The sequence below is a fragment of the Mytilus californianus genome, unplaced genomic scaffold, assembly GCF_021869535.1.
Source record: "Mytilus californianus isolate M0D057914Y unplaced genomic scaffold, xbMytCali1.0.p SCAF_11, whole genome shotgun sequence".
NCBI lineage: Eukaryota > Metazoa > Mollusca > Bivalvia > Mytilida > Mytilidae > Mytilus > Mytilus californianus.
Window position 1 is genome coordinate 8,325,632 of NW_026262593.1, and position 144,179 is coordinate 8,469,810.

The 144,179-nt window shown below is 32.6% G+C and overlaps 6 protein-coding genes and 4 long non-coding RNA genes across 10 annotated transcripts; 4 read left to right on the forward strand and 6 right to left on the reverse strand.

Moving 5' to 3' along the window:
* Positions 1-2,573: 2,573 nt before the first annotated feature.
* On the reverse strand, positions 2,574-8,411 carry LOC127719490 (uncharacterized). The gene is made up of 3 exons (XR_007990327.1): positions 8,309-8,411; positions 3,772-3,877; positions 2,574-3,229 (listed from the first exon to the last, which is right to left on the reverse strand). It is a non-coding gene; the product is annotated as an uncharacterized LOC127719490 (long non-coding RNA).
* Positions 8,412-15,009: 6,598 nt separating this feature from the next.
* LOC127719491 (uncharacterized) lies at positions 15,010-20,463 on the forward strand. Its single transcript, XR_007990328.1, has 3 exons — positions 15,010-15,177; positions 18,648-18,735; positions 19,712-20,463. It is a non-coding gene; the product is annotated as an uncharacterized LOC127719491 (long non-coding RNA).
* A 3,858-nt stretch (positions 20,464-24,321) lies between these two features.
* LOC127719484 (glyoxylate reductase/hydroxypyruvate reductase-like) lies at positions 24,322-27,994 on the forward strand. The gene is made up of 3 exons (XM_052225634.1): positions 24,322-24,837; positions 26,200-26,370; positions 26,887-27,994. The coding sequence occupies exons 1-3, from the start codon at positions 24,639-24,641 to the stop codon at positions 27,501-27,503; spliced, it is 987 nt and encodes a 328-aa protein (XP_052081594.1). The 5' UTR covers positions 24,322-24,638; the 3' UTR covers positions 27,504-27,994.
* Positions 27,995-32,847: 4,853 nt separating this feature from the next.
* Positions 32,848-44,320, forward strand: LOC127719489 (uncharacterized). Its single transcript, XM_052225638.1, has 4 exons — positions 32,848-33,103; positions 39,513-39,580; positions 41,845-42,023; positions 43,954-44,320. The coding sequence occupies exons 1-4, from the start codon at positions 33,090-33,092 to the stop codon at positions 44,155-44,157; spliced, it is 465 nt and encodes a 154-aa protein (XP_052081598.1). The 5' UTR covers positions 32,848-33,089; the 3' UTR covers positions 44,158-44,320.
* Positions 44,321-46,594: 2,274 nt separating this feature from the next.
* Positions 46,595-59,963, reverse strand: LOC127719481 (NFX1-type zinc finger-containing protein 1-like). Its single transcript, XM_052225631.1, has 2 exons — positions 52,910-59,963; positions 46,595-50,664 (listed from the first exon to the last, which is right to left on the reverse strand). Exon 1 carries the CDS (start codon positions 59,953-59,955, stop codon positions 53,161-53,163), a length of 6,795 nt encoding a protein of 2,264 aa, XP_052081591.1. The 5' UTR covers positions 59,956-59,963; the 3' UTR covers positions 46,595-50,664; positions 52,910-53,160.
* Positions 59,964-70,266: 10,303 nt separating this feature from the next.
* Positions 70,267-73,235, reverse strand: LOC127719493 (uncharacterized). Its single transcript, XR_007990330.1, has 2 exons — positions 72,612-73,235; positions 70,267-71,948 (listed from the first exon to the last, which is right to left on the reverse strand). It is a non-coding gene; the product is annotated as an uncharacterized LOC127719493 (long non-coding RNA).
* Positions 73,236-73,941: 706 nt separating this feature from the next.
* On the reverse strand, positions 73,942-76,050 carry LOC127719483 (NFX1-type zinc finger-containing protein 1-like). Its single transcript, XM_052225633.1, has one exon. The coding sequence runs from the start codon at positions 75,673-75,675 to the stop codon at positions 74,167-74,169; it is 1,509 nt and encodes a 502-aa protein (XP_052081593.1). The 5' UTR covers positions 75,676-76,050; the 3' UTR covers positions 73,942-74,166.
* Positions 76,051-76,541: 491 nt separating this feature from the next.
* LOC127719487 (NFX1-type zinc finger-containing protein 1-like) lies at positions 76,542-84,050 on the reverse strand. The gene is made up of 2 exons (XM_052225637.1): positions 83,682-84,050; positions 76,542-78,667 (listed from the first exon to the last, which is right to left on the reverse strand). Exon 2 carries the CDS (start codon positions 77,578-77,580, stop codon positions 76,651-76,653), a length of 930 nt encoding a protein of 309 aa, XP_052081597.1. The 5' UTR covers positions 77,581-78,667; positions 83,682-84,050; the 3' UTR covers positions 76,542-76,650.
* A 12,199-nt stretch (positions 84,051-96,249) lies between these two features.
* LOC127719482 (NFX1-type zinc finger-containing protein 1-like) lies at positions 96,250-110,444 on the reverse strand. Its single transcript, XM_052225632.1, has 3 exons — positions 110,085-110,444; positions 97,886-104,293; positions 96,250-96,421 (listed from the first exon to the last, which is right to left on the reverse strand). Exons 2-3 carry the CDS (start codon positions 104,277-104,279, stop codon positions 96,285-96,287), a joined length of 6,531 nt encoding a protein of 2,176 aa, XP_052081592.1. The 5' UTR covers positions 104,280-104,293; positions 110,085-110,444; the 3' UTR covers positions 96,250-96,284.
* Positions 110,445-114,318: 3,874 nt separating this feature from the next.
* Positions 114,319-116,790, forward strand: LOC127719492 (uncharacterized). Its single transcript, XR_007990329.1, has 3 exons — positions 114,319-114,539; positions 115,760-115,869; positions 116,732-116,790. It is a non-coding gene; the product is annotated as an uncharacterized LOC127719492 (long non-coding RNA).
* The last annotated feature ends 27,389 nt before the right edge of the window (positions 116,791-144,179 follow it).

Consider the following 144,179-nt stretch of genomic DNA (forward strand, 5'->3'; position numbering starts at 1 on the left):
CCGTACGGTCTTCAAAAATGAGCAAAACCCACACCGCATAGTCAGTTCAGGAACATATATATTGACGTTAGATATACTGTTCCCAGGTCAGTTACAAAAGGCCCCGAATTGACGCATGTAAAACAATTCAAACGAGAAAACTAACGGCCTGATTTATGGCAATGAACGAAAAACAAATATGGTATACAGCAACAAACGACAACTACAGGCTCCTGACTTATTATATGTCAATAAGAAAACAATCAAACGACAAAAACTACCCAAGCATATCTCGGCATTGGACATTTGGGCGATAAAAAGGACATTTGAGCGCCGAAATGTTAGGACATTTGAGCGAACAAAAATTAAGAACGATGGAGTACCTCTTCCGTTCGCCAGATATAACCTGTTGTCACTGCTAACCACTGGAAGGTGGACGTAGGATTTCGAGCAGGATATAGTTAATAAGATGTTGAGTTAATAATGCACAAAGTAAAAACATCTTTTAAATGTAAAAACAAAAACAAAAACAAAGCACTGTCATAAAACTTAAAACTCGCGATCGGCAATGGTATTATTTACAAGTCAGTTCGAACTTGAAATTTATATCCTATTGTATCCTAAAATTGCATAACCAATGAATTATAGAAGTATTGACTGGTAAGTAGAGATCGACTTCGGACTACAGTACCATTAACTAGCTAGAACCAGACGAATTACTCGGGTGTAAAATCAAATAAAATATATTTATTTTAAAAACTTCCTCTTTTTTTCTTACTTTTTACTAAAAATAATTTCTTAATTGATATAAAAGTATCACAGGAAATTTCGCTCAAACGTCCTATTTGAAAATCCAGGTAAGGTTAATATTCCGGCGCTGAAATGTCCTATGATGTCGGCGCTCATATGACCCTATGTGCTTTTTTTTAAATTTTCGCTCATATGTCCTATGCCCGCACATCTAGAGGGCAACATATAGTGTTAAGCAATTGACAGGTGTCTAATATCATGTCAAGTTCTAAATCGTCTATGTCGGTTCAAAAGGTCACTACGAGCTTATGTTGCATTGTTATTTATCTTGCCTACTTAAAAGAAAAATTATTTGATTTGATTGTCACGAATTTATATATAAAAAAAATTGGGAATGAATTTAACAGAAACAATCAAAGATCTGCTATTAAAACACAATTCTCCAAATACTGTAGCAATTTAGGAGAAAGCCTGAATATCAAAAAAGTTATGATTAAAAAGTTACATGTACAAACTTTTAGTACTTAAATGCGTATTTTGCCCTTTCTTTACCATACAAGAAAACTTTCCCAAGAGCCGTGGATTGAGTATCGTCCAAATATTTCCGAAACGTTCATGTAAATTTATGGCGTCGTGTTAAAACAGTTATTGACCAATCAAACCGGTATATATCAATTAATCTGCACGGTCGGGATGACCCATTAATCCGAACTCCTGCGTCGTTCGTGTCAAGTAAGTTCACCCGAGCCAGGCAGATTAAATGACATATACCGAATTGTATATGGTCAACAACTAGAACTTTGTTCTTTCAGCCATTTTGTAAACCCTACACTGTAAAAATGGTGTTTAGAGTCTAAACATAATCCTAATCGCGAATTTTGTTCTAACTTGAGCACATGTTTAACCCTAAACATGTTCTACTTTTTGTACATGTTTAGGTCTAGAACACCATAATACTGTACCCTAAGATCATGTTTAACCCTAAATATGTTTAGCCCTCTAAAACAGGTTTAGCCTCTATGTGTTCCTTTCCTAAAAATTTTAAACCTCCGTCATGTTCCGATCCTTAACATGGTTGGCCTCCATCATGTTCCAATCCTAAACATGTTTAGCCTCCTTTAAGTTCCCATCCTAAACATGTTTAGCGAGCATATTTGTGCTGAAGTACTGAACAGTCTCCGGGACAAGTTTGCACTTCCGCTGAGTGCAAAAGTTGTCACCTTAATTTTTGGAGTTAAGTCAAAATGAAGTTGATAACTTGGTTGGTATTGGTTCCCTGATATTTGTCCTTAAAAATTTTGGCTCTAGCACCACTGTTGAAAAAGTTATGCCCCTTTTTTCAACAATTTCCTCAGAGGAAAAGTAGTTTTCCTCAAGGGAAATCAAATTTCCCTGAAGGAAAAAGATTTTTCCTCAAGGGAAATTGTATTTTCCTCAAGGGAAAAAGATTTCCCTTAGGGAATTTGCTGCATTAATATTTCCTTTGAGGAAATTCTATTTCCTCTGAGGAAATTTGCGGCTTCAAATTTTCCTTTGAGGAAATTCTATTTCCTCTGAGGAAATATTTTTTCCTGTGAGGAAATTTGCGGCTTCAAATTTTCCTTTGAGGAAATACTTTTTCCTGTGAGGAAATTTTGTCAACAGCAATTTCCTGTGAGGAAATTTTTGACAAACACTTTTCCTTGAGGGAAAATTCAAGACCACAAATTTCCTCTAAGGAAAACATTGTTCTCCAAATTTCCTCTATGGAAATTTCTGTTATTCAATTTTCCTCTATGAAAATTTCATAACAGTAAAAACGGTATGAATATAATTTTTCCTGAGACTGAACAATTGACACAAAAGATAATTAAAACTTTAATAAAATGTTCACTGATGAGTAACATGACATACAAAAACAATAGGCTAGCTGTTTGAGACAATACAATAATAAGCAAAACGCTATGAATATCATACTATTTGTGATGTTATTAATATTGTGCTCATATTTGCAGATTAAATAAAATAAACACTTTTCATGTTAATTTAACTTTTCTTCTGTTTAAGCTGCTGCGTACAATTATTCAATCCCCTACATAACAGTTCAGTGCATAAATAATTCCATCCACCAGACATCTTCCTTCAATTGGTAGAGAATACATTTTTGCAATTTGTTCTTCAAACATCTTCCTCTGTATATTTGATATGACAGAGCTATGTACATGAATGGATAAAGCAGGTGTTTATTTCGACAACAAAATACTATTTTTTCTACATTTCTCCATAATCCTTCAGTGAATATTTAGGTTGTTGCAATTACACAATTGTGTTCTTGTGCATCTATGATTGTACTCCATTTTGTTTACAGCCATTTTGTAGAAATTTCCTATTTTCTTTTTCCAGGTAAGCCCACATTTCATTTCACATTAATCCAATTAGCACACAATGTAGATAAGTATTAACCTTAAGTTTCCTCTTCTGTATTGACCTGTTGATGATCATGAAAACCAAGAAGTCTCACCTATAAATACACAATATATAAATTGAGAAAAAAACAGCAATATGAAATAAGCTTATTTTATCATGTTTAATATGAACATTTTGAGAAACTTAAATTTGATATTCTTACTAATCATGATTATGAGTTCTGTTATTTCAGTGCTTTGTGTCCTTGACTTAATATCAGTCGTTTTAGTGCCTTGCAGTGATAATGAGTTGAGCCACTTTCAACAGTTTTTACAGTTTGTTCATATGTTGTGCTATTTGAACCACTGTCCTAGATTATGGTTAGGTGGAGTGCTCACAGACATGATTTTTTTATTAATTGTTATTGGCTTTGAACTAATTTGGATTGTTTAAATCTTTTCATGTTAGGTCTATATTGGCTGACTTATAAGGTATGGGTTTTCTCATTATCGAAGGCCGTCATTGGTCTTTAATTGCTTGCATCCACTTCATTGAACTCTGGTGGATAGATAACTCATTTACCATACCACATCTTCTTATTTTTATAATAGTCTTCATTCAAGGGCAATCACTTTTATTATATAGAAGTGGTCTTACCATTTAGGCCTTGTTGTCTTCTGTTTATCTTGTTTTGCCGATCATTTCTACTGTACAGTCGTAATTGTTTATATTTTTCTTTATCTTCTATATTTCTTGCCCTAAACTTAAAAAAAGTAAAAACTATAATTTAATGACTATAACTATTATTATACATCAGTATTTGTTTTTCTATATACCATGAGATAAAGAAGGAATGAAGTATTTGTGCTATTTCATTTCACAGACTATTTGCCAGTCAACAGTTTCAAAGACATAACCACGGTCAATAGTTTAACAACCAAACATTCCCGTACTTTTTCATAGTGTTCATACTAATTTTTCAATGGACAACAATGACGTGATTAACTATTCTTCTATGATTTGTGTGCTTGACAACATTAAACTCTGAAATATTGTTAACAGTATAATCTGTATGTGTCTGTAGTCAAAATTTTAAATTAATATATTACTAACAGAAGCAATTAAAACAAGAGGCTCACAAAATGAATGAGGTCTAAGAACTTAAATATTTCTAATTTACCTATTCAAACCATATCATTATTATTTGCTTTTATATGTAAATCAGAAATAACCAATTCAAAATGGAAAATTTTAAAGAAAACAAAAGAAAAAAAAATCCCCCCCCCCCAATTTTGTGAACCCCCTTATGATTCATCACCCCCAAACTCAATCCCAGCCTTCCCTATGTGGAACGGTACCTTGCAGTACAATTTCAGAGAGATCCATACACTTGTCACAAGTTATTGTCTGGAAACAAGAAAAATGCTTGTTTTTTGGCCCCTTTTTGGCCCCAAATTCCTATACATTTACGGCAATTACCCCCAAACTCAATCCCAGCTTTCTCTTTGTGATATGGAACCTTGTAGTACAATTTCATAAAGATCCATACACTTACACACAAGTTATTGTTCTAAAACTAGAAAAATGCTTGTTTTTTGCCCCCTTTTTGCCCCTAATTCCTAAAATTTTGAGGCAATTACCCCCAAAATCAATCCCAGCCTTTCCTTTGTGGTATGGTACCTTGCAGTACAATTTCAGAGAGATCCATACACTTGAACACAAGTTATTGTCTGGAAACTAGAAAAATGCTTATTTTTGGCCCCTTTTTCATAAACATTTTTCGCAATTACCCCCAAAATCAATTCCAGCTTTCCCTTTGTGATATGGAACCTTGTAGTACAATTTTAGAAAGATCCATACACTTACACACAAATTATTGTCATGAAACTAGAAAAATGCTTGTTTTTTACCCCTTTTTTGGCCCCTAATTCCTAAAATTTTGAGGCAATTACCCCCAAAATCAATCCCAGCATTCCCTTTGTAATATGAAACCTTGTGGTACAATGTCAGAGAGATCCATACACTAACACACAAGTTAGGTCTGGAAGTTACAAAAATGCTTATTTTTGGCCCCTAATTCCTTAACTGTTGGTACCATAACCCCCAAAATCAATCCCAACCTTCCTTTTGGGGTATTGAACCTAAAGGTAAAATTTCATAGAGATCCATTCACTTAAACTGAAGTTAGAGTGCGAAAACCAAAGTGTCTTTGGACGACGAAGACGACGACGCCAACATCATACCAATATTTTGACCTATATAAAAACTGCAAAATTTCCTTAAAAGTACCCATCTAGTGGCAGCAACCCAACAATGGATTGTTAGATTCATCAGAAAATTTAATGGCTGATAGAACTTCACATAATCATGATAATGAACAATTTTACCTCACATAAGATTTGCTCTAAATGCCTTAGTGTTTGAGATATAAGCCAAAAACTGCATTTTACCCCTATGTTCTATTTTTAGACATGGCAGCCATGTTTATTGATGAAACAGAAAATAAAACACAAGCTTTATTCTAAATACCCTAGGGTCATTCAACCTAAGTTTGGTTGGAATTGGTTCAGTAGTTTCAGAGGAGAAGATTTTTTAAAGTTAGAAAACATGATAAACAAATTGTGTAAAATTGTCGTTAATGTGCAATAACTCCTTAAGAGGTCCATTGACAATTTTGGTTATAGAAAATTATTTGTAGATCTTACTTTGCTGAACATTTTTGCTGATTACAGTTTATCTTTATCATTAATAATATTCAAGATAATAACCAAAAACTGCAAATTTTCCTTGAAATTACCAATTTAGTGACAGCAACCCAACAATCATGACAATGGGTTATTAGATTCATCAGAAAATTTCAGGGCTGATAGAACTTTTAACACCTAATGAACAATTTACTCTGTGTCAGATTTGCTCTAAATGCTTTGGGTTTTGAGATAAAAGCCAAAAACTGCATTTACGCCTATGTTCTTATTTAGCCATGACAACCATGTTTTTCGACGAAACAAAAAACAAAACACAAACTTTATTGAAGTTACCCTAAAGATCATTCAGCTTAAGTTTGGTAGGAATTGGTTCAGTACAGGAGAAGATGTATGAAATAGTTTACACCCGACGGACGCCAATGGTTGATGACAGACAACGACAGACGACGACGGACGCCAAGTGATGGCAAAATCTCACTGTTCCTTCGGAATGATGAGCTAAAAAGGCAAATTTAAAAAATTGCGCTGGCTCTATCCAAAAAAGATTTTTACAGTGTAGTGTACTACTTTTGGGACAGGACATATTAACATAATAGAAAAATCTATAAGCTATAACTCAAAATATGGACAATTTTATGTTTAAATGGTCTATAATTTAGATTTGACAACTTCAGACATACTAATATTTGACCTTTTCAAACTATACCAAGTCACTACTTTAAAAAGGATGTTCGCTACTCTGTTTCAAAATAACAAGCTTTTTAAAAGACTACAGTCATGACTGTTATAAATTGAAAGTATATGAATAAAGGAACTAAAAAAACAGAAAAAATGAAGGGTCCGTGTGCTTGTTTTTAAGATATAACCCATTAAAAATTTGGCGGTAAGTGATTCTCTCTAGATTTTTCATACACTTAACACTGGCACCTTTTTCTATCAAAAGCTATGGAAAAATAATGATTTTATAAGATTTTCAAATATGGCTTTTTAAACTATGTAATAAAATATGAAAAGAAAAGTAGGGGTTTGCGGGCAAACTTTTTTAATGGCACTGCATGGATAAAACCAGAGGATTCCGAATATCTGGTAAAAATCCAAATTAAGAGGAGCGAACATCCTTAACCTAAAAAAAATTGTCACATTTTCAAAATTAAGGGGGGGGGGGGGGAGGCAGCTAATATAAAAATTCTTCATGTATATTTAAAAACTTATTTGTATTTCAAAAGGAAAGAAAGTTACTTATCTGCTTATAGCATACCACATGAGTAGAACAAGGTCCCATTAGGCCTAGTCCAAATAATTATGACGTCTTGAAAGGCTATTATATTTTTATTCTATGACACCTTACATCGACAGGAAGGCGTCAAAGCAAAAATTTAAAATAGCCTTCAAAGACATCATAATTATTTGGACTACATTAGGCCATGCAAGACTGAATAACATTTAAGGTCAATATAGGCAGTAACACATTTTTACATGTATATGAAAAGGCATACACATAAGCTAGAGGAAATAAAAATGTGTTTCTTTTTGGTAATTTGTAGGCTAAGGTGACATCATACAAGAAGTATGAGTGATTCTCAAACTAAAATAAAATAATTGCATCCCCCTACTTCATTGTACTTACTTTTTATGCATAAAAAATATAAATAAATAAATTTTGAAGTAATACATGGTCCACACTAGGGAATCTTTTTGTAAAAAATGAAAATCAATGGATGATAACTGTGTACTTGGACTAAGAATTAAGATTTCACATGCTGAAATGTCTCGTCAGCCCAATCTCAATCAGTGAAATAAATTATTGTTGTTTTTTTGTTTAAAGTCATATGGAAGTAGTCCAAATAATTATGACGCATTGCAAGGCTTTTTTTTTCTCTCTGACGCCGTAGGAAGGAGAAGTGAGTTGACATAACGAATGTAGGACAGAATGTCACAGGACAAAAAGTCACGGACAAAAAGTCACGGACGAAAAGTCACAGGACAAAAAGTCACAACTCAGTTTTGAGATTATTTTTCTCTGAACAAGAAAACACTAATTTTAAAAATTAATTTTTGATTTTTTGTTGAACTATAATATATGAAGCAACTTTGTAATTAAAATTTATTCAATAAATATCAATGATGATCAAATAATTGTTATGATAACAAAATGTCAAAGTGGTTTGGTACTTGAATGGCTTCATGGTGCCAAGAAATATATCATTTGCATGATTAAAATTTAATAATTTTTCATTTATCAAGGCTTATGAACAATTTCCTCAACTTAAAAATGAATAAATGTAAAAAAAGAAATTATTTGAAGATCTTTCTCTTATATATTCAAACATTTGTCAACAAATTATTTGTGACTTTTTGTCCTGTGACTTTTTGTCCTATCCAATTTGTGACTTTATGTCCTGCGACTTTTTGTCCTGTGACTTTCTGTCCGTTTACCGACATAACATGTATGTTATCATGCAAAATCAACAATAATTTTTTTAGTATACCTATGATTGTCATCGTCACTGCAAATGGATCATTTATACTAGGGGGAATGGAACCAATAAATTGATCGGATCCGATATGAAGTTCCCAGTAACGGAGAACCACTAACTTTGAGGTAATATTATAAGTGTCGGTGGTCTCACAAATGAATCAGGGTGAGTTGCAGGTACATTAATTAGCAGAGAATAGACAATTATCAACTTGTTATTCATTATCTCGCAGTTATATATATATTTATTCAAGATAAAAAGGCATGAATTTGACAGATACAAAATATTACAAAGACATAGATACAGCACTAGACATAGTTTATAGACACTAAAATGATATACATGTTTACTAAAAATTTTAAATTAAGAAATAAAAAATAAAATTATGAAAATTTTCATGATATTTTGATAATATGATTAGACTAGATTAAAAATGAGTGAAATTTAACTTGACTAGATTTTACACTGTAGCCTAATATCTTAGGATGACCCACAAAAGTTAGTAAAACTTATTTCCAGTGGGGTCCTTTTATAACGAGACTTCCAGTTTACACCAAGGGTTGACACATAGAAAATACAAGCACAAATCATTTAGAATTTATCACAGATATTTACGGTTAATTAGCTGTATATCCCAAAACAGGTGTTGGGAGCTAGTACTAGTCTATGAATTTTAAGTAACAATTATATTTATATTCACAATCAGCAGCGGATCGAAGGGGGATGGGATCCGGGGGTTTGACTCCCCTTTTTGTGAACGATCAATGCATTTAATGGAGACATATATTTGGCACGTGATATTTGGACCCCCTTTATCCTGACTGGAATCGCCCCTGATATTACATGTAAATCAAGTCCCGGGTTACTGTACTCAACATAGAGCATAATAGCATAACGGTAATCACAAAGAGTGTGGTAATTTTAAAAAGGACGATGATTTATAAATATACAATTCTTGAAGAGGGGGAGCTAGAGTGCACTTCACGATGATCAGAAAAAAAGTGCCTTGCACGTTATTTTCATCATCTTGTCTGAAACAGTCTGAATAATGAGCTTCAAGGCGAAGCGCGAAAACAATAAGTCATGTGAAATACTAATGACAACCACGTTGTACGGACAAACCCTTAAATCCCTCAATGTTATGTCAAATGAATTATAGCGAGGAAAGGTAAATTTAATTGAATATCAAAACTAAATATTTGTTATATTTCGCTCCTGATTTCTCAAGAAATCATAGAATCAATAAATGTGTAAATTTCAATTAGGCCTATGCATGTCTGTGTGAGATCCATTTCATGAGACCAAATATTTCTATAAAATCCTTGATGGGACCCTTTATATATACAGTTTTCTATTTTCCCCGGAAAAAAATTAAAAAATATATAATCTTTTGGGAAATAATTCGATTTTGTTGAATTATTTCCCTTCATAATTATGATAAATCCTTTTAGTTCTTCAATTTTAAATTAAAATAAATATTTCATTTTGACCTAACGACAAACTTTTTAAATTGTAGTGGCATGGTCAGTCAACTGATTAGTTGCATGGCTGATTACCAGTTTACTGGTGACCCAGTAATTTTCCATATGACAGTGGCGTGTACCCTTGGGGTGTGTATAACTTATTTTGAATACCTTAATGTTCTGGGGAACATCCTGTCCACGTGTAATACTTAGTATATATTGCAACAGATGACATTAAACAAATTTTCTTTGTAGCATCGGTGTCCATTTCATGTTCAACCACTCAAAATTTTCACAAAAAAGATAATATAATAAAATCATTAAAAAAAAGATTAAAAAAATAAAACACTAGCAAATAAACTTCGCAATGAGTAAACGGGGATTTGTGTTTTCAAGGGCTTATTTCCAGTGGATATATTTCATACTAGATAACTAGACCTGAGATAACTTTTTTTTTGTAATATATATTTTATTATTTTCATATCATTCTCAAATCTCGATCATCTTAAATAAAGATGTACAAAAAAATAATTTTGTTATAACTCATAAATATATGGTTAATCATAATTGTTACAAATTATAAAATCAAAGTCAATGCCCGATGTGCCGCCGTCTGTTGCAAAACTACGAATTAATCTTTTAAATGAAAGACGTGCACTGCCTTCATCGGAACAGAGGAAAGTCCACCTAGTGTACATTAAAGAGTATCCGTTTGTTATGCTGAAAAAAAAAATCATCATAAACTTTTTAGTAGACCTTCTCGTGTAAAAAAAAACCAAACTTTTACTGACTGAATTAGACAAAAAATTATCAATCAAAACTCATTAGAAGTCACTCATAGTAACATTTTGTTTAGACATGAGATAACTTATAGTAAGATTATTTATATAGAACAATTAAAAAAAAATGTCCGATCTGATACACGTACCTATAATGTACAAAATTTTGAACAGCTTCAAATATATGGCCTTATCATTGGTAATACATCATATTTGTATCAGTTATTGCTGAACGTGTAACGAAATTAAAATGAAGAAATAGGCTCGAAACCGCATTTTTTAAAGATATTTTTTTTCAATCCCAAAATAGATAATAGATATGCAGATTAAAGTCCAGATGAGAAGATTAACTTTCTTTTCTACCGAAGTAAATATATTAAAAAGGATTTAGGATATCAATAAATTATTAAATTCATCAATTTATTAAATTTGAACATGTGAACCAAACAACGAAAAAAAATAAACGGGAAATTGACTATACCTTTTTGGTATTAGCCATGAAGCCATGTATGTACCAGCCATTTTAACTTATTGTTTTCTTAACCTTTAAAGAATACATTTTAAAATGAACTACTTTATTTATAGTAGTTCAAGAAAAATATATATATATAATTGTCGAAATCCGGATATGTTGTACACATTTTTGCACCTCATGTTTGCGGTTTACCATCTTTTCCGCAAGTTTATTGTTTTCTGTTTGGTAATAAATTAATAATAATAAGATCTATTTTGTTACATCTTGTGATCCGTTTATTTGGCAATCGCCAATGGCAGTCAGCAGGGTTTAAGAACATCAGTTTTCGACCTGCTAGTCAAATGCGTTTTGTTAAAATATACTTTTTCACTCATTTGGTCTTTTGGAAAATGTTGTTTGCGCTGTATTAAGACCCCACTACCAAGAAATTTGTTTTGCATGCACACGTATAAAAATTGCGGTTTTAATCCAACGCAATCATAGGTTTGAACGTTGTTTTCAATTTAGACTTGTGTATATATATATATATATATTAGATAACTCTTTCCTTTATATTCAATGGAACAAGAAGCGAATTCGTTAGCGAACTAGAGTCGCTATAGAAATAGCGTCGTTACAGGTCTTCTTCTGACCGGCAATAAATCCTTAGCAGTAATGATAGTGGAACGTCCATTGGGCTGTGCTCAGCCACGTACGAATGGGGACGTTGAATCCTTGCAACAATTCTTCGAGTGGACTGTAAGTAGCCTGGTATTAGGTCAATTTTCTGTCCCTCCTTTTTCGTTTGCAGTCGAAATTTTCCGACCGTATCACGGGCGGTCTCAATTAAAAGACCTACATGTACCTATCATATATTATTCGGTACGTCAGACATACCCGGCGACATTAATCAACCAAAAACTCAATATTTTACAGTAGGGAATGAATATCTCCCACGTTCACTTGTCCCTTGAAGGATCAATATTAAATTTCTTCCATCGCCCCCCCCCCCCCCCTTTTATAAGATTACATTATGACGTATGTTTTTTTTTTTTTTCAATTTTAGGAAAGACCAACAAATCGATTTTTATCACCAAATTTGTCTTTGCTGAGATTAGGGGACGACCATTTGATATTCTGGGGGGGGCCAGGAGGATTTGTTTTTGATCGGTTATTTATTTTTGTAAACTAAGAGGACAGATTATCTATTTTCTGCACTGTTGAAGCAAGATTTTTCATTTTCATTAAAGCAAGGGACTGATTATTTATTTTCACAACTATATTTATAATATTTGAAAACATACAATTTTTATTATAAATAATACATGAATAGTCCAATCATTATGTACCATTTAATCAGAGTTAATCATCATCATCTGTAGAAATGAATCTTCTGAATTCCTAACTGCATATACATGTATTGCATACATACAAGATATTAAAGTTTGGCTGTAATTAGTGTCTTTTAAAAGTATTGCAAATCATTTATGCCGAGCGGAGCGAGGCTAAAAAAAATTTAAGGGTTTTGGAGCTGCTGAAGGCCACAAGTTGCTATAGAACTAATGATGCAAAATGTGTTTCCCATACCCTTTCTTAATCTGAAAATGAAATTTCTGTTTTAATCATTTTTTGACAATATTTTGGTCTCAAAGCAACATGTATAGATTCAGTGTAAGACTTAAGTTTTTAGGAACAACATCAAAAGACAAAGATAAAGCAAAAATTTAATTCACATAGTTAAGTATGTGGCTGCTGTTTTTTTTTTTTTTAACTCTTGATCAAGTTAATAACAAAATTACTAAATTACAAAAGGAATGCAACACTATCAGAATACAGAAGGGCAATCAATGAACAAAAGACAAATAAATAAGAAACATTGATCCCCAAAAAACAGGAGCTACGTCTGAGGGAGAACAGAACTTGCTTCTTGCAAGACACTTGCCGTGAAAACAATTTGATATGAAGACAAGCTTTTGGTTTTGAAATTTCCTACATGAGGCATTTGCCTGAATGTAGTTACTGCCATATGTAATAAAAGTAAGTTAAGTGTTCCTGAGACAATATACCTCAAGTTAAATGAAACCCATTTTTCAGACATTTCAAGTATTTTAAATAATATTTATACTTTTATTATTCAAAGATTTGGGAAGTGATTCCCGATTTTTTTTGAATAAAAAGTTGAATTTTATGAATATCTGGTGCAATCTCATGCTCTCAAATAGACCTGCCGAGTTATTTATTTTTAATACATTGCAAGTCAGGTTATTTATTTTCAAACTACCACAGAACAAACCATTTATTTTTGTGATTATCAAGGCTGAGTTATTTATTTTCAAAATCCTCCTGGCCCCCCCCAGAATATCAAATGGTTGTCCCCTTAACACTAAAAAAGTATAACAAAACGTAACGATTGAAAACTCACAGTTCAGTTTTTAAGATATTTTTTTCTTTGGAAACTAACAGACTAATTTTCAAAAAGTTTTTTTCTTGAACCATTATTTATTAAAACGAATTTGTAAACAAAAGTTTTTCTTAAATATTAATAATGATCAATGATTGTAAAGAAAAAAAATCCATCATAGTAGTTTGTTAATTTACTGGCTCCATGGTGTTAAACATGTCACCTTTCTTTTACAAATAACTGATTAAAAATATGAAGCCTTTACTGTAAAATAAATCATTCTGATAAAAATAAATGCATCCAGATTTTTCTCTCATAACCTTTCAACAGTTATTGTAAACTAATTTATTCGAACTATAATAGTCCTATGACTTGCTGTCCGTTTACCAATATTTATACTTTATAAAGTGTTTTCATATTCATTGATCATTAACTTCATGTTTTGCGAATATTTAAAGGGGGATAATTATTATAGCCAGTAATAGCTAACAATTTATCTAAAGAAAACGAGATGCTATATTCAAATTCTGAGATATGAATCTAGTTCTTTAAAAAAAATTCTCAACAACAAAATTCTACACTTTCATTTATCAGGGTCTTTTTGTCTCCGCTTCGAAGCCGCCATCCCGTACCAAACATATCTATTCGTTTGGCAATATACAATCCTGTAAGCAATATCAGGAACATATATATTGACTTAGATGTTAGATATACTGTTCCCAGGCAATATACAACAGGCAGTAGATCTGAATTTGTAAATTGTTATTTTGGATTTTACCTGATTAGGACGTGTCTCGTTGAATTTTCTAATAAACTTACACACACATAATCTGACTTTTAATCGTAATGTTATGAGATCTATAAGAACATAGAGCTACTGTATAGGCCTAGTTGCATGCAAGTCTTTACAAATTATATATTTTGGTATGCTATAGTTTTTTTGTTTTTTTAGTTTTTGACATGGCGTTGACTCGAGTTTGATATATTATGCATCTTTTGTGCTGTATTTTAACAATTATTTACAAGCATGCTGCATGTTTACACATTCATCACTATACCGCATCTAAATATAGCTTTATTGTAAAAAAAAAATAAGGAGATGTAGTATGATTGGTGATGAGACAACTATCAACCAGAATTTAAAATGTCTGATATAAGCAATAAATACTTACTTTCTTTACTCAGAGTGATCGTAAATTAATCAGATAAGCTGGAGGAGGGGTGGGGGCTTCATATTAAAAGAAAAGAAATAAGCATTAGCTTTTTGTGATAAAAATATAATAAACTCACAGTAACAGAAATAGCTCTTGAAAGCTCTGTCAGATCCCAGCACTTTTAACTGTTTTTTGACGCGTGCTAAAAAATGCAGCACCTGGTTACAGGAGCTCTTTTGACGCGTGCTAAAAAATGCAGCACCTGGTTACAGGGGCTCATTTGACAAATTATCATCTTTCGTAATTTAAAGTTATAAAATCTAAATTTTAAGTGATCTAAAATGTTCATGACTAACGAGTATTTTCACTTGTACGATTTTTCTGTGAAATGAGTCTAAGAGTATATACATGATCATACATGTATATCGGTATACTGACTGCATAGTAAAATATTTATGTACCTATTAGTTGCGGCTCATTTTGGTCTTTTAAGTAAGTTTCCTTCCCCTGCATTACTTGATCGCTTTTGTAAAAAATAAACAGCACAACAACAACAGCACTCGACGTCAGTATTGTACCAAAAAATGAAAAAAAATATTCAAAAAGAAGGCTCATAAAATTCAAATATTGGTAAGCACACACACTAACTTGTCACTACAGACATGATCTTTTTGTTACTCGTTTCTTCCACAGGACAAGGACGTATATTAGATGAGTTATCAGACTACACGAAATTTGTCGGACCGTCGGACAAATCCGGTGAATAATGGATCGGTCTGGTAAAATTTTGTTGAATTCCGGTCCGAATGTCCGGTGTTGTTTTTTTCATGGATTTTTCTAAAAACCCTACATTTTTCCCAATTTTGGGAGCAAAATACCCAAACGATCTCGAAATTCATTTTCATCTTTATTATTCATGACAACGATGTTTATTTTGTTCAACCGCTAGCTTTATGCCGAAAATCGCCAACAAGTAATGTGTAAATCCGAGTAAAAACATATCTGACTGACAAAAACAACAATGGCTGCCATCAACCGGAAATGTAGACAATACCGGATCAGATTCCGGGAACGGATAAGGCCAATTCCGGGTTTTGCCGATCAAATACAATAAATAAAAAAATAAAAAATCCAAGCAGGTTCACAAAATACAGCTATGAAATATAAACACTAGAATTGAAAACCAAAAGATATAAGAAAAAGAAAGAAGATACAGGAAATATTTTATACAGAAACTCTAAATTATTTTTAGTTCACAAATAATTTTCATGTCAAAATCCAATAAAATGTGACATTACTTTTCTTTATCACTGAAATGCATTCAAGCAATTGTGCACAACTTTCATTGAAATATACACTCTTGTCACATGACTTTGTTTTTGTGCATTTTGGAGAGGAGTAGGGCACAACAAGTCATAAGTTTGTTGTATTTTGTCGGATAATATACAATTATATGTAAAAAAATTGGTCTGGTAAAATTTCATTCGGTCTGGTAAAGCTAGGTTGTTTACCAGACCGAATGTCCTGTAAAAATAAAATTCATTCGTGTAGTCTGAGTTATACGTCCTTGCACAGGACGATGTCGATGGTGGGGAAAACATAGTCCAAATAATTATGACGTCTTCCAAGGCTATTTAGGCGTCTTAGAAAAAAATAAAAAAAATAGCCTTGCCAGACGTCATAATTATTTGGACTAGGGAAAAACCAACAAATCATTAGTTCCCCAAATGAGTATCCTAGTTTAAAGGTTTTTTTTTAATATACATGATATAGCTATTTCATATTGGAATGGCACATTTTCATGAAAAATCAACAAATGATCCAAAAGTCGGAAAGATGAATATAGTCCTCTGACTTCACAAACTTGGAAACAGTTGTGATGTTGCTTCGCTGAGCTATAGATAACAGTACGACCATCAACAATGAGCAAAATTCACACCATATATAGACATAGGTGCTTGAGGACAGGAGTCGAGATTCACGTTGATAGTAAACATGCATATTAAGAGTAAAAATATGGTATATTAGTATATATATGGTACAAATAAGTGATCATGGTGATATATATTGAAAAATCTAAGATTTATGATAATAAGGGGGAGGGACTATTGGGGGGGGGGGGGGGGTTCTAAACAGGATCCTGTCCTCAAGCACCTATGCATATAGAAAGCTGTAAATATAATAAAAGGCCTCGAAATGATAAATGTAAAACAAATCAACAAGAAGCCTAACATTTATAATAGAATTTAAAATAAAATTGAAAATAGAAATGGGGATTGTGTCAGAGAGACAATAACCCGCCCAAAGAGCAGATAACAGTCGAAGGTCACCAATGTGACTTCAATGCAGCGAGAAAATCCCACAACCTGAGGCGTGCTTCAGCTGGCTCCTAAACAAAAATGTATACTAGTTCAGTGATAATGGACGTCATACTAAACTCCGAAATATATAAAAGAAACTAAAATTAAAAATCATACAAAACTGACAAATGCCAAAGGCTCCTGACTTGGGGTTAAAAGCCTATATACTGTTAATTTCAGAAATTATTGCATGCATTTATTAATATTGCCAATTAACATAATCATGATAATTTCCCTTTCAATTTAAAAAAAATTCTGATTTAAGTTTTTATTGTATATTGGGACTTTGGATAGTCTCAAGAATGCTTTCACCAATTTTTATGAAACTTTGGTGAATTGATTTTATATATTGACATAAACTCCCTTTTCATTTTTATGACCCATAGTGGGTCAACCCTTGACCGTCTGTCCCAAAGTCATTGGTTTTTGTTCTCTAATTTAGTTTGCCTCAACCAAATGTTATAAAACTTTTACAAAAGCTTATTACCACAATAATCAGATCAAGTGTGAATTTTGGGGGTGTCAGTGTTACCGTTCTAGAGTTATGCCCCTTTACAAATGGAAAAGTTGCTGAATTTTTGGTTTCCCGCTCTCTAACTTTAACTTTAGTTTGCCTCAACCAAATGTTGTGAAATTTGCACACAATGCTTATTACCACAAAAAACAGTTTGAATTTTGGTGGTGTCACTTTTACTGTTCTAGAGTTATGTCCTATACAGATGGAAAAAATGATGAATTTTTCGTTTCCTTCCACTAAATTAAGTTTGCCTCAACCAAATTTTATTAAACTTTAATGCAATACTTTTTACCACAAAATCAGATCAAGTTATAATTTTAGTAGTATAAATTTTATCTTCCTTCAGTTATCTTCCTTTATAACTTTATATGATATGCAAGCCGGAGTATCATCCCCTATTTATTTTTATATAAGATGCAGAGTTATGGAATTTTAGTTGTTGGAAAATTGTTTAAAATTGTCCATTTTCACACTTTGGAAGGTTTTAGAATTGTATTTGTTCAAAAATCACGGCCTTAAACTTATATACACTTGCGATATCCCTAAATGGAGCCAAATTATTTTCATGTTTGTTTCAATGAATACCACTCTGTGTGCATGTCCTATTTTAGCTCACCAGGCTCGAAAGGCCAAGTGAGCTTTTCTCATCACTTGGCGTCCGTCGTCCGTTGCCGTTGTTAAATTTTTACATTTTGAACTTCTTCTAGAGAACCACTGAATGGAATGGAATCAAATATGGCATGAATGTTCCTTATGAGGTGCTGACCAAGAGTTGTTACTTTATTGCCGATCTATCATTCAACATGGCCGGCAGCTGGGGACTTAGTTTAAGATAGAACCCTATAGGAAATACAAGCAAATGTCTTCTTTTAGAGAACCACTGAATGGAGTGAAACCAAACATAGCATGAATGTTCCTTATGAGGTGTTGACCAAGTGTTGTTACTCTGTAGCCGATCCATCATCCAAGATGGCCGCCAGCGGAGTAGGACAATATTAAACCAAATATGGCCTCAATCATTATTAAAGTATCTGTTATGATATTATCTTTTTTATATGATTTCGTAAACCCAAATAAAGTCAGGTGAGCGACACAGGCTCTCATGGACTCATGGTACAGCTTTTTATTAAACACGTATTGATATATACATTAAACATGTTAAACAGCAAAATAATTATTGATGCAAGATGTCATTTAATAATTTTTACTCTTTTTATGTGTAGGACAAGAACTATAGAAGATACAGAGAAATTATAAACAGCAGAAATGATAGGCAATTTAAAATTTGCAGAAGTCAACAAAACCTAAATGGTAAGTAAACTCATCATAGATACCAGGATTAAATTTTGTATTTACCCCAGACGCGCATTTTGTCTACAAAACACTCCTCAGTGATGCTCGATAAGACTCATAAGGCCATTTTTATAAAAGTTATTGCCCTTGAAAGATGATTATCATGATTATTATAAAATAAAAAGATGTGGTATATTCAATATGAAAACTATTAATCATGGCTCTAAGAAAGCAATTATAGGCAGTGACGGCCTTCAATAATGAGAAAATACATACCCTATTGTCAAAGTAGTCAGCTATAAAAGGCCCTCAGACAAAAAATTGAAATAATCCCAACTGTAGAACTAATTGCCTAGTTTATAACAAAACAAATTAAAAAAAATAAATATGACAGATATGAAACAACAACAACCACTAAATTTTAGTGTCAGAATAAACTACAGGCTCCGAACTTGGGACAGGCACAATCAGAATATGGCAAAGTTATAAAAAATAAGAAGATGTGGCATTATTGCCAATAAGACAACTCTTCACCAGACAACAAATGACATACCAGTAGATTTCCTGCAAAAAAATAAACAGTCCGGACTAAGCAGGAAATTTATACCTTTCCCTTAATCGAAAAGACACAAAGATCTGTTAGTACTCACAGTTACTGACAGCTAGTTAAAAATCAATAAAAACTAATACATGTAATAAAAAAAATCAGGATTGTGAGCACTCAACCCTACCTTAACTTTGGACAGAGGTTTAACAGCTCAACATATAAAGAACAAACTGTAAAATAACCGTTGCAATTGACTCGAAAGATTGATAAAATGCACAAAATCAACATATATAAAAACCCATAGACAAAAAGCACGGAATTAAGAGAACTTACAGGTAAGAAAGGAAATATTCTTAAAATGTTCATAAACATGACAAAATAAGCTTCTTTATTGCTGTTACTCTCTCCATTTATAACATTTTATTTGTTTATTTTGTGTATTTATAGGTGATCAGACATCTTGGTTTTCATGATCAATAGGTCAATACTGAAGAGGAAACTGAAAGTTGATATCTATCTACATGGTGTGCTAATTGGATTAATGTGAAATGGAATGTGTGTTTTCCTGCAAAAAAGAAATAGGAAATTTCATCATAATCACATGATAATGGCTATAAACAAAATGGAGTTCTATCATAGATGCAGAAAAACAAAATTGTATAAATGCAACAACATATTATATATATTCGTCAAAAGAAGGGAGAAATGAAGAAAAAAACACCAGCTTTATCCACTCATTTACATCGCTCCCTCATATCAAATATACTGAAGAAGATCTTCGAAGAACAAATTGCAAAAATGTTTTCTCTAAGATTTGAAGGAAATTGTTTAGTGAATGGAATAATTTATGCATTGAACTTTTACGTAGTGGATTGAATAACTGTACACAGCAGCTGAAACAGAGGAAAATTAAAATTTACAAGAAAAGTGTTTATTTTATTATTTAATTTGCAAATATGAACGCATTCTTATGAACACCACAAATGGTATGACATTCAAATTGGTTGCTTATTAATGTATACAATTGAAACAATAACAAAGAAAACAGAATACTTTGCTACAAAAAAATATTTTATAAATCAAAGTTAAAGTCATATAAAGTATGTACAATACCTTGACCTAAACAGTCAGACTCACTGTATTGTTTTTGTATGTCATGATAATTTTGAGTCAAAAATTTATTTAAGTTTTAAATATCATTTGTATCATTTATTAAGTCTTGTAAACATTATGTTCATACTGTTTGTATAGTGAAGAAATTTACAATGAGTAAAAATAGGGGAAAACATTTCCTACAGGGAAATTTGATGTACAGAAATTTCCTTAGAGGAAATTTGGAGAACAATGTTTTCCTTTGAGGAAATTTGTGGTATTGAATTTTCCCTCAAGGAAAAGTGTTTGTTAAAAATTTCCTCAAAGGAAATTGCAGTTGACAAAATTTCCTCACAGGAAAAAGTATTTCCTCAAAGGAAAATTTGAAGCTTCAAATTTCCTCAGAGGAAAATTTGAAGCCATTAATTTCCTCAGAGGAAATAGAATTTCCTCAAAGGAAAATGTGAAGCCGCAAATTTCCTCAGAGGAAATAGAATTTCCTCAAAGGAAATATTAATGCAGCAAATTCCCTAAGGGAAATCTTTTTCCCTTGAGGAAAATACAATTTCCCTGAAGGAAAAATCTTTTTCCTTTAGGGAAATTTGATTTCCCTTGAGGAAAATTACTTTTCCTCTGAGGAAATTGTTGAAAAAAGGGGCATAACTTTTTCAACAGTGGTGCTAGAGTCAAAAAATTTTAGGACAAATATCAGGGAACCAATACCAACCAAGTTATCAACTTCATTTTGACTTAACTCCAAAAATTAAGGTGACAACTTTTGCACTCAGCGGAAGTGCAAACTTGTCCTGGAGACTGTTACTGGTAGGAAATACATATGTGACAAGATTCATCCCATCAATCATCAAAGACCATACAATAACTCCAAAACTGATCTACTGTCGGTGTCTAACATTACATTGGAATCTTTGAATGTGCAAGCAGTCGCAACCTGAAACAGATTAAAACAATCCACAAAGTATCATGTATAAAATACCTCAACTTTAATTGTACAGAAAGTGTTGATACACGCGTGTCATTTTCTGTCTGATTGCTTTTATACCCTATACAAGTTTCATTTACTATATTACAAGAATTATGATAAAATGTGCTGTATTTCACCCTTTAAGATATATGTAGTGTTGATATATAAACTGGGAAGACGTAAATGGGTTCAGTACCTTATCGATGTGAAATATTTATTTAAATATAATTATACAATACGTTTATTTCGATTCCTTTTATAACATAATTAAAAAAAAAACCCGTGAATCCATATGTGAAGATTTAAAACAAATTCAAAATAGTATGCCTCCCCTTTTTTGTCGATATTGTAACGAACCTTGTGGTGTCTGAAATTTTCTGTAAGGACACCCTCTAGCTTCACCTAAGTACATTGTAATAGACAATAATATGAGATAAAACTTATCTGAGATTACGTTGTCGCTTTTTGAACCTTCCATGACATGGATTGTTGATCTTCTGCATCCCAGAATTTCAATTTGAATTTTTCAAACTCATGATTATTTGCGCACGCGCCAACTATGTTTCCTATTTATTGTTTGTTGTGTTCTTAACCTAAACATGTTTAGGCACATGTCACGTTTAGCTTATTGTTATATCTAACTTCAAGTGTCTTGTGTTCTAACCCTAAACATGTTTAGAGGAAAATCACGTTTAACATTAAAGTGTTTAGGATAAGAACACAATCCTAACCATGTTTAGATCTAAACATGTGCTTAAAGTGTTCTATCGCTAAACTCCTTTTTTACAGTGAATATTTCTATCTTTACTTACATTTAATAGAACTATATAACTATTTATCATATCTTCTTTTTGCAATATGTTTTTCCAATGATTTGGTATACTCTTTCTTATTTGTATTATTTCAGCCATCCAATTTCTTTTTACATTTGAACTTATATAAGATTTTTTCTTTTGATATTCTACCTTTGTCATTATTTACGTAGATTATATTGTCTTTTATCCAAAGATCACAGATCAAATGGCGACAATATTTTCATTTTTTAATTTTATAATAAAAGACCTGGACGAAACAGTTATGTGTGATATTATCCTTTATTATTCTGTTTCATAAATTGAAGTCATGACCATCTTCGAACGGAGCTTGTTTATAGTATCCATGGCCACCGTCATTTTACACAAAACTAATGAAAATTTGGAAGCTTTTTTGAAAAATTCTCAAGAAAATATACAGCGCTCCAAATTTGACTCCCTTCTCCTGCTTTTGGTACACAAAAGGCCAACCTTAAGCCGGGAGAAAAAAAAATACGTTTCAGGGCGGATGTTCTACGCTTATATAACATGCGTTAACCATACATAGTAGTATGCTATCATGGTTTTAACACTTATTCATTAAACAGGGAATAAAGGAGATGTGAAGAATACGCCAATAAGAAAGAACCCATAATGACCAACGACAAAAAGCCCTCAAAAACGTTAGGAGGGCAACAGTTAGGTCTTCAATAATAGAGAGGGTTCAGTACAATACGTGAAGCTCGAAATACTCATGAGTCTACAAGAATAGCGAATACATTAATTAAATAGAAATAATTATAGATCATCCCTAAACAGCCTTTTTTCCAAATAACAAAGACATTAACATACTAGTACCATGACATATGACAACTACATGTACTAACGAGGTTCCTGACATGTACATGAAAATATGGCGGGTGTATACTAGTTAGATCTCCAATCTTCTCCTTGAGACAAAACCTACTTAAGATAACACTATTACAATGAAAAGCAGTACATAAAATTCGCTCAGCCTTAAAATAAGGATAAATAACAAAAACTCAAATCAAATCAAATATTATACCGCATTTAAAAAATGCTCGAATATTATTGAAAACAAGCTCATAGTATTTAACCTGCAGATAAACAATCTTTCCTCCTACACTTAATACTGGTTAGTGTACTTCATAGTTAGCTTACGTAAATAATAGCATATTTTTTTCGAAAGGTTTAAAGTTAATAATTTTTAATGAAAATCTGGATTCGCTAGGTCTTATTTTCGTGTTTTTTGCTGTAGTCTTTCCATGAAGATCAAGTTCACGCGAGGTTGATTTTCCCACTTTACAAAAATATTTCCCAGTGTTTTAATGTCACGTCACCATACGATACAAAACGATCAAGAGATAGAAATATAACATTTACAAAAGACTGCAAGGAGAAATATGATGATAGATGACTACTTAACGTCCAGTGGCAAATTAATATGCATATTCAGGACGAGAACAAGTTAATGTAATATCAGAATTAACCCTGCTTTGTCCTAGACTGACACGCTGAGCCGTTTTTCTAACGTGCTAGTTCATAGGTAACAGTTCGCAGGAAGACATGTCACCTTACCCGAATACATTATTCCTACTCCGATTCAATCAAAAGTCTTTGCTCTTTCTCCTTAATGCCGCGCGTGCTTAGCGGAGAAGCAGTAAATACCAGTTTTAAAGTCTTTGGTTTGCCCCGGCCGGGGTTCGAACCCACGACCCCCCGCAATCGAGGCGAACACGCTACCACGAGACCACCGACGGCGAGGCGGTTGAACGGAGAAAGAAAGGTGGTAGGTATCGAGAAAGGTATACTCGCACGATCTTTATATTAAATCAAAGGGTAAAGTCTATATCCTTTGAAAATAGAGAAAAGACAATTAGGTACAAGTACAAATTGTATGTATCAAGCTTAAAAGCTTACTCGTGTGATATATATTTATGAATGCTCTTTCAATAGATTAAATCGAGTTTTAAATGTTATGTATGCTGATAATTAATTTCAGATTAAAATGTCAGATCATACAAAACATCTCATCTCTTAAATCGTTCTGAAATGAGACAGAAGTCGATGTTAATTAGCAAACATGTTTACAAGTTGATCAAGGTTATAATAAGACAGAGGTATTAATTAAAATAATCTTTACTATTCTGCTTTCTTATTGTTTAACGCACCCTTTTGTCGTCATTAAGATTTTCGAATACTGTTCGGTGAGTTGCGGAGGTTGTCGTGTCCTTCATTTGACATTGTCTACTATCGATCGATAGAAGAACTGATTCTCCGCATTAAGTTTCTCACGTAATCCTTTCGTCGATTTCACTACTGTCCAGTATTGTATAAAGCCGATTACAGTGTCGTAGACACTTCAACATTAGCAAATGTGTCTTTCTATTTTTACTCACAAGGAAGGTTTGCACAAATAGTTATAAATAACATTTGAATAACTTTTTTTTATGTTAGATTAAAACGTTTTATAGCATATCGAGAGAGAATGACAAAAATTAAAGTTTTTGTGACTAGGAGAATACCGAAACCTGGACTTGATATATTACTACAGGATTGTGATGTACAGTTCTGGGACAGCGATGAAGCCATTCCGCATGAGGAACTTCTCAAGAAAGTCAAAGGTGTAGGAGCTTTGCTGTGCATGCTGACTGATAAAATTGATGAAGAAGTACTAGCAAAAGGAGGTAAATTACATTTTTATTTACTTTAAAAGTTTTTTCGAACCTATGGATCAACATCGTAATATTTATAGATATAATCATGTAAAGCTTTTACGTTTTTTTTTCATAACGTGCATCATATTAACAGCTTTTTGCTTAAAATCAGCCGAGGTAACCTGTTAACCTAATAACTTCATTTCTGATAGAGCGAACAGTACTTATTCAAGACATTGCTTAGTAATTCGGCATCGTTAAGTGATAATACACCTTATCGCTATTCCCGCTTGACCCGAGAATCTGTCCCGCTCGAACTTTTGACGTCACACAACAATCACTTTTCCATTGTGGCGTCAAATATTTTCTATTATGACGTCAAAATTTTACGGGAACTTGTGTGATGTCCAGTAATGGCGGACAAATAGCGATAAGGTGTATTGTTTATTCTCTTTTCATATGACGTGTAACGGCACTTTTAATTGGATGACATCCTGTCGTCAATTACACAGTTGACGTTCTAAATCACTAGCAAGTGTCAATTGAGATTTGACGGTCTTAAATACTCACTGGTTCCACTACGCGTCACCAGTCAAACTTCATTTGCGACGAGAATTTCTTACTTAATGTTTTCTAAATTGTATCGTAACTAGTAATTTTTGAAAGAAAAATGGTGATCTGTAAAAAGCAACATCTTAAGTGCACCTCGAGTTATAACGAACACGTTTACACCATTTTTTTTAATGTTTTGTTATATTTTAGATTTTTTTTTTTAAATTCGTTTAAAGGATTCAAAACTGAAGAATATTGTATAAAAATTTATGTTGAGTTGACAATAAGACTTAAGTGCATCCGTCAGACACAATTTGAAACATCTTACATAATTCTATTGATTTTGTTAAGTCTTGCGCAATTCTATGGATTTTGTTAAATATATAATATCATCAAAACTTTCAATCTGAAGAGGACAATTGCAATCCACTTTAAGAGGGTCTGGAAAGGGGGGAGGGGGTGGGGGTGGGGTGGTCCTTCATTTCTGTATTCTTTAATTATTTAGGCTATTTTTTCTATTCTTTATAATTTTGCACATTATTTTCTATCGTTTGTATTTTAGCTCCTCATTATTCTCTATTCTTTATTTTTAGGCCATTTTTCTCTATTCTTTATATATTTTTGCCCATTATTCTCTATTTTGTAACCCCCCCATCTACACCCTCCTTTATTTGGTTTCAAAATTCGATGCATGTGATAATTTTAACAATTAAATAAATGAAAAGTACCGAAATGGCATCATTTAATTCGTTTGGACAATTTCATACTTTAAAAATATTTTTTGCAGTGTAAGGGAAATAATTCAGATTCAGACCAATAACAAATATGCTCTTTTAACAGGCGAAAACCTGCGTATTGTGTCGACCATGTCAGTAGGTTATGAGCACATTGATCTTGAAGCTTGTAAAAGTAGAGGGATAGCTGTAACGAATACACCAAATGTGTCGACTGATAGTGTGTCAGAACTGACGGTGTCTCTTCTTCTGCTGGTCGCCAGAAGACTATATGAAGGTACATGTAGTTTTAAAAGTAGTCTTTTAAATTAGTTAAAATATATTATTTGTACTCAAGATATATGCAAATGTTTATCTTATATATAAATAAGAAGATGTGGTATGAGTGCCAATGAGACAACTATCCATCCAAGTCACAATGTGTAAAAAGTGAACAATTATAGGTCAAAGTACAGCCTTCAACACGGAGCCTTGGCTCACAACGAACACGAAATTTTTCAGTTAGTATCTTTGTGAAGACTAAAAACGATAAAAATATTAACGATTATTCAGACCACAAAATACTATATAGAAAACTAAAGATTAAGCAACACAAACATCAACAAAAATCGAGAGTGATCTCAGGCGCTCCGGAAGGGTAAGCAGTTCCTGCTCCACATTTGTTAACCATCGCAAGGATGACTTTAGCTGACTCAGTTTATATGTGCTTTTTTAACATAGTATTTAATTGAATTCGGTATGCATACAGAACCCCTTTCCGTTTTATTACATATCTACATCCATTATATTTCAGGAATACGTGCTGTACATGGAGGAGAATGGGGTAAATGGAAACCTATGTGGCTATGTGGAGTAGAATTAACAAACAAAACAGTTGGAATCCTCGGACTTGGTCGTATAGGATACGGGGTGGCTAAACGACTGAAACCTTTCGGAATTGAGAGAATTATTTACCATGATGTCTGCAGAGTCAGTTACGCTGACGATATTGGTGCTTCATATGTAGATTTTTCCACTTTGTTGAATGATTCTGACGTCATTTGTATCTGTTGTAACTTAACTCCACAAACCAAGCACAAGTTCAATACGAAGGCTTTCGAAAAGATGAAGAATAGTGCAGTTTTGGTTAATTCTGGGAGAGGCGGAGTAATTCAACATGATGATCTATATGAAGCATTACGTACAAACTCTATTGCTGCTGCCGGATTGGATGTTACTGAACCGGAACCACTTCCTAAAGATCATCCGTTATTGACATTAAACAACTGTATTGTTCTTCCACATATGGGTAGTAATACGTGGGAATCAAGAAACAGTATGTCGGAAATTGCTGCAAATAACATTATGGCTGTTTTAAAAGGTACAACTGCAGTAGGTGAAGTTATTCCTCCGCGAAAGAACGGTCTATAATAGAAAATGTACTACATGAACCACATTGTTATTTATAACGTTATTTGTCTCCGATTGTCGTATTTGTAATCGATTCAGAAAATACTTGTGTACCTATATTATACATTTTATCAATTCCATCAGCGTATTTTACAGACCGGGTATGTGGTTGATGTTGTCAGTTACTTTGCATTTTCAAAAGAGTTCACCAAGACGTTATTTCCATCTAATGACATGACGTTATTTCCATCCAATGACGTCACGTTATTTTAAGGTGGATCATTGATATATATTTTCTCAGAGAGGATTTTCTTATACATTGCCAAAATGTAGATTTTGCCATGCATTTTTCAAAAATATAATAAAAGTTATGGGTCACCGTGTTATATTTCAAGCTACAAATCATGCAAAACTGGCCAAATTTGTATAGATTATTCATGAAAAAACACTTTTTTGTGAATAAAAAGAAATCTATGAGATTGAATTTTGAAATAAAATATGAGAAGATAGGTTTTAAAATATCATGCTTTAAGAAAATGAAAAGAAAAAATTATGTTACCGAACTTGTTTTCTTCAAGTAAAACAGCGAAAAATGCTGTAACATTCCTTTATACAAATTTACTGTTTTAGTTTTATCCCCTTAAATGGAAAAGTTGAAAAATTGATTCCAACAAAAACAAATATGTAGAACTTACACATTAATTGCTAATTTGTCTCAAAATTTGCAGATTTAAGCAAAGAACTAGACTGATTGTGTATTGCTATTCTACAACCCAAGATGGCGGTATACATTTAATCTACCTTAATATCGGGGTTACGTACAATGAAATTACATCCATAATTCCTTAGATTGTGAAACGGCGAGTTGCTGAGGGTCGAGAAGTGTTTAGTGTATTTATATATATAAATTGGCCACTCTGTTTTCTTTCTACAAATGTCATTCAAAAGTAACATTTACACACAAAAGTCTGGCAAATAGATAATATCAACCATATGAAAAAGAATCGATTTTGTTGAACTGATCGAAGGTCATCTGATTTTCCGTTTTGAACTATTTTTACCAAGATCATATAGGGAAGAAATTTATCCTTGTTTATTTCTTTAACTAAGTTAAAAAATGCGAAATGTTTGCTTTCAATGTCCATATGTTCCATTTTAAAGTTTCAATCTGAACCAAAAAATAAATGTTACACAGTAGTTAATTCAGTCAGTCTATCAGAATGTACCGGTTATATTTCTTTGTAGTATACTTAGTCTAATGAATCATAAGGAAGACCAGATTCGTTATAAGTTTTAGAATGTAATATATTATTGAATTGTAATTGTAGAAAGTATTGCAAAGACTTGGAGTATGAATAACAACCTAAAGTGATCGCCTTGTTGAAATATCAAATATACTAAACAAATCATTTTTAATTTAAGTTTCTTGTGTATAATTTGGAGTTTAGTATGGCGTCCATTATCACTGAACTAGTATACATATTTGTTTAGGGGCCAGCTGAAGGACGCCTCCGGGTGCGGGAGTTTCTCGCTGCATTGAAGACCCATTGGTGGCCTTCGTCTGCTGTCTGCTCTATGGTCGGGTTGTTGTCTCTTTGACACATTCCCCATTTCCATTCTCAATTTTAAATCTTAGTGTAACTTGTATAGCGTTGTGCATTTTATACAATTCTAACATACACAGAACTGGAAAGATGCAGCAAGTATATATAATTTAATATTCTATGAATAATCGTATGTACATGCAACAGGTATATCCATCTTAGAATGACGTTTTGTGATGCATACGATCAAGATAAAACTTACTGGTGTTTTACAACATGGTTCATAATGTACATTGTGTAAACAGCTATACTACTAAAATAACGAGGTCCAATTTGTTAGCCGGCAATAGGTAAATACGACCAATTTAAATAATTCAATTTTATATATAACTAATATAGGACAATGGTGTTTATTAAAAATTACACCATTCCAGGCCCTTTTGTTTTCCACATAATTAATATTACCAATAATAAACAAGTTTCGGGTCGAATCCGAACTTCGTCATTATATAGGGATTGACACTACTAAATGCAAGTCCAGTCTGAAAATAAGGCGTAGGTACTTTAATTCAGTCACAGACCCGCGTGTTCTAGTATTTCATATAAAAAGAAGTCAGTGTATACTTAGGTGAATTGTTTGGCACATGCAATTTTTATGAAAATTTCAATTTAAAGATCAAATACATGTAATATGACATCATTAAAGGAAAACTTTCCTGAGTTAACTGCACCCTTGGGTTTTTGAGCCTCATGGGGTTTTTGATTATGTGATCACATGGCTGATTTTATAGTGATTATTTGATTACCAGACCAAATATGTCATGATTATTTGATTATTTTATAATCTAGGACTGTATTTTTGATTATTTGATTATCTTGTTAAAAAAAAAAAGTTAATGATAATTATATTGGCAAAAAATGTGTGATTATGTGAATACTTGGACACCCCCAATAGGGGCCTCTTTTTTGCACAATTACAGTTGCATTTACTGATGGATTTTGATTGCCGTCTAATATATAATTTTAAGTGGATTGTAAATATCAACAGTTTTGATAATTGATTTTTGAAGAATAGACTATGAGTGTTTTGAAAACCCTGTAGTAAGCATTTTCATTGTAGGCTACAAATAAATCCAAATATGAATACATCCAACCAGAGATTTCAATTACCAAAACACATTACAAATAAATTTATAGTTTCTTTTTTCAAATTTTGTGCAAATGATTTGTAGTTTAACGTGTTGACCTCACCTTCTGATTGCAAAAGTGTCGCCATATATAAGAAAGGAATAGGAGAGAGTAAATAATAGGAGAGAGTAAATAATAGGAGAAAGTAAATAATAGGCGGAAGATATCAAAAGGATACTCAAACTCATTAGTCGAAGACAAACTCATTAGTCGAAGACAAACTCATTAGTCGAAGACAAACTCATTAGTCGAAGGCAAACTCATAAGTCAAAGACAAACTCATTAGTCAAAGACAAACTCATTAGTCGAAGACAAACTCATTAGTCGAAGACAAACTCATTAGTCGAAGACAAACTCATAAGTCGAAGACAAACTCATTAGTCGAAGACAAACTCATAAGTCGAAGACAGACTCATTAGTCGAAGACAAACTCATAGTCGAAGACAAACTCATTAGTCGAAGACACACTCATTAGTCGAAGACAAACTCATTAGTCGAAGACAAACTCATAAGTCGAAGACAAATTCATTAGTCGAAGACAAACTCATTAGTCGAAGACAAACTCATAAGTCGAAGACAAACTCATTAGTCGAAGACAAACTCATTAGTCGAAGACAAACTCATTAAAACTCATTAGTCGAAGACAAACTGACAACGCCATGGCAAAAATAAAAACGAAACACGACCATATGACGAACAAACGTCTACAAAGCAAAACATAGAAAACTAAAGACTTCAGCAATACTAACCCTACCAAAAAACCAAGGGGTGATCGCAGGTGCCCAGGAAGGGTAAACAGTTCCTGCTCCGCATGTGACACCCGTCGTCTTGCTCGGGATTGTAATTATCAATATTTCTTTAATGTTCTCTTTGCAAAACAAAAATAGTGTTTTTAAGTTGAAATCCTGTTCAAATCAACAAAATTAATGATATTCAAGCGTCAATAGCACGTGAGATTACAGTAATGGTACAGACAATAGGCGTATCACTGAATAATTCAAAGTTAAAATATTGACAGTTAGAATCTTAAAAACTAAACCTTACCACAAAGAGATGATTTCAATTTTCCCATTGTGAACTTAATTTGTAATTTAAAAAAAACAATATTAATATCTGAAGTCGTGTATTGTTTCTTTTATTGACTAACGTATTTGCAGGACGGTATTAGTGCATTCAATTCATTGGATCATCAGACCAAAAACAGCATGCACAATTAAATTTCGGCCAACATTACTGTCCTGTTGAAAAAGGAAATGATTAGAAAATATAACACATTCCATCTTTGATGAATTTTGTATTTTTACAACAAATCCGACCTTATAAAAACTATATCGAAAAAATTGATAGCGGTTCATCCACAAACTAATGCTGAAGCTAATAAAAACCAATTACCGATTATCAATACTGCAGATAAAATAGGATCTGTGTTTCCGATTGCTATTCAAAGCAATTGTTTTTGCTATCTCAAAAAAATGGATTTTCCAATCGTGTACCGAAGATTTATTAGCGTTATCTATTGCATCTGCAGCACAGAGAGCCGATAATATGGTGTGTTAATGTCATCTGCAGCACAGAGAGCCGATAATATGGTGTGTTAATGACATTGTAAGTGTTTAACAAGGTATCAGTGAGGGCGGAAAACCATTGATTGACGTTGTAACTGTTTAACAAGGTATCAGTGAGGGCGGAAAACCATTGATTGACGATGTTCGTGGAAGGGATTCTGTAGTGTTTGTCGTCGTCATGAACTACACGTATTTTATTGGAATGGCTTATGTTGTATGTGGACGTATGTGGACGCTCTGTCTTTCAAAATATGAGATCAGATACATTACAAGAGCTTTTATTATGATATTATAACTTTTTAAGACCGGTCCTGTTCAGACTAAAAGAAAAGTCTTCTACTATGGCGTACAGGAATACAAAAACTAACAATGAATGCTTATGATATAAATAAAAACAAATAATTTAAAACTAGTCCAAATGATTGACAAACTAAGAGGGATGGACTGAGTTTAGGTTAATAACTTGCATGCATTAAACTACCCTTAATAATAACTTTAAAACTGTAAATATTATCTTAAGACCGTGTCCATTTTGAATTCCCTTTCAAAATATGCTAAACGATCTTCTTTTCATAAGTTATACAGATATTGATAAATGATATTAAGTCATTTTTTTTAATATATATATAATGTGTTTTAGAAAAAAAAAGATCAACAGAATGTCAACCTGCTGGTTCACATGTGTATTATTAACACATCCCTTGACAACACATCCCTTGACAAACTGCGTTCCATTTATAAAATTGCGTATCGTTAATATGTGCTGATCATTTCAATTTAATTCTAAACATTGATTTCAGTGCAGAATAGAAATTTGTGAAAATGTATATGCTATCGGCATTTAATTTTAAGTGTGTTTTAATAGTCTAGAGCTTTGTATCTGGAATTATCATATGCCTTGGTGTCGAGTTTATATATCATTATGTTACTATTTCCCCCTTTTTCCTTATCGTATTGTGAACTTTGATTTGGCAATTCCTAAATGCAGTCTTTTCTATTTTGCTCTATATAAGTCATGATTGTCGGAAAACCGAATCTCTTTAGCTAGACCCAATGATACTGCATTGAATTCATGCTTTAACAGTTAAACGTAAATCTGTAATCACTTATCCAATGAATCTGCTTCTCATCATTAAATTCCACCGACATTCCTGAGGAAAAATTACAATCCAAATACAAATTTATATTTCCATTGAAATATTTATTGGTAAAGTCTGTCCTGGGAAATGAAACTGATGGATACATGTGTTTGATAGCTATGAGCATTTAAAATTCCATAAAGTATCAGCGAAGTTTCAGATATCGATAAAATGGCAGAAAATAAGTAAGTATTCATTTGCTTGTTGATGTTCACATTTTAATTTTGTTATTTACCTAGTGTATTAGTATTAATGACGTACAACAAGTAGATCTTTCAATTTCTTAGAAAAGCACCTGTCGAACGGGCTTCAGTTGAATACATTCAGTAAATATTTTGTAAGTATAATAAATAATTATTTAAAACCAACATCTGATTAAGTTCGGAAATGATACTTAACATGTAAACGTCACTGTGATATTCAACATAAACAGAAAATGACAACGCTAGAAATTTCACTTAAAAATTATTGTAATATATTCATTTAGAATATAGGGAAAACGGTACTATTTATTCTGCCATAGGCGACAATACTAACATTTTCTAAATTTACCACTTTTTATAATAAAAACCTGGATAAAACAGTTATGTGTGGTGTTAGTACTTTATTATTCTGTTTTAAAAATTGAAGCCGAATAGTATCATGACTAACTTCCAACGGAGCTTGTTTATGTTATCCATGCTCACCGTCATTTCACACCAAATTTATAACATTTTGGAAGTCATAATAAAGCATAAAAGATTTATTTAAAGTCGGTTACACATATAACAATACAACATAAGCTCTGTAGAGCTTTTATCCGACATACATATATGACAAGCACAATACATAAAACACATAAAACAGTAAGCACATCATGCAAAGCATAAATAATAATGTTTTCAAGCACAGCAATTTTAGCAAAATTAAAGCATAATATTAAGCAAACATAAAATGCAGATAAACCAACATTCATGCAATAGCTATTATATAAAGCACTAAAAGTAATTCAAGCATTTAAAACACAAATAAAAAGTTATGCATCAAATATAAAAGCCAGATTATACAAGATAAATAAATAAATAAATAAATAAATAAATAAATAAATAAATAAATGATCTACAACTCACTGAGATCTGCAGGAGGAACACTGACACGAACTGCCCTCCCAATTACCAACCAAACTTTTAAACTGTCCCAAAGGCATTTCTTCCCTCATCTTATTCGGCAGTTCGTTCCAGAGTTTGGCTCCTGCATATCTGAATGAGTGTAGCCCATTGGTAGTTGTCCTTACCCTGGGAACATCTGCTATGTTGTTATTTCTAAAAGAGTAATTACATTTTTTAATTTCAATAAGTTCATGTAGATATAATTGACACTGTTTATTAATAATTTTATACACCTCCATTGCTATCATTCTAATTCTTCTGATTTTTAAACTTGGTAATTTTGATTTAATTAACAGTTGTTGATAAGTACTACAATAGTCTTCATAAATAAATCTTAGGGCACGCTCCTGTATTTTCTCTATTTTTCTGGTATTACAATCACCACAAAAGTGCCATATTACAGGACAATAATTAAAATTTGACATGATAAATGAATAATATATAGTAAGTCTACCTAATTTTGTTAAATGTTTACCAATATGTTTAAGTACATGTAACTGTTTTGATGCCTTTTTACAAATGTTAGAAATATGGGCATCAAACTTAAACTGATAGTCAATTGTTACACCAAGTAATTTCACTTCTTTTTCACAGTGTATGATATTACCATCTAGATTAAAAGAAATATTTTTATTTTCAGTTTTCTTGCCAATGGCTATTGCCTGAAACTTGTCAGGGTTGGCCTTCATATGATTTAAACTAAACCAATTAATTAGCTCTAAGCTTTCTTTTTCTAAAATATTTACAACAGTGTCTATATCAGAATGTGAATATGACAAAGTATTGTCATCTGCATAATTATACAATGAACTGCTTGATACAAAATGAAAAATATCATTCAAGAAAATATTAAAAAGTACAGTTCCTAATATAGAGCCTTGCGGCACACCTTTATATATATCTTTCCTGGTACTTATATCTATACCAACTTTTACACATTGTTTTCTTTTACTTAAATAGCTGTCTATCAAGCTTAAAGCTGATTCAGATAATCCATATGCCTTTAGTTTTAAAATTAATAAATTATGAGGAAGGCAGTCGAAGGCTTTCGAGAGGTCCATCAACACTGCTGCAATATATTTATTATCATCAATAGCCTTCTTCCAATCCTCAATGATTTTCAAAAGTGCTGTCTGGCAGCCGTATCCTGCTCTAAAGGCAGACAAATATGGGTGAAAAATATTTTGAAAAAAATCAACTAGCTGTCGGAAGATGGCTCTCTCGAAAAACTCTGATACAACAGGTAAAATACTGACTGGCCTATAGTTACCAACTTCGAGTTGACTATTCTTCTTGTGAAGTGGCACCACTTGAGCCTCTTTTAGTTTGTCCGGAAATACAGAGTGCTCAATAGATTTGTTTATTAATTTTGTTATTGGTGTCACAACTGCTGGTTTTCCAATTTCAGTATTTTAACGGATAACCCGTCTTTACCTGTAGCCTTATTTACCCCAAGTTTGTTTATTTGTTTATCAACAAATTTCTCTTCTATACATTTAAAAATTAAATTACCTTCAGTTCTACAATTATTATATATAGCTTTTATACTAGGGTGGTTCTGATCTACAGTACAGTCTGATCCAATATCTTTTGCTACATTAACAAAAAAATCATTAAACATATTAGCAACCTTTGACTGATCATTTATAATGTTATCATTGTCACATAAAATAATGTTGTTCTCAAAATAACTACCTTTGTTGTTAAGAAAGGTTTGATGGTTGGCTAAAAGTCTTTGCTTTTTGGTCCCCCTACACAACGCTCTATAAAATAATTTCTGACTGATTTACGCTTGATTTTGTTTACAAAATTTCTCTGGGCTCTGTATTTTTCCCAGTTTTTCTTAGATTTTACCTTATTATATTTATTGTACAACATCTTTTTCTTAAATATAGATTGTCTAAGCTCTTGATTCATGAATGGAGCAGGATTTTGTACATTTTCTCGCTGTTTCAATGGTATGTGTTTATTTACAATATTTAGAAGATCAGATTCAAAGTCTTCATATGCTTTGTTGACATCATTGTTCTCATCAACTTTCTCACTAAATGTGCTTTGCTCAAGATCTCTCAAAAAGTGCTCATGATCAAATTTTTTGAAACTTCTATATGATTTATATTGAGGTTTAATTGCCGGCACATTGCTTTTAAATTGAAATGATATCATATTGTGTACATCACTTATTGCACAATTGAAATTTACTTCATTTTGTATATTGTGTTTTTTGTTAGTTAGTATAACATCATTTAATGTTGGTTCAGCATGTTGTGTGAAGCAGGTGGCATCTTTCACTACATTCTCTAGGTCACATATATCACAGACTGACTCTAATGTCTGTTTCTTCTCCTTAGATAGTAGGTCATAATTAAGGTCACCAAGAAATACAATGTTGTCATATCTTACTGATATCTTGTCATACGACTGTATAAAATCATTTTTAAACTCATTATCTGTAATTGACTGTGGTCTATATAGACCGGCAATCAGCCACTTTTTAGCATTTATAACCACTTCCACACATAAGGATTCTATCGTTTTAAACTCAAGGTGTTTCTGTCTATCGCTCGCAAAATCAGATCTCATGTATGCGGCTAGACCTCCACCATGGGCCGATCTATCTGCTCGCCAGAGGTGATAGTGATCCAACTTAAACTGAGCATCTATGAAGGTGTCATCGAGTTTTGTCTCAGCTATGATCAGTAAGTCTACTATGCGTTCACTCAAGATCTTTTATCGCACAGAATTTATATCTTAGACTATTAATGTTCAAATAAGAGCATATAAATTTGTTTGGATGTTTATTTCTTACTTGTTTCAGCTCATCGAATAGGTTGATTTCATCTTCACGTGTGGAAATGTTTACACCGGTTGTTGTGGTTTGGTCAAAAGGGGGATAAATCCTGTTCAACCCATCATCATTATCGATCGAAATATTTCTGTTTTCATTTTCATGTTGATTTTCAAAAAATGAATCAGTGAAATTAGGAAGGGTGCATAAACGACAGAACCTGCTGTCAGTTGAGTCTGAAAGTCGAGTATATTCTTTAATTGGCAAGTCAATACATTTTAAATGGAACCAAAAATCACAGTCTTCGCATTGAATACCTTTCTGGTTTGATCTCGCCGGCTTCTTGCACGACCCACATGGAAATTTTATAGGTCCTGGATTAGTACCTATGTCTCCGCTAATCAGGAGAAGCAAAGAAGCGACATGTTGTAGCTGTGTAAGTAAATGTTTGTGATGGTCTGAACGGCCCGCCATTGTTTTGATGTCTTTGTCCATTGAAGGGGTCATTGATTGCAGTGAAAAATCGATTTTTTTCAAATTATTTAGGTCAAAGCTTGCATAGAAACCCAAGTCTGATGCTTTAACTTTACACTGATGATACGATTGTAAAGATCTAATGCTTACTCTCAAAGATGTTATGATAATTGCAAGAGCCCATATCAATCCCTTCTGTACGGTCGCCGCCATTTTTGACGTCTTTTCCAATAATTCTCTAGAAAATATTTCAATAGGTTTCAAAATTTATATTGAAAATATACACACTGCGGTTATTCATAGATACATAAAAAAATATATTGTACCCTTACATCCATGCAATCACAGCGCTCCTAAGTTGACTTCCTTCACCTGCCTTGGGTACACAAAAGGCCAACCTAATGCTGGGAAAATGTAATAGTACCGTTTTCCCTATAGAGAACAACATCCGATAAGGTATTTCAGCAGAAAGAGTCTGTTTGTAGAAACAGTTTTGCTAACAGAAAATTCGTATTAAAAAATTACGCTGTTGACCGAACCTGCCTAAAAAGGTATACTTTTCATAGGTTAATCAACCAAAGTCTAAATTTTCTGTTTCCTTTGGGTCTAAACTAAATGTATTTTAAGGTATCACTTGATGCTTAATCAAATGTTGTAGTGAACATTGAAATCTGAGACGTTACTACACACATGCTGTACATTGAACCAAACGATCAGCCTCAAGGAAAGGAAAATTTAGTATTCGAAAATAAAAAATTCTAATATTATGGTTTAACAATTACCATGATCAGTATAACCAGGATCATTGACAGTTTTCAAAGTGTGTTACTGTGTATCATTTGAAATCATAGTTATATAAAATAAAGTATTACGCAATGGAAAATTTTAAAAATGTTTTTAAAAAAATCAAAAAAATCAATGTTAAATTATTTACTAACCGTGTTATTTATTACAGATAAACTCGGAATATTACTGGACAAAAGACAAAATAATCTCATTATGAAAAAATTCACACATCTAATTAAATGGGCATTTAAAAAGTCAGAATGCGAATATATATATGTTCAAACTCTTTTAGGCAATTTTCTAGTAACACAATACAAAAGAACTATGTCAATTAGACCTGCTTTGATACGATAACTGCGCTGAATTTTTACTAGAAAACATTTGTGTTCGCTATGGAGATTCCATATATCGTCAAATTATCGGAATTCCAATGGGGACTTACTGTGCACTACTTATTGCGGACCTGTTTCTGTATTGTTATGAGTTACAATTTATGACTAAAATCAGCAACGATCCACCGAAACAACATCTGATACAAAAATTTAATAACACTTTTAGATATTTGGATGATACATTGGCTCTCAAAAATGACGACTTCAATGTGTACACTAAAGCGATTTATCCTGCTAAACTGACTATTAATAAAGCTAATACTGACAATGAACACTGCCCCTTTCTGATTTTGATATCTATATATTGAACGGGAAGCTTAATACCAAAATTTTCGATAAAAGAGATGATTTTTCATTTCCTATTGTTAATTATCCAATTTTTAGATGGTGACGTTTCCTTGTCACCATATTATGGTGTTGATATATCTCAACTTGTTCGATTCGATACTGTTGTCAGGTCATTGAAGATGGCATATTTTGGAATTAATATTGATTCACTCAAAGGGTCTTTGCATCGGAAATAAACACATTTATTCTAAAACCAGTTGTTGGTATGATACGGGTTATGTTCTTCTCATATATTTTATGATGGTATGATACTAAACCACTAACGGGAGGGATTGTGCTTGATTTTCATATGATGAAGACACAATCTTTCAATCAGTTTAATTGAGGTCTGAGGCTTGCATGTCAGTAACTGCTAGTAGTACTTTGTTAATTTATGTATCATTTGTCAGTTTGCTTAGTTTCTTCTGTTACCTATTCTGACATCGGACGCGGACTTCTTTTAAACTGAGTTTTACTGTGCGTATTGATGTGTGTTTGTTTATTCTACATTGGCTAGAGGTATAGGGGGAGGGTTGAGATCTCACAAAACATGTTTAACCCCGTTCAAAATAAAAAAAGGGGGATTCACCGATACTATTGGACAACTAGGTATTACTAACTAGCTTTAATTTAACTGAATTGTAATTCATTGAATTTGGAAATACTTGAAACTTTGCAGAACGTTTACAGAGGAAGAGACGTGGACACATTCGTGCAAACAACAGGAAACTGAAAATGCAGAAAATTGTAAGTTTTGAAATGATAACGCAGAAAAACAAACGACAATGAATTTACCGGTTAACGGTCAGGTGGCAGAAACGGGGAAGTAACATAGAATTTAAAAATAATTATTTTATTATTCATTTTAATTGATGCGTAAAGAAACAGAAACGAGATCCCAAGTGGCAATACAAACCATAAGGTCAGATAATTGTAATACCACGAAAAAGAGAGAAAAACAAAAATAAAAACAAAATGACTGAGTTAGGCATATCTTACCAAAAAAAACCCAGTTATGAACCCAGTAGGAGACCTGGAGTGGAAAGCAGTCCTTGATCTATTGGTTGCAATAATTATGTTCCTAATACAGTCAAAATGCGTCAATACGCTAGCGTTCGTTTATGTCATAGACGAATAATCATACGAAAAAGGAGTTACAATAAATTGAAAATATCTGAGGTAACTTACGGGTAGTAATGCGATTATCATAATGTACTTTCGATATGTTTGTGGAATATAATGAATATATTTGTTCAGTGTTTATTTCTTCTTTTCAAATGTGGTTTTTCAGTTAGTTGTAAACTTTAGAAAAGGACTAATATCTTAACTTATCGTACACTCAACAAAATTTGGCACACATACGGACAGCTTATAGCCCAAATGAGAATGTTTACTAAGATCCTTATTAAGGCAATTTTATGTTGTTGAACAGCCTATGCTAACCTCTATATGTATTTTCTGTTTTGTGTGGTTGGTAGCTATGGATTGACATACATGTACATGTGTATACCTACCCCACATCTATTTGCATATATATACATATGCTAAATTTACAACACATAATTAACTATTTACTATTGATTGCTTAGTGTCCAGTAGCAAATATATCATGCGTTTTTAGAAAAAAAACCAATAAACATGGCAATTTATTTGACCTGTTGATACTAATTGTAATGCTATTTTCTTATTTAATGTTATTCAGGGTTATATCTGGTCTATATATCAGCTTTGATAAGTGTTTGGTATTACTATACATTTTCACTTATTCGTACTATGAACATCAAAATTATTTATTTTGTAAAAATATTTCCTTTCTCTATTTGAATTGTACACGTATACCTAACAACAAAATTATTTTCATTTACCTGTGTTTAAAGTAATTGCAAATGGCTGATATTTTTGTTCAAGCATATTATTTTTCTTAAATTGCTTAACATTTCACAGCGGTATAACATGTTACTTTAATTTTTCTTCCCTTAGTTTATTTATTTTGTATTTACGTTGTATCATAGATCAAATTTATTTTTTCAGTGTATGTTCACTGGTGTTAATATTTGATTGAGTTAATAAGCCATTTCAATTGATATTTTATAGTTTGTCTTTCTATGTTGTGATGTTACACTATTGTTTCAGATAAGGATGAAGGTTTTGTACCATTAAAACGACTAAACCCGCTGCAATGGTTTGCACCTGTCCTAAGTCAGGAATCTGATGTTCAGTAGTTGTCGTTTGTTGATGTGGTTCATAAGTGTTTCTCGTTTCTCGTTTTTTATATAGATTACACCGTTGGTTTTCCCGTTTGAATGGTTTTACACTGGTAATTTTTGGGGCCCTTTATAGCTTGCTGTTCGGTGTGAGCCAAGGCTCCGTGTTGAAGACCGTACTTTGACCTATAATGGTTTACTTTTATAAATTTTGACTTGGATAGAGAGTTGTCTCATTGGCACTCATATCACATCTTCTTATATCCAATTATTTATTTTTGTACAGTTTAAATCATCATTTACTAAGTGAATTCTATTGTACTAATATTCTCCGGTGATGCCTAAATATCTTTATAATGTATGAAGGTATTGCACGATCGGCTTCCTGCAAGGGTGGTTTATGTGCTTTTAAAAGCAGACCTTACGGTTTCGTATTAACTGGACACGTTTGGCCGTTTTTAAAACAATGGAAACGATTGGGCGTCCATAAACAGAACACGTTTTGGCGCCATTTAGCAGCTAGACATGTTTTGCAGCTCATTGATGTCATATTGACACATTTGAGGGGGGTGGACACGTTTCTGAGTGTTACATATATATTAGTTTTTGTTATTGTTTGTTGTTTTGGCAGACTGCATGTATCATTTTTCTTTATTTATTTGTTCAAAAGAGATGCGGAAGATACTAAAGGAATAGTCGAAAACGAAATAATAAAAATCGAATTGTCAAAAGTCTACAAAACACAACACAGAAAACTATAGACTGAGCAACGCGAATATTTAATAAAGTAATGATTTAATTTTTAAGACGAGTTGGAGAACAAGGGAGGTAACCGGAAGAAGAACTCTGATCACAACAATTACGAGAATTGTGACGAAGATGGGGATAAGGCATGTGATGACGAGGAAAATGAATGTGACGAAGATGAGGAGAATGATTGTGACTGGATGACGAAAGAAGAGGAAGAGAGAAAAATAATACAATGTGTAAGACTTGCATATGTTTAGTTAAGTCAAAACTTCAATCGGTTCCTATCTGGCTTGAAAATGCGAACAATTGTGCTAGACTTCGATGTTCATTATATCAGAAACATACATGTTCGACTATGTGGACGCACAAACTAAACATGGTTATTCCGAAAGTCCTGGTTGTTGTGAGAAAGTCTGTTAGGCTTTGTAGTTGTTCTAGAATTGTATTTTTTTTACCAAACATCTTCAATTCCTTATATACTGTAAGATACTTTAAAAGTCTTAAATGATTAATTTTAATATAATTTATTTCTGTTTGATGTTTTGATTTTGTTGCAAACAAATTATACACCGATTTCAAAACACTTTCTGACCACCTAAAGTTATGTCATAGTGTGATATCGGCAAGCAAAACCTTGTTTTAAAAAAAGTTTAATAGTAGTATATCATTTGACCAATATATACAATATGTGTTAATAACTGGATTGAGTTACCTAATTATATCATCAGAGAGCTCCCAGCTTCACCTACTTTGTTTGTGTATGCAAATATTGCGGAAGACACCTGTACTGGATACCTTATACAGAATGTCCATCTATACTATGTCTGTTTTGTAGCTGAACCCTATTCAGTGGTTGTTGTCGATTGTTGTCTATCATAATTATTTTGCGTTTATTGTTTTGTCATAGAACAGGCCTTTGGATTTTTTGGTTTCCATTGTTTCACATTGTGTCATGTACATGTATTGGTCTTTTGTAGATGAATTTGTGATATCGGTTTTGCTCATTGTTGAGGACCGTTCGGTGACATAAAGTTGCTTACATCTACGTCATTTGGTCTCTGGTGGATAGTTGTTCTGATCTGATGAAAGATTTTTGACATTTTTTAAACACTTAAGTGTCTTCTTCAGTCGATTCAATTAGTTGGTCCGAGTATATATACACAGTTATTTCGTAGTGCATTTCTTTTAGACAATAAATGAAAATTAAAAAAATCTCTCCTGCGCTTTCTCAATAATATTTTTACAGTGTGTTGTACCACTTTTGGGACAAATATCAAAATTATAGAAAACTTCATTCGTTCAGCTCTAACTCAAAATATGGACAATTTTATGTTAAGAGGGTCTTGAAATCTTTTGACAGCTTCCGAAGTGCTTATTTTTAACCTTTTTCAGCTGGACCAAATCACTACTTTACTTTAAAATTCATGACCCAAATTTTTTTACAGTGTAATTTCATACCCCTACTTGCTATTTGAGGCATAAAACATGGAGAAATAAATTGGAAGGGGTATAAAAAAAATTGGCAAGTAACACACTGTCCACACTAGGGACTATATTTGTGGACAACGAACGAGTACCAGTTTATGTAAAAGATTTGAACAGATTTGTTCATTAAAGACGCCTAAATGCAAGCTTAAATATGCAAAATCTATCAAATATGCCACAAAACGTCACTTTGTAGATGGGTTTTGTCAAAAATGGAAGTGGCCGCATTCGTGTTCAGTCTCAACCTTTGTATATGTTATGTATAACTATCACATACAACATATATTTAAATAGTAAGACTTAACACAAGTGTGGCCACTTCCATTTTAGACAAAAACCGTCTAAAAATAAGGACAAATGCTAAAATTGTGAAGATTTCAGTAATTTTGCATGAATTAATGATGCTAGTACCTGATGCATGTGCATTGTATTGTCAAAGACAGCCCATATTTATGTAACAAAAGTATTCAACTTTCCAATAAATAGCTAAAAGTTTAAATTTTTAACAAATTTTTGAAATGCTATATTTTGGGGCTAAAAAGGAGTCTTACCGGGCCTACTCCTTTACTATAAAGGGTTCTCATACAATAACCTAAATATATATTGCAATTTTTAATTGCTTATTGTAGCCTTGTACAGTATAAAGTGGTATTCTTCTTTTATAATGTTATTTCATTGCAGTTGAAGGACGTGGTAGTTAGATGTACTCACGCTAATCCTAAGAAAAGACCAACTTCGTATGAAGTGCTCGATATGTTATACAAAGTATACGAACCACCAAAAGAACCTTGGTCTGTGAGGAATTTCTGTCAGTACGCATGTCAAGCAGAAAACTACGAAGATTACGAGGACTCCACGATGGATACACCGGCACAGGATAAATAAACGTCATCAAGGTGAAGACATTTCAAAGTTTGTTGTTTAAAATGTTTTTGTTTTCTTTCAAAAGGCAAACAATGAATTAAATATGCCAAGTAGAACAAATTTACCTACATATTCAAAGTGTGGCAACTCTGGTTGTTTAATAAAAATATGTGTTTATTCCAAATGGTTGTTTAAATTTTTTTATGCCCCGACGTATGCAACGGGGGCATTAAATGTTACCCTTGGCCTTCCGTCCTTTCATCTTTCCGTCCTTCCGTCTTTCCGTCTCATTTTTGTTGTAAAACTTGAGCGGGGGCATTCGTGTCCTCAGACACATTCTTCTTTTATTTAAGAATTAACTTTGCATTGATTTCATTAGATGATAATGAATTTGAGTTTCTCGTCCAGTTGTGAATGTTACATTGATAGACGTTGAGATGGCATTTATAACGTACTTTGCTCATAGTTGAAGGCCGTACGGTGACCTATAGCTGTAAATTTCTGTGTCATTTGGTCTTTTGTGGAGAGTTGTCTCATTGGCAATCATACCACATCTTCTTTTTTATAGTTAGCAAAGTTTTACGAAGACATATTACTTTACTATGACACATTATTTTAACTCCAAAACGATCAGTTGTTAATATTACTGTTATATGCCATGTGCCTAATAGAGAAAATTTAATAACAAATACCAATGTTCAAGTCTTTGTTTTTTCTCCACGCAATTCCGTGCTCAAGGCGAGAGCGATACAATAAGTCAACAGAGGCGGATGCGTTCGCTGGAATATGCATGTATAGAAATTCAGTGAAATGCTGAATTTCGTGTTGTAACAAGCTAAGGAATTGTCGTTCGTTTGAAACAGGTCTTGCAGCATTTTTTTTTGTACATTGCTCCGAGGCAATAACTTTAATTTATTAAAATTACTACATTTTGGGTTAAAGTCAACGTGACTAAACATCCCTAATCACAAATTAAGCACAAAAAGTCACCACAAAGGAAACATATACCCGGTCATTAACGATAGAGAAATGTCAAAAAGAGAGGTGAAACAGGATAAAAGGGATATTCAAACTCATAAGTCGAAAACAAACAGACAATACCATGGCATAAAATGAAGAACAACGAAAAAACAAACAACAGTACACAAAACATAACATACATAACTTAAGACTGAGGGTAATCTCAGTTCATTATAAAATAGTATGCAGATCCTGCTCCATATGTGCCACCCGTAGTGTTGCTCATGCAAGTACAAACCTGGTGATAAGCCTAATTTGATAGGTCATATTCGAGGAAAACTGCTTTTTTAAGCTTTTTTTACGCTTCAGAATTGATACAAACTTGACAAAATGAACATTTTCAAGTGAAACATGCAAGTGTTTTGTATAATAATGAATAAATCCCAAATCTCATCTGCTAAGGGGGAAATGTGACTTTTGAAAGTCATCATTGACCTAATGAAAACCCAATGGAAATGTCGCAATTTCGTAGCACATTGAAGGAAAACAAAACCAGATTATTGCATGTTTCGAATCACTTATTCATATCACAGATCTTTTCACGAGGGAAAAAAAATAACAGCCCATAACTATAACGGAATAAATGTGGGACAACATTTCTTATCATAAGTAAAGTGGGTGCGCCAATTATTAATTTTTCATTTGCGCCTATTTAATAAGATAACTACCGTTACTTAGGTTAACCCAAGGTAGCAGGTACGTGGTGCCTAATGAGTACATATTCATATTATATGTACATGCATATACATACATGTTGAGTACATTGATTTAAAGACTACTGTTATGATAAGATGGAAAAGTTAAATGAAACTGGAAAATGGTTATTACAATTTTTCGGTCTGCCATCCCTTCCCCGAAAGGAAGAAGTTGATTGCTTTGCGGAGGACATAATGTCCGAGGCACCAACTGATGAGAAGTAAGTTGAGTTTGCAGATTATGAATTAAATACATGCGTATCTCCTGTTTCGAGTTATCCGCCTCACTTTTGGGCAGCAGCGCCTTTTGAAAACTAAAAATAAAGAACCAGCAATGGTCCTGAATCGTATTTCTCGCACTACAATGAACAGTTTTACTCACACCACCCTAACTTTTAAAATATTATGAATGCCATAAAGAAAATCCAGGCAACAACTTAAAAATAAAACAAAAAATCAAAATGTTGAAAAGATATCACAAAGTCGCAGTTCATCAGAAGTGTTGTATACAAATACTCAGCTAGGACAGACTTGGAAATATGCAAATATGCTTTTGACGCCAAACAGTTGCTATTTTATTAAAAAGAAGTGCTATTTTACGGGTGATGTATATATAGTTTAGAAACTTTTACAATAAACTTGTCATGGTTTACTTCCTGTGCATCAAGTAAGATAAATAACCGATCACCCACTTTCTTCCGCATGATTAACTCGATTGGGAAAAACATATGAGCCAAAAATAATCTAGGTTATATATTGTAATATAGATACATCTAGATAATCTAAACACTTAATGTTATAAATAGTCAGCATACAACATACACACAAACATCAAAATAAAATTAATCAAAGCAAACATTGTTGTATATCAAGAAGACATAATCAGGAATGAAAAGCCAGTTTTTTTGGATCATGTGGATGTCTAACCCTTGAATACCCCGGAATTTTATATTGAAGTTGTAAATATTGCACGCCAATTACTTAATAGATTGTAAAAATGCACAGAGGCGACAGTTTTGAATGCATTAAGTTTACATGAGTTAGGTGTGGCTACTAAATTTATGAAATGTAAATGCTGACCAATGAAACTTAGAGTGCATTTCTTTCTAACACAAACGATACAAACGGCTAAGCGCGCACATGTTTTGATCATTTGTTTCTAACATAGTTTACCTAAACTTTGACAAACTATGCACTCACTAAAACTGCGTCTACAGTTTGTCGTTCATCGTTTGTTAGTACAAACGCTACATTTGTTTCTAACTTCAGCCTGATTAAATGATGTGTTTGTTTCAACTTTTGTAATAAGTCTGTTTACCAACAACATTTGCATGTATTATTGAAAGTTCAAACAGGGTCAGTAAACACTGATTAAACGCTGTATGTATTGGATACAATACAAAGGTAACAAAGAAACAGGCCGGTAACAACCGTTGCCGGATAGTTTTTCTGCACGAGTAGTCAGGTGAAGGTCCGCGGCGATAGCCGAGGACCTTGACCAGACTACGAGTGCAGAAAAACTTTACGGCAGTTTGTTTCCGGCCTGTTTTTTGTTACCTTTGTTTTGTATCTGACTTGTACGACGTTTCAAGAAAGACGTAGTACATTTTGCATTTAGAAGAGGTATCAAAATTAAACAGATTAGAAACTTAAATGGTCATATACCAGTTAATGTAAGTTACAGTTTTTCACTTCCCTTGAGCCTAGTTTTTCTCAAGAAATTCAAGAATCTAATAATTTCATAAAAAAGAACCATGTCAAGTAACAGATGAATGTCGTACACATTTGAGACTTGTAAAAATGCAACTTCGCAAGTAAGTAATGTATGAAAAAGATTTCAGAGGTAAGCAAGCTTACATTTGATTTTTACTTGGGGAAAAACGGAAAAAGAGGGGGGGGGGGGTAAAATAAATTTAAACTGAATAAACAGGCTCTATCTTTTTTTGTTGAAAACATCCATTCCCCCATTCCGCCTTAAAAAATAATAAAAATCTTACGTTTGCTCCCAAATATATGAATTCTATATATATGAATTCAATAACAATATAAATGTATAAAAAGAATGAATTTCCTATTTCATTAGTGAATGAAATGTTATGACAAAATGGATTTTGTCTTGTTATTAGATATATATATATATATATAGGCATATATTTTGGATTTTTTTTTAAAATTCATGATTAGGTTTTTATATATGTCTCTAATAGTGTTGGTCAGGATTAAACACGTGTCACAATATGATCCAATCGCAGCTTACCGTCCAAAATTGGTGAAATAAGTTGAATGATTTTCTTCAAGATTTGCTGCCTATTTGAACATGTATTACACGGACACTTTTAATTTATAGGATCAATCGTGCATTGGTGAGTTGATAGGGATTCTATCTTTTCATTAGATTTGATTTTTTTATACATATTTCCTGTCTTTTTTATTGAAATATAAACGTCGGTACCAGCATTTCTTTACTTTCAGCATTGTCCAGAATACTATTCATGTCCATGTATTGAAAAAAAATACATTTACGGGCCGACTATTTAGCTCCAAAAGGGGGTATGTTTTTTTCTGAGTAAGAAAATTATTTAGTTTTTCAACGCTATCACCCAAATATTTTTTTTCGAAATTAGCATTATTATATACGGTATACGGAAAATCAGGAATCAGAACATTATTTTGTCATCTGATTGACCACAATATATTTTTTTCTCACAAAATTGGGGATCAGAATATTTTTTTTTGGAAACTCCCCTTTTGAAGTTACATGGTCAATCCCTTAGTGTACTGATATGAATAGTAATATACTGGAATTGTTTGAAAAAAATCTAATTGAAATTTAAAGTACCCATGAACTCACTGATCATGCACGAGTGATTCTATTTATAAAAAGTGTCCGTGTAACAACTAAAAAGTGTCCGTGTATCATCTAAAAAGTGTCCGTGTAACACCCGTTTATGTACTCTTTTTCTATAGCTCTGCTGGGGGCAAAGTCGTACAATTGTTTCTACTTTTGTAGAGTTTAGCAAACGATAACAAACGGCACACAACGTTTACAAAATTTTGGTTAGAAAGAAATGCACCCTTAACTGTGCTTTTCATGAATTAAATATGTTCATCAAATTTTGCCGCGCTAACTTTGCAGTGCACAAATTAGTCACTTATTTTCAGAAAAGGAACACATGTAGCAACTGTTTTAGTAGGATTTGAGTTTCAGATACATTTAAATGAATTGTTTGTGTAAGATTTATATTGAAAGTTTCCGACCCGAGATTATTGAGTAGTGTTTCCATCCCGAAAAAATATTGGAAAATATTTATTCTGAAACGACAAAAACAGGTACTCCACGTGCACCAAAAAAAGACCGGATGGGAATAATTTTCTCCTTTAAAAAATAATTGTCGGTGTCTCTAGGAATGGGAGAAAAACACGAAGACATGGTCTCCCTTAAACAGTATATTTCGGTACATACGACGACCTAATTATATGTATTTTGATTTTGGTTATACCTCCTCCAACTCTTTGTTTCTCCCATGACAATCGGTCGATGGCGGGATTGGATAGTGCATAAAGGGGGCGACTATCTGAATATCGAGGGGGATGAGGATGTTGAAAATGAATGATTTGGCCAGGTAAGAACTGAAAATAATTAACTTTGCAAACGATGAACAGGAATATTCTAAAAAAAAAAAAAAAAAAAATCAGGGAAGCAAATGTGTACAAAAGTGAATATAAAAGAAAAGGATACTTAGCAAAAGAGGAAAATAAATACTACATGTAGTAATCAATCCTGAAAAATATGTTTACTATTAGCTATATATAACTATATCAATGTGCTGTGAAATGACTTTTAAACACGAATGTGCTATGAAATGGATGTGCTATGAAATGAATGTGCTATGAAATGACTTTAACTCTGCCAGGTCAAACCTGCCGGTCCCAAGGCCGGATAAAAGAGGATGGAAGTCATTAGGAAGCAAATATTGTAAAAGTGCAAATGTCCTACATAAAAAGCGCAAATGTCCAATAAATTGAAGCGCAAATATCCATAAAAAAGCGCAAATGTCCTCTGAAAAAGCGCAAACATCCCGCGCCGTTACTTTCTGTGTAATTAACAGATGATTAGGAGGGCAAACAGTCGACCTTTCTAATGAGGGAGGAATAAGAAGTGATTTGGAAATGAATGATCTGGCCTACACACCGAAAAATAATAACCTTTTCCAATACGGGACGAAATGGAATATTATACCCAGCAAAATCAACAAAATACAATATATATTTAAATTGTGTACAAAAACGGAAATACATTTTCCGCATTGGAATTCAAAATAAATACCAGATGAAAAAGAGTATTCCGTGGGTAAAAAATCCTCCCGGTCCCCAAAAGATGATTAAATGGTCGTTTCCTAAGGGCGCAGGACATTTAAGTGAACACATTTTTCATACTTCATGTGCTGTATTAATACTATTAAAATTTACTATTCTACAATGAATAAATTAGTTTTGCTAAAATGGGCATTTTTAATTTCACTTTTCTCTAAAATGGGTTAAATTTTGGCGCTATACTGGGCTACACTTTGGCGCTAACACGTCCGATTCTTTTTGCTAAAATGTCCTATCAAAGCGCTTAAATGTCCAACGCTGTCTCCTAACGACAATGTATTTTGATAAGATATAACAGAAATTTAAAGATTTTCAAGGTCCATAGCTCTCTCATTGTCATCAGTTAGCATATGACCTGTACCTCCAATTGTCACATTACACTGCGGACATTTTCTCATCTCCATAGGCATCCCACATTCCCCAATAGAGTAGTAATGTCCTGAAATTCAGATACAAATATAGCAACTTTATATTATATTATCAGTAGAATTCAAAAAATATAAAAGCTGTTCCATAATAAAAAAAAATTCGGATATTATTGTAATAAAAGAACATAAAATATGAACATTGACAATTGATACCAAATATACTTATAATCTTTAAGGTCCATTGAAATATATTCAGCGGTTTAAGAGGAAATTAAAACTCTGGAATTTCACCTCTTATAAATGAAAAGATGTCAAAGTTCATACTTTGCTATTTGAAATCCCCTTTATTACATTATAAATATAATCGAAAAACGGACAGTAAGATTAGCAATGGAATTAGTTCCGTAAAATTGTTTAGAATATTAAAGCATGTTTATTTACAATGTACATGTATAGGAGGGGTTTCTGGTAAATAAATGTAACAGTAGTTTAAAGATGTTCAAATCTTATACATCAATTAAGAAGATACAAATCAAGTTAAAAAAGATAGACAATCCTCAAACTTCAAACTAGCGATAGCGTGAATATCCAAAATATCACTTATTTGGCATAGCGTCTTCCCTTTTTATCGACAAAATATTCAATTACAAGTTAAAGGCAGAAAGAAAAGGCATCTATCTAGGTTCTTTAATTTCATTTTCAGATATATTGATGATCCCTGTCGCACAATAACCCAAATTTCGGTGCATCTCATATATCCTAGTGAACATGAGAGTAAGGATGTTACCGAAACCAGAAGGTCTGCAATTCTCCAACTGCTAAGCATACCCTCTTTCCCGTTGTATGACGTTTACATATCTCAATTAATACGTTACACCTGTGTTATTCTACACAATACAGACCATTAACAGAGATGTGATCCTTACACAAAAACTGCTACAACAGGGTCAATCATGATGAATAAAATTGAGAATGGAAACGGGGATTGCATCAAAGAGACAACAATCCGATCAAAGAGCACAAAACACAGCCCAAGGCCACAATGTGTCTTCAACACATCGAGAAAATCCCGTACCCAAAGGCGGGCTTCAGATGGCCCCTAAACAATAATGTATACTAGTTCAGAGAAAATGGACGTCACACTAAGCTACAACACATATAAATGAAAAAAAAAGACGAGACTAACAAAGGCCAGAGGTTCCTGACTTGAGACAGGCACCAACATGCGGCGGGGTTAAACATGTTTTGTGAGATTTCAACCTTCCCCTATACCTCTAGTTAATGTGGAATAAACAAACACACAGCAATACGAACAGTAAAATTCAGTTTAAAAGAAGTCCGAGTCCGATGTTAGAATAGGTAACAGAAGAAACTATATGGAAAATGACAATAATGAACAGATATTAACAAAGGACTACTAGCAGTTACTGACATGCCAGCTCCAGACCTCAATTAAACTGATTGAAAGATTATGTCTTCATCATATGAAGAACGACACAATTCAACACCACATCATAATGTTTTACTTTCACCCTCTCAAATTGGTTGATCGATACGAAGTGTCGGTGACTCAAAACTTACTAACAAGTGACATGTTGTTTCGGTTTCATATCTTTAGATACCAGAAAAGTGGTCTGATCTGTAAAATTATCGTTTATGTTATATTCCCGATTTTGACATTTTAATAAGTGTGGATTCGGATAGCGGGTAATGCATGGATAGCAGGAGATGTTTACCCTGTCGACGCACCTGTTTTTTTCAGCTTTTGGAGTGGATCCGATTCCCTCAATTATCGTATTTTCCTGGATATGTATCTTCTTGATAGATTTATGAAATTTGAACAACTATTAAACTACAGTTGTCCCGGAATCTATTTGTGGTAAGAAATCTACATGGGAGTTTTGGATCAGATACAGAACTGTTGAAAGCAAGCATAATTTCCAGCAACAGAAACAGAACTAGCTTCCAGCTTTGAGACAATTTTTCAAAGATATTATTTGATTATGATATGAAACAAGTTTTATATTTTAGCACGTGCAATTTATACGTTATATACCTGTTTATATGTATATGGGAGGTCATGTCGGTGGTTAATTAAATGGCGCCCTATCCCAAAAATTTGATACTTTTATGATTCGACGCATTGTTTTTTGGGAAATATTTGTTTTTCTGATTAACGTTTTAGTACAATAAAATTTGAGAATTCGAACCAAATCGATGAACATGAATTTGACAACAAATAAGGCTTTGAAGATTTTTCATATTATAACGATTAAATGTTTAATTAGTAAAAATTTATAAGAAATTACTACTCACCATTTTTACATTTGTACCAATGTCCTGACCCCATAAATTCGTTCTCCATGGTTCGCTTTATCATTACTTTCTCTTGAAGGGTTAGGCCAATCATTTTGTCTGAGACTTTTTCGGTTTCCTTTCTCATTTTTGACAATTCGTTTTCTTCTATGATTTCGATAGATTCGATTTTAAGCAGGTAATTTTGAATATTCTCTGGGATTTCGAGTCCTTCATCCTGTTTAGACAATTCTGTTTTGAATTTATAAATATCAATCGTAAGCTGTAGTCGTCGTATTTCTAGAAAAAAACTCTGTATGTTCTTGTCGCGCATATCTACTTCGCTTTAAAAATACCCAAGTTTCCAGACGGTCTAACCATGCTTTTAACTGCCGACAATACTTAAAGGTAATTATTTCCTTTCTGATATTACGAATTTCTTTATAAAAAGTTAACTGGTCGAATATCATGTTCAGAGTATCGACCCTCCCGGTTTTTTCGATTTTGTCCCGAAGTTGATTAAATTTGTCACGAGGTATGTCATATTTATTGTCAGTGAGTAACTGTCTTGTAGCAAACCGCTTTGAATGGAGATCAGTACCTTCTTCAATATTTCTAATGGTTCTAAATACATCACAAATGTTTTTGTTGATAATTTTTAGTTCGTTAGAATACCTTTTTGACTTTGATATTTTTGTGCTGCACTTTGGGCACTTCAAAGACTTGATTTCGTCACTTGTATTATCCATGACGTTCGAAATATGTTGGTCCAGTCCATTTACTTCGAAAACGCATGTGCAGTCTTCTAACCGAATGAATATGGCGTTATCTTCTTCTTCATATCCAAATAATATTTCTGTCAAGTTTTCGCATACTTTACAAACGCACTTTGAACATTCGCATAACAGTCCTGAACATTTGTGACCGAGGCCACAATCTAGTATAGTATTGCAAAGAGTATTACATTTTGGTCTTTCGCAAAGTTCCATACATACTTGTTCGCACTTGAATTTGTTTTGACATTCTGCTTTACATTCCCACTTACAAGGTTCAGTACATTGTATACAGCTATCACTACATCTTTTTTTACATCTATCGCCATGAAAACATTTCCGATCGCATTTCTGTTTGCAAGGTGGACAGCGATAGTTGCAATTATCCCTACAAATATGTCCACATACCATGTTTCTTTCGCATTTTGCTTTACATGGTATGTGAAGCCTTCCTTGACTACATTCGGAATGTGTTCCTTTGCATTCGTGACCACATTTCAGTATTCCCTGGCATGGCAACTTACAAGGTGGATCATATTTTGTATAACATGCCACTTGAACCTCATGCCCGCAACGAGCTTTTACCTTTATCAATTCCTTGCAGTCATCTTCTGTATTACAAGGATCTGTACAATGTTTCTGACAACGATGACCACATGCTATAATAGCTTGACATCGTTCATCGCATGATGAAGACTTTGGATCTTTATGGCAAGGCATACGTTTTTTATGCTGACATTTTGGAATTGTCTTTTCCACGATTTCACTACATTTCTCACATGGGTCTGGAAAATGACACGATTTCATGCACCTATGTCCACTTTCGCAAACTCTGTGACATTCTTTTTGACAATCGTCTTCATGATCTGAATCATCTACATGACATTTTCTTGAACAGAAGTGCCCACATTGTCTCTTGACATCACAAGGTTCTTGACATCCGCCATCTGCAACCTGATCAAAGTCGTCCGGCTTAGAAACATATGTCGAATTTTTGTGATTCTGACAAGTTAGGTGCAGCTTTGAGCCAACAGATTTTCTATTTTCAGCATCAATGACAATATTATTCCACAGTTCTGATCTCGATTTTAAAAGTTCAAAATTGCCTATCACGTAAAGTCCAATTTTTGCCCTTGACAGAGCAACGCAAACTCTATTTGCCTCGGATAAATAGCCTATTTTGTTTTCCTTATTACTTCTGACAAGCGACAACAATATTATATCATTTTCCTCTCCTTGAAAATTATCTACTGCCGTAACTCTTACAGATGGTTGGTCTTCTCGACTTGAAATCCCTGAATAATTGACGAAGTCGTCGGTAAAAAATTCATTTCTTGAAATTGTTTGATCTTCAGTCCTGATCTTGTTGCGAAGTAGCCGAACTTGATCTTTGTAGGTTGACAGCACAGTTATTTTAGAAGAAGGATATCCTTGCATTCTGATATATCTGTACAATTTACAAATGAACAATGCCTCGAATTCGTTCTTGTGACTTCTTGAAAACTCATCGTGTTCCTGGTCTTCAAACTCAGAATGCGATAAAAAGAACACATTACAGTTAATTCCTTTAACGTTTTCGTATTCAAACACACTTTGGTCATCTTGCAGGGTACGATAAATGTGAGGCACTAAAAGCTTGGATATTGTTGGTCTCATTCTATGTTGATATTCTAATCGTTTATATGGAAAACGTCCACGAATAAGTCTTTCAAAAAGGGAAATATTTATTTTATGTTGTCGTGCTGTTTGGTAATCATTGTAGGACGGACGCAGTTGTTGGTGGTCGCCAATCATAATAAGTTGCTTGCAGGATGACGTCAAACATGCCACCACGTGATGTTCTGGGATTTCAGCTGCTTCTTCAAGAAGAACAATTCTAGGAGAAACTCGTTTTAGTATTCCTATATCTCTTGCAGCTCTGGTTGTTGTACATGCTACAAGTTTTGCTCTCTTCAATATGTTGATATCAGCTATATGTTGAATCTCTTCATAACGTCCTTGGGCTCTTCTGTAGCTTTCCTCACACTCTTGTATTTCTTTGTTGATGGGAATGAGAGACTGTTGAATCCAGTATTTATACAACTGCCACCTTTGTGGATAATCGATGTTCCATATATTCGACACAGAACATGCATCCTCAAATGGCATTGCTTGTGTACAACAGAGTTTCTCTTCTATTTTCTTAATGAAAACAGATTTTTTATACTCATTGTATTGCTCCCAAAACCATTGGTTGCTTTGCGTTTTCTCTTTGCTAAATACAATACTTGAAGAAATCACCATTTTCAATTTTTCTAAGTCTAAATGCATCAGTTGAAGTTTTTCCAATGTTTGTATGCCCTCTTCGTCATAATCTCCACTTAAATCATCATACCAATTTTCCTCTTCATCGAAATACTCAAAATCATCATCTTCGTAAATATTTTCCAAATAGTTTTGTTGTATATTAACAACTTGTTGTGTTACTGATTCAACTTTTAACCATCTAATTAAAGAAGATTCGTTCCTGAGTGCATTGTATTGCTTGTCAGTAATAGCATTAGCTACACCATGGAGCCAGTCTTGATGAACTATTCCTGTCTGAATTTCCTCTCGTAGTTTCTTCAAGTTTTCATGCTCTTTGATTCTTTGTTTCAAATTAGATTTAGCATTGTATGCCAATACATTCAGTACGCTCGATGTTTCTCTTTTTGTACGTATTCGAATTTCTCCCCCGCGAGTAATGGACTCCTCATCTTTGTAACTGTATGCCTTGCGTTTAGCCGTCAAGTTATATTTGCTCAATATTTCGATTTCTGATCTCGATCCTAATCGGACAATAGCAGCGGCGTCGGTAATCTGCAGTCTTTTAGAGATATCTATTAAAAACTGATCTAATGCATGGTTAGTATAGCTAAGAAGTAGCATTGGTCCTTGGTCATCTTGTTGACGCCATATACTATCATTTCGTAAAAGAAGTTCTGCTACGGTTTTCCCTGTTCCAGGTGGTCCTTGTATTAAGGCAAGCTTACTGTTCATTGATGTGATAAATGCCTGGTGTTGAGAATCGTCCATACCAAGACTATCTGCATCAGGCCAGTTTGCCTCATTTGAAATGTCAACCTTTACTGCTTTTTGTTCAGAGTGCAAACATCTGATGTCAAATCCTTTTTCTACGAATGAAGGTGATTTAAAATAATCTGGCTTTTCTTGTTCCACACTGTTTCTTTTGTTTAATAATTGCTTTCCAAAAGGTAATCTTTTTTCCGCATTAAATATTTCACTGTACATACATTTCAGTGAGTTTAACGTATGAAAGTAGGACGGAAAGAAGGCTTGGCTCTCAACTTGTAGGACATCAGGCTGTTGTAAAATTTCAGACATGTCTCCAATATCGTCGATAAATTTGATTTCAAAAATCCCATTGTTTAGGTCAACAGCATTACGATCTGCTACAGTTGCATACTGAAGAATGGTAAATGTTCTGTTAGTTAAGCACACAAGAGATCCAAATGTCAGTAGCTTTCTAATGTTCCAGTTGATTCGACTATACGGAGTGATATCAAAACTAATTTTCCAAGTTATGCCGTTCTGCTCATTACAACATCGTGATAGGAAACATATATCTTTATAAACACGGATGTCATCATGGCGCCATTTCTTCTCAAGACAATACGGATCTGCAAATAAAGTGTTTTTTAAAGACATTAACCCTTTACATAGAGGCCTTATAAAATCCTGTCGATGAACCATAAAAAGTCTTCGCAAGTAGCTTTCTTCTGTGTCAAACTCAGAATCAATTAAAGAACTCGCACACGACGACTCTATTTCTATAAGATCTGGCAATATAGATAAAGTTGAGAGTTTGTTCTCGTCACAAAGAGTTTTTGCAGGATCCCACTTGTCTCTTATCTGTTGTATTAATGCTTTAAGGTTGCTTTGTTGATTTCCATTCTTTAGTTTTTCATTTACACATCTTTCTAAGGAATCTAATGGTGTGATCAAATCAGAGGGCCCAGTATTGGCATGATATGCAAGTCCTTTCATCAAAACTAGTAAATTTTGCAGAATCTGAATCTTTTCCTCATCAAACTGTAAACGCAATTCGCAAATAATTTTCTTTATATCCGGTCGGTCAAAGAACCTTCTTTCTTTTAATGGATTGAGAGCTTTCTGAACTAATACTTCACGCTTACACTTACACAACTGACACATCACTTGCAAAAATAAAGACATCTGCTCCCTTCTCACATCCTTAAACAAAAATGTATCTAGCTCTCTACTATAAGTACTTAGATGAGCCGCTAGGCTATCGCTATCCATCTTTGACAATTTTTCTATATCTATCTTTTGATGAGACGCTTCAAAGCCATTCTGAGAATTGTGTGTTAACATTTTCTTCTCACAGTTATATTGCTTTGTGCTTGGAACGTTCGATTTAGAGTTGGAACGAGATTCATATGTCTCTTTGTGATTCATTCTTCGATTTATATTTTCGTGTGTTCTTTGGATATTTCTACCATACTCGGTGTTGATATTTACATTAAAACATGATCTTTTATCGATTGGAGGAATCTGCCCACAAGGTTCATAATTCCTATTTGGAGATACTCTATGCCATGTGTTTTCATGTCTGCTTTCTATTTCATGTTTTGTTTCGGTATTTTGATCATATTCAGTGTTGATATCAATATTTAATCGAGATCTTCTATCAAATGTAGGATCCTGCCAACGACAAAGGTCATTATTGCTGTTTGAAGACACTCCCTCCCAAGTTTGTTCATGTCTTCTCGCTAATTGATGTGGTCGTTGGATATTTCGATAATATTCAGTATGAATATCCATATTTGAACGAGATAGTCTATCAAATGTACGATTCTGTCCAGAAAGTTCATAATTCCTGTTTGAAGACACTCCTTGCCATGTGGTTTCATGTTGGCTTTCTTTTTCATATGTACTTTTGGAATTATTAACATATCCCGTGTTGATACCATAATTTGAACGCGATCTTCTATCAACTGTAGAATTCTGCTCACGACAAATGTCATAATTCCTGTTTGATGACACACCCTGCCGTATGTTTTCAAATGTTCTTTCTTTTTCATGCGTTCTATGGCTATATCTATCATACTCACTGTTGATATCAACATTTAATCGAGATCTTCTATCAAATGTAGGCTTCTGCCAACGAAAAACTTCATTGTTGCTGTTTGAAGACACTGTATGCCAAGTGTGTTCATGTCTGCTCTCTAATTCATGTGTTCGTTGGATATTTCGATCGTATTCAGTATTGCAAGAACGAGATATTTTATCAAATGTAGGATTCTGATCATGACAAAATTCATAGTTCCGGTTTGAAGATAAATGTAGATCTGTATTTTTACATGGAGAACTATGATAAGCATGTAGCCTGGAAACGTGTCCCCTTTGCTGCCCAGGTGTATGTCTTAATGGAGACCTCTCTCTGTAAGCAGTACTTCGTAGTGATTTTGTGCCTTTGTGATATGGCAATCGTTGATCTATCTTTTCTCGGAACGAACTTTGTCTTTCAAATTTTATTTTACGCCTATACCGGCCGTAAAAGTGACAAGCAGGAGATTTATCTGGTCGTCCGACGGAATAGGGGTGTTCTCCATCCCGAATTTTGTCATTCCTAGAACTTTGCTGTTTGTGTTTTACATCGCCAACAAAATTAGTAGATGATCTAATTCTCTTTCGCCTATTGGATTCCGTACTAAGTGACCGGCTTTTGTGTCTTCGTTTTCCTGGATATTTTTTTTCATTTTTTGATGAAAAGGTTTCTCTTCTTTTTGCATCTAGATTTCCAACATTATTATCAGATTTGTGAGTTTTGTTTGTTTCAAGTACGATGTTCGGACGAGAGATTTTATAAGGGTTATCATTATCCTGAAAACTGTTTGACATTTTCTGACAATTGCTTACCGATTGATTTAGAGTGATACTTCCTAAACAAGGGCTGAACGATCTATTTGACTTTGCACCTTGAAGTTCAGATACAGATTTTCTATAGGCATCTTTTGTTGAGTTATCTATGTCATCTTTATTAGGTTTTTCGTTTGAAGTGCATTGACTTTTGTTCAATGTTGGTCCTTCTTTGCTAGAATGTGATATATCAATAACGTCATCGTTCACTTTATCTTCGTGTGTGATGATTACAGATAACGCGTTAAAGTCTACGCCACTGTAATCAATGCTTTGTCTTACAGACTTGTTTCGATTTACATTCGACGTTTTAGTACTACGCAAATTGTAGCCCCCACTCGATATTGGTGTGCCTCTTTTGTATCTTCCCATTGCTTACACTAAAACTGAATCAGAAAAATAATCGTCAGTTCTAGGAAAAAAAAATTCTTCCTAGTTTCTTGTTATTTTAACTTCAAAATGCCAAACATTAAAGCAATACATGATACCAATATTTAGGAATACTTTTAAAACCACCAAATAGACTAATATCTTGTGAAGAGTTGTTTCATGGCAATCATACCATGACTTATTTTTATATAGTAGAACCTATTCAATCAATTCTTAGGCATATGAGTACAATGTACGACGATCATATTGATTTGTTTAAAAAAAAATCATTGTTTTAAACTTTTTTAAAGTCAATTTGATAACTCTTATGCGAAATAAATAATTCACAAATCAGATATAAGATTGATTTATTTCTAAAATATATGAAAAATCACTACTTATAAGTAATATCATTCAAAAATTTTCAGGAATTAAACAAAAAGAATGCTGTTCATAGCGCTTAGCAGTAGTAACAAATCGTAATCATTCCGTCAACTTATTCAATTTTAGACGACGATTTCGGCGTCATTTGACAATTTTTACAAACAAAACTATTGAAGTATGATTTAAATCATGATTGGGATCACTTAAAATCACAACTAAGATAAAGGTTATAAAAAAACACACCAAAGATACAGGACTTATAATTTAACGATAAAATTGACATAATTTTGTATGTTTATAGTTGAATAATGTACATACAGTTTCAGGCGAACATTATCAGTTAAGGTACCACGATCTGGTTACCCTTTTGGAGCACCTGAGATCACCCCCAGTTTTTGGTGGGGTTCGTGTTTGTCAGTCTTTAGTTTTCTATGTTGTGTTTTGTATACTATTGTATGTCTTTTGTTTTTTTTCTTTCTATTTTTTGCCATGGCTTTGTCAGTTAATATTCCTCATGAGTTTGAATGTCACCTTGATATCTTTTGCCTCTCTTTTAAAGGATGCAGATATCCCATAAAACGCCTAAATGAAGACAAAAATTAGTATATAGTAAAATAGTTTGTTTCAGAAAAAGAAATGAGAGGAATGAATCGTATTTCTGGTTGGAAGCAATAAACACCTTATACGTGTTTAAGGTGATATACTTATGATATGTGCTCATTTTTCTTAATCAAATACAAATCAATTTAAATTGTGGATAAATATAACAACAGACATGTCTACACATATAAATAGCTATATGCCCTTTGCGGCTCGTTAGGAATAGCGTTAAATTATAAAAATTGAATATGTATATAGATGCTACCATTCACCAAAAAATATCATTAAGGCATAGTTTTTATCACAAATTAATTACAAACACATTGTGGTTTGCATATTATGTAATAATTGATATTACTATCTTCAGATCAGGATTATACCGGTTACTAGAATTGTATATTGTAAGTGAGTATAAATAACCCTGTTATCATGTTCAAGAATGCATTAATAAAGTCCACAATTAATTGGTTAGAGAAATACAAATATAACATAACACGACTGTCTTTATATTATTATGCATCTGAATATTATCCGTAATTTACAAAATAAGACATATTCGAACTTATTTTTAAGTATATATAATAAGTATGTTGCCGAATTATCTAGCAAGAAACCTAATTCTAGGCACATCACAATTTACTCGCATAGGTATTTGCGAATAAATATTTGTAAAGATATGTAGTAAAACAGATGAAATCATACTATATTTATAAAACAAAAATGGACAAATTGAATGTAATCATTTTTTTTCAAATACTCGAATTGGCCAATAATAATCCAAAAGTAAATGCTATAATAACAAAAATATCCACAATAACATACAAAATTAGAAAACGGAAAAACTAAAGAATAGGGACAACACAGAGAAAACAGGGATTCGAACCTAAACCGACAAGTCTCTACTTCTAACTTGACTCTATAACTCGTTGATCTTAACCATACGGCTACCAACTTATACTATACGATTATCTATTATGTATATATAAAGGTACAAACATTGTGTGTCCGTTGTACCGATGTGTATCATACGTTCATTTATATATATATGTAATAGACATATTAATTGCAACCCATTGGTAGCCGAGAGGTCTCGTCGATGTGTTGATGTCAGTCACACATATCAGATTTCAAGGAGAGGTTCGATTCCCAGTGAAGGCATATCAAAATTACAAAAGTTAAAGGTAAGTTATTAAATTGATTCCATTAGTGAACAGAAATCAATAAATTAGCCAATTCAAACTTAATGAAATTAGGCACATAAAGGAAACAATTGGATATAATTTGGTGAGTCCATTTCAAAGACAGATTTAGGAGCCGTTAATTCTAGAAAAAATAATCCACGGTAAATGAATAGGATGGTTTAAACAAAGATGATCTCAAATTTGACACAACATGACGTAGATAATAGCTGTCCAGGTTATAAAAAACATTTGCCTTTGATGAGTCACCATAAGCTACAACACATGACGAACTTTACATAGTTTGTAATATTTCATTCCTAGCTGATCCTTGCTCTGTATTTGAGAAGATATTGAACAAAAAAAATATGGGCACACAAAAAAATCGTTACTTTTGTTGGAATTATGTTTATACATTTAGCTATAAGAAATCTTCTTAAAAAATAGTTTGTTGTTATTTTGCTACAGCCTTTAATTCCGTCAAGAAAATATGGATATACACTACATAAGATCATCATTTTTTTTTATTGTCATGAATTATATAAAAATATAAATAAATTAACAAAATGACTTTAAAAAAATTAAAGCAACTGATTTTTTTTATCCGGCAGGTTAAAATAAGGAAGGAAAGTTGTATGATTGCTTAACATGGGGACAGTAGTGTAACAGCTGAACATAAGAACGAACTGTAAAAATGAAGCGGAAAAGGCTGGACTCATCATATCAGCGTCAAAAACACACAACAAGACAAGAAACACAAGCTAGGTACTGATCTAAGGGTACTCGCAGTTACTGAAAGCTAGTTCAAAGATATTTCAAACTATTGAATAAGATATGATGTCCCAGACTTATTTTTAAGTGAATTCACATCCAATGGATTAAGTGTAAATATGAGGAGAATAGCATTGCCTTCTTCAATGCCAAAATATAAGCATCGACTGGATGTATGACCAAAAGTGTCATAACTGTACAGCCATAAATATTTTATAATGTTTTGATTTATTAAAAACAGAACTAATGTTAAAACTGAAGAATACAATATGCAAAGATCTCACTACAATGCTAAATTGATAATTTTAGAATAATATTAATAAAACTTTTAAGGATCAATAATTTTACACGGATGGTATTGGAGTTTATTATTTTATGACACCTTAACATGGTGATCAAAGCTGTGGTATTTTTGACAACAACACAAAACCGAAAGTAGATTTACAAGAAATGTAGTCTGGTTATCGATATAAGTATTTGAATATATTTGTAATCAGGATACATGTAACTGGAAAGCATTAGATCGGAACGTTTTCAATAACGATGAAGTGTAGACAAAATGTGTATTAAAATAAAATAAAACGTGACAAAAGTATAAACGAAGGCATTTAAAAATTAAAAAATTGATATCTTGAGTACATATTACATTGCATGTTTGTCACTTATATAATATAAGTAATCAATAATATAAATCTATATTGTTCATAGTCTGTTGAGTTTGAAGATCTTACGATTCGTTCTATAATTTGTCGAACTTCGATAATCGGAGGACATCTTTTGATTACAATTTTATTTTACTAAGTAAATTGTTTTGAAATATTCATACAATGCTTGGTTCGTCAACCCCCTTTTATTTCTAAGTAGTTCGTTCATATTTATTGGATTTTATATGTCCAGTAAATTATGAATATCACTATCATTTTTTCCTATAATCCAATGACATTCATCTTTATTTCAAATCTTTTAATTGCCTCCATGTTCCAGTGTATCATGTAAACAAAGCGTAGTTTACAGTTTATTGTTTCAATGTGTTTGTTTTTCACACAAATGTCCACCTATTTAAGATTTATCTGCTAACTGTACTTAAATTTGATACTGCCAGAACTAAAACAATATTTAGTGTACATGTATGGATAATTGTAACAGTGAGGTGATATAGTTATCGGTTATATGAAAAGGTCTGATTAGCTAGCTTAGGCTTTGATTAGTTGTTTTCTCTTATTTTTCCTTTTTTCTTGATTGCTGTTATTATTCATTAGTAACAAAGATTTGCTGTTTCAATGTACATTCAATATGTGTCCCAAGTCAGAATTCGAAACCAGTTATAATTCATTGTAATAAATTTTGGTGCAATATTTTGTTCATTTGGTTACGTTTTATTTACTATCAAATCCACACTTGACAAGTTGTGGTTTATCTATAAAGTGATTTACCTTAAGGAACAACGATTTTTAAAGAGATATTATCCAACATTGAATCGTGCAAGTAACCGTTCGCTCTGCGTCAAAAGTAAATTGCATGAGCGACAATTGACCTTGTATACTATTTAAAAGAATGTATCTTTCGTTTATATAAAAATTCATCAACATTCATTGTTCAGATAACAAAACAGATATTTGATAAGGATTCGTCTCTACAATATCTTTATTTTTTTTTTCAGTAACTAAGATAAATTACCTACAACATATATTTAACGCTGTGTAGTTATCTCTAAATCGTCCTTAATATTAATTTACACGGGATTTCAGTAAAAGTAAACAACTTACATATTTCATGGTTTTTTTTTGCCGATTCCAATATTTAGATCGTTCGAATTCCATCGGTATAAATAGTGGAAACCCCTTTCTTTCTCCTGTTACGGTTTTTCATCGGCCATGCAAATGTGTTTTCACTTAATCTTTGACATTTACATCGAAACAATAGTTATGTTCCATAAATGTTGCATCCAAGTCTGGTGCTTATTTATCATGCTCTGTAAAAAATAACCTCGTTTTGGTAATACGTGACAGGCATTCAATGAATACAAGTTGGGTTCAAAGTTTGATTCAAATTGAAAGTAGATTTTTCGGAAATGATATCCTATCATACGATAATATTAATTAATTGATTATTGGTCTATTATATGATATTAACTGAATAGAATTGTAAATATGCGATCACAAGTGGATCAGCAAATACACCTTTCTGTGCCATTTGGAATTATTAAATTTGAAATTATTAAAAGTCAATAGGACCGCATTCAAACACCCACAAATGAGTATATAAAATATGTCAATCTGTAAGCTTTTCCAAATTAATCTAGTTTAGTTTGTAATAAGTGTAAAAGAGACTAGAACATAAGTTACTGAATAACGTTATTCCTGACTCACGTTTTATGCGCACGAAAGTTGGCATCTTGTGTTTCTACTACAAATGGTAAGGCACCGCTGCTAGTGGTCTATTAGTTCTAGTGGTATATACCATCAGACCACTAGCCAAAGTATATACCTGCATGATTTATAAGATACCTATTATGCGTGTTTTTTTTCAGTTAAAATATTTTGCTTTGTCAAGATTAAGGTTACAACTCCTTTTTGCTAAAATAACTTTACTGTATGGGTTTTACTGATTTTATGGTATTGGTGTGGTCAATTTAGAATGTAGTGACGTATAGCTACTTAAATCTACGTCATATGAACTTTAGTAGATATTTGTCTTTGTGGATAGCGCTCACATACATGTTAACCCCGCCACATTCTTTATGTGTCTGTCCCAAGTCAGGAGCCTGTAGTTCAGAGGTTGTCGTTGGTTCATGTCTGTCATATTTGTTCTTCGTTAATTGTTTTGTTATAAATTAGGCAGTTAGTTTTCTCATTTATGGGTTTTTCTCAATGTTGAAGGTCGTATGGTTGCCTATAATTGCTTATATTCACTTTATTTGAACTTTGGTGGTTAGTTGTCTCATTGACAATCATACCTCATCTCCTTATTTTTACATTGGCAATAATACCACATCTCCTTATTTTTATATTTAGATGATTTTTTATTTCGACAATTCATTTTATGTTAAGAATATTTCATATTGTTTATCATTTCTCGAATGTGTTACTAACATTGCCTTTGTCTTTAAGTTGTCTTTTAAATTGGTGGGGGCGGTGTTTATTTTGTGTTGTTTACTCTGCTTTCCTTTTTCGATTTGTTTTGTTTTGTTTTGTTTGAAATTGTTTTGTTTTGTTCTTTTTACAAGACAAGACCAGAATAACAAAAAAAGAAACAACGCAATAAAAACAAGGAAAACAACTCCTTATTTAGATTGTTTTGAAAAAACATTTTCAATCAAGATTAAGGGATTGCATATTCAGTTCAAACGTCAGTTTTCAGTCAAAAGACACGACACTAGTTCCATCTATAAATCGTCAAGATTACCTGCCATCATTTGTCATGTATCAGTAAAATGAAAACCCTTTAATAACGGAGAGGGAACGGAATTAAAAAACATATATTTTAGAGCCATTCATATACATGATATATGTGCAAGAAAACACATTTATGCTGCAAGACTATCGTATTACGTTTTAACTAAATAATGTTTTCTATAACCTATTTTTCTACGTGTCTATAAATTCATATAGATAAATGATTGTAACTGGTTTTCAATAAATAATTGACGATTTTCTAAAAGTTTATAGAATAAAGATTACCTAGGTGTTTCGATATTTAAACATACTATGAATACCTTTAATTGATATTCACATTTTTGTCATTTATTGTATTTCATTTCATTTCTGTATTCATCTAATTTCACATAGACCGTGTTCACACCAAATGTCGTGTACTGTAATGATGTTTACAATTAGTATCCTGAATGAACACTGGTTTCACATTAAATTTGTTCTCATATGTACATCGGTTTTAATTACCTGCACATGAATATTGTTCACACAAGTAAACAACATGTACACGTAATTTACATTACATTACATAGTATTAATTACAAATTTCTCAGTTAGGCGCAAACCAATTCATATTTAACAATGGGGGGGGGGGGGGGGGGGGGGGGGGTCGGTTGGAGTAAATTGTTTAAATTTACTTTTTTTCAAGAAAACAATGTATTTGTGTCAGGATAGAAGTGAGAAAAATCGTTTGATTCCATTAAAACTGAAGGGTTGGGTATTCAACATATAGTTTAAAATGTGTTTCTGTATATTGTTGAACAAATTTGTTTTTTTTATAAAAGTGATACAAAATGGTTTGACCCACGAAGATGAATGATTAGTACCTTAAAAATTGTTTTATTGATTTGGAGAACTTTGAGACTTCTTAAGATTTCACGATTACACAAATTAAAACAGCGTAACAATAGGCGAAACAAGGATTTTGAAAATAATTGATTGATTGATTGGTGGTTGCTTAACGTCCAGTGTCAAATATTTCATACGTCTTCAGGACGAGAATAAGTTCACAATATACACAATAGGAAGGTCCTGTAAAAGATACCATCCTAGATGAAGATTGGAAAATGAGAGTACATTGGATACAGACAGAATTTTTACCTTTCAACAGGCCACCCCCGGACCCCTCAAAAAATTGTTGCAAAGGTTGAGCGTTACTGATGAGTCTTATGTAGACAAAACGCGCGTCTGGCGTATTAAATTATAATCCTGGTACCTTTGATAACTATATTCTCTCTCTCTTCATGAGCTTTCGAATTTATTTTTCCCATTCTGAACGGACAGCCAACTTTTGCAAGGGTTTTAAGCCCGTTCGGAAGAAGACCTAAGTGACCATAGTTCTATTCCACATTTACCCACGAGGTGATTTTGGAAATGAATAGTCTGGACTGGTACTAACTCTAAACAAAAACCTTGTCCAAGACATGACGAATTTGAGTATTTTGTCCTACAAAATGCAGGTCTTTGCAAGAAACAGTTTGTATAAAAAGCGAAAATAATTTTCGCGTAAAAAAAATAAGCCGTACTATCAATCGGTGTGAAATGAATATTTCATCAGCAAAAATCCCTCTCCCAATAAAAATTAAAGGATTATTACATTCAATCATATTTTAGCTGAACAAATTTTAAGTTTTTGTCATATATATTGGCAAATAACTTAATTCATAATATCATTATAATCATTTTTATTCAATATATGTAACTTTCTTAAGTATTCATAATAAAATCTACATTCTTAATATCTAGTTTTATGTACACTTAGCCTACATTGGCTATCGACCGCATGTAGTCAAAACCTGTTTAAAACTACATGGAAACATTGATTTTTATCAATGGGAACGCAATTGAGTTTAGTTTAAATGTTGAGTACACTTACACCACGCCGAGTTTAGCTCAATGTGAACACGACCATAGATAAATGATTTAATCAAACTGGTGATTTTCAAAAAATTTTTCGTCCTACATATTGCATGTATCTCACGCCTAAGTCAATTAATTAAACATCTTGAAAGATTTGCAACTTCATTGCACATGTAAATTACGTTGTTATTAATAGGGTTTAAAAAGCAATATATAGATAAAATATGTGTGCTCATATTCATTTCAAGTTATCGGTGGAATTTATCAAATGATCATCTACTGAGAAATGGACAGTTTTTTATTTTTTTAAAAATCTGTGTTTACTCTTAGGTGTTACAACATTATGTTGTATTTCTTAACATTAACCAAATAGTACAGGCTAATAGATGGCTTAACCTGCAGGTTTGTGGAGTAGAATCTTTTCTTACATCCGGAGCACCAGACATTACCAAGGTGTTTTGGTGGGGTTCTTGTGGTTCAGTTTTAGTTTCTATGATGTGTTTTATAGACCATTGTTTGTGTTTTAGTCTTTTTTCGTTTTTGCCATGACGTTGTCAGTTTGTCTTCGACTTATGGGTGTAAATATCCTTTTGGTATCTTCCGCCTCTCTTTATGGCATATTTTGACATACTGTAGTATCTAGATTTTGACATTTAATTGACATTGTCCTTCAATGCTTAATAATAAAACCAATGTTTTTCCCCTCATAGAAACGTTTAGCATTGAATTTTGGGTCAAGAATGCTCTTCAATTTCGTACGTTATTTGGCCTCTAACTTTTTAAATTTGAAACGTCCCTTCAGTGATGTTGGAAACCAACATTATTTTAGCTCCAAACCCTAATACACACTTTGAAGTGCTGATTAAAACCAAAAGAGAACAAAGGCAAAACCAAACCCTTACAGATATATCAACAAACTGCTCAGGCATGTAATTCAGTCATCTAGGTTTTAGTATTAAGCTGATGTTAAAAGGCAGTAGTTGCAACCAAATTTCATAAAAGTATTAAACGATTGTTATATATCTGCTAATGCTAAAATGACATTTGAATGCTATAACATCATTGATATTATTTTACAATCTAAAAGAGGGACGAAAGATACCAGAGGGACAGTCAAACTCGTAGATGTCATGCTCCAGCGATTGTATTTACACATTAAATGTCATTTATCCCAGATGCTTGTTTAACCCAACAACAAATTAGAAGTATTAGATCTCAGCCTTTAATATTTTTATAATAAGTATGTATATCAGAAATGGGCCGGAAAAGGCACCGGATATTAACCCTTTGGACAAACGCTTTTTCACTTATTCACAAATAAGTCTTTAACGTGACATCAGTGTACAATGTGACTCTTTCCAGCTCATGTGATGACGTAGATAAGCTTGTACAGCAACATCTTAATGTCATTCGTTGGCTAGTATCGGATGTCTGTATAGTATCACAGTACGCAATCTACTATTTGGATTGTAATATTCAAACAAAGACTTTCATAAGCCTTAAACGTCTGTGTACAATGTTAATTATGATATATTATCGAATGAATTTTACATGTAGTTTGATGTGTGTACATTTTGATTAAAATCATACGTTCTATAAAACATGTGTTAGTGAATATAGAGTTTCAAGTTGATTGATTGATTGATTGCTTATCTTTTTTGAAAACGTTTATGTTGGCGCCATTCTAGCGTTTGAATTTGTCAGTTTTTATGGGCTTCCCCACTTTGAATGTACCTTGGAGTTCCGTATTTTTGTTAATACTTTTTTATATCCTCCATATATTGAGAATTTACAATTTATTCTATACGAACAACAGCTCAAACATTGCACAAAAAATACATAATCTAAACAGCATCTAAGTAACATCAGTGAAGAAAAAAATATATATTTACATAAACTATGGAAATATATAAAAGGGTCTATTTGTTATAAAACGACCGCATTATTGTAGATCAAAATATGTGACTATTAATACCACATTTGAAGACCTGATATAGTTTCAACATAGCATCGGCTATGTGGCACGTCAAGCAACATCACACACCAGCATTCAGATTAGGAAATATTTTAGCTATATAATATTTTCATAGTAATGTTCGATTTTTAATTCCTGCTCATTAAGTTACACAATCAAAATAATTACATACGTACTTGATTACTTTGATAATTAATGTTATCGTTCATTCTCTTCCTTATTTGGTAAAAAAACCATAATAAAGTGTCTTTGTATAGGAAATATGATTTTTTATAGAATAAAAGCATGATACTGACATAAACGTTATAAACATGTTACAATTTTGAAACAATTAATTAACTCAATAAACAAATTAAAGTCGTTTGATAATATAATTAAGTATGAAGCAAAAGAGTTAACCCTAAAAAAGGAGGTTTTGATAATAAACAATTCGGTTAAGTTGAGAGAGTCAAGATGATTACATAGATTCATGTAAATAATGCAAACATGTATGGTTATGTTGGGCATGATATGTAAACTGCTGTCTAGATGAAACGAATTCAGGCATAACTAGTAGTAAATTAGCAAGACCAAAACGAAACATGGGATCTTTGTGTGATTACAGTAGGATTGCAATCTATCCTAAAAAAGGTTAATTTAGTTGGATTGGTATATCTTTATTTAATAGACTTAAAATTTTGTTTTTTTTATTGTTGTTTGTTCTCTGTAAAAATACTTATTATTAAACTTATCATGCATACCAATATGACTAAAAACAGAAAATGAAACATTGCAAACGTGGATTTTGGTCTATGATATGATATTATACAAATATATTATTGTGTGAAAAAAATACATATCAAATGAACCATTGCTATTCATGTCATACATTTTGATTTGGTGTAAAATGTATAAAATTATAACAAATGCGTCAGGAAGACATAAAAAAAATCATTATTTTATACATGCAGTTTAGTACAATAAATCATAACCTAATAAACCTCTTATATATAAATGAAAAAAAAAAACGATATGTGATTCTTATTTGCTGTTAATATACATAACGGTTGATAACAGTATGTTGATCTTTTTTGATGTATTGATGTATCCTAAGGCTGCTGTTCCATTGACATTAACTTCATATCATAATGTACATTCTGCTGTACTGTCCTTTAGGAATTCTTTCTGATAGTGTCAGGGAACTCCCATCAAAGTCAGAATTCAATAATTTTAAATGATATCTCCAGGCAGATTGCATAATATTTTCTTCATTTTATTTTAAAAATGAAAATTATATGCATATACATTTCTGCAAAAGATAAGCTAAAGATGGATGCTAGATGTATAAAAAAGCACGAAATAAGACATCATGGTTTTTCTGGAAGTTAACAGACTCTTACCATATTTCCCTGTCCACCAAAAAAAAAAATCAAATACTCCAGATATTCCAAAAACAAACGCTTTCCGATTGACTACTCCAGCTAGCTTAAGACTAATACCTTATGACTTCTACGTACTTTTCATATGATTTTGACGTCATTGTTGATTATGAAAGCAGAACAACTGGCCGTGCGAATAAATATTTGTTCATAGAGCTTATAATATGTACACTCTACCTCATTAAAAAATATGCATAATGAACTGATAATTACGAGAAAAGAATATAACTCAATGGAATATTTTAAAGATTTTCAAAATTCATAGCTCTCTCATTGTCATCAGTTAGAATATGATCAGCACCTCCTATTGCCAAACCACACTGCGGACATTTTATTTTCTCCATAAGCATACCACATTCTCCTATAGAATAATAATGCCCTGAAACGAGAGGAATCAATAATTGGAAGACTACCTGTTTTAAGTGAAGTTTAACACTCTATGTACTATCACCATAATTCATACAATTTATTATCTCAAACCAACCCAATTTCTTTTAATATGACTACTACAAAAATATTTAAACAAGTGAATATTGTATAAGCAAAATAAAATTTGGTAGTGTCGAGGTTAACAATTTTGTAATCCATCCATTGCTTGAGAGTCAATTAATACCATGCATCGGCACATCTACCACTGTTTTGCTATTGGAAATGCTTGTATTATTTAAATCAACTTACGAATAAGGAAGGTAGACAATAAAAGTTAAACTTAAAACTGTTTGGAGTTTTAAAGTAAAGGAGGAGTATCCGTTTGAAACTGACTGAAAATCAACTTATTATATGTAGTCGATCACCCGGTTTCGATAGCGTGGGTACCAAATAAGTATTTTTGGACAAATTTGGTCTTCTTTTTGTTAAATATATTTCAAAGTTTCCAATACAGAGGTTATTTGAGGTATAAAACTTTATATCAAGTCTGAAGTATCAAAGTAACTTTTTTTAGTTGTAAACACTTTTAATTTGCACTGCTATAACCCCATTTCATGTTATACTTGTAAGTTCAAGTAATACAATTTCTATACTATCAAATATACTAACTTACCTTTTTTACATTTGTACCAATATCCCGATCCCATAAATTCATTCTCCATGGCTCGTTTTATTATTTGCTTCTCTTTAAGTGTAAGACCAATCATTCTAGAAGAGACTTCTTCTGTTTCCTTTCTCATTTTAGATAATTATTCTTCTTCCACGACTCCAATAGATTCAAGTTTAAGCAAGTAATTTTGAGTATTATCAGGGAATGCGAGTCCTTCATCGCGTTCGTAGAGTTCTGTTTTAAATTTATGAATATCAAGTGTAAGTTGCAGTCGTCGTATTTCTAGGTAAAATTCATTATGTTCTTGCCTTGCATATCTGCCTCGCCTTAAAAACACCCATGTTTCTAGTCGATCTAACCATGCTTTTAATAGCCGTTGACATTCACAGGGGACAGTTTCTTGTCTGAGGTTAAAAATTTCCTCATAAAAGGTTAACTGAACGACTATCATATTTAGAATATCGACCGATCTGGTAGTTTTTACTTTGTCCTCTAGTTTAGTGAATATGTCACGAGGTAGATCAATTTCATAATCAGTGAGTGTCTGTCTTGTATCATTCCGCTTTTCATGGAGATCAGTACCTTCTTCAATATTTCGAATGGTCCAAAATACCTCACACACGTTTTTGTTAATAATTTTTAGTTCGTTAGATTTGACTTTGATATTTTAGTGCTGCACTTTGGGCACTTCAAGGACTTGATTTCAGCTCTGGTATTATCCAGAACGTTTGAAATATATTGGTCTAGTCCTTTAACTTCTAAAACGCATGTGCAATCTTCTAACAAAAGGAATATGGCGTTATCATTTTCGTCATATCCAAATAGTTTTTCTGTCAGGTTTTCGCACACTTTACAAATACACTTTGAAATTTCGCATATTAGTCCCGCACATTTATGACCGAGGCCACAACTTAGTATAGTGTTACAAAGTGTATTACATTTTGGTCTTTTACAAGGTTTCATACATACTTTGCCACACTTGAATTTGTTTGGACATTCTGCTTTACATTCCCATTTACAAAGTTTAGTACACTGTATACAGCTATCACTACATCTGTTTTTACATCTATCGCCATGAATACATTTCCGATCGCATTTCTGTGTACAAGGTGGACAACGGTAGTTGCAATGATCCATACAAATATGTCCACATACCAAGTTTCTTTCGCATTTCGCTTCACATGGTTTGTGAAGCCTTCCTTGACTACATTCGGAATGTGTTCCTTTGCATTCGTGACCACATTTCAATATTCCATTACATGGCAACTTACAAGGGGGATCATATTTGGTATAACATGGAGCTTGAACCTTATGTCCACAACGAGCGTTTATCTTTATCAATTGCTTGCAGTCATCTTCGGTATTACAAGGATCTGTACAATGTTTCTTACAACGATGGCCACATGGTATGATAACTTGGCATTGTTCATCGCATGATGCAGACTGTGGATCTTTATGACAAGGCATACGTTTTCTATGTTGACATTTTGGAATTGTTTTTTCTACGATTTCATTACATTTCTCACACGAGTTTGGATAATGGCATGGTTTTATGCACCTAATGTCCCATTTCGCATACTTGTCTGTGGCATTGTTTTGGACACATGCCTTCGTGATCTGGATCATCAACATGACATTTTCTTAAACAGAAGTGCCCACATTGTCTCTTGATTTCGCAAGGTTTTTGACATCCGCCATCTGTAACTAAATCAAAGTCGTCTGGCTTAGAAACATATGTTGAATTCTTGTGTTTTTGACAAGTTAAAATTAGCTTGGAGCCAAAAGATTGTCTTTTTTCAGCATCATTGACAATGTTTTTCCACAGTTCTGATCTCGATCTTAAAAGTTCAAAATTGCCTACCACATAAAGTCCTATTTTTGCCCTTGATAGAGCAACGCAAACTCTATTTGCCTCGGATAAATAGCCTATTTCGTTTTCCATATTACGTCTTACAAGCGATAATAATATTATATCATTTTCTTCTCCTTGAAAATTATCTACTGTTGTAATTCTTACGGATGGTTCGTCGTCCCGACTTAGAATTCCTGGACAATTAACGACCTCATCCTTTCTTGAAATGTTTTTGTCTTCAATCTTGATCATGTTGCAAAGTAGCCGAACCTGATCTGAGTATGTTGACAGTACAGTTATTTTAGAAGAAGGATATCCTTGCATTCTGAGATATCTGTACAATTTACAAATGAACATTGCTTCGAACTCGTTCTTGTGACTTCTTGAAAGTTCTTCATGCTCCTGGTCTTCAAACTCAAAATGCGATAAAAAGAAGACATTACAGTGAATTCCTTTAACGTTTTCATATTCAAACACACTTTGGTCGTCTTGCAAAGTACGATAAATGTGAGGCACTAAAAGCTTGGATATCGTTGGTCTCATTCTATGTTGATATTCTAATCGGGTATAAGGAACACGTCCACTAATAAGTCTTTCAAAAAGGGATATATTTATTTTATGCTCTCGTGCAGTTTTATAATCGTTGTAAGACGGACGCAATTGTTGGTGGTCGCCAATCATAATAAGTTGCTGGCATGAAGATGTCAAACATGCCACTACGTGATGTTCTGGGATTTCAGCAGCTTCTTCAATGAGAACAATGCTTGGAAAAACGCCTTTGAGTAATTCTATATCTCTTGCCGCTCTAGTTATTGTACATGCTACAAGTTTTGCTCTCTTCAATATTTTAATATCAGCTATATGTTGAATCTCCTCATAACGTCCTTGGGATATTTGGTAGCTTTCCTCACAATGTTTTATTTCTTTGTTGATGGGAATGAGAGACTGTTCAATCCAGTATTTATACAACTGCCATTTTTTTGGATTATTGATACACCATATATTTGACACAGAACATGCTTCCTCAACTGACATTGCTTGTGTACAACAGAGTTTCTCTTCTATTTGTTTAATGAGAAAATATTTTTCGTTCTCATTGTATCGATCCCAAAACCATTGCTTGCATTGCGTTTTCTCTTTGCTAAATACAATATTTGAAGAAATTATCATTTTCAGTTTATCGAAGTCAAAATGTATCAGTAGAAGTTTTTCCATTGTCTGTGTTCCCTCTTCGTCATAATCAACACTTAGATCATCATACCAATTTTCCTCGTCATCGAAATAATCAAAATCATCTTCATCGTAAATATTTTCCCTAAAGTTTTGTTGTATAGTGACTTGTTGTGTTAATGATTCAACTTTTAACCATCTAATTAAAGACGACTCGTTTTTGAGTGCATTGTACTGCGTGTCAGTAATAACATTAGCTACATCATGGAGCCAGTCTTGATGAACTATTCCTGTTTGAATTTCATCTCGTAGCTTTTTCAAGTTTTCATGGTCTTTAATTCTTGTATTTAAATTTGATTTAGCATTACATGCCAATACATTCAATTCGGTTGATGTTTCCCTTTTTGTGCGTATTCGAATTTATCCTGTGCGAGTACTGTACTCCTCTTTTTTGTAAGTGTACGGTTTGCGTTTAGCAATCAAGTTAAATTCTTTCAATATTTCAACTTCTGACCTTGATCCTAATCGGACAATATCAACGGCGTCGGTTTTTCGCAATCGTGTAGAAATATCCAGTAGAAATTGATCTAACGCATGGTTGGTGTAACTAAGAATAAGCATTGGTCTTTGATTATCTTGTTCACGCCATATATGGTCATTTTTTAAAAGTAGTTGCGCTATTTTCAGTCCAACTACTGTTTTTCCTGTTCCAGGTGGTCCCTGTATTAACGCCAGTTTACTTTTCATTGATGTAATGATTGCTCTGTGTTGAGAATCGTCCATACCAAGAAAATCTGCACAAGGCCAGTTTGCCTCCGTTGAAATGTCTATCTTGTATTCATGTAGTTTAGAATTCAAACAGCTGATATCAAATTCTTCTTTTACGAATTTAGAAGACTTAGAATAATCTGGTACATCTTTTTCCACGCTGTGTTTCTCTGGTAATAACTGTTTACAGAACGGTAAAGCAGTTGCCTTATTAAATACTTCACTGTGCATACTCTTAAGTGATTTTAATGTCTAAAGGTAAGACAGAAAGAAAGCGCGGCTTTCAATAAGAAGAACATCAGGCTGTTGTAAAATTTCATTCACGTCTGCATTAGCTTCGGTAAATTTAATTTCAAAAATACCCCTTTTTAGATCACTAGCATTACGCTCTGCTACAGTTGCAAACGTGAGAATCGAAAAGTTTTTTTTTGTAAAACAAACAAGAGATCCAAATGTAAGTAACTTTCTGGTGTTCCAGTTGATTCGACTATAGGGAGTGATATCAAATCTTATTTTCCAAGTTAATCCGTTTTGTTCATTACAACAGCGTGTTAGAAAAGTTATATTTTTATAGACACGGATGTCATCATGTCGCCATCCTTTCTCAAGGCAGTCCGGATCTTCATATAAACTATCTTTTAAAGACATCAACCCTATACACAAGGGCCTGATAAAATCTTGACGATGAAGCATGAATAGTCGTCGTAAGTAGCCTTCTTCTGTTTCATGATCTTCATAATCAGAATCAACAATACAACTTTCACATGACTCTATTTCAATAAAATCTGGCAGTATAGCTAATGTTGAAAGTTGGTTCTCGTTGTAAGGGGTATTCTCTGGATCCCATTTGTCTCTTATTTCTTGTATTAGAAACTCTAGGTTTCTTTGTTGACTCTCGTCCTTCACGTTTTCGTGAACACATCTTTCTAAAGAATCTAATGGTTGCATTAGATCGGATGGTCCACTATTCACATGACATACAAACCCTTTCATCAAAAGAAGTAAATTTATCAGCATGTGAATTTCTTCCCCCTCAAACTGTAAACGAAGCTCCCAAATAATATCTTTTATATCCTGTCGGTCAAAGAACTTTCTTTCTTTTAATGGATTGAGAGCTTTCTGTACTAATGAATAATGCTTAGACTCACATAACTTACACATTACTTGTAAAAATAAAGACATATGCTCAATAACCACATGCTTAAATAGAAATGTGTCTAATTCTCTACTGCAAGTACTAATTTAAGCCGCTAAATATTCGGTATCCATCTTTGACAATTTATGTATGTTTTTTTTTTCTTCAGACACTTCAAATCCGTTCTGGGAATATTTTGTATTTAGTTTTATTTCACTGTGATGTTGCTTTGTGTTTGGACTGCTTGATTGTCCGTTTGGACGAGATTGATATCGGACTTTACAATTCTTTCTTTGATATACAATTAACGATAGTCTGCTTGAAACAGGCACATTGCTTTCTTGTTGTCCCGCTGAAATGTGATGAACTCTACCTTGACTTATGTTATTCTTAGAATTTGACATTTCGAGTTTTCTATCTCCAAGAATACTTCGTTTGTCTTTAATTCTTTCTGTAGGCGCATGTGCACTGTATTGATACGTTTCGCTTCTTGGTCCTTCTTTTTCAATGTTCACACCAACAAAATTGCTTGATGTTCTAATTACTTTTCGCCGATTGGAGTCGGAGCTATGTGATCGGCTTCGTTTTCTTGACTCAATTTCCTCAATTTCTGACAAAAAGGTTTCTCCTTTAAAATCCAGATTTCCGACTTTGTTATCAGTTTTGTGATTTCTATTAGTTTCAAGTGCGATGCTAGATTTAGAGTTGACTTTCATATTATCATTATCCTGAAAATCATTTGAAATTATCCGACAATCATTTATGGATGTATTTTGGGTAAACTTTTCCAGCCGTTGACTCCGCGATTTGTATGGCTCTGCACCTAAACGCTTAAATACAGATATTATTTTGACATCTTTTCGTTGATTGATTATGTCTGATATGGTTGGTCTGGAAGTGCCTTGAATATTGTTCAATGTTAAATGTTCTTTGGTAGAACTTTTTATATCCATAACGTCATGATTCATTTTATATTCCTGTATGGGGTTTAAGGATAATTAAGGCATCAAAGTCTACATCATTATAATCAACGCTTGGTCTTTCATTTGGATTTAGATTGGAATTACGCGTCATGTAGCTTCTACTAAAAATCTGGAAGGGTCTTCTGTTTCTTTCCATTTTCTCACAGTTACACTAAATGTGAAAAATAAATGAAGTGAGTAGTAGGAAATATTTACTTATAAAATGTATTCCCTCTATGTTGTTTATATCTGATGTCAAAGAGAACAAACATTGGTTTACATCAATACACGATGGTCTTTAGTATGCATGTTTAATGTTTATAAATACATTGTACTTTGAAAACTTTTCTTTCAACTAGGTAATATATGTTTTTATATTTATCTTGTTCAGATTATTACATATAGTAGATTTAATGATAAGAAACATGGAAATTAAAAGTAGCTAAAAATCAGATAAAAGGAGAAGATATGATAAAGCTACTTTTTCGCCCTATATATCGAAAATTGTAAATTATTTTAAATTATCAAACAAAATCTTTTAGAGATTAATAAGACCTTAAACTGTCAACCATCAGTATTTATATTTTAGGGTGAAGTCTTAGATATTTACATTCTTACAAAAACTTCATAAATAGCCTAATTTTGAGATATTGTCATTAATATTTAGATATGAGCCAATGCTTTACCAAAAAGAGATATTTTGCTACAAGATTTAATACTCATATCTATTTTGAATAATAATTATCGTTAATATATCAATTTTGACAGGGTTATGGCGTCATCGCAAGTGAACTTTCTTTACTAGATGGTCTTCTAGTGTTAATTGGCCATTGTTCCTTACTTTCTCCGTTTTAAATTAGGTTTCGAACCATTAAGAACGAATGGGGTAGGAGGCTTCAGGATGCTTATGAATCATACATCGAATTAATTATATTCTCGAACACGACAAACGATAGAAATATCTAAAAATGAAAGTAACAGAGTATTCACTGCTGTTTATATTTGTTCTCCTCTAACAATAGCTGATTTAATCACTCAAACACGAGCTAAAAAGGAAATACTATATTAGAATTTAAGAAAATTTGATGGTTACAAATTGTCGACGGAGTATTCACTGCTGTTTATATATGTTCTCCTCTAATAATAGCTTAATTAATCACTCAAACACAAATTAAAAAGGAAATACAATATTAAAATTTAAGAAAATATGATGTACACAAATTGTCAGCGGATATATTACTCATCAAATCACAGTTTATATGTAATTTTATGAAAACATATAATAATTTGCATTTCCCGCAAGGAAATAATTTGTATACGTAGCATTACGTACCCGTTTCTTATAATATTTAAGAAACGGGTACTTAATGTTACGTATACAAATTATTTTCTTGCGGGAAATGCAAATTATTATATGTTTTCATAAAATTACATATAAACTGTGATTTGATGAGTAATATATCCGCTGACAATTTGTGGTACATCATATTTTCTTAAATTTTAATATATATATATATATATAGAAGTCTGTAAAAAGGACCAACCAGCAAATTTACTATGTACCGGATCGTCTAGAATAGACGATACTGTGCAGATAAGGAAAAAATTATATAAGTCTAGAGATTTGCACAACGATACTAATATAAGATGGTATTATACGAATATCTTGTTATTAAATCGTATTGACAAATATTTCGGCTTAACAAATAGCCTTCTTCAGTGTCAAGTGAAGTGAAGTCTATATATACATAAGTCTAAATTGAAAACAACGTTCAAACCTATGATTGCGTTGGATAAAAACCGCAATTTTTATATGTGTGCATGCAAAACAAATTTCTTGAAGAGGGGTCTAAATACAGCACAAACAATATTTTCCAAAAAACCAAAAAAGTGAAAAAAAAGTATATTTAAACAAAACACATTTGACTAACAGGTCGAACAACGGATGTTCTTAAACCCTGCTGACTGCCATTGGCGATTGCCAAAAAAAGGATCAAAAGATGTTACAAAATGGATCTTCATTTAATTTATTAATTAAATACCAAACAGAAAACAATAAATTTGCGGAAAAGTTGGTATACCGCAAACATGAGGTGCAAACATTTGTACACCATATCCGGATTTCGACAATTAATGTCTCTCCAGTGATGTTAGGAATCGAAACGGTATTTGAAAGGCCATATAATTTACCTCAACTTAGGATAGACTCTTGAAAGATCCATTTTGTTACATCTTGTGATCCGTTTATTTGGCAATCGCCAATGGCAGTCAGACGTACTGATATATATATAAGTACGTCTGAACCAGTGACAACTCTACAACAGATTAATCCATCGGATCACCAGCAGTGATGGTGATACATGGCTGTGTACATTCTGTATATACAATTCGTCTAAACATCAGCCAAATAATGTTAGATCTGTAAATTTGCTTTCGCAAATTTTTTGTTCTTCCCTCGCCGGGATTCGAGCTCATGCTACTGAGATAGTGTGACACCAAATCGCCTGCATTGTATCCGACGCGCTAGGCCACTCGGCCACCTATGCTTCACAATAATAAAGCTTTCGGTGGCCGGGTGTTACCTTTCCTCGTCAGTTTTAATCTAGCGTCGTAATACAGTACATGATATATAAGGCATGAAGATGGAATTGTTACAGATCAGCTGAAATATCTATTATAAAGGGTCCTACAAATTAATGCAAGATACAGTCACAGAAATAATTATATTTATAAGTACGTCTGAACCAGTGACAACTCTACAACAGATTAATCCATCGGATCACCAGCAGTGATGGTGATACATGGCTATGTACATTCTGTATATACAACTCGTCTAAACATCAGCCCAACAATGTTAGATTTTGTAAATTTGCTTTCGCAAATTTTTTGTTCTTCCCTCGCCGGGATTCGAACTCATGCTACTGAGATATCGTGACTCCAAATCGCCTGCACTGTATCCGACGCGCTACACCACTCGGCCATCTAGGCTTCACAATAATAAAGCTTTCGGTGGCCGGTTGTTACCTTTTTTCGTCAGTTTTAATCTAGCGTCGTAATACAGTACATGATATATAAGGCATGAAGATGGAATTGTTACAGATCAGCTGAAATATCTATTGTAAAGGGTCCTACAAATTAATGCAAGATACAGTCACAGAAATAATTATATTTATAAGTACGTCTGAACCAGTGACAACTCTACAACAGATTAATACATCGGATCACCAGCAGTGATGGTGATACATGGCTGTGTACATTCTGTATATACAACTCGTCTAAACATCAGCCCAACAATGTTAGATCTGTAAATTTTTTTTCGCAAATTTTTTGTTCTTCCCTCGCCGGGATTCGAACTCATGCTACTGAGATATTGTGACACCAAATCGCCTGTACTGTATCCGACGCGCTAGACCACTCGGCCACCTAGGCTTCACAATAATAAAGCTTTCGGTGGCCGGGTGTTACCTTTCCTCGTCAGTTTTAATCTAGCGTCGTAATACAGTACATGATATATAAGGCATGAAGATGGAATTGTTACAGATCATCTGAAATATCTATTGTAAAGGATCCTACAAATTAATGCAAGATACAGTCACAGAAATAATTATATTTATAAGTACGTCTGAATCAGTGACAATTCTACATCAGATTAATACATCGGATCACCAGCAGTGATGGTGATAAATGGCTGTGTACAGTCTGTATATACAACTCGTCTAAACATCAGCCCAACAATGTTAGATTTGTAAATTTGCTTTCGTAATTTTTTTGTTCTTCCCTCGCCGGGATTCAAACTCATGCTACTAAGATATCGTGACACCAAATTTCCTGCACTGTATCCGACGCGCTAGACCACTGCTGGTGATCCGATGGATATATGAAATTAAGATCCATTTATTACATCGGTGATCCTTTTATTTGGCAATCGCCAACAGGGTTTAAAAACATGTGTTGTTCGACCTGTTAGTCAAATGCGTTTTGTAAAAATTACTTTTTCATTTTTTAGGTCTTTTAAAAATGTTGTATGTGCTGTATTTGGACCCCTTTAGCAAGAAATTTTGTGTGCATGCACACGTATACAAATTGCGGTTTTTATCTAACGCAATCATAGGTTTGAACGTTTCAATTTAGACTTACTTGCATATATATATATATATATATGTCATCTTTCGGTTTTAGTCATTGATTTTACACATTTTAATTCTTAATTTACCGTTGGTCTTTTTAATGCAGAACCATTTTGCTAATTTTTCTTTTACATTATTAAGATCTACAGACTAGTATAAACGATCATTGGACTTTTCCCCGATGTATATACGCACCTTTATACACATGTAGAGAATGACACACTTGATTTCCTATACGACACATCTTTTACATGGAGTTGAAATCGGCAATTTTTCTTAAAAAGTGACAAAAACGAAAACAGATTTACAAGAAAGTTATCTATAATTGATATATTTGTTGGTTAAAAGCTCAGTAGACCCTTACATATATGTCTTTTTTATAGTGTAAACCATGCCCACATTGAATAAAGATCGTTAATTATAAATTATTAAGTTACAGTTAATAGAAAAATATTGGAAAGTGTGCACTACCAATAGTTTAAATTTGTATGATTGAAATTTATTTTAACTAATATACATATATTGTTTTACAAAATCGGCGTTTTAAATCACAACAATTAACACACCATATATATATCTTCATTGAATATTTCATATAGTTTTGTCACTTATATTTTGAATATTATTATCTTCTCAATCATGATGTATCGATTTTGAAAAATTTGAAAATATGCAAATTAGACGTTCTATAGTTTACTTATTGGACTTTTATACTTCAAAATTCGACAATCGGCGTACCTCTTCTGAAAAGTCATGTTTAACCCGATGAAAATTTTCGAACCTTTTACACACTATTTGGTTTTATAATGTATGGTACATTTTAAATACAATTCTAGATGTTTTGCGGTGAATAAGTTCTTTATTTAGTCAGGCAATTTGTAAGATTTTTCTAAGTATTTTATGATTGATTCGATTGTATTAAAACACACCGTCAACACTCTAATCTCTGTCCTAGGTTATAATTAAACAGTTATATATTTCATTCTACTATAAATGTTTAGATGTACTGTTAAACCGCTATTAAGATTAATTAAGATGCATAACAAAGAATAAACTTACGTAGTAAAAAGTATACTTGTATATCTGGAAAACCGTGTTCTTCCTTCCTTATCTAATATCCCTGTCAATATGTTTTTGCCTAATCTTTTATAGCTACAACGAAGCTATAAGTATGTTCCAAAACTGTAACATTCAATAATGGTGTATAGTAGCTAATATAATGATAAAAACATCCGTGTGTATGCCATTCGTGCGTGAAATGATTAAAGTTTGGTCGCAAGTACAAAAATATTTTACTTTACAATCGGAGGTAGATTGTAGATTTAAAAACAAAAAAACTATATCCTATTTTAGCACATGATAGTTATACTGTGGTAACCATAATCACACATCTGTTGACTTTGGTTACCCATGGTCACCTAACAGAGATTGTGTTTTGGTTACCTCTGGTCCCCTTACAACGATATAGACTATTGTTATCCCTGGTTAGCTTACATTGATGCTCTTGTCACCTTACCCATATATTTAATTTGGTTACCTCTGGTTACCTTGCACAAATATTGACTATGTTTACCTCTGGTCACCTTACAATGATGCTCTGGTCAAATTACACAATTATTCAATTGTGTTACCTCTGGTCACCTAACACATATATTGACGTTGGTTACCTCTGGTCATCGCACACATATTCACTTTGGTGACCTCTGGTCATCGCACACATATTCACTTTGGTGACCTCTGGTCATCGCACACATATTCACTTTGGTTACCTCTAGATCTGGTCACCAAACACAGATATTCACTTTGGTTAATTCTGGTAACCTTACACATATAATGACTTTAATTAACTCTGGTCATCTTGCACAGATATTGACTTTTGTAAAATATAGTAATCTTACAAACACAGATGTTAACTTTAGTTACACAATATCACCAAGCACAAATATTGATTTATTTACCTCTGATCAACATACACATATATCTGGTCACCTAACACTGATGTACTGATAATCTTACACATATATTTATTTTGGGTACCTCTGGTCAACTTACAAAGATATTGACTATTGTTACCTCTGGTAACCTTACATTGATCTTCTGGACAACTAAGACATATATTTGTTACCTCTGGTCACCTTGCAAATATACTGACTATGTTTACCTCTGGTCACCTAACAATGATGCTCTGGTCACATTACACAATTATTCATTTTGGTTACTTCTGGTCACCTAACATATATATTGACGTTGGTTACCCCTGGTCATCTTAAACACACATTCAATGTAGTTACCTCTTGCCACCTAATATAGATATTCATTTTGTTACCTCTGGCCACCTTACACATATATTGGCTGTGGTTACCTCTATTCACCTTGCACAGATATTGACTATGTTTATCCCTAGTCACCTTACAAAGATATCCTGGTCACATTACACAGATATTTTATTTGTTTACCTCTGGATCCCTAACACATATTTTAACAGTGCTTAACACTGATCATCTTGCGAAGATATTGACTTTTGTTTCCTCTGGTCACCTTATGTACACATATATTGACTTTGGTTACCTCTGGTCACCTCTGGTCACCTCACAAAGATATTGACTATGGTTACTTCTCATCACCTTACTCATATATTGACTTTCGTTACCTCTGGTCACCTTGCACAGATATTGACTATGGTTACCTCTGGTCACCTTACAGTGATGTTCTGGTCACATAACACAGACACTTAATTTGGTTCTCTCTGATCACCTAACACATGTATTGACATTTGTTATATTTGATCATCTTACACAGATATTCACTTCAGTTACCTCTGGTCGCCTTACACAGATATTGACTTCTGTTTTCTCTGACCACTTAATTTACATATACGTTGACTTTATTTACATCTGGTTTCCTAACAAATATATTTGGTCATCTTACACAGATATTGACGTTGGTAACCTCTGGTCATCTTAAACATATATTTACTTTGGTTACCTCTAGTCACCTTGCACAGATATTGAACATGTTAATCTCTAATCACCTTACAATGATGTTCTGGTCACATTACACAGATATTAAATTTGGTAATCTCTGGTCAGCTAACACATATATTGACGTTTGTTACCTATGGTCACCTTGCAAAGATATTGACTATGTTCACCTCTGGTCACCTTACAATGATGATCTGGTCACATTACACAATCATTCAATTTGGTTACTTCTGCACCTTACGCATATAATGACTTTGGTTACCTTTTGACACCTAGAACATACATTGGCTTTGGTTACCTCTGGCCAATTGTCACAGATATTGATTATGTTTACCCCTGGTCGCCTTACATTGGTGTTCTGGCCATATTACAAATATTTAATTTGTTTCCCTCTGGTCCCCTAACACATACATTGACGTTGGTTAGCTCTGATCATCTAACACAGATATTCACTTTGGATATTTTGGTCACCTAACACAGATATCGACTTTGGTTTCTTCTAATCACCTTATTTACAAATATGATGACTTTGTTTACCTCTGGTCACCTTACACATATATTATTTTAGTTACCTATGGTTCACATTACACAGATATTGATGTTGATAACCTCTGATCAACTTGCACATATATGAACGTTAGTTCATCATTGTCACCTAACTCATATGTGACCCGCCATGACATTGTGTGGCTTATGGAGGTATAACGTCATTGATAGAAAAACGCCGTCAACTATGAACCTAACGTCACATTTTGTAAACATACTGTGTTGAATTATTAGGAGTCCAGATTTTAGAAATATCCATATATAAGTAAACAGAAATATTAGAAAAAATATTAGAGATTTATCATAGAAGTCCAAAGAAGTAGTTGTTATGTTAACAAGGTAAATTTAAAATATATTGATAAGTTGAAGCCTGGTAAAATAATTTATAAATTGAAGGTATATCCAACGCTCACAAATTAAAAGAATTTTGTCAGATAGTTCATTCAATTTCCTCATATATTAAATTGTCGTTTTCGGAGTATTTGTGGAGAAGGTAAACCACTTTACTTTGGTTACATAATTTTTAAATTTTACGTTTTTGATTGAATTTGAAATTACTTTATTCTGCATAAATTGATAAAAAAAACCTTCAAAGAGTTTGAAAATCTAAAGTTATCTGCTCTGTAGAGTGTTCATAGATAGAATCATTAAAATTGCAGTATCATAATACATTTTTAAAACTACGCCTTATATAAACTGTTACGCCTAGCATGCTATGGTTAGTAAAGACTTGCATAATTAAACTTTAAAAGAAAAAAACCTACTACAGACAAAATTTAAACTAATTTCATTGCAAGTTTAAATTACATTTTATAGAAAAAGAAGCAAATAGAGTTGTTTTGAGTACATTTGAAACTGTTTTCAAGTAGGCCGGTTGAAATTACTCAGCGCCAATGATAGGTATAATGTGTCCTCTCATAAACAAAATGCGTTCGTTAATAAAAAAAAATGAATCGAATACTCCTTATGTAGACCCATTGCACTGTTGTTTCAACAAATCTGTCATAATAACTTGAAAGGATGTTTTCTCTCAGTATGTACTGGATAAGTAAGCAATAAGCCCATTTAAGACCAGGTACCTCCATAAGCCTTGAAATCTCATAGTTAGTCACATATATTGACTTCGTTTTTTTTTGTCACCTTTCACAGATATTTAATTCTGTTCCCTCTGTTCTCTTAATACAGATGTTGACTTTAGTTACACATGTATTGATAATGGGTACCCCTTGTCACCTTACATATATATTGACTCAAGTTACCTTTGGTCCTCTAACACATATATTGACAATGACTACCCTTGGTCACCTAACACATATATACACTTTGATTGGTTCCCTCTGGCCACCTTACACAGATATTAACTTTGGTTACCTCTGGTCATCTTACACAGATCTTGACTTTGGTTACCACTAGTCTCCTTACTTACATTGATGTTGATTTTTGTTTCCTCTAGTTTCTAACAAAGATGTTGACTTTGGTTACCTCTGGTCACCTGACGCAACTATTAATTATGGTTACATCTGGTCATCTGACACAGATATTAACTTTGGTTACCTCTGGTCACCTAACACAGATATTAACTTTGAATACCTCTGGTCACCTTTCACAAATATTCATTTTGGTTATCTCTGGTTACCTTACACAGATGTCCTAATAATGTGCTGGTTTTAGAAAAAAATGTCTTGATTCTGTCCACCTATGTCCTGGTTCTGTGTAAAAAGTGACAATAGTGAAAATCATTAATACAGAAATAAGTGTAATGGATTTAAAAAGCACCTATCACACATTTGGAGGCTGCATTATTTCAGTTGAACAATATTAAGTCTATTTTGTACATTTTCAATGTTTTAAGAAAAAAATATGCATTTAATAGGCAGTGGTATGGTAATAAAAAACTGTGAAAAATATCCTATGTCTATGCCTTTAGGTCAGTATTTTGTTTATTAAATTAATCCAGCAAATACCAAAAAAAATGATGCTTTGAATAGATCAATGTGTCTATTATTATTGAAGTTTAAAAACAGATACTAGATTCATGCAACATGTACAGTTCATGTTTATTCTTTTCAACTATAGTCATACACATACACATCAATTTGAAACTTGAATAACTGAGCATATGTTTCATTGATAATTTCTTAAATCTTCATGTATGTAATGTTGTTCGCAATGCACTATGTTTTATACATCTCAAAAGTAGTGATAAAGTCTAGAAAATTGATAGCTACTAAGGCAGTCACATAAGGGTTGAAAATTCATGAATGCAATCTTTACCTCCTCATTTCCCCCTTCAAAACCATAAAAAAATAATAATGACTGATTAACACATTCCCTGTCTGCTAGACATTGATTGTCGAAATGCGCATCTGGTGCGAATATTTACAGTTTACTTGGACACTATCCAGAAATATTTCTATTGTTAACCTGTTGAAGTCTTTTCTGATTATTTGAGTTGTTAGGTTGCTGTTTACAAATTATGCAGTAGTATGTCTGATTGAGGAAAACATCTGTAGTGCAAACCTTTAAAATAATGTCTACCACACCTTTACACAAAAACATACAATACTCGTAGACGGTCTTTCGTTTTTGTTAGTTATGTACTAACTAATTTTTTTTCAGTAGTCAGGCTTTTACAATCCCTTTGAATCACCACATGACTAGGGTGTTAAGGACTTTAATGAAGAAAACAAATATTGAATAAATGATTACATTTTTTTACTATTATATATTATATGAATATCAACGTTGTAACAAAAAGTGGAAAAGAACAACAGACACATACATAAACACACACTCTGGTACTTGCATTTACCCAACACAAATCAACTTGTTCATTGCAAAGAAAACTGTTATCTTTGTAAAGAAGTGCTCACCATAAATGAATGATAATCATTGTACGTTCTTTTTCTTTTATATAGTAGTAACTAAATACATTGGATCCACGTATATTATTTCTCAGAAAAGACTTATTCATTAAGATATGTTGCAAATATATGCATTTTAACATCGAGCCAAAAATCAACATAACAAGTTGCAATTGCTGTTCGTACGTGTTGTCATAAAAAAGGAGGATAAACCAAAAAGGCAATCATAATGCATACGCGGAGAGAGACAGACTTCACACCGAACTAGAAAAACTACGGAGATACAAACAACACTCCGAAAAAAACAACTTAGTACAATACAATTTAGCAGCAAGACCCCCCCCCTTCCAAAAGGGGAATTATTCCCGCAATTTTCTGAAAAAATGTTCTCATACCTTTATTTTAAAACATATTACAACGAATAAATATTTAATTATTTATGTTAGCTTTGAACAAAGTGGTATACATCTCTTATAGTGTTACTTTTCAGCTGAAGAACGTGACTGGTAGATGCATCCACGCTGATACGAACAAAAGACCTACATCGTATGAAGTGCTTGGTATGTTATACAAAGTAAACGAACCAACAAAAGAACCATGGTCTGTTCAGTGTTTCTGTCAGTACCAATGTCAAGCAGAAACTTTAAAGATTATGAAGATTCTACGATAGATACCTCGGACCAAGATAAATAAACGTCATCGTCATGAACAATAACTCCAATGCTAGTTGTAGAAAATATGAATTTAACATCCGTTTTAACCCCATGCAGTTTCTCATAAGGCACACAATAAAATAAATTTACATAATTAAGATGTTGTAATTAATTATGAACTCTAGTTGGTTTATATGTTTTTATCCAAAATGGTTGTTTAATAAATATGTTATCCAAGATTAACTTCGTAATAAAGTCTTTGGATAGTGATGCTTATCAGGAGTATTAGCAATATTCGAAAAAAGAAAATTAGTTCGGTCCCCTTTATCTTTTTTTTAAACATATTGCTAAATTTTAGTCGAAGTGTACATAAATTATCATTAATGTGGTCATAATTATAAATTTAATGTTATAAAACTTTTCGAATTACTAAGGATTTTCTACCCCAGGAATAAATTACCTTAGCTGTATTTGGCAAAATCTTTCGGAATTTTGGGTCCTCAATGCTCTTCAACTTCGTACTTTATTTGGCCTTTAAACTTTGAGCTTCACTGATGAGTCTTTTGTAGTCGAAACGCGCGTCTGGTGTATACAATTTTAATTTTGGTATCTATGATGAGTTTAATTATGACTTAAATTCAAAAGATGACCACAAACGTCAATCATCTGTTAGCGCTGGGTTCCTTTAATTAAATTTTTAAATTTTCATTTTGGTTTTTTACATGTACATGTATTACTTTGAAAATTGTTAGCCAAATAACCGATTAATTCCTTTTATAAAGAACGATTGGATATGTATGAAACGTGGAAAGTTTAAAGAGATCAAGTAGGTTCGCTCATAGAGTGTAACCATATAAAAAACTCTCTGTTTGGATGCTTCTTTAAAAACTTGAATTTATCTGGAAATCCGAATAGCCCGCTAGCCAGTGGTTTTGAACCTACATGATGTTACTTTGAAATAGATAATTGAGACATTTCAGTCGACAAAGAGATGCAAAATAATCTTGGTATTCTGTGCTGGTTTTTGGCGTCATTTCAATTTGACTGCTTTTGACCTTTTGATATTAGTGCTTAGTTTCTAGTACAATAGAAGATAATTTCATTCTAAAAACAGTTAAATATGGTCTTCACAACAGTTGCAGAGAAGTGTTTTATACAAGCCCCAGCGATTTCAGATGTGTAAACTGGACAATTCAAAATAAGTTTTTAAAAATAAATCATTATTAGAAAAATGTTGAGATATTTTAACTTGGTTAAAATGCCAACTTTTTCAATAAATTATTGTTTATTTTTTTACTTTTAACTATTCATTGCATGGACACTTGGAAACCACTTTTAATTGTGGTCACCACATCCAGCAAATAAGATTAATGGTCGACGTATCTGTTGTCAATCTGTTTATAGTTCTAGCTATTGTGGTAGATTGGTAGATAAACATGAGTTTGACATATAATATGCAAGACAAACTCTTTATATGTGTACAAATACACACATTTCATTAGAATAAATCACAACCAAACGGGTATATGCTTAAAAGACAGAATAATGTAACATCAGCTACATGTAAACACAGCAGTACATATAATACAAAATAACAGCGAATTATTTCGACTTTGATATTATTTATTAAATGATAGCTATTTAATCTTTAAACATTGATCATTTATTTAGCATTTTTGTTTTGATATAAATTTGAATTGTTATCAAGCAATTGGCATTCGATAAAATGTGAACGTATCTCCGAATTCGCACATGATCGTTTTGCCTGTAATGCATACTGAATTAAAGAACATGATCAATAAAAAATGTAAAACGTTGCAACTTATTGTATCTTGTTACAACAACAAACTACCCTACCGATACATCAAAATAGAACTAGTCTAAGAATTGATTTAAGGGTTGTATATCTCCGAGGCCTTTGTGATGACTACTATCAAATCATTGTTGAACTCAAATAGAAGTCATGCCACACAAATTAGGTTCTGTTATAGTTTTACAAGTCATATCAAATTAATTTGGGTGAGTAAAAAGGATAGAAACAATTGCAATGAGATATTTTCAGTGCACAAAGTATGTACATCAGAAAGAACAGAAAAGGGACCGGCTATTAAGCTATTAGACAAATTCTTTTTCAAATATAAATCTTTCCAACACATATGATATCGTAGTTAAGTTTGTAGGCCACATCTAAACGGCATTCTTCGGCTAGTGTTGGATATCTGAACAATACTACAGTACTTGATGTACTATTTGTATTGTTATATTCAAACAAAAACATACATAAGCATCAAATGTTAGGGTAAATTTGAATATTATGATATATGGGGGAATGAAAAGTAGATGTAGTTTGTTGTATATATAAAAAAAAAGAAAATGTGGTATGATTGTCAATGAGACAACTCTCCGTCAGATGCCAAATGAAGTACATATTGATTAAAACCATACCATGTTTTAAATAACAACCAGTGAAGTGTATAGTTGATTGATTAATTGGTTATATTTATTTCCATCGTAAACGAAGTTATATAATTTTTATTATACGAACAACATCTGAAACATTTCACATTATACTATAATATTCTAAACAACATCAAAGTAATGTGATTGTCGAAGAGAAATATGTATTTACATATAGGGAAAACATAAAAGGATCTATTTGACACCACGTTTTATACAATGACAACATTAGTGCAGATCAAATATGTGACTATGAAGTTCATATTTGAACATCCGATATAGTTTAAATATAAAATTTGTTATGTGGCATTTTAAGAAGCTCCACACATCAACATAAGCTACGAATTTTCTTTTTTATAATCAATACATATTCAAAAGATATTTTAGGATATTCACCTGTTTGTTTCGCCAGTATTTTTTTTCTTCAGATATTGCCAGTAAAATCATCGTTCATTTTCTTCCTTATTAGTAAAAAAGATAATAGAATGCGTTTGTATAGAAAATGATAACTTTTATGGAATAGAGACATGATACTGACACACACTTAAAAAATGTGTTACAACTTGAAAAAAAATAATTATCTCATAAAGAAAATTAAAGTCTTTTTGATAAATTAGCTACATATTAAGTAACAGAGTAGACCGTTAAATAGGTTTTGATAATAAACAAATCTGTTTAGATGAAACTATCCAGATAAAGTATAAATAAGAAGATGTGGTATGAGTGCCAATGAGACAACTATCCATCCAAGTCACAATGTGTAAAAAGTAAATTATAGGTCAAAGTACGGCCTTTAACACAGAGTCTTGGCTCATACCGAACAGCAAGCCATAAAGGGTCCCAAAAAGACTAGTGTAAAACAATTCAAACAGGAAAACCAACGACGGTCTATATAATCTATATAAAAAACGAGAAACGAGAAACACCTAGGAACCACACCAACAAACGACAACCACTGAACAATAGGTTCCTGACTTAGGACAGCTGCATAAAAATGTAGCGGGTTTAAACGTTTTAACAGGCGCCAACCTTCACCCTTACATGAAACAGTGGTACATCATTACAACATAAATATACACACAATAAAATATCAATTGAAATAGCTTAACTCGACCAAAAAGACAATAACAAAAACAAGTAAATATACACTGAACGAATAAGTTTGATCTATGACACAATATAAATAAAAAAGATGTTTCAATGTCATAAAGACAACTTTAACCAAGGACAAAATGATGTTAAATAAAGTAACGTACACAGGTACAATTTGAATGTAATAATTTTGTTGTTAAGAGTACAGAAACATATTTTACGAAATAAGTTGTTATTCCTAGTACGAGTACAGAAGTAAAATTTTTTTCGTCATACTAAATACATATCAAATATGGTATATATTAACAAATAGTTAGACCAGATATAACACAAAATAAGTAAACATTGAATAACAGAAAACATAGATACATTTATGTAATGCAAGCATTTAGTGTTGCATTTGGCATAATATGTAAATTACTGGCTAAATGAAATGAATTTAAACATAACAAGTAGTAAATTAGCAAGTCCAAAAAGTATCGCGACATCTTTGTGTGAGCACTGTAGGATTGCAACCATTCATTAAAAATGGTTAGTTAGTAGGATTGTTATATCTTGAAAACATTCGAATTTTTTTTGCTTACTTTCTGTAAAAACTCTTATTATTCAACTTCAGATATGAAGAAAGGTAGATAAAAAGCCCTTGCAAACAAGTGATTTTTTTTTATTTCGGACTGTAATACAATATTAAACAAATACGTAATTGTGTGAACAAATTATATATCAAATGATAGACATATACACCTTACAATCATTCAATGCTTTAAGTATAGTTGACTTATTGCACATAGTATCTAAGAAACAAACTTTACCAGGAAAACTTAACATAGATCAATGAACCATAAAAATGAGGTCAAGGTCAGATGAACCCTGATAGACAGACATGTACACCTTACAATCATTATATGCTTTAATTATAGTTGACCTATTGCATATAGTATCTAAGAAACAAACTTAACCAGGAAAACTTAATATTGACCAATGAACTATTAGAAATGAGGCAAAGGTCGGATGATAACTGCCAGACAGACATATACACCTTACAATTATTCCATACACCAAATATGGTTGAACTATTGATCATAGTTTAAGAAAAACAGACTGTCATGAGCTGTAAAAATGAGATCAAGGTTAAACAAAACCTAACAGACATCGTAAAATATTTTCATACACCAAATATGGTTGACCTATTGCAAACAGTATTAGAAAAACAGACCAAAACACAAAATCTTAACCACTGCACCATGAAAATGAGGTCAAGATCAGATGACACCTATTAGTTGGACATGTACACATTACGATCATTCCATACACCAAATATATTGTAGACATATTGCTTATAGTATCTGAGATATGGACTTGACCACAAAAGTTTAACCTTGTTCACTGATCCATGAAATGAGGTCGAGGTCAAGTGAAAACTGTCTGTCAGACACGAAGACCTTGCATGGTACGCACATACGAAATATAGTTATCATATTACTCATAATAAGAGAGAAATTAAAAATACTACAAATCTGAACTTTTGAAGTAGTCAATGAACCAAGAAAATGAGGTGAAGGACAATGGACATATGACAGACGGAAATTTTATAACATAAGGCATCTATATACGAAGTATGAAGGATCCAGGTCTTCTACCTTCTGAAATATTAAGCCGGATCACTATCCCTATGTCTCGTTTTCTGCGAGAGAAGTCGCAGGCTCGACAAAATAAAAACGAAAAAAAACCAACAAAATATCAGCAACGTTTTTGACAAAAATTTAAATAACGATTCGTTTTGTTTCAAGTAATAATAAAAGCGGAATTTTGAAATATTTCGTTGGCCCAAATTTGTAAAAAAAGTTCAAAAACATTGCTGATGTTTTATGACTTGCAAGTCATTAATTTAACCTCATTCAGTCCGTATTCATTTGACTTTCAATTAAACCCCTTTGTTTAAGATGAGTTACGGATATACTAGGCGTGTTCGGCTATTAAAACTAAAGAGAAAGAATGTCAACAAATAAATTGAAACAAGGGTGAAACACTTCGTTGACTGATTCGATCCACAAAAAATCATTCTTATACGGGTAAAAACGATAATTAACATATTTTGTTAACATATAACATGAAATCAAACAGACATATATAAGTCCAACTGTACGTGCTCGCTATCTATTTATATTTGCATTTCTTATTTATATCGAGTTGAACGAACGTCGGCAGTTTTTGGAGGTCATCTCGATGGTTAATTAGATGACGTCTAGACTAAAATACGCACGAAATGCAGATAAAGATTATCGATTTGTAATTTGGATATACGTTTCAGTATGTTATAAATCAAATGTGAGAATTTGAGTCAAATTGATGAACATTTATTTGACAGCTTATGGCCCTTTAATGGATTATTACAATAAATCGTAACCGAATAAACCCCTTTATTTATATATAAATTAAATATAAACGATATGTGACTGTTAATTGCTGCTTGTATACATAACTATTGATACCCGTATCTTGATCTTTGATGTGTATCATTGGGTGTCTTGTCATTCTGCTGGATTGTCCTTGAGTTATTATTACTGATACGGAGAGGAAACTCCCATTAATGTAACAATTCAATAATTTTAAATGACACCTTCAGGCTGATTGAATAATACTTTCCTTAATTTCATTTTAAAAATGAAAACTATGTGCATATACATCTCTGCAAAATACACGTTTATTATGAATGTACATGTATGAAAAAGTATAAAATAAGACATCATGGTTTTTCATGAAGTTAACAAACTCTTACCATACCTCCTCCTCCCCAAAGATAAACAAAACAAACGCTCTCCGGTTGACTAATCTAGTTTGTTGAAGACTAAGTCCTTATGAATTCGCAGCATTACATTACCGCGCACATTTCTTGCAGTGTGTACTAAAGTGCTGATTATGGAAGAGATTGTATATCAAAATCTGGCCGAAAGATTAAAGATTTGTGTTTAGTGCTCACAGCACATTATACACAGTATACCTGATAATTTTGAAAAATATAATTAACAGAGTATTACCAGCAAAGAATATAATTAAAAATGAAATATTTTAAAGATTTTCAAAATCCATAGCTCTCTCATTGTCATCAGTTAGAATATGATCCGCACCACCTATTGCCAATCCACACTGTGGACATTTTATTTTCTCCATTGGCATGCCACATTCTCCTATAGAATAATAATGCCCTGAAACGAGAGGAATCTAAAACTTGAAGACTACCTGTTTTAAGGAAACCCTCTATATACTATCACCAGAATCCATAAAATGTATTTACTGATACCAGATTTTACGAAAATATCCAAACAAATGAACATGAAATTAGATAAGCACATTAAGGATTTTAAAAATTGGTATATATATTTTGTAATTCATTAATTGCTTAAGAGGAAATCGATGACATCGGCATATCTACTCTTGGTTTGCTTTTGAAAATAACTGTAATTAATTCAATGAATAAACCAATAAGGAAGATGTACAATAGCTGTAGATGCTGACAATTGAGTAGATTTTTAAATTTAAAGTAAACTCAAGGTAAAGGATGAGTTTCTGATGAAAAAAACATAAAAATCACATTACTATATGCAGTCGATCACTCACTTTCTAGTAAGGGTTACTAAGTGAGCACTTATTAAACATATTGTTTTTCCTTATTGTCAAACATATTTAAAGGTCTCCAATACAGAGGTTATTTAAGGTATAAATCTGCTTTGAATTACCGTATCTGGTATTAGGCTGTCTGAAGGCTTGGTTGATTTCCATCGGGAGATTACGTTTAATTTGTAATCATTTTTCATATATTTTTAAGAAATATCAGGGAAAAGGTAAGTACTACCAAATGCCATACTCTTAAGTTCTTAATTTTTTTTATCTCTTGATTGGTATATTCATAGTAGATTTACTTGTTTTGAAAATATAAAAAAAAAATCTCATGTCTTTTACCAAAGAAGTAAAAAGTGTCAGTTTGTATTATTGTACGTCATAAGCTCATCATAGATACCAGGATTAAAAATTGTGTACGCCAGATGTCCATTTCGTCTACAAAAAACTTAACAGTGACGCTCGAATGAAAAACGTTAAAAGACCAAAAAAAGTAAGAAGTTGACAAGCATTGTGCACCCAAAATTCCGAAAGGTTTTGCCAAATATTATTTATATTGTTTCCAGATAGGAATTGAGAACTTTTGTTCCAGATTTCCAAATACAAGACCGTAAACAAAGTCAAATATATTATCCTCTATTAGGTAGTCAGTCATTAAATGGAAACATCCATTGAATTAGTTTCTGTAAAATTGTTAAGACTGTAAGAACTGGAGTTGTCGTCTGGACACTTGTTTATCATTGAGGACAGTATGTTTACATGTAAAATACTTTTCATCTAATTGTTGACTGTTATGTTATTGACTATACCTATCATTCCCTTCATTCATATTAAGTATGATGTATCAGAGCTACTTTGTTAGGTTTGTTAAGTTTTAAAAGTTTGTTAGTATTCAAAATTTTAAATTTGTACGGCTATTACTTTTAGAATTTCATCTCATTTTTTGTTCTAAATTTTGGCAGCGAGGTAGTTACGTTGTGTAACCATATTAATTTTTTAAACTTGCAAGTTCAAGTAGTGCAATTTCTTTATTTTCAAAAATTCTCACTTACCGTTTTTACATTTGTACCAATGTCCTGATCCCATAAATTCATTCTCCATGGCTCGTTTTATCATTTGCTTCTCTTCCAAAGTAAGACCAATCATTCTAGAGGAGACTTCGTTAGTTTCCCTTCTCATTTTTGATATTTCGTCTTCTTGCACAACTTCATTAGATTTAAGTTTTACCAAGTAATATTGAATATCCTGAGGGAGTGCAAGTCCCTCATCTTGTTTATAAAGTTCTTTTTGGAATTTATGAATATCAGCTGTTAGTTGTAGTCGTCGTTTTTCCAGAAAAAATTCGTTATATTCTTGTCTTGCATATCTGCTTCGCTTTAAAAACACCCATGTTTCCAGTCGATCTAACCATGCTTTTAATAGCCGTCGACAGTCGGAAGGAAACTTTTTTTTTCTGAGGTTACGTATTTCTTCATAAAAAGTTAACTGATCGACTATCATGTTCAGAATATCGGCCGATCTAGTGGTTTGAACTTTGTCCCTTAGTTTAGTGAATTTGTTACGAGGTAAGTCAAATTCATATTCAGTGAGTAACTGTCTAGTAGTAAACCGCTTTGCATTGAGATCAGTACCTTTTTCGCTATTTCGAATGGTTCGAAATACTTCACAAATGTTTTTGTTGATAAGTTTTAGTTCGTTAGAATATCTTTTTGACTTTGATATTTTTGTACTGCACTTTGGGCATTTCAAAGACTTGATTTCGTTACTGGTATTATCCAGGACGTTTGAAATATATTGGTCTAGTCCATTAACTTCCAAAACGCATGTGCAGTCTTCTAACCGAATGAACATGGCGTTATCTTCTTCTTCATATCCAAATAATATTTCTGTCAAGTTATCGCATACTTTACAAACACACTTTGAACATTCGCATAATAGTCCTGAACATTTGTGACCGAGGCCACAATCTAGTATAGTATTACAAAGAGTATTACATTTTGGTCTTTTGCAAGGTTCCATACATAATTTATCACACTTAAATTTGTTTGGACATTCTGCTTTACACTCCCACTGACAAAGTTCAATACACTGTATACAACTATCGCCACATCTGCTTTTACATCTATCACCATGAATACATTGTCGATCGCACTTCTGTTTACAAGGTGGACATTGATAATTGCAATATTCTTTACAAATATGTCCACATACTAAGTTTCGATTGCATTTTTCTTTACATGGTACATGAAGCCTTCCTTGACTACAATCTGAACATGTTCCTTGACATTTGTGACCACAAGCTAATATTACTAAGCACGGTAAGCTACACGGTGGGTCATATTTGGTGCAACAACCCACCTGTACTAAATGTCCACAGCGGGCTTCCACTTTTATCAACTCCATACAGTCATCTTCTGAATTGCAAGGATCTGTACAACGTCTCTGACAAAGATGACCACATGATATAATAGCTTGACATCGCTCATCGCATGACGCCAAATCTGGATCTTCAGAACATTTCATACGTTTTTTATGTTGACATTCAGATATGATCTTTTCCACAATTTCATTGCATGTTCCACATGCATATGGAAAATGGCAAGATTTAATGCACCGATGTCCCATTTCGCATACTTCTTTGTGACATTGTTTTGAACAATCGTTTGAATGAGCAGGATCATCTACATGACATTTCCTTGAACAAAAGTGGCCACATGGTCTCCTGACAGAGCAAGGTTTTTGACATCCGCCATCTGCAACAAGATCAAAGTCGTTTGACTTAGAAATGTAGGTTGAATTCTTGTGATTTTGACATGTTAGCTGCAGACGTGTGCCAAAAGATTTGTTATCTTCCGCATCCTTAACAATATCATTCCATAGTCTTGATTTCGCTTTTAAAAGTTCGAAATTGCCTATTGCGTAAAGTCCAATTTTTGCTCTTGATAGAGCAACACAAACTCTATTTGGCTCGGATAAATGGCCTATTGTGTTTTCTATATTACTTCTAACAAGTGACAATAATATTATTTCATTTTCCTCCCCTTGAAAATTGTCTACTGCTGTTACTTTTACGCCCAGCTCATTTGATGGTTTGTCATGATTATTTGAAACTACTGGACAATTTACAACGCCATCTATATAAGAATCCTTCTTTGAAAGTTCGTATTCTATAGGCCTAATCAAGTCGCGTAGAAGCCGAACCTGGTCTAGGTATGTTGACAGCACAGTTATTTTAGAAGATGGATATCCTTGCATTCTGAGATACCTGTACAATTGACAAATTAACAATGCCTCGAAAGTGTTCTTGTGACTTTTTGATAGCTCTTCGCGCTCCCGATCTTCAAACACAGAATGTGATAAAAAGAACATATTAGAGTGAATTCCTTTGACATTTTCGTACTTCAACACACTGTTATCGTCTTGCAATGTACGATAAATGTGAGGCACTAAAAGCTTGGATATCGTTGGTCTCATTCGATGTTGATATTCTAATTGTTTAAATGGGAAACGTCCACCAATAAGTCTTTCAAAAAGGGAAATATTTATTTTATGTTGTCGTGCTGTTTGGTAATCGTTGTAAGAAGGGCGCAGTTGTTGATGGTCGCCAATCATAATAAGTTGCTGGCATGAAGATGTCAAACATGCCACTACGTGATGTTCTGGAATTTCGGCAGCTTCTTCAAGAAGAACAATGCTTGGAGAAACGCGTTTAAGTATTTCTATATCTCTTGCCGCTCTAGTTGTTGTACATGCTACAAGTTTTGCTCTCTTCAATATGTTGATATCAGCTATGTGTTGAATCTCTTCATAACGTTCTTGAGCTCTTTTGTAGCTTTTCTCACAATCTTGTATTTCTTTATTGATTGGAATGAGAGACTGGTGAACCCAGTATTTATATAACTGCCACCTTTCTTCTTCATTGTGAATGTACCATATATTGGACACTGAACTTGCTTTTCCAATCGTCATTGCTTGTGTACAGCAGAGTTTCTCCTCTATTTTTCTGATTAAACTATTTTTTTCATTCTTATCGTAATTCTCCCAAAACCATGGTTTGGTTTGCGATTTCTCTTTGCCAAATACAATGCTTGAAGAAACCACCATTTCAAGTTTTTCTAAGTCTAAATGCATCTGTAGATCTTTTTTCATTGTTTGTATGTCCTCTTCATCATTATCTCCACTTTGATCATTATACCAATTTTCCTCTTCATCCAAATAATCAAAATCATCTTCTTCATAACTATTTGCCCAATAATTATGTTGTTTAGAAACTACTTGCTGTGTTATTGATCCAATGTTAAGCCACCTAATTAAAGAATCTTCGTTCCTGAGTGCACTGTACTGTGTGTCAGTAATCACATTAGCTACATAATGGAGCCAGTCTTGATGAACTATTCCTGTCAGAATTTCCTCTCGTAGTTTTTTCAGGTTTTCATGCTCTTTGATCCTAGTTTTCAGATTTGTTCTAGCATTTAATGCCATTCCATTTAGTTCGCCCGAGCTTTCCCTTTTTGTGCGTGTTTCAACTTCTCCCCTCCGAGTAATGTACTCTTCCTTGCTGTAATTGTATGCTCTGCGTTTAGTCGTCAAATTATATTTTCTCAGTGATTCATTATCTGATCTTGTTCCTAATCGAACAATATCAGTGGTGTCGGTTTCTCGAAATTGTTTAGAAATATCAAGTAAAAAATTATCTAATGCATGGTTGGTGTAGCTGAGAAGTAGCATTGGCCCTTGGTTATCATGTTGACGCCATATATGCTCATTTTTTAATAGAAGTTCAGCTATTTTGAGTCCAACTACTGTTTTCCCTGTTCCTGGTGGTCCTTGTATTAAGGCAAGTTTACTTTTCATTGATGTGAGAAAAGCTTTGTGTTGTGATTCGTCCATTTTGAGAAAATCTGCATCAGGCCAGTTTGACTCAGATGCAATATCTATGTTGTATGCCTGTAGTTCAGAATTCAAACAGCTGATATCAAATCCTTCTTCTGCGAATTTAGGGGATTCAAAATAATCTGGCAAATTGTGTTCTATGCTCCGCCTCTTGTTTAACAACTGTTTCCCGAAAGGTAAACTATTTTCCCCAATGAATATATCACTGTGCATACATTTAAGTGATTGCAATGTATGAAAGTAAGACGGAAAGAAAGCTTGGCTTTCAATTAGAAGAACATCAGACTGTTGAAAAATTGTAGACACATCTCCAATATCCTCGGTAAATTTAATTTCAAAAATCCCATTTTTTAGATCCCCAGCATTACGCTCCGCTACAGTTGCGTACTGGAGAATAGAAAATGTTTTGTTAGTTAAGCAAACAAGAGATCCAAATGTAAGTAACTTTCTGGTGTTCCAGTTGATTCGACTATATGGAGTGATATCAAATCTTATTTTCCAAGTTAATCCGTTCTGTTCATTGCAACAGCGTGTTAGAAAAGTTATATTTTTAAAAACACGGATGTCATCATGTCGCCATCTTTTCTCAAGGCAATCTGGATCTTCATATATACTATCTTTTAAAGACATCAACCCTCTACATAAGGGCCTAATAAAATCTTGACGATGAACCATAAATAGTCTTCGTAAGTAGGCTTCTTCTGTTTCATACTCAGTATCAACGATAGAACTTTCACACGACTGTATTTCAATAAGATCTGGCAATATAGCTAGTGTTGAAAGTTTGTTCTCTGTGTAAGGAGTTTTCTCTGGATCCCATTTGTCTCTTATTTCTTGTATTAAAGACTCTAGGTCTCTTTGTTGATTCTCATCTTTGACTTTTTCGTAAACACATCTTTCTAAAGAATCTAATGGTTGCATTAAATCGGAGGGTCCAGTCTTGACATGACATACAAGCCCTTTCATCAAAACAAGTAAATTTGTCAGCATGTGAATTTGTTCCTGATCAAACTGTAAACGAAGCTCGCAAATAATATCTTTTATATCCTGTCGGTCAAAAAACTTCCTTTCTTTTAATGGATTGAGAGCTTTCTGTACTAATGAATTATGCTTAGACTCACAAACCTGACACATAACTTGCAAAAATAAGGACATATGCTCAATTACCACATGCTTAAATAGAAATGTGTCTAGTTCTCTACTGCAAGTACTCAGATAAGCCGCTAAACTATCGCTATCCATGTTTGATAATTTTGCAATGTCTATCTTTTGATCAGATGCTTCAAATCCATTCTGAGAACGTTTTGTGAATGTTTTATTTCCATTGTAATTTTGCTTTGTGTTTGGGCCTCTCGATTTGACATTTGAACGAGATTGATATCGGTCTTTGCAATTCCTTCTTTGATTCACATTTAACGAGTATGTGTATGGATCAATCGCATTGCTGTATGTGTCGTCGTTTTGAATTGTTATCGTGCAATTTTTTTTAGAATTCTGGGAAGATACTCCGTACCTTGTGGTCTCATGTCTGCTATCTTTTTCGTGTATTTTTTTGGTATTTCTATCATGTTCAGTGTTGATGTCAGCAATTGAATGAGATGAATAAAAGTCGGTTTTTTTGCATGGAGACCTTTGTTGTCTTGTATGTCTGTGAACCAAATGGGGACTAGAAGTTTGTCTTCTTTGCTGTTCTGATGTATTTGTTAGTGAAGATTGTCCTCTATATCTAGGATTTTGTGGTGACTTTGAACGTGATCGTTTATATATAGTTTTTTGCCTTGAACGTTGTCTGTCAAGAGAAATATCTTGCCTTTCCGGAACGCGAACGCAACGATTTCTCTCCTTTGAAAAGGATGATCGTTCTCGTCGTCTAGGGGAAAGGTGAGGTTCTCGACTTCTGTTGTTCTTAGAACGTGACCTTTCAGGTGTTCTTTTTCTATGAAACGGTCGTTTGTCTCTGGTTCTGTCATTGTAATCATGTGCATTATGGTGGTAATTTTTACTACTTTCCCCATATTTTTCAGTGTTTGATGTTTTAATTTTCTTTTTCCAATTCGTGTCGGTGCTATGTGATTGGCTTGTGTTTTTTCGTTTTCGTGACTCATTTGTTTTCTCTTGTGACGAAAGGTTCTCTGTTGGTACATCCAGCTGTCTTATGTTGGTATCATATTTGTGAGCTCTATCTGTTGTTTTGAATGCAACGCTTGATTCAGATCTTGTTTTAAAGTTATTATTATCCTGAAAGTCTTTTGAAATTTTTCGAATATCCGTTATCGATTGATTTGTTGTAGTTTGTCCTATACGTTCACTCAGCGATTTCTTTTGTTTAGTACCCAAACGGTCAAATACAGATAGTCTATTTGCATCGTTTGTTGGGTTCTTTGTGTCTGTTTCGTCTTCCTGTTGGAGGTCAACAGTTATGGATTCAAAGTCTACGTCACTATAATCAACACTTGGTCTTATTGAATTATTTGGATTTAGATTCGGCGTTGTAGATGTACAAATCTTGTACCTTCTAGTAAAGATCGGTTTGTGTCTTTTGTTTCTTCCCATTTCTCACTTTAACACTGAATGTAAAAAATATATTAAATGTTACTGAAAAAAAGAGGTTCGTTTTTAAATTTCTTCTTTCATTGCTACTTATTTTGATGTCATAATAATATTTTTACTTTTCCCGGAAAGTGCTTCAACATAACTAAATCATCTCGAACGAAGATACGTATGTGTTTCAGTATCGATTTCAAAAGAATATTAAAAAAACTAAGTATCTACGTTTCACAAGAAGGAAGAAGGACTTTCTACATATAGGTTTTAATTTAAGATCATTCAGGTGTGCTATATTAAGACTCAGTAAAGACACGTCATAATTCATTTTAATTGATATATTCAACAACACTTACCGTTATCTTGAGGATATTTTTTTCCTTGAATAATCAAGAATTTTCTAAATATGCTGCCAAAATTTACCCAAAAGAACTTACTTTAAATCAATCAAATATAAACGGTAATAAATGTCCTTTCCTAGATTTAGATATTTCAGTTTTACACGGGAAACTCTACACAAAAAAATACGTCAAAAAGGACAGGTTTTCATTCCGTATTGAACATTTTCCTTTCTTAGACGTTAAACGTTTCATTGGCACCATCTTACGGTGTTTATGTATCCCAAATTGTTCGCTATGTCCGTGTTTGTAATGATGTTTTTGATTTCAATGAACGTAATCTATGTATTACTGGTAAATTTTTGGAGAAATTACTGACTTACTAATTTACCAGTAATACACAGATTACGTTCATTGAAATCCCAAAACGTCACAACACACACGGGCATAAAGAACGAGTTGGGATATATAAACACCGTAAGATGGAGCTAAAGGAACATCACCGTCCAAAAAATGAAAAATGAACATAGGGAACAAAAAATCGTCCTATTTCGTAAATTTTTGTGTAGAGTTTCTCGTGTAAAACTTAAATATCTAAATCTAGGAAAGGACAGTTATTGATGTTTATAATTGGTTTATTGAAAGTAAGTTTCTTTTGGATAAATTTCAGCAAAATCTTTAACAATGAATTGATTGATTGATTGATTGGTGTATAACGCTATTTTCAGCACTTTTGCGCTATTTCGTGGCAGTTAGTTTTTATTGGTGAATGAAGCCGGGGTGCCCGAAATAAACCTTGATCTTCGGTAGGAAAACTGACAATCCTAGTCAATTAAGATCAGAATCGAGCGTACCTGTCAGGTGCGGGATTCAAAGTCCCAACCTCGGTGTTGACAGTCTAGTGATACAGTAGTTCGACTACTTAGACCACTCTGCCACCTAGGCCCTAGATTATTTAACGACCAAATATCATCAAGATAACGGTAATTGTTATTGAATTAATCGATTAAATGGAATTAAGACGGGTCCTTACTGAGTTTGGCCATACATTATGATTAATAACAGTACAGGAACAAGTCTGCTATGAAAGGGGTGCAATCGGTGCCCATAGATATACCTACAACTTGTCGATAAACTTTATTGCCGAAACGTACGTAAATGTTGTCAAGGAGGAAATTTACAACTTTAATCATTTCATCACAACTCCAGTAAGTATATCCATAAAAATAAGAAGATTTGGTATGATTGCCAATGAGACAACTCTCCACCAGAGACCAAATGACACAGAAATTAACAACTATAGGTCACCGTACGGCCTTCATCAGTGAACAAACCCCATACTGCATAGTCAGCTATCAAAGGCCCCGAAATGACAAATGTAAAATAATTCAAACGAGAAAAGTAACCGCCTGATTTATGTACAAAATAATGAACGATACACAAATATGATATACAGCAACAAACGACAACCACTGAATTACTGAATAAGCATGTTTACCTTTCTCGTTTGAGAAGAAGGCTTTATATGAGTAGCAGCAAATAAATTAGCAATAAAATGTTCAAACGACCATTTGGTTAAAAAGAAAACCTTTTGTTTGATAAGATTGTGTGGAAGTGTAGTGTCAAGAGTAGACACAATAATACATGTAATCATATCATATATGCGACACATCTTTTATTTTGGGGTTCTCTATGCTATTCAACTTCGTACTTTATTTGGCCTTTTTAACTCTTTTTCTCTTTTTACTCGAGCGTCACTGATGAGTTTTATTTTTTTCGTGTCTGTCGTACAAAATTTTAAGCCCGGATATCTATGATGAGATTATTTACAAAAAAATAAAACAGTGGGTTTTCTGAAAATATGCCAGATCGAAAGTAGATTTACAGGAAATGTATTTGTAACTTATATTTTAGTAAACAAGTTATATCGGTTAAAAGCTCAGTAGAGCATAATACAATTTGTATTGTAAAACATGATACCTACTCTATTACGTGACGGGTATGTTGATATGATTGAAATAACATAAAATTGTTTTAAAAAGTTGGGTTTTTAAATAAAAGTAACATACATTTTTCAAAATAGATAAATATATTTAAAAATATTTCATCTATCTTTTGTCAATTATATATTATAAACATTGTAAAATCAATATTATTCATCGTCTATCGATTTTTAAAATTAAAAAAAAATGTGCCATAGTTTAGCCGTACTGTGACCTATAGTTGTTATAACTTCTTAATCATTTGGTGTCTGGTGGAGAGATGTTTGATCATGTTTCATTGGCAATTATACCACATCTTCTTATATTTATTTCTGAATACTTCAACATGTTGTTAACCGATTTTCATTCAATGTAACTCTTTGAAATTTTCACTTACACAATATTTGGTTCTATAATAACCTTCCCCACCCCCATCCCCACCTGCCCCCCCAAAAAAACTCTTTGAAATTTTCACCTACACAATATTTGGTTCTATAATAACCTTCCCCACCCCATCCTTTTTCAAATGGCAAAATTAAAAGCTCAAACACATCAAAACAATGGAAAACAATTGTTATATTCCTGACTTCGAACAGGCATTTCCTTAAGTAGAAAATGGTGGATTAAACCTGGTTTTATAGCACTTGTATGACAGTCGCATAAAATTCAATTATATTGACAACAATTTGTGAACAAAACAAACAAATATAATAGTTAAAAATGTCCAAAAAAAATTACGTCATATCTATTATCTTACACCGTTGGTAGTGTCTATTTGGCTTTAGATAAAACAGACAGTCGCATAGAATTCCATTATATTGACAACAATGTGTGAGCAAAACAAACAGACATAATAAGTAACTAGAGGCTCTTAAGAGCCTGTGTCACTCACCTAGGTCTATGTGCATCTTCAACAATAGATATTCTCCATCTTTGTGGACTAGAATAGAATTCATGACAAAAATCTCGTATTTGTTGGAATAGTCTTGCTGGTCATTTTTGCTTATTTAAGATTCTATATATTTAATATAGTTTTTTCAGATAGTAGGCAAGAACACAATTTAATGATAAAAATCGTTATTAAGGAGAACAAATCCAATAAGGGGTCATCAGACGATTTAAACTATGTTGACTTATTTGTAGATCTTGTCTTGCTGATCATTTTTGCGAAATAAAGTTCTATCCATCTATTATATTTTTTTCAAATATAAGGCAAAAAAAGTACACAATTGGTCAGAACCATTATTAATGGGCAATAACTCCAATAAAAGGGCGTCAGATGATTTCAACTATTTGACTAATTGGTAGATCTTGTCTTGCAGATCATTTTTGCCTTTCTAAGTTTCTATCTATCTATTATAATACTTTTTCAGATATTAGGCAAAAACTCAAAAAACTAGTAAAAACTGTTATTAAAGGGCACTAACTCCACTAAGGGGTCATCAGATGATTTCAATCATGTTGACTTATTTGTAGATCTTGTCTTGCTGATCATTTTTGCGAAATAAAGTTTCTCTCTATCTATAATAATTTCAAGATAATAGGCAAAAGTTTAAAAAGTTGGTAAAATTCGTCATTTAAGGGCAATAACTCCTATAAAAAGTCTTCTAACAGTTTTGAAGTTAACAGACAATAGACAGATCTCATCATTCCAAACGTTTTTGCTCTGTCATATTTTCTCCATTTATAGTGGTTTACAAGATAGTAGACAAAAGTTGCATTTTACCCCTATGTTTTATTTTTAGCCATGTCTGCCATATTGGTTGGCAGGCGGGGTCATTGGACACTTTTTCTTAAACCAAATACCCTAATGATTATTGTGGCCAAGTTTGGTAAAATTTGGATCAGTAGTTTCACAGGAGAAGATTTTTGTAAAAGTTAACGACGAAGGACGACCACGACGACCACGACGGAGACGACGGACGACGAACGACGGACGCCAAGTTTTGAGAAAAGCTCACTTGGCCCTTAGGGCCAGGTGAGCTAAAAAAAAAGTCAAAATTGAGGTACAGCAGTCAACATTGTGCTATAATCTTAATCACTATATAAACAAACATACAATTGATGATGATGGCGACTCTTCAAATAAAGTTCTATAGTTTTTGAACCAATGCCAAAAAGGAAACCACAACAGTAACTTATATGATTTAAATAACCAACTGATATTACTTGAAAGTCCCTTCCACATGCTGGGTTAAGCCATTTATGTAGCGCCATGCCGTAAGCTCTTACCCGGTTTTTGAAAGAGTTAGTTCGGTAAGGGCCCGATTATTAAGTTTAATGTTTAAAGATAATAAATATTTTACAGTGATAAAAAGACAGAAATTGAATATAACTTTTTTGAATAAGTTTTGTACTTTTAAATCGTTGGTTATTACTCCTAAATAGATCAAAATTGAGATTTTTGCGACATTTGACAAAATCGTCCACATTTCAACCGAATTAAGGCCAAGGAAAAATAACGTGAGGGTACCCAAATTGCACCTATTTTGGCAGTTTTTTCACCTACGTTTATTTATGATCCAGACAAAAGTTTTCATTCTGTGTTTATTTTGTAGATGTATCCTTATTTACTATATAGATCCACCAATTTAATTTTGAATCCATATTGAATAATAGAAAAATGGGTTTGAACCTACCTCTAAACGTTCCATGCTTCTGTAATGAGGAGTACCCAAATTGCATCTATGCTTAAATTCACATCCTTATCCGAATAACTGATGTTTAGTTTTATATATCCCAATATTTAGAACAATTTGACAATAGTCCATGCTTTTCCGTAGATTTTACTTTTTCCAGTGAATACTTTATCTGTTGATATATACTGTGAATGTTTTGTGTATATTTAAATATATTTAGCTATATTGAAAGACGTGTATAATGTCAAATAATAAAACTACTAATTATTTAGTCTCTAAGAAAACTTGTAAGATTTCCGCTGCTATTTTTTTCTAAATGTGTGAGGGGGGGTAGGAGGGGTCCTGATCCCGAAATCCCGGGCTTAAAAACATGGAATCCCGAGGTCCCGATTTAAAAAAAATTAAATCCCGACATCCCGAAATTCGAAAAAAGAATTCGCGGATCCCGAAAGGATCAATCCCGAAATCCCCCTCATGTGTGCAATTTGGGTACTCGGTGCAATTTTGGTACTGTGACATTAGAGCGCAGGCGTCGACAAACGTAATATTTAAGTCAGATATGTAACATCTTCTTTGTCGACGCATGCGCTCTATGTTTCCTGTCCAAAACATCAATGAAAATTTACCCGTTTTCATTAAATTTTCGTGGAAAATCAAAATGAATGCTATTTGTGAGTACGTAAATTTCAACAAAAAGACATATAATTTCCTAACTAGTCATTGTATTAGCTATGATTCATTGTGATATTGGTCAATAAATCCAAATATGAAATTGTAGCTAGAAATAGTGGCTATTTTAGAGTGTTATCGAACGTACTCCTTTATTTAGATGTGCTTTCATTAAAACAAACTTACCAATTTGATCTGTATATCTAGCAATGGAAAACCCAGTTGTACTTCCTTCTGTAGTGATAACCTTGTATCCCTACGAACATTTGTTTACATCGAAACTATTATTATGTTCCAAAACTGTTTCATTCAATATCCGTGTTAAATATCATGCTGATATACGAAACAGACTTGTTTATGTCATTCGTGACAGAAATACAGTGAATAAAAGTTGGGTACAAAGTACAAGGATATTTTTGCTTCTAAATCGAAAGTAGATTTTTTAAAAACGATATCCTAATTAAGCACTTTCTAGTTATGATTAATTGATTTTGGTCTATATAGTAACTGTATATAATTGATGTATTAAATACCTACACGTATATGCGCCATTGGAAAATGTTGGGTTATGTTAATATTAATTAATCATGCATAAAAGGATATGTTGGGTACATACCAAATGTCAATAAAACAACATTCTCATGCCACAAAAGGCAAAAAAGTGACGAAAATCACACACGCACTTGTCTATGATTTTTTTTTACCTTAATATCATTTTTTTCAGAGACAATTGTCTGTAGAAATTCTTTTTTTCCCCTAATTACACTGACATTTTTTCAAGAAGAGAGTTTTGAAAAAAAGGTGATAATGAGTCTAGGGTACGAATATAATTGTTGAATATAAACTCATCATATATACCAGGCCTTTTTATATGACAGAAGCGTGTTTTGTCTACTGTAACAAAAGACTCATCAGTGACGCTCGAATCAAAAATATTGAAAAGGCATAATACATTTATTATTTTTTCTGATTGTATGACAAATGATATATAAGTCAGTGGAAGTCAATAAAATGAATAAGTATATCGTCCCGATTCATAAAAAAAAATAAATTGACATGCTTTTGACATATTTAGAAACTAATTCCAGGAGATGTTTGAGTGCATCGCCATTTACAACGATATAAAATCCTCGAAATGTTCGATGATATTAACACAAAGAAGATGTTTCCATCCTGTCTCTGGGTATAAAAGTTCTGTTTTTTTGTAAATATTGGTCAGCCTGTCACTATTCTTGCTGCTTCCATTTACATTTTTTTCTAGTCTATCTGAAAAGACGACACCATGCATAGTTGTCCAAGTTATCATAAGGATATAAAAAAAAAGGACGGGTATATAATATACTTAATACAACTTTTCAAGATATTATTTATTCAATCTAAATTTTAATTCTCTTAGTACTCCTAAGTGTTTGTTTACACAATTAAAAATGCTTTGTTTTTATTGGTTCATTTAACATTTTCAGACAGAATAACACCAAAAGTCCTATGGCTTGTACCATTGGGGCTATTTAGTAATCAAATGGAAATTCGAACACAAACATTATAGATTTACTCGAATTTTGAAAAGATCACAATATCTGTTTTTCTGAGTTTCAACATTAATCATTTTTTTGACCATTTCATCGCATAAATCAAGATTTGTCACTGTTTTTATGGAAAAAACTACATGATCAGAAACCTACCATCAGCGTTCCGCGCGTGCATGTTGACACTATACGGATTTTATTTACAGAGGCGTTACCTTAATTGGTTTCTTTTTAGTCGATTTACGAGATTTGAACATCATTAAAACTACTGTCGCCTTAATTTTTATCGGCATGATGCTACGACCAGAATTCTCCAATGAAGTGGCATCAGCAAACGACAATTTAAAGTAATATAATTGATTAAGGAACAATACAGAGCCCATGCAACACAGAACCTTGAGCAGAAAAAATAGTAAAGCCTGATGATTCATTTTTGTGAAATCTGTTTTTTTTTTTTTTTTTTATCTGCCATTAAAATAATTTTCAAACCATTTTTTTCAAAGATTGAATTGCATTCCTTTTTTTATTATTAACTAACCATTCCAAATAAAGACAACAGTAGTATACCGCTGTTCGAAATTCATAAATCAATTTAGAAAAAAAACAAATCCGGGTTACAAACTAAAACTGAGGGAAACACATTAAATATAAGAGGAGAACGACGACACAACAGAAACACAACATTAAAATGTAACACACACAGAAAAGAACTATAATATAACAATATAACATTCCAAACTTGTCTTCAACTATTTCGGTTCTTATACATCCTTGGCTTTCAATTATTCGGCTTAAGCTTTGATCCAGAAAAGCGCTTCGGACGCATGAAATTTATAACATGTTCTTTTCACTTTTTTTAAAGCCACAAGTTAAAATCCTTTTTTCCAGCAAATTTAATATGGAGTTGTAGAGGTCAAAAAGTCAGGGGTTCAAGAAACTGGTGGCTAGTTGAATGTTTTCTTGGAAAAAAAATCGAATAGGAATTCATATATGAATTTGCTTTTGATCATTTTTTAAAAACTCTTTCGATATCTTGTCGGCGAAATTGCCCGGTAATTTTGATTAAAAAGTTGAACGGCTTTTCTTAAATAAAAAAAATAACATATGGCATGTTTTCACGAATATGGCTATTTACATTCTCGGAGAGTTTTGTTTTGAAATTATAAGAAAAGTTTTTTCTATTTTAAGGGGACATTTTTAAATAGAGGCGAAAGATACCACAGGGTAGTCAATCTCATAAGTCGAAAACAAACTGACAATGCCATGGCAAAAAAAAAACGACTAAAAGAAAAACAACAGTATAACAAATACAATATTAAAAACTATCTTATTTTTACTTATTTTGTAGGGTACTGTCGATTTTTTTATAATTGAGAATCTGGATAATTTCGCTAACTTCATTTTCGGTTAGCTCTTATGCTTCAATTATACAGATCTAACATTGTTACGCTAAATTCCAGACGAAATATATCTATATACATGAAGAGAAAAAAAATATGCACGAGAATTATGTGGCAGACGAGCTCAGAAGAATGTCAGGTTCAATAACTACCAAAAAAAAAAAAAAAAAAAAAAATCAGGAAAACGAAAATTAAATACGTAATTCTCAAACAAGATAAAGGCATTGAATATTCGGTGATCAGATTATTTTTCAGTCAAGATACTAACCTCACTTAAAAGTCGTTGAGATTTACCACCAATATTTATCTACTGTTCGTATTGAAAACTTCGGAAATAAAGGACACGGAAAAAATTGGAGCGGCGTATAAAGTAAAACCATTCAAACAAAATGTGAAAAAAATTTAAGAAACAAGTTTATCGACTTTGCATTTCATCTCATATATAGAGTTTTTTTTATATCAAACTTGTAATATTTAAAAGTAAAATTACAAAAATACCGAACTCCAAGGAGAATTCAAAACAGAAAGTCTCTTATCAAATGGCAAAATCAAAAGCTCAAACACATCAAACGAATGGAAAACAACTGTCATATTCCTGACTTGGTACAGGCATTTCCTTGTGTAGAAAATGGTGGGCTAAACCTGGTTTTATATCTAGCTTCCCAGCAAACACACAACATTTTAAAAACATTTTTTAAATGTCATATGGACGTCTCTCACAAAATATTTCAATAAGATATCATTTAAACATAAAAAAAAATGTTTATTTTATTGTTTTTGAAATGTTTTATTTCTAACATTTAAGTAAAATGTTTTTACAACATTAACAAAATATTATTTGCTAATATCTTTTATTCATGTTCTCAAACATTGTTCTAAAATATCCCGTAGATATTTTATAATATAAAAAAATAATATTTTCTTCAATTGGTATTTTATATTTTAACAACATTTAAAGTAAATATTTTCCAAATATCCAAAAAACATTCTGGAAAAAAATGTTTTACAAAAAATATAGTTTTGCTATTTGCATAAAATGTTTTATAACGTAAAATTAAAATGTTTTATATAAAACATCTGAAAAATATCAGCTAAATGTTTTCTATAAAATATTCTGACATACACATTACTTAATAGTCTTACTGATATTTTATTCAACATTTTGCGGATATAAAAATAATATTTTATTTAAACTTTATTCAAAACCCCACAAACAACGTTTTGTGGAATTAGCTCGTTTTTTTCAGGATAAGATATAGTACTACATTTCATCAATATCATGACAAGCAAGATACTATGGTTGAAATCCTTAATTGATATCTTGAAGATCCTTGAAGTCAGATTTTATTCCTTCTTATATTAAAATTCAAAAGAGTCAACATTAAATTAAGCAATAAAAGTGTTAATAAACAATCACCTTTCTTTAATGTTTTTCATTTCGTTCGTGTATATTTTAGAAATTAAGAAATGAAAACTGTATTATAACTGTACTAAGTTCAATTTTCGTATCGTTTATATGCCTTACGGAAAACCGACCTTTTCCGGAATCGACTTTTGTTTTATCACCGGAAATGATTTTGAAATTTGAATTTTGAAACGAAGACAGGATATCAACAAAGAGAGCCAAGAAAATTCTTTCTTCTTCTTCCTGGTACGGGAAAGACTCCGGTGCCGGAGTGTGGAATATTGTTTGTTTCGCGATATACATTCACTTGGTAAGAATGATAAATCTGTTAAGATGAAACTTGTGCATTCATTGTGTGTGTTCAATCATAATCGCCGTAATCGGAACCAAATTACATCTGTTTCTGGAGGTGCGGATCAAGGTTTTGAAAAAGGGGGGCCCCTGCCCAAGGCCAAGGCAAGCAAACGTTTGGAGTGATACTTGTAAATAGTCTATACATTTATCTTATAATATAAGTAGCTCCATAATGGGGTCGGGCCCCTAAATCCGCCACTGTTCAAGCATCTACGTACACCAATTATGAATTTTTGCATTGATATAAAAAAAATAAGGATATGTGGCTTGTGTGTTTGATTGCCAATACACCTTATCGCTATTTGTCCGCCATTACTGGCCATGGACATCACAAAAGTTCCCGTAAAATGTTGACGTCATATAAGAAAAAATTTGACACCACAATTGAAAGTAATACACCTTATTGCTATTTGTCCCCCATTACTGGACATCACACAACTGTCACAAGTCCCCTTAAAATTTTGACGTCATCATAAAAAATATCTGATGCCACAATGGAAAAGTGATTGTTGTTTAACGTCAAAAGTTCAAGCAGGATAGATTCTCAGGTCAAGCGGGAATAGCGATAAGGTGTATTATTGTATGACGTATGCTGACGTAAAAAGTTCAAGCGGGACAGATTTCCAAATACTGAAATAGCGATAAGGTGTACAGGTGTATGAGACAGCTAGCCACCAGAATTTAAATGACTTGGATAAAAGAAATTATAGGTCACTGTACGGCTTTCAAAACTGAGAAAATAAAGGCCATATAGTCCACTTTGAAGCCTTGACAAACAAATGTTAAATTTTTCTCAACACAATTGAAACAAAACAATTAAACTGCCTACATTAAATACACATTATGAAAAAGAAATTTGACAGACTTAAACCAACAACAACTATTGCAATAAGCATGATTCAATACCTTGTTTCCGAGGCATGCAAACAAGTTACAATAACAATAATATACATGATATAAGCACCATTTGAATATGGAGATTTTTTTTCCTAGTAAAATCAGTGTATGTATGTATTTGCAAAACAGTAAATTAAATTTCCCTTAACAGCTTAATGAACATTACAAAGACTATGTAAGACTTCAGTACAAGCAAGATAATATAAGCTGTTGCTTAAAATTATATTTATTGCTTCATACACACAATGTACATACAATATATCTTTTATTTTTTAACAGGAGCTAAAAGAAAAGCCACAAAGGACAAGTTCAATATGCAGGTTTACAATTTGGAAGTGGCGCAGGTTCTTTGGAATGTCTACAACCTTTCAGGAGAATTTTTTTTTGAAGTAAGATTTTCATACAGAATTACTGTTATTCCATATTTAATTCAAATATTTAGCATAAACAATGCATTACATTCATGATTAAGGGCATACAATACAGAAAAGATATCTGGATATTTGAATAAATTATTTTTTTTGTGACAAAATAGAAACAAGTTGTTTATTTAAATCAATCTTTTAGTCCAACAGTGTGTTTTCATAAACAACATATTTGCTTTCCTTTGAAGTATTTCAAGTACATATAAACAACTCATTTAATGACATCTGTGTGTTTCTCGGAAGTTAAGTTATATTATTATCATCATTGTGAAAACAATGCGTAACACTTCGATAAGTTATTATGTGCCTATAGTATATACTTCTAGTACTGTATCATATGCCCTTAGATACAAATGACAAGTTATAAACTATGTCACTCTACAGAGTTTAACACTTAAAAAGGACAATAAGATGTTTAATGACATTATGTAGCAGGGCTTTTAAAGGCTCCTACAGGATACAATGCATTTAATGAAAACTAAAAAAAAACAAGAAAAACAACAGCCTGATTTATATAAAACAATAAAAGAAAAAAAATATGATAGACAACAATCAACGAGTATAAATGAAATAAGACTCTTGACTGGACACATATCTCAAGTTTTTTATGTGTTTTTTTTTTAATAACTAAATGAAGTTCAGCGTGGCATATTGCTCTCTCTTAACACGGTCAGCCATTTATCATCCCCTTCCGACAGACTATCATCGTTATTTGTTTCAAAACTTTAAAAGGGGGGATGTATATCCTTCAGGCAACGTGAATCGTTCTATAATAAAGGAATGTGCAAGAAGTTTATATATGAATGTAAGATTAATTTTTTTTCAGAAGCATGGCACAGCAAGAAAAAGATCTAAGACACTACAAGACATTCCAAGTGATTTTGAATAAGACAATTGATTGACTTTTTCAACGTATTCTTAAATAAATCAAATAGTTGATGTAAAATGGTGTTTTGTTCTCATCTCTTCAGCCAATTATCAATGATTATTGACGTAAGATGTAACCCTATTAGAAGTATATTGTTTTAGTTTAGAAAGAGAACTTGTATTGAAAAATCTGAATTTGGGACACAAGTTTTAGTCAATGTAACTTGAACTTAAAAATGTGTATAATGTTTGCATAATGTCCAATGGCATATATGTCATGCATGTTCAGGTTGACATATGCATGATGTGTATAATATAGGTAATAAAAGTTGAGAGTGAAAAACTAAACATTATACCATTGTGGTTGGAATGTGGGCTTTCTTGCACTGTCTGTCGTCTGTCCACCTATATTTGTCGGATTTTGTCCAACAAATATTTTCATCACTGTTTTTCCCAAAACTGCTGATAAAGATGAGTTCATATTTAATGAGCTGCTTGATAGTGATGAACTGTGATGTGTGAACATTTTTGTATCTGGCACCTGTTTCCTGTTTGCTTATACATTGTATTTCAAAATGTTGAATGTTCTCAAATTTTTCATTACTTTAATTAGTAATGCTGATGAACAGAATGACTTCATATTTGGTAAGTGGCTTGACCATGATGAGTTGTGTCTGCCATTTTGGATGTGTCAAAATTTGTAGATACTTCTTGTTTTTAGAGACTTTGAATTGTGAATTTCGTATGCTTAGCAAAACAACTGATTTATTCTTGTTTGTATATAGAATTAATCACTGTGTATAAATTAATTTAACTATCGATTTGTTATTTAAAAAAGCAGGAAACTCAATCAAAAGTACAGAAATTTTTATATTGATATGATCTAGATATCAACCAAAAACATCTTCTTAAAACATTTTGAAAACATTTTTTAGGCACAGTCTCACTTGCAAGAAAACATCCAAAAAACATTTTTATAACATTATTTGATGTTCATGATGTTTTTCAAACATTCAGAAAATATTTCTAGAAAATATTTTTTAAAAGATTATCAAAATGTTTTATACGCCATTGTTTTTGACATTATCATGATATTTCTTTACAACATTTTAATTATATTATGCAAATATTTTAGAAAATATATTAGAAAATGTTTTAGCGATATATATTCTACCATACATTTAATGTTTTTCTCACGTTTTTTTGTGATATTTTCATGACATTAGACACAACATTTTAAAAACATTTTAAAGATGTTTTTGTGTTTGCTGGGTTAGCCTCTCACTTGTATGACAGTCGCATACAATTCCATTATATTGACAACAATGTGTGAACAAAACAAACAAATATAATAGTTAAAAATGTCCAAAAAAATTACGTCATATCTATTATCTAACACCGTTTGTAGTGTCTATTTGGCTTTAGATAAAATAGATATCTTGAAAGATTTACATTCACATTACGAGGAATATGTTAGGGTGGGTTTTAAAAATCGAATACAAATAGAATGTGTATCTTCATATTGATTTCTGATCTGTGTACTATCAGATTATTACATGGCATTTTTCATATCAGATGTATTATCAGTCCAAGGTTCAATATCAGCCCATATGCTGCAACAATGAGAAAAATAACAGTTTAATGTATTGATGCATTTAAGTGGTTCTCAAGGGGAAGTTCAAAAAGTGAAATGTTTACGGACGTCGGACACCAAATGTAATACATCCGATATGAATTTCTATCATATGCCTCAACAGAGGAGAAAAACAACAGTATAATATATTTTTATAATGACGATAAAAAAAAATCAACAAAACATTAAAACATAATGAACACTGTTTGGAAAAGTCAACATTAATTTCGTAAAGTAACTCTCTAAATGATACTGGAAACTTTGTGAAATATGCATTTATTGTATCATTTTTCCGCATTTTACATTTATATATTTTCCTGTTTCCTAATAGTTGTTTTGTACCTTTTTTGAAATGTTTTTCACTGCAAACGTACCATTGATGTGTATTTTCCGGTATTTGCCGAGTAACGCCGGAATGCCATGCGATATCGTTACGGAAAGGCGTGTGATAATAGTCGGAAGCATGTGATAAATTTGGAAATAACGTTAATTCAATGCTAATATCACACAGTAAAAATTATAAGTTATTTACTCTTAGTATATGATAAGTATAGATTATTACATGGCATTTTTCATATCAGACCCTTTATCCGCCCTAGGTCACGATATCAGCCTAAGAGCCGGAGGCTCGAGGGATGATATCATGAACGAGGGCCGATAAAGGGTCTGATATGAAAAATGACATGTAATCTTTTTATCATATACTTCAGCAGAAGAAATACAGACAAGAACTATTAAAATTTTGTCTTTCTTTGAACCTCTAGATAATAATTTACAGACAACCAAATACAAATTTCTTAACTTTAATTGTGTTCATTGATATAACAAGCATTTCATTTATCATGTGACATATCACAACAATTATTATGTTCTGAGTTTGAAAAATGTAATTGTCACATTTCCTGTGGTTGACATGTGATAAAGGGTCTGATATGAAAAATGACATAATATATAAACCTCAAAGTCATTTCTGTAGTTTCAATAGTTAAAATTATAAGTTTTCCTCACTTTGTTGTCGTTTTTCATAGACTCGACAAACGCAGCCGTGTCGTCTGCCATGTTTACAAACAAATTTCCGGAAATGCACGAAGTTGCATGTGATAAACCACACGGACAATAACGGAAAAGCATGTGATAACATTCCGGAAGCAGTCAATAAAGGTTTGTTTATCAGTCCGCCGAGGAAATTCTTAGGAATCTGGTTAATAAACATAATAACCCTTAAATAGCATCTTAATTATTTTCAAATGTTATTGAACTGTAAAATGTACGTAATATTTTATACAAGTATATGATACTGGTTGATATTTAAGTAAGTCTTGGAGAACGTGATTTATTTATTTGTTGTAATTGGTTTTGAATAAGCTTTTAGGAACTGTAAGTGCTCTTAGATCGGTACTGTAAGTCGTTTTTTCTTTTGTTAATTGTTTTTTTTTCTTCGTGCCTGAAGAGTCAAAAATTTAATTTCCAACTAATGTGTATCATTCACTCTTATGTTGTGTTGTTACACTGCCCTTAGTTACGGGGATGGCTTAGAAATCAGAAACATGTTAAAACCAGTCACATTATTAGCCTGTCTCATGTCAAGGTTATTTATCGTCAGTTCTCATAAAGCCAGATTTGCTTTTCGAAATCCTCCCTAAAATGTGTTTCTTTATAAGGTGTTATTACCGTTTATGTGAATATTTGGGGTACTCAATGATGTGTTTCTGCGTGTATATGGAAGACTTAGTATTAGCCTTAACAAAAGGTTCTAGGCAGTTTTTATTTATTATTATGCAACAAATAATAACTAATTAAATAAAAAGCTTTTTGACATTTAGATACATTTAGTGGGACGGATTTCCTAGTTTATTGCAGTGGAGTTTTGTATAGAACACTATCTGATTGAAATACATGTACATATCCTTTGTCAACGCACTACTTGTCAACGAAGCGTGGACACAGATCTGTATGTCAGATTATACAATCAGCAGTGTGTTATAATATAATTTGTCGATACTGAAATATGAATTTGAAAAAGTAACATTAACTGCTGTTTGAGCCAAACCTTTCTGTAGTTCCTATTTATCGATTACATAATTTAGATAGGTGTAAATTATCCTTTTTGAAGCTAGTCTTAAATATTTAATGAAAAAAATAAAGACCTACCACTTACTTCTGATTACAATTTAAGATTATGTCGAAATATTCAAAATGTTCTCATATCTGATCAGGTTGATATTTGTTAGGCTGGTACTCTTTCATAAAACATATGGTTATAAGAGCCAAACATGTAAAGGACGAGCATCCAGTCTAGATAGTAAGTTTGGTTGTAATATTTTATTTCGACCGTTATCAATAGTACTGACAATATTAATATAATTTTATTTTAAAGCATCGTAATACTTTTTTTGTGTCGACGGGTTGCTATTTGATCGGCCTAGTCCGGACCACATCTCTTTGTTATTATAGTTGGAGACCACCATTCAATTTCCGACGACTATTATGTTCCTTACGCATGTAGCAGCGAACGCTTAATCGGACAGATTTTACCCTTTTAAACGGTATGATATGATTTCCGTACGAGAATCACATATTTCTAAAAATGACTTTATCAGGTTTGCTCGATAGAAGTAATTGGAAGTCGAACATTTAAATACTGGAGACTCAAAAACCAAGAGGACATAAACAGACTAACAAGAACCAGTCAAAGGTCGCATTTGTCTGACGTTCAGACCAACAAGAACCTGTCCAAAGTCAACTTTTTCTGACGAAGTTGCCCCAATTTCATAATTGTATGTGCGTATGAACAGGACATTACCAGATAAAAGGTAACATTTGAATATTGCCACTACCTAAGAATATGCCTCTGGGGGTTCATTCAATAGGAATATGGGAGTCTACCACCACCAACGGTACCGTCCCAGTGGTAATAAAACGTATCTCGGTTAAATTTTCGAGCATACAACGTATTTTCTAGATTAACCATTATCAGGTGAATGCTCAAGCCAAATAGTTTCGAAAGATGAAAATTATTACAGCCTGAACAGAATATAATATACCATATTTTTTTCCCCAATGTCGGATTAATTGATTGATTTTTGTTGTTAATTTGCACTTTCAACACTCCTGGGTTTATCATGGCGGTCCGTTATTATTGGCGGAGGAAGTCCGAAAATCGGGAAAGAACCACCGACTTCCGTCAGGATCCAGATTCAGAACCTTTACCTTTAACACAATTTCATAATTATATTTACGAACTTGACAATTAAATGTAAAATGTTTCATATGAATCATGCCATTATCAACGCACTGGTTACTGGTGGAATTGTTTCTTAAGTCTGAAAGTCTAACCAGCCGTTGTTGCTATAGCCACTTGTATTTATCAACATTAAATCCCCCGTTCCTTGCAAAGTCCCTGATTTGCGAAGATAACCACCCCCCCCCCCCCCACCCGCCAAAAAACAAAAAAACAAAAAAAAAAACAGAACAAAACAAAACAAACCCGACCAATCATCAAAATAGATGCACAATGACATTATAAGATAAAGATTCTGACAAAGTTTCATTTAATTATGATTAGACGTTTAGGAGGGGAAGCGATACAAATGTGTATGACGTGTATAGTGTGCAGATATGACGAAGTCTATATTATCCTAAAGGTAACCTCAAAAATCATTCTGATGAAAATATGAAATAGGAAGTAAAACGATGATGACGTGAGTAACATCCTGTGAAAGTTTAACAAAATTGCGTCAAGCGTGAATACAGTAGAGGGACAACCTCCCTGTCACTATATGAGGGTCTTGATTGGGGTCCTTCAATTCTGAATTTTTTAGCCATGTTTCTCTGTTCTTTATAAATTTTAAACAGTTTTCTCTATTCTTTATATTTTAGCGCCCCATTATTCTCTATTCTTTATTATTTTTGTCTAGTTTTTTATTCTATGTTTTTTGGCCCATCTGTTATATTAGCCCATTATTCTATATTCTGTTAAACAAATCCAGGACCTCCTATTATATATAGCCCGCTTTAAAAAAAAAACGTAAATACGTATGATATGATTCCAGAACACACTACTAGTTTAAGTATATGAAAAGTCGAATAAGCCCAATAGTTAAGAAGCCAAACATATAATTTTGGACAATCCAAAAACCGGAACATAACAGCCAACTTCTGAAGGTCAACTCTTCTTGATCAGTTGGAATTATAATCTTATTACAGATACCGAATTTATTGATTGAGAAAAGTTTCAAATAGCATTTATCAAAGGAATTTATCGTGTTATCAAGAAAGCAACATAAATTATTCATTTGACATTTAGTCAATAATTTATATTTAAAAAAAAATTGTTCTTGTAGAGTTATAGTTCTATTTGATTAATTTTATTTGTATACTCATAATGCTTTTGTTTTCTAAATATAAAAAAGATATTGGCTGTTTAAACGATCTCTCAACACAAACAAAATAGTGGCTTATTCGTCAGTCTCTTAACACAAAAAATAAGTGGCTTATTCGTCGGTCTCTAGACATAAAATGTTAGTGGCTTATTCGTCGGTCTCTTAACAAAAAAAATGAGTGGCTTATTCGTCGGTCTCTAAACATAAAATGTTAGTGGCTTATTCGTCGGTCTCTTAACACAAAAAAATGAGTGGATTATTCGTCGGTCTCTAAACATAAAATGTTAGTGGCTTATTCGTCAGTCTCTTAACACAAAGGTAAGTGGCTTATTCGTCGGTCTCTAAACATAAAAGGTTGGTGGCTTATTCGTCGGTCTCTAAATATAAAAGTTAGTGCCTTATTCGTCGTTCTCTAAACATAAAAAAGTAAGTGGCTTTTTCGTCGTTCTCTAAACATAAAAGTTAGTGGCTTATTCGTCGTTCTCTAAACATAAAAGTTAGTGGCTTATTCGTCGTTCTCTCAACATAAAAGTAAGTGGCTTATTCATCGGTCTCTAAACATAAAATGTAGTGGCTTATTCGTCAGTCTCTAAACATAAAAAGTTAGTGGCTTATTCGTCGTTCTCTAAACATAAAAAGCTAATGGCTTATTTGTCGTTTTCTTAACATAAAAGTAAGTGGCTTATGCGTCGTGCTCTAAACATAAAAGTTATTGGCTTATTCGTCGTTTTCTTAAAATAAAAGTAAGTGGCTTATTCGTCGTGCTCTAAACACAAAATTTAGTGGCTTATTCGTCGGTCTCTATACAAAAAAGGTAATGGATTATTCGTCATTCTCTAAACATAAAACGTTAGTGGCTTATTCGTCGGTCTCTTAACACAAAAAAAGAGTGGCTTATTCGTCGGGCTCTAAACAAAACAGTTAGTGTCTTATTTGTAGTCCTCAAAACATAAAAGTAAGTGGCTTATTCGTCGGTCTCTAAACATAAAAGTTAGTGGCTTTTTCGTCGTGCTCTAAACATAAAAGTTAGTGGTTTATTTGTCGGTCCCTAAACATAAAAGTTAGTGGCTTATTCGTCGTTCCCTAAGCATAAAAGTTAGTGGTTTATTCGTCGTTCTCTAAACAGAAAAGTTAGAGGCTTATTCGTCGTTCTCTAAACAGAAAAGTTAGAAGCTTATTCGTCGTGCTCTAAACAGAAAAGTTAGTCTCTTATTCGTCGCTTTCTAAACAGAAAAGTTAGAGGCTTTTTTGTCGTGCTATAAACATAAAAGTTAGTGGCTTATTCGTCGTTCTCTAAACAGAAAAGTTAGAGGCTTATTCGTCGTTCTCTGAACAGAAAAGTTAGTGGCTTATTCGTCGTTCTCTAAACATAAAATGTTAGTGGCTTGTTTGTCGTTCTCTAAACATAAGAAATTAGTGGCTTATTCGTCGTTTTCTAAACATAAAAGTTAGTGGCTTATTCGTCGTGCTCTATACATAAAAATAGTGGCTTATTCGTCGGTCTCTATACATAAAAGTTAGTGGTTTATTCGTCGTTCTCTGACATAAAAAGTTAGTGGCTTACTTGTCGTTCTCTAAACAAAACAGGTAGTGTCTTATTCGTCGTTCTCTAAACATAAAACGTTAGTGGCTTATTCGTCGTGCTCTAAACAGAAAAGTTAGTCTCTTATTTGTCGCTCCCTAAACAGAAAAGTTAGAGGCTTTTTTGTCGTGCTATAAACATAAAAGTTAGTGGTTTATTCGTCGTTCTCTAAACAGAAAAGTTAGTCTCTTATTCGTCGTTCTCTAAACATAAAAAGTTAGTGGTTTATTCGTCGTTCTCTGACATAAAAAGTTAGTGGCTTACTTGTCGTTCTCTAAACAAAACAGTTAGTGTCTTATTCGTCGTCCTCTAAACATAAAAGTTAGTGGCTTATTTGTCCTGCTCTAAACATAAAAGTTAGTGGCTTATTCGTCGGTCTCTAAACATAAAAGTTAGTGGCTTTTTCGTCGTGCTCTCAACATACAAGTTAGTGGCTTATTCGTCGTTTTCTAAACAGAAAAGTTAGTCTCTTATTCGTCGTTCTCTAAACATAAAACGTTAGTGGCTTATTCGTCGTTCTCTAAACAGAAAAGTTAGAGGCTTTTTTGTCGTGCTATAAACATAAAAGGTAGAGGCTTATTCGTCGTGCTCTAAACAGAAAAGTTAGTCTCTTATTTGTCGCTCCCTAAACAGAAAAGTTAGAGGCTTTTTTGTCGTGCTATAAACATAAAAGTTAGTGGTTTATTCGTCGTTCTCTAAACAGAAAAGTTAGTCTCTTATTCGTCGTTCTCTAAACATAAAAAGTTAGTGGCTTGGTTATCGTTCTCAAAGCATAAGAAATTAGTAACTTATTCGTCGTTTTCTAAACATAAAAGTTAGTAGCTTATTCGTCGTGCTCTTTACATAAAAAGTAGTGGCTTATTCGTCGGTCTCTATACATAATAGTTAGTGGTTTATTCGTCGTTCTCTGACATAAAAAGTTAGTGGCTTACTTGTCGTTCTCTAAACAAAACAGTTAGTGGCTTTTTCGTCGTGCTCTAAACATAAAAGTTAGTGGCTTATTCGTCGTGCTCTAAACATAAAAGTTAGTGGCTTATTCGTCGTTCTCTAAACATAAAACGTTAGTGGCTTATTCGTCGTGCTCTAAACAGAAAAGTTAGTCTCTTATTTGTCGCTCCCTAAACAGAAAAGTTAGAGGCTTTTTTGTCGTGCTATAAACATAAAAGATAGTGGTTTATTCGTCGTTCTCTAAACAGAAAAGTTAGTTTCTTATTCGTCGTTCTCTAAACATAAAAAGTTAGTGGTTTATTCGTCGTTCTATGACATAAAATGTTAGTGGCTTACTTGTCGTTCTCTAAACAAAACAGTTAGTGTCTTATTCGTCGTCCTCTAAACATAAAAGTTAGTGGCTTATTTGTCCTGCTCTAAACATACAAGTTAGTGGCTTATTCGTCGTTTTCTAAACAGAAAAGTTAGTCTCTTATTCGTCGTTCTCTAAACATAAAACGTTAGTGGCTTATTCGTCGTTCTCTAAACAGAAAAGTTAGAGGCTTTTTTGTCGTGCTATAAACATAAAAGGTAGAGGCTTATTCGTCGTGCTCTAAACAGAAAAGTTAGTCTCTTATTTGTCGCTCCCTAAACAGAAAAGTTAGAGGCTTTTTTTGTCGTGCTATAAACATAAAAGTTAGTGGTTTATTCGTCGTTCTCTAAACAGAAAAGTTAGTCTCTTATTCGTCGTTCTCTAAACATAAAAAGTTAGTGGCTTGGTTATCGTTCTCAAAGCATAAGAAATTAGTAACTTATTCGTCGTTTTCTAAACATAAAAGTTAGTAGCTTATTCGTCGTGCTCTTTACATAAAAAGTAGTGGCTTATTCGTCGGTCTCTATACATAATAGTTAGTGGTTTATTCGTCGTTCTCTGACATAAAAAGTTAGTGGCTTACTTGTCGTTCTCTAAACAAAACAGTTAGTGGCTTTTTCGTCGTGCTCTAAACATAAAAGTTAGTGGCTTATTCGTCGTGCTCTAAACATAAAAGTTAGTGGCTTATTCGTCGTTCTCTAAACATAAAACGTTAGTGGCTTATTCGTCGTGCTCTAAACAGAAAAGTTAGTCTCTTATTTGTCGCTCCCTAAACAGAAAAGTTAGAGGCTTTTTTGTCGTGCTATAAACATAAAAGTTAGTGGTTTATTCGTCGTTCTCTAAACAGAAAAGTTAGTCTCTTATTCGTCGTTCTCTAAACATAAAATGTTAGTGGTTTATTCGTCGTTCTCTGACATAAAATGTTAGTGGCTTACTTGTCGTTCTCTAAACAAAACAGTTAGTGTCTTATTCGTCGTCCTCTAAACATAAAAGTTAGTGGCTTATTTGTCCTCCTCTAAACATAAAAGTTAGTGGCTTATTCGTCGGTCTCTAAACATAAAAGTTAGTGGCTTTTTCGTCGTGCTCTAAACATACAAGTTAGTGGCTTATTCGTCGTTTTCTAAACAGAAAAGTTAGTCTCTTATTCGTCGTTCTCTAAACATAAAACGTTAGTGGCTTATTCGTCGTTCTCTAAACAGAAAAGTTAGAGGCTTTTTTGTCGTGCTATAAACATAAAAGGTAGAGGCTTATTCGTCGTGCTCTAAACAGAAAAGTTAGTCTCTTATTTGTCGCTCCCTAAACAGAAAAGTTAGAGGCTTTTTTGTCGTGCTATAAACATAAAAGTTAGTGGTTTATTCGTCGTTCTCTAAACAGAAAAGTTAGTCTCTTATTCGTCGTTCTCTAAACATAAAAAGTTAGTGGCTTGGTTATCGTTCTCAAAGCATAAGAAATTAGTAACTTATTCGTCGTTTTCTAAACATAAAAGTTAGTAGCTTATTCGTCGTGCTCTTTACATAAAAAGTAGTGGCTTATTCGTCGGTCTCTATACATAATAGTTAGTGGTTTATTCGTCGTTCTCTGACATAAAAAGTTAGTGGCTTACTTGTCGTTCTCTAAACAAAACAGTTAGTGGCTTTTTCGTCGTGCTCTAAACACAAAAGTTAGTGGCTTATTCGTCGTTCTCTAAACATAAAAGTTAGTGGCTAATTCGTCGTTCTCTAAACATAAAACGTTAGTGGCTTATTCGTCGGTCTCTAAACATAAAAGTTAATGGCTTATTCGTCGTGCTCTAAACATAAAAGTTAGTGGCTTATTCGTCGTTCTCTAAACATAAAAGTTAGTGGCTTTTTCGTCGTGCTCTAAACATAAAAGTTAGTAGTTTATTTATCGGTCCCTAAGCATAAAAATTAGTGGCTTCTTCGTCGTTCTCTAAACATAAAAAGTTAGTGGCTTATTCGTCGTTCTGTTAACAGAAAAGTTAGTGGCTTGTTCGTCGTTCTCTAAACATAAAAGTTAGTGGCTTATTCGTCGTTCTCTAAACGTAAAAAGTTAGTGGCTTATTCGTCGGTCTCTAAACATAAAAGTTAGTGGCTTATTCGTCGGTTTCTATACATAAAGTTTAGTGGTTTATTCGTCGTTCTCTAAACAGAAAAGTTAGTCTCTTATTCGTCGTTCTCTAAACATAAAAAGTCAGTGGCTTGGTTGTCGTTCTCTAAACATAAGAAATTAGTGGCTTATTCGTCGTTTTCTAAACATAAAAGTTAGTGGCTTATTCGTCGTGCTCTATACATAAAAATAGTGGCTTATTCGTCGGTCTCTATACATAAAAGTTAGTGGTTTATTCGTCGTTCTCTGACATAAAAAGTTAGTGGCTTACTTGTCGTTCTCTAAACCAAACAGTTAGTGTCTTATTCGTCGTCCTCTAAACATAAAAGTTAGTGGCTTATTTGTCCTGCTCTAAACATAAAAGTTAGTGGCTTATTCGTCGGTCTCTAAACATAAAAGTTAGTGGCTTTTTCGTCGTGCTCTAAACATACAAGTTAGTGGCTTATTCGTCGTTTTCTAAACAGAAAAGTTAGTCTCTTATTCGTCGCTCTCTAAACAGAAAAGTTAGAGGCTTTTTTGTCGTGCTATAAACATAAAAGGTAGAGGCTTATTCGTCGTGCTCTAAACAGAAAAGTTAGTGGCTTATTCGTCGTGCTCTAAACATAAAAGTTAGTAGTTTATTTATCGGTCCCTAAGCATAAAAATTAGTGGCTTATTCGTCGTTCTCTAAACATAAAAAGTTAGTGGCTTATTCGTCGTTCTGTTAACAGAAAAGTTAGTGGCTTGTTCGTCGTTCTCTAAACATAAAAGTTAGTGGCTTATTCGTCGTTCTCTAAACGTAAAAAGTTAGTGGCTTATTCGTCGGTCTCTAAACATAAATGTTAGTGGCTTATTCGTCGGTTTCCATACATAAAGTTTAGTGGTTTATTCGTCGTTCTCTAAACAGAAAAGTTAGTCTCTTATTCGTCGTTCTCTAAACATAAAAAGTCAGTGGCTTGGTTGTCGTTCTCTAAACATAAGAAATTAGTGGCTTATTCGTCGTTTTCTAAACATAAAAGTTAGTGGCTTATTCGTCGTGCTCTATACATAAAAATAGTGGCTTATTCGTCGGTCTCTATACATAAAAGTTAGTGGTTTATTCGTCGTTCTCTGACATAAAAAGTTAGTGGCTTACTTGTCGTTCTCTAAACAAAACAGTTAGTGTCTTATTCGTCGTCCTCTAAACATAAAAGTTAGTGGCTTATTTGTCCTGCTGTAAACATAAAAGTTAGTGGCTTATTCGTCGGTCTCTAAACATAAAAGTTAGTGGCTTTTTCGTCGTGCTCTAAACATACAAGTTAGTGGCTTATTCGTCGTTTTCTAAACAGAAAAGTTAGTCTCTTATTCGTCGCTCTCTAAACAGAAAAGTTAGAGGCTTTTTTGTCGTGCTATAAACATAAAAGGTAGAGGCTTATTCGTCGTGCTCTAAACAGAAAAGTTAGTCTCTTATTTGTCGCTCCCTAAACAGAAAAGTTAGAGGCTTTTTTGTCGTGCTATAAACATAAAAGTTAGTGGTTTATTCGTCGTTCTCTAAACAGAAAAGTTAGTCTCTTATTCGTCGTTCTCTAAACATAAAAAGTTAGTGGCTTGGTTGTCGTTCTCTAAGCATAAGAAATTAGTAGCTTATTCGTCGTTTTCTAAACATAAAAGTTAGTAGCTTATTCGTCGTGCTCTATACATAAAAAATAGTGGCTTATTCGTCGGTCTCTATACATAAAAGTTAGTGTTTTATTCGTCGTTCTCTGACATAAAAAGTTAGTGGCTTACTTGTCGTTCTCTAAACAAAACAGTTAGTGGCTTTTTCGTCGTGCTCTAAACATAAAAGTTAGTGGCTTATTCGTCGTGCTCTAAACATAAAAGTTAGTGGCTTATTCGTCGTTCTCTAAACATAAAACGTTAGTGGCTTATTCGTCGTGCTCTAAACATAAAAGTTAGTGGCTTGTTCGTCGTTCTCTAAACATAAAAGTTAGTGGCTTATTCGTCGTTCTCTAAACATAAAACGTTAGTGGCTTATTCGTCGGTCTCTAAACATAAAAGTTAATGGCTTATTCGTCGTGCTCTAAACATAAAAGTTAGTGGCTTATTCGTCGTTCTCTAAACATAAAAGTTAGTGGCTTTTTCGTCGTGCTCTAAACATAAAAGTTAGTGGTTTATTTGTCGGTCCCTAAGCATAAAAATTATTGGCTTATTCGTCGTTCTCTAAACATAAAACGTTAGTGGCTTTTTCGTCGTTCTCTAACATAAAAAGTTAGTGGCTTATTCGTCGTTCTGTTAACAGAAAAGTTAGTGGCTTGTTCGTCGTTCTCTAAACGTAAAAAGTTAGTGACTTTTTCGTCGTGCTCTAAACATAAAAGTTAGTGGCTTATTCGTCGTTCTCTAAACGTAAAAAGTTAGTGGCTTATTCGTCGGTCTCTAAACATAAAAGTTAGTGGCTTATTCGTCGGTCTCTATACATAAAAGTTTGTGGCTTATTCGTCGTTCTCTAAACGTAAAAAGTTAGTGGCTTTTTCGTCGTGCTCTAAACATAAAAGTTAGTGGCTTATTCGTCGTTCTCTAAACGTAAAAAGTTAGTGGCTTATTCGTCGGTCTCTATACATAAAAGTTAGTGGCTTATTCGTCGGTCTCTATACATAAAAGTTTGTGGCTTATTCGTCGTTCTCTGACATAAACAATGAGTGGCTTATTAGTTAGTCTTAAATAACAAAAATATAGTGACTGATTATTTAGTCTTTGTTTATATATTATGAATCATGACATCATAAACATGATTTAAATAAATAAATCTTATCTTTTATTCAACAGTTGTGTTTTTGACTGTTAATGATTTCAATCAACTTCATTCCTTAGGAGGATTGTTAACCCACATAAGAAAATATATGGTGGCAAATGAGACGATTGCCTACCTGTTATCAAATGACTGGATGTAAACAACTATCATGGGTCACCGTACGACCTTCAACAATGAGCAAAACCCATATCGTATATATAGTTTATAAAAAGTACATACAGATATGACAGAATCAATTTAAACAAGAAATCCAACCATATGATTTATATAAAATAAATGAAAAACAAATACAACAGACAACAGACAACAACCAAGTTGAACCACAACCACTGAATTACCGGCTCCTGATTTAGGACTTCCGTTTATTTCTTGTTATAAATCAGGGGACCGTCGTTGATTACCGTCTCCTCGGAGACGGTATTAAGAGTTGAACGATGGACAGTCTGCGGGCTGAAGGCTTTCTTAATACCTGATTGGAAGATATTACTGACGCTGTAATACTTAAAGTTCGTTGATTGGTTGGGACAATTCAAACCTAGTAAATGTCTTTTAATCCCGTAGAGTGTCGGATCTGAACTCTTTATTTTAGTAAATAGATTTGCCTGGTTACCAATCATGCATATCGGTACACAGGTAACATTTATCTATAAATAGCCGAATCTCCTGAAGATTTGTTAATACACACGTGATTATTTCAATCCAGTCGCTCACTGTTACGTACATTTTATACGTGAAAACATACGAAAACTTTTAGGAAAATACTTTTTTCTTAGGTTATATTTATTTATACTCAGTAAGAAAATCTAAAGGCAACACAAACCTTTTAAAACGGAGATATCAAATAATTTCTTTTCGATTAATATTAATTTACACGGGAATTTTTATCTCAGGGGGCGGGGGTGGCGGCACTTCGACCTTTCTATGTCAGGGGTGAGCAGCTGAGATATCCAATACCCCACCCTTTATATATATATATATATATTGAATGATAAAAGAACATACATGTAGTTACCCTAGCTATCATATATTTTTTACGATAAGTATATATACCTGCACATAGCTATCATTGTTACGCTATTTCATGGGGAGATACTAGTAAAAAGATTTGACAAAATATCTTTAACATTTACGAAAGTGATTTTAGAGACATATATACACAATCTCTGGTGATTTTAATTGCATCTGTAAAAAAAATATCGACATATGATTAGTTTCAGATTCAATCATCAACCTTGTCTTATATTTCACCTAAATTTCTCGACATCATGCAATATCATGAAGCTTCAAATAGTGACCTATCCCAGCGACTCATCCCTTCCACTCATTACATAATAAGTGCCCCCACACACACCCCAAGATCGTTGGGATGAGTTGGATGTTGTCTAGATCTACCTAGCTAGCTCTTCCTAGCAAGATAGCAGACGTTGAAGAACAGAAGACTAAAAATATATCTAAAAGGGAATATAAGAAGAACAAAAAACTACTCTCAGACGATAAAAGCAATTATACATGTATGCTAACATATTTTAAGCAATGTTTAATTTCTATGAATAATTTTAAAGGAGATGTGAAGTATACATAATTAATTTAGACAAGAACCCAATTAAGCAACAAACAAAACGTGACAATTTACTTCTAAAGTTCAATTTACGGTCTTCTTCGAATTCAATGGACATGTCATTACAACATTTTAAAGTTTTCTATCCTCATATATATATATATATATATATATATATATATATATATATATATATATATATATATATATATATATCTTTATTCTCAATAAACCATATACATAGGTATAGGGAAGACAGTTATGTACAATATTTACAACAAGACAGAACAAACAAAACAGTTACTAAGACAATATATGGAGTCCATTTTAGCCAGGAGCACATACACCTGTGTGAATAATCTTTATAAATTTACATAGTTTAATCAGTTCTGATTTGTTTTTTGAAGACATAATCTGCTTGTATTTGACAATATTTGCATTTGTTAAATGATCATGTGACATACAATGTTTTCTGTTTCCTTCAAAGTATTTGCATTCTAATATGTAATGAAATTCATCACCAATGTTATTTTTATTACATAGAAGACACAATCTATTGTTTCTAACTATATCATTCCATCTACCCTGTTCAATAGGGAGCTTGTGCTTTGTGGTCCTAAATCTACAAAAATCAATAGACATTTTGTTCCCAAGAATTTCAAAATAATCTGCTTTTGCATTTGTTAAATGATAATGTGACATACAATGTTTTCTGTTTTCTTCAAAGTATTTACATTCTTATATATAATGCAATATCATTTTTATAACATAGAAGATAAAGTCTATTGTTTCTAACTATATCATTTTATCTACCTTGTACAATAGGGAGCTTGTGATTTGTGGTCCTAAATCTACACAAATCAATAGACATTTTGTTCCCAAGAATTTCAAAATAACCGTCTTTTCAAAAAAAATCTTTAAAAAGTTTGTAATTTAGTGCTTTTGGTGAGTTTTCAAGTAACGAATGCCAGATTTGTACAAACTGATCTTTAAGTCTGAGTTTGATGAATGAAACTAACCATTTGTAATTTATAAAAGATTGCGTTTCCCACACATTTGGGATACCACATTCGTTTAGAATAGTCTTTATTCTGTTTAACTATGAAAAATTCACATTGTCATTAATAGACATGTGATAGCACAATTTATATAAAGTATATGATAGTTTTGTCTATTTACCAGAGTTTAATTATCCCCAAAAAGAAATCGATCTAGTTTTTATATCCAAGCTTAAGTCTATAGGATATCTCCCAAGCTCCCCATAAATCATGTAAGAGGGTGTTGATGTTTTAGACTTAATAACAATTTACAAAATTTTAGGTGTACCCTTTTAATTATGTCATTATTGCCAATACTCCATACTTCACAACCGTACAGTAATATTGGTTTCACCATTTTATCAAATAAATCCAGCTGACTACATATAGAAAGATTATGTAGACGACCTAGTCTTAACACTTCGTAAAGAGCCTTAGTAGCCTTTTCTGCATTAAACTGTTTTGTTTTATTAAAATTGCCTGTTCTTGTTAGAACTATTCCTAAGTAGTTAAATTCATCAACAATATCCAGTTTTTTGCCATTAAATAAAAATTGAAAATTACATGATGGTCGTCTTCTTGAAAAAACCACGACCTTTGTTTTATCAACATTAAATTTTAGCCTCCATACATCTGTGTAATCTTGGAAACAATCTAAAAGTTTTTGGAGTTCAGTTGCTGATTCGTCCATCAAAACAGTATCATCAGCATACAGAATGATAAAAAGTTTTAAAAATATGTTAAGTTTTTCCTCAAGCTCTTTTGACACTGATTTTAGGCCCTCTATATTACAGTTTCGCAAAAAAGAATCAAGATCATTTAAAAATAAAGAAAAAAGAAAAGGCGATAAATTTTCGCCTTGTCTAACCCCGTTACTACAAGGGAAGAAATCAGATATGGCATTGTTATATGAAATACATGACTTTGTACCTTGATACACATTTACAATTACATTATACAAACATCCATTCATATTATTTAAAAGCATTTTGTACCACAGTGCATCTCGCCATATCGTGTCAAATGTCTTTTCGAAATCGACGAATGCACAAAATAGTTTTTCTTTTTTAACTTTGAAATTTCAAACAATGTATCAATTACAAATAAATTATCGATTGTTGAATGACCCTTTCTAAAACCACATTCGTTTTTGAGAGAAAAGATTTAGTCGCTCGCATAAAATTGCGGTAAGAAGTTTCCCCATACAACTCAAAATGGTAATAGGTCTAAAATTTGTGGGGTCCAACTTGCTACCTTTATTTTTATAAACAGGCTTAATGTAACCAATTAGCCAATTGTCAGAAATAATACCAGTACAAAATATAACGTTAAATAATTTTTCGTATAATTCAATGAATAAACTAGCTGTAGACTTAATATATTCATTTATTATACGATCATCCCCAAATGCTTTATCATTTTTCAGGTTTTTAATGCCCTTAAGAATTTCGTCTTTAGAAATTCTTGTGTTTAAATTTTTATTAAGTCTATCAACATCATTCGGGTTTAGAGTTGGAATATTTGTATTTTCTTCATCATCTGGGGCTGCGTTCGTGTTTTTAAAAAAAATCGAACAATTTGGTGATAGGGATGTCAGGCTGGTCTCTTTTTTTTCTACTGTTAAGTAATTTCCAATACTCTTTTGAGTTATTGGATCTCAATGTGTTAACTTTTTTTGCCGTTTTCTTTCCAAGTCTAACTATAATATATAGAATAGTTGTGAATATGTGAGCCAAAATTTTTTCCTGTGAAAAAAGTTCCAGTGGAACAAATATCACAGGAAATATATTCTTGGAGAACTTTTTTCACAGATAATTTCTATATGATTTGTTCCATCTCTATAAAATAAGTTCCACAATTTACCTGGTGAAATAAGTTCTGGGTTTGTGAAATTTGTTCCTTACCTGGTGAAATAAGTTCCTTGTCTGTGAAATATGTTCCACTGGTTACACAAGTTATCTTTTATACTGAGAATTGTTATCAGTGAGTTTAAAGTTATCATTCAAGTACATTATAAAAACATGTATTATATTGATAATGTAATAAATAAAAGGTGTAAACATCCAATATGGATTCTGTGGAGTATAGCAAAATGTTTAATTACATTATCCATAAAAAAAACCCACCCAAATGACAATAATTTAATGAGGCAGAAAAGCGAAGAATAAGTAAAATCCATCAGAATTTTTTTAGAAAAATGAAATAGTGCGTTTTAAATATTTATCACAGTTGTTAATCATAGTTGTGCATTTGTTTTTTAATCATATTATCTACGTACAATATATATGCTGATTTGATTTGAATTTCTAAAAGATTTACCTTATTTTGAATGTTTTCGTGTTGTTTAAAGACTTCAATGTTGAGTAGTAAATGTGTCAGGTACAACTATAGAATGTTTTGCTTGATATAAATATATGCATTATGTAAATCTATAACACCCGGAACTTATTTAACATTTAGTAAAAAAATTAGTTCCGGAACAAATTTTACATTGCTGGAACATATTTCCTTATAAAATGTATTCCGGGTATACATTTTCTGTGAAAAAAGTTCAAGTGGAACAAATATCACAGGAAATATATTCTGGGAGAACATTTTTCAGAGATAATTTCTATATGATTTGTTCCATCTCTATAAAATAAGTTCCACAATTTACCTGGTGAAATAAGTTCTGGGTTTGTGAAATTTGTTCCTTACCTAGTGAAATAAGTTCCGGGTTTGTGAGATTTGTTCCTTACCTGGTGAAATAAGTTCCTTGTCTGTGAAATATGTTCCACTGGTTATACAAGTTATCTTTTATACTGAGCATTGTTATCAGTGAGTTTAAAGTTATCATTCAAGTACATTATAAAAGCATGTATTGTATTGATAATGTAATAAATAAAAAGTTTAAACATTCAATATGGATCCTGTGGAGTATAGCAAAATGTTTAATTACATTATCCATAAAAAAAATATACCCAAATGACAATAATTAAATGAGGTAGAAAAGCGAAGAATTAAAAGAATCCATCAGAAATTTTTTATAGATCAATCATTTATTTATGAATATTGCAATTCAACTTATGTTACTTCATATCAGAATTTGAAGAAAAATGAAATAGTGTGTTTTAAATATTTATCACAGTTGTTAATCATAGTTGTGCATTTGTTTTTTAATCATATTATCTACGTACAATATATATGGTGACTTAATTTGAATTTCTAAAAGATTTACCTTATTTTGAATGTTTTCGTGTTGTTTAAAGACTTCAATGTTGAGTATTAAATTTGTCAGGTACAACTATAGAATGTTTTGCTTGATATAAAGTTAATGCATCATGTTAATCTATAACACCTGGAACTTATTTAACATTTAGTAAAAAAAATTAGTTCCGGAACAAATTTTACATTGCTGGAACATATTTCCTTTTAATATATATTCCGGGTATTAATTTATGTGATATAAATTCCGGTGGAACATATTTCCTATAAAATAAGTTCCGGTGGAACAAATGTCACGCCGGAACAATTGTTTTGTTACAAAAAATAATCTTAATAGCAAAAAATAATTCAGATATTACTTGAAACTATGAGCAGGGTCAGGAACAAACTTCTAATGTTTGTTTTGAGGTTTATTGACTATTTATACTAGACATGCTATATGAAAGAAGGAGAAATAAAAGAAAACTATAAATTTGAAAGACGAAAATACTGTTGGCATTTTAAAAGATTATTCTTAATTGTATGTTTTCTACAAGAATTGTAAAACAAGTATTAAACATACTTATACTATGATCATAAAACAAAAAGACATTTATATGTCAACATACGAACGGTTTCCCGCAAAAGATTATGTCAATCCAGTATGTCAAGCTTTTAAGGGTAAGTATGACAAGGGCCTTATTCGTCATCCAACATTAAATGGTATAAAGTAAATAAATATGAAGATATGTATAAGTAAAACAATAACAAAAGATACAGTATCAAGATGTATGCTTAATAAAGTTTTTGGTCAAATTTGTTGATTCTCTTGTGTTGATGGACTCATAGTGAACTTAAAATAGCTTTTCAGAACTTATCACCTTCTTTATAACCAACGACGTCCATTATAATTTGAAAAAGAATGGCGGCGAAACTACTATGTTTTGAATTTCAGGCGCTTACAATAGGTCTTATATAACAAATTACCCGTCTCACGACTCTGGGTATTTTTCATCAAAAAATATAATTAAGAAGTCCAATAAAACCAAATAATCTGAAAAAAGAAACATTTAGTTGTAAGGATACTCATTATTCAAATATAGAAAAAGAGGTGTGGGGCATTCCACATTGCAGTCCAACTACAATGACTACACAAAATCTTCATCGAAACAAAAATAACCATACATATATGTGAAGCTTTACATTTTAAGGATCATTTTTGAAAAGATGTGAGATACCGTTGGAAATGTATTAATTGTGTTCTTATATGTTTAAATTTTACTACGTTTCACTCTCTACACTTTTCGATGCCTATTATGAACGAAAAACTTTCAGGTGGAAGCGGCCATACTTCACTAACACAAATAAATAAGCAAACAACCAAAGAAAAAGTCAACGAACAACTCCGATATCTGTTTGAAAAAAATAATCGATAAAAAGACATTACCCCTCCATTTCCAGTGTTAATACTTTCCCCAAAAGAAATTGGTAAATCTATAAAATTGTATAAGCCTTTTATAATTTTTGTAATCCACTACAATTTACATACAATTCTGAACGAATTAAACTATAAAGAGAAAACATTTTCCACTTTCATCAGCTATGAGACGGCTAGCTTTTTAGAAAAGCTATTACTTGTTTTTTCTTTCCAATTGTTGAACAGTTTATAACCCTGGTTGATTGTTTTTGTTTATATGGCGTTGTCAGTTGGTCTTCGACTTACAAGGTTTACATGTGCCCATGTTATCTTTCGCCTTTTTTTGTCATGTTGGGGACTTGTATAGCTGACTATACGTGCACAGCATGGATGTTTTTCATTGTTGAAGGCCATTCAGTGACCTACACTTGCTTTAATCCGCTTCATTTTGGAAAGTGTTGGTTGGTTGTCTCATTGGCAGTCATTCCAGATATTTTATACTTATAGAATATAGTAAAGGTTTAACATGTTTGCAAGTGCTTAACTATCCCATTACTGAGATCAGTGATGTATCAGGACAACACGAAAACAAAATGTAAAAATCATTTGGGCAGTAGTGTAACAGCACAACATAGTAAAACAAATATAAAAATCAACTTTTTACTTATTTCCTAAAGGATAACAGTTCATTCGGAACACATGGTTAAATTATAACTTTTGGACACCATAATTTATTTTGTATTTGTATTCTTTATGATAATTCCAGCAAATTCCAGCACCCAACATACATTGTAGGATTGAACTTTCAACTTTAATATAATAATAGTGGCAAACCATATCTTTTTTCTTCGCGAACAAGTAATTGTCTGATCTCTCATTTTTTTCTTAGATCGCAAAAATATTTTTTTCTAGCATGGGTTGCCTTTGGTAATTTATTTATGTGGTAATTTTTTTTCAATTGTACTATCGTTGGCCTTGGTAATACATTAAATAGTAACATCTTTCTTTAGTTACTGCTGTTTTAAGTCAGACAGAGGGACTATACAAGTTTGATTTTAAGGTCAATTGATTCTTATCACTTCAAGTCTTAATTTTAATCTAAGCAGACCAAGTTCCCCCATCAAAACAACCGCTTCGATGTCAGCTAGAAATGACTAAATGCAACCAAAATAAAAAAAAACGATAGAATTTCACTTTTCATTATTTAGTTATAATACTTAAAATTCAATTTTTGTATATCTGTATAAATTTCTCTTTTGTCTGACTTTTTATTTGTATAGATATGTTATCGGCGTGTTTCATTTCCTATAATAATTTTCTTTTACATTTTTAAAAATTGTGTTTCTTCAACTTTTTATTGACTGCATACAATGATTTAAGAAAGAACTGCCGAAAAGCTCTCTTTTCGCAGATGGTGGTATTTTGGGCATTTGTATGAGTTTTTATATATGATTGGCTGATAAAAAAGCATTTAGGGTGCTTGCAGTAAAGTGGTGCGGTAAACGACTTGTTAAGCACCAAATATAGGATTTTATTTGGATTCCAGTGATAAACAGTTTGAATTACAAACAAAAATATTGTTTTTCACTCATTTTCATCCTATTCTCTGGAATTATTGGGAAAATGAAAATTCTTAGTGACTGCTAATCTCTATCTTAAAAGTTTTACAGATTTTCATACATTATTTTACTATTTAGATGACAGAATATTAAAAAAGTGTTCAAATTTTGAAAAAAAAACTTTGATCTTAAGACCGGGCAAAACGGACAGTACTTTTAATAAGCTTTCGAGTGATGCATAATATAACCTTGAATTAGATGGGTGCATTAAAAATTAAATGTTGTGTTTAATGTCACTCCATTTTTTTAAAAAACCGCACGAGAAAACATATACATTCAATATATAGCATTATTGATTTATGAAAAATCAAATTTCATTGCTTACTATAATCAGTTAAATTCCATATATAACTGCACGATATATATTTATTATAATCTGACGGCCAAGGGAACCTTTACAAATCTGTTATATTAATGGTCCCATTTGGAATACGTTATTTCTTCTAAAATGGTTATGTGCAACGAATCATAACGTTTAACGTGCCTGAAGTTTATTGTATGTGGAGATAATCTACATCATTATGTTGTGTAGAAGCTCAATGTATATGTTAAAAACTTTATCAACTATTGTTTTGTTGTATACAAGTATTATACAAAGTAAGTAAATTTCATTTTATCTTAATTTTTCAATGAAATTCTCTCCTAGTTTTTTTCTTAATGTGTAGATTGTATCAGTATTATTTTTAAGTAAAGGTCCAACTTTTTTAGACAATTTTGGCGGTTTTGGGTCATTCTGTTTCGACTTTTTGCATTATATTGGTCATCACGTACTAGTAATTTTTATAAGTGAATTTTCTATTGAATCTTTAAAATTAAGTCAAAACGAAAATAACAATTGATACATTCTGTGCGTCCGAATCGCTTTTCTACATTTTAACCTTTATCAGGAACGCTATAACCTAGCACTTAAGGACTAAAAGGGACCTGTTAAGAATAGTCCAATTCGTCTAAGTTTCTGAATAGATTCATAATTTTATATTTTAAACGGGGAGACAAGCAGACCATCAGTAGAGATATTGACCAATAGCTGGTAAATGAAAAATAACCCTTGGTCAGCCATGACTGAGGAGAACACTAAGTCAAAGCATCTTGGTGGAGATAAATTGCGATTAGGCCTTCGACCGACCAAATCTCAAATTTGGATACGATGTTAACACCTAAAACGTTATTTTTCTCGGTGAAACTTTCTCTTTTGAGGGTTGGACATGCTGTATTTTTTAGCACCTCTGTCTTTATATATTAGGGACAGTCGGAAGTTGTAACAATTGTCGTCTGTCGAGAATGACATAAAGTCAAATTTGTTCGTACAAATTTGTTTGGATGCGCTCAAACTCCTAACCTGCGACAGTGGTGTTACAGCAAAACAAATAATCTTTTTTCGAAAAACCACCGACCCAATCTTAACCCCATGAACATAACACAATCTGTTAAATTACACTTAAACAGTTCCTTCTAACTTTTTTAGTGTTATTTTCCTACAGATAGATCTATAGAATTGCAAAACAGAACGAATGAGCAAAATTTAGGAAATTGTATACGGCTAAACGTAACGTAAGCGATGACGTCTTTAAGGATGTTTGCTACTCTGTTTCAAAATAACAAGCTTTTTAAAATACTGCTATAAGTTGCTTATACATGAATAAAGGAACTATAAGCCATTTAAAACTTGGCTAGAAATGATTCTCTCTTAGATTGTTCATACATTTAACATTGGCACCTTTTTTCTTTCAAAAACTTTGAAAAAATTACAAGGATTTTATAGAATTTCAAATATGGCTATTTAAACTATATGAAAAGAAAATTATGAAAAGAAAAGCAGGGGTTAGTGGGAAAAGTTTGTAATGTCACTTCAATGATAAAAACAGAGGATTCCGAATATCTAGCACAAATTCAAAAACAAGAAACGCGAACATCCTTAAACTGAATCCCGAAATACCGGTTATGGTCGCAGCAACATTTACCTCGCATCATCTTCTTTCAATTGTATCACATTTATTAAAGCGTATTTTGACCGTTGGCTTGCAAGTCATCCATCAACTCATTTGAATCTGTATTCATGCAAACGTCAAAAGAATTATTAACAATTTGGTTTTTAAACGCTTTTGAGAAAATGCTTCTATAATTCCTGAAAAGAAATATAATATTTTTTCTTTTTCTTTTATAAGATTCTAAAATTCCATCATGTACATACACGTACATTGGATGTTACAAAGATGCTTATGACAGGACTCTCCCACACAGTGCTGGTTTATGGCAAGAAAGTCTGACCAATAATTGGTGTATAGATATTTGCAATTCAAAAGACTATTTATATGCTGGAACTGAGGTATGTATATGTATATAATTTTTTTATTCACAACTGTGTAAATATACATATAAAAAAGGAAAGGACTTCTCAACATGAAACATCGTATAGTGACAATCATATGTCTTTAAAGTTATTCTTAGAATGAAAATTGCAAATGAAAAAAATCAATTGCGTTTAAAACAAAACACCAATTGCTCATTGTCTTGCTGATTGAATTCAGTAATGCAGTCATCAGTTCGGGTACACTTCTTTCTGCGGGTATGCATAATTTAGTATTTAATATTAATTTAGTAGAATGTAAACACTAATCTTTTTATTAATTTTATTTTAATTCTTTGGTATCGAATATATTGTATTAAAATATAATATTACGCCTACTACAATTGTAAAAAAAAAACTCTATAAAGGGGGCTTTATATAAAAAAAAAATCACCCTCAGAGATTTTCAAAAAGTTTTTGTTACAACATGCAATGAACATTGTACTATTATTATAAAATAATTAAATACTATTTGTCTCAGATATTGTTTAATTAGTGTATGAGAATATCATTCCATTCCTTGGTCTTAAGTCATTGATTTTTCTACTTCTTGAGTGACAACATATTTACAACTTAACTGTCAAATTCATGTTCACCGATTTAACTCAAATTCTCATATTTGATTTATAACATACTTAAACGTATAGGTAGCAGTCTTGTAATTGACTGCTCCATAGACTTACATACAAAGCAGCTGATCTTTGAAAATTTGTTAAAATAAAATGCTAAATAGAAAATTTTGTTCATGTACATATCATGTATGTAGAAATGCGAAATTGTGATTTAATGGAAAAAAGTGGGTCATACCACGAAGAATAAAAAGTAAGGAAACACTGAAGACAAAACTACTTTTTTCTACTTTCCTGGTTTGATATCCCCAAAAAGATGCAATATTTATTTAAATCTATATAGATGTTTCAATTCAGCATAATCTTTTAATCAAACAGAAAAATTGAGTCCAGAAAAAAATTCAGAAAAAAATAGACTTATTTTATTTCCATCCATGTTTTGACATGCACCGGAAACTGGAGTTGTAATACAAGGCTGGTACCTATATCAAAATACATAGACTCGATAATATGTATCAGCATTTATATATATTCCAGTCTAGGCGCCATCTAATTAACCATTGAGGTGACCTCCGAAGACTGCCGACGGCCATATAACCCGATATAAATATGAATATAGATATAAATAGATAGCGAACACGTGCAATTGGATTTTTCTAGGTCTGTTTGATTACATATTATCTGTTTTAAAAAATCTGTTAATCATTGTTTTTACCTGTATAAGAATGAGTTTTTGTGGATCGAATCCGTTAACCATATGGTGTACCCATGTTTCAATTTCATGTTGGGATTATTTTCCTTTTGATAGCTGAACACGCCTAGAACCTGCGTAACTAATCTGTAGCCAAGGGGTTAAATTGAAAGTCTCATTTGCAAGTGAATAATTCATTAGCGATGTTTCTTAGCATAATTTGACAAAATTGAAGAACCAAACTGACTGCTTAAAGTGAATGATTATTTCACTATTTCTATTTTTTTTTATCTCGTAGCTTATTACCCTTTAAGTCTGATTTTGAGATGAACAACAACAATAAAAGCGCAATTCTTTGCCTATTTTTTCCCCTTTTTTTGCTATATATACACGTATACGAGTGTATGATATGATTTCAAATGTTTCCACTTGAAATTGAAGGAAATGTGGTTTATATTTCAATGAAACGGCAACTAAACGACAAAAATAACCATACGACAACTAGAGTGCAGCGTTAACTCTTTAAACAGGTGTTTTATTTGAACCTCATGGTGCTTTGTAGTCTGTATTGGTAGATATCAAGTTTGATATAAATTCTCTGTGCATTATTAAAGAGTATTGTTATTTGGGAAGACATAAGCTGTAAGGTACACCAGATTAGCAAATTCCATCAGCAAATAGTGATATTTGGAAAGACATAAGCTGTAAGGTATACCGGATAAGCAAATTCCATCAGCAAATAGTGTTATTTGGGAAAACATAAGCTGTAAGGTATACCGGATAAGCAAATTCCATCAGCAAATAGTGTTATTTAGGAAGACATAAGCTGTAAGGTATACCGGATAAGCAAATTCCATCAGTAAATAGTGTTATTTGGGAAAACATAAGCTGTAAGGTATACCGGATAAGCAAATTCCATCAGCAAATAGTGTTATTTGGGTAGACATAAGCTGTAAGGTATACCGGATAAGCAAATGCCATCAGCAAATAGTGTTATTTGGGAAAACATAAGTTGCAAGGCATACCAGATAAGCAAATTCCATCAGCAAATAGTGTTATTTTGGAAGACATAAGCTGTAAGGTATACCGGATAAGCAAATTCCATCAGTAAATAGTGTTATTTGGGTAGACATAAGCTGTAATGTATACCGGATAAGCAAATGCCATCAGCAAATAGTGTTATTTGGGAAAACATAAGCTGTAAGGTATACCGGAT

Excerpts from the sequence above, each read along its gene's own strand:
- LOC127719482 (XM_052225632.1), bottom strand. The coding sequence starts at position 104,279 with ATGGGAAGAAACAAAAGACACAAACCGATCTTTACTAGAAGGTACAAG. Across the intron at positions 96,422-97,885 it reads TTGGTACAAATGTAAAAACG|GGCATTATTATTCTATAGGA; the intron begins GTAAGTGAGAAT and ends CTCTCGTTTCAG.
- LOC127719484 (XM_052225634.1), top strand. The coding sequence starts at position 24,639 with ATGACAAAAATTAAAGTTTTTGTGACTAGGAGAATACCGAAACCTGGA. Across the intron at positions 24,838-26,199 it reads AGAAGTACTAGCAAAAGGAG|GCGAAAACCTGCGTATTGTG; the intron begins GTAAATTACATT and ends CTCTTTTAACAG. Across the intron at positions 26,371-26,886 it reads CGCCAGAAGACTATATGAAG|GAATACGTGCTGTACATGGA; the intron begins GTACATGTAGTT and ends ATTATATTTCAG.
- LOC127719481 (XM_052225631.1), bottom strand. The coding sequence starts at position 59,955 with ATGGGAAGATACAAAAGAGGCACACCAATATCGAGTGGGGGCTACAAT.
- LOC127719489 (XM_052225638.1), top strand. Across the intron at positions 39,581-41,844 it reads AACTGAAAATGCAGAAAATT|ACGAGTTGGAGAACAAGGGA; the intron begins GTAAGTTTTGAA and ends TTAATTTTTAAG. Across the intron at positions 42,024-43,953 it reads AGAGAAAAATAATACAATGT|TTGAAGGACGTGGTAGTTAG; the intron begins GTAAGACTTGCA and ends ATTTCATTGCAG.
- LOC127719483 (XM_052225633.1), bottom strand. The coding sequence starts at position 75,675 with ATGGAAAAACTTCTACTGATACATTTTGACTTCGATAAACTGAAAATG.
- LOC127719487 (XM_052225637.1), bottom strand. The coding sequence starts at position 77,580 with ATGTCTTTATTTTTACAAGTAATGTGTAAGTTATGTGAGTCTAAGCAT.